We start from the raw sequence: 144,179 nt of genomic DNA, 5'->3' as shown, positions 1-144,179 counted from the left end.
AGGTTGGGGTCTCTGAACTCACAATTTAAAAATACATCTGTTAGTGAAGTTGGTTTTTAGCTTGATAGTTTGAAAATGCCACTTTTAGAAAGTAGGCATTTTCATGCTTTAGCCATTCTGTAACTCTACCTGTTTGTGGATTCCCTGTCTGGGTCAGACTGACAGTTGGACTGTTTGTGAATCTCCTCTAGACAATGACACAAAGGGAAATGGGATGTAGCCTTCATACCTTGATGAGCCATCTGAGCTGTAATGGAGGGAGGAGTTGTCACTCACACCTGACTGGGCTGTGTCTGCTCTCACACAATGCAGTCTCCAACCCCCTGGTGTGTGTCTGGGGCCTGGCCTGGGCACGGCAGGATCCTGTAAACAACAGAGACTTTCCTTTGAAGTTTACCTACTTCAAAGGTAGAAAGGAGTATGATTAGTGGGCCCAAAACCCCAGACTTTTAGATCATGTCTGGAACCAAGAGGAACCTCTGCCAAGGAGAAGAGCTGAAGAGATGAGGGGAAGTGCTGCCCCTGCCTGTGACTGTGCTTTGTTGGGCTATCCTGCAGTTCCTGCTTCTGCCTGTGAAAGGGGAGAAAGACTGGACTTCTTTGTGAATTCCTGCTTCAGAAGAATCTCCAAGGGCTTGAACTGAGCTTGCCTCCTGTTTTGAAGTTTCAGGTGTAGGAGGCTGGCCTGGCTTATAGTGGGTACCTTGTGGTACTTACACCTTGTGCCAGGTTCAGTTATCCCTTATTAGTAGATTAGTAGTGTTCTTGCTGCTTAGGCTGATAGAGGTAGCTATAGCAGAGCAGCTTAGGCTGAACTAGGAGACATGCAAAGCTCCTGCTATACCACTTATATCACATAGTACTATCTCATAAGAAACACAATACTCAGAGTTACTAAAAATAAAGGTACTTCTTTTTAGTGACAATATGCCAAAAATATCTTAGAGGATATACTCCCTTAGGCGGTAAGTAAAATACACAAATCAGGTAATAAACAGTTAGAAAAGTAGTGCAAACACTGTAGAATACAATAGGATGCAATAGAACACAATAGGCCTAGGGGCAACAAAAACCATATACTCCAAAAGTTGAATGCGAACCACGAATGGACCCCGGGCCTAGTGTAGTGTGTAGAGGGTCGCTGGGAGTGTGAGAAAACACTAAGGGTGTCCAAGATACCCCACCCCAAGACCCTGAAAAGTAGGAGTAAAGTTACACTACTACCCCAGAAAGACAGTAAAGTCGAGATAGGGGATTCTGCAAAGGTAACAACTGACTGCAAAGCACTGAAGAAGGATTCCTGGACCTGAGGACCTGTAAAGGAAGGGGACCAAGTCCAAGAGTCACGCAAGTGTCCAGGGGGGGCAGGAGCCCACTAAACCCCAGATGAAGGTGCAAAATGGCTGCCTCCTGGTGGAAGAAGCTGAAGATTCTGCAACAGTGGAAGGTGCCAGGAACTTCTCCTTTGGTCAGAAGATGTTCCATGGTGTGCTGGAGGATGCAGAGTTGTTTCCACGCAGAAAGACTGCAAACAAGCCTTGCTAGCTGCAAGAGTCATGGTTGAAGATAATGGGTGCTGCCCGGGCTCAGGAAGGACCAGGAGGTTACCCCTTGGAGGAGGAGACAGAGGGGGTGCTCAGCAATAAAGAGAGCCCATGCAGAAGCAGGCAGCACCTGCAGAAGCACTTGAGCAGGCATTCAAGAAATGTGAGCACGGTGGTCATCTCAACACAACAAAAAAGGGTCCCTCGAAGCCGGTGGTCAACTCAGCGAGTTGAGCAATGCAGGACGGAGTGCTGGGGACCTGGGCTGTGCTGTGCACGAAGGAATTCTTGCAAAAGAGCACAGAAGCCTTAGCAGCTGCAGATCATGCAGTACACAGGATTACTGTCTGGCGTGGGGAGACAAATTTGGACAGAAGGACCACTGGACTGTCGGGGTCAATTGGATCCAGCTCCCGTGTTCCAGGGACCGCGCTCGTCAAGATGACATAGGATCCAGAGGACCGGTGATGCAGAAGTTTGGTGCTTGCGTTAGCCGGGGGAAGATTCCGTCAACCCACAGGAGATTTCTTCTTGGCTTCCAGTGCATGGTGAAGGCAGACAGCCCTCAGGAAACAGTCGAGAGAGCTGGCAGGATTAGGCGCTACATTGTTGCTGGTAGTCGTCTTGCTACTTTGTTGCGGTTTTGCAGGTGTCCTGGAGCAGTCAGCAGTCGATCCTTGGCAGAAGCCAAGAGGGAGATGCAGAGGAACTCTGGTGAGCTCTTACATTCATTATCTGAAGAGAAACCCGCAGGAGAGACCCTAAATAGCCCTCAGAGGAGGATTGGCTACCTAACCAGGTAAGAGCCTATCAGGAGGGGTCTCTGACATCACCTGCTGGCACTGGCCACTCAGAGGTCTCCATTGTGCCCTCACACCTCTGCATTCAAGATGGCAGAGGTCTGGGACACACTGGAGGCGCTCTGGGCACCACCCCTGGGGTGGTGAAGGACAGGGGAGTGCTCACTCCCCTTTCCTTTGTCCAGTTTCGCGCCAGAGCAGGGGCTGGGGGATCCCTGAACCGGTGTAGACTGGCTTATGCAAGGAAGGCACCATCTGTGCCCTTCAAAGCATTTACAGAGGCTGTGGGAGGCTACTCCTCCCCAGCCCACAACACCTATTTCCAAAGGGAGAGGGTGTAACACCTTCTCTCAGAGCAAATCCTTTGTTCTGCCTTCCTGGGACTGGGCTGCCCAGACCCCAGGTGGGCAGAAACCTGCCTGAGGGTTGGCAGCAGCGGTAACTGCAGAGAAAACCCAAGAGAGCTAGTTTGGCAGTACCCGGGGTCCATGCTGGAGCCCCGGGGATGCATGGGATTGGCACCCCAATACCAAATTTAGCTTGGGGGGGCAATTCCATGATCTTCGACATGTTACACGACCATGTTCGGAGTTACCATTGTGAAGCTACATATAGGTATTGACCTATATGTAGTTCACACGTGTAATCGTGTCCCCGCACTCACAAAGTCTGGGGAAATTGCCCTGAACAATGTGGGGGCACCTTGGCTAGTGCCAGGGTGCCCTCACACTTAGTAACTTTGCACCTAACCTTCACTAAGTGAGGGTTAGACATATAGGTGACTTATAAGTTACTTAAGTGCAGTGTAAAATGGCTGTGAAATAACGTGGATGTTATTTCACTCAGGCCGCAGTGGCAGCCCAGTGTAAAAATTGTCTAAGCTCCCTATGGGTGGCAAAAGAAATGCTGAAGCCCATAGGGATCTCCTGGAACCCCAATACCCTGGATACCTAGGTACCATATACTAGGGAATTATAAGGGTGTTCTAGTTTGCCAATCAGAATTGGTGAAAATGGTCACTAGCCTGCAGTGACAATTGTAAAAGCAGAGTGAGCATAAACACTGAGGTTCTAGTTAGCAGAGCCTCAGTGATACAGTTAGGCACCACACAGGGAACACATATAGGCCACAAACTAGGAGCAATGGGGTCCTGGCTAGCAGGATCCCAGTGACACAGGCAAAAACAAACTGACACACAAGTAAAAATGGGGTTAACATGCCAGGCAAGATGGTACTTTCCTACATCAGGGCCATAAAAGACTTCCTCTGCCAGCATCGGGGCTCTCTGCTGACACTCCTTTCCTGCCAATGGTGCCCTATCCAGTCCCTGGGCCCTTGATAGGTGACGTTGGCAGAAAATAACTGAAATTCATGCACAGAACGCCTTGTGGGGAAATTTTCAGTGCACCATCTGCAACGTGGCTGATAAACGATGTGCCACCCACTTCTTGGCTGAAATCAATGCTCCATCTGCATCGCGGCTGGGAGATCAACACATCGTGGCTGGAGAAATGATGCAACAGCCACTTGCGGCTGCTGATAATCACGCAAGCCCCACGTAGTGCGGTTTTCTAACATTGTGCGACCGGATTTCACACACATAGTCCCACGATGCATAGTCATTGTGAACCTGCACAGATCCAAGGTATCCTGTCCATCGCTCTCTTGCAAGGGAGAAAAACAACGCATCGTCGACCCGACCAGAGAAGAAACAACGCACGGCCTCACTTGCGAATAAGGAGTCAACGCATCCCTGACTCTTCTGACGCACGCTTACCCGTACGGCTTTATTTTTGACGGAAACCAGGAACTTTGTGTAAAATCAACGTTTCAATTGTTTTCTATGGAGCAAGACTCTTAGGGGCCAGATGTATGAAAAATCCACTTTGCGATTCTCTAATAGCATTTTTTAAGAAATTGCTATTTCTGATTCGCAAAATGGTATTTATCATATTTGCAATTCGGTGATAGAGATTTCTTAAAAATCGCAAATGCTATTACCGAATCGCAAATAGCGATTCTGAGCCCATTCGCACCAATGGGCCTGTAGGCCCATATTTGCGAATTTTTAGCATTTCCCAAATTGCAAATTCCTAACTGGAATTCACAATTTAGGAAATGCAAAACCCTATGGTGCCAAAGGGGCATGTGTGCGTTACATGTCAATTTTAAAAGTGCATTTTTGATGCATTTTTAAAATTTGCACATGGTTACCACCAAGTTTTATTTGGTGGTATTTGCGATTCCTTAATGCCCAATTCGCATTAAGGAAAAGCTTGATACATGTGCTTAAGAAATCGCAAATAAGGATTCCTTATTTGTGATTTGCTATTTAGAGAATCACAATTTGCTATTTTAGCGATTCCTTAACATTGCATAGTGAATGCCTTTCATACATACTGAAAGGCATTTCTGCATTGCAAACGCCCATTCGCACCGTTTGCGAATGCAAAAACACTTGTACATCTGGCCCTTATTCTTTTGAAAATTCATATCTTGACTTGTGTATGTTGGATGTCTGTCATTTTGGTCTTGTTTGATTTAGATAAGTAGTGCCTATTTTTCTAAACTGGTGTGGTGTCCATTTCTAGTGTTTTCACTGTATTATTGTGTGTGTTGGTTCAAATACCTTACACATTGCTTCTAAGATAAGCTTTCCTGCTCATGCCAAGCTACCAATGGGGTGAGTGGGGTTTAACCAGGCTTGTTTCTCCTTTGCCCTGACTAGAATGAGGGTCCTTGCTTGGACAGGGCTTAACCTGACTGCCAACCAAAGACCCCATTTCTAACAGCCATCATCTAACCTGCAGCAAAGTCAGGAAGGGAATATGGGAAGTAAAGACAGCCGACTCTTCCAATTGTGCTATATATTAAGTGTGCTGTGGGGACTGGAGCCAGCCTGGCCATGTTGGCCTGGGATACTGTGTTTCCTCCAAGCAAAATCTCACAACCTCTAAAAAAATAAGAAACACACCAGAGGGCACTTTTACTTTTATTTATTTTTTTAAGTTGCATCATGAAATGGTGTGCCATGTCCAGTCTGAGAATTGCTCCTTAAAGCCCAGAGAGAGGTTAAAATGTGTATATTGTTTTGGTAGTGCTACAGAGGGTGAATGGGCAACATCAAAGGAATCAGCATTGTGCTTCATGGCCATGGTGCCTGGGTAGGTCTGTAATAGGCTCAAGCCACTCAAGAGAGGTACTGTTTTTATTGGAAGGAGTGCTGGAATGGTAGATGGCAGGAATTTAGTGGACCCCTGCTGATTCTAGAACCTTTCCTCATATAAATGGGAGGAGAATGCATGATTCTATCCAAAGCATGGCCTTTGCAGGGCTTTTAGGGTAAGTAAACATCAGGATCCACACAAGTTATACCATCCTATATTTGCCCGGTTCTCTAAGTTTCAGAAATTCACCGAGTTCATTTGGTCTCTTTGCTGCTAGCTGACTCATAGCTCCAATCATGCATTCAATCACCATGGCATCACTTGCAATAGAGCAAGGAATGCTCTTGTACTCGGGGGCAGAAAGTCTGTTGGGACTTTGAGGGCTTTTGTTTAAAAATAAAACCTTGCATCCAGTGGGTTTTCAGCCCCTAAGGGCAGATTGGGTTAAATCTTCTATCTTCCACCCGAGGGGAGAAAAATTGTTGAGGTTTGGAAGGTGAGAATAATAGCTCGCTGTGGGTCAGCACCCGTCCCAATCTTGTTAAAAAAAATAACCTGTGGGTGCAGTGACCCCCAAGGGGTGTGGATTTAGAATAACATTCCCTATCTGCCTCCAGGGGAGAAGAACGCTGTTTGTTCTTTATGAGTAGGATAAAGCATGAGGCCTGGAAGGGTTAAACCTACCACATAGCACAGGTTTTTGTAAATTATGTTATCCCTTGAGGGGCGAAAGAGTGTAGAACTCTTTAGTGGTGAATGAAAGGCCTGATGCCTGGGTGGGCATTTTTCTGAAAAAATAATCACTTGTGTCCTGTGGGCTTTCTGCCCTTAGGAGGCAGGGTGGGGATACATTTCTCAAATCTGCACCCAGGAGCAGAAAAAATGCTGAACCGTTTATGGGGTAGGGCCAGTGCCCTGCCCATTTTATTTTTAACAAACATTCTTGGCGTATAGTGTGCTTTCTGCCCTCCCCTCCAAGTTGGCGGATTGGGATAAATACTCCAATCTGCCACTCATTGGGGGTAGTAGAAAGAATATCTCTGACTCTAGTTGATGGTGCAGATCTCGTTGTCTGTGTGGACAGCCCTCACCCATTTTTTTAACAAATTTTCTCTGGTATGTGTTGGGCTTCCAGCCCCTGAGGGGAAAATTATCGGTAAATCCCCCTCAACCTGGGGAATACTGCTAGGATTGTTAGTGAGTAGGGTCACAACCCATGGCAAGTGCAGGCAACCCTTTCTTAACACATTTTACCTGGTGTCTGGTTGGCTTTCTGCCCTACCGGAGGCAGATTGGATGTAAACTTTTAACCTGTCTTCCACTGCAGGCCCCGAAAAACTGTGGGGCTTTTATGTAGTTTGTACATGGCATGAAAAGTGGGTAGGCTACCCTCACTCTTTTTATGACTAATTTCCCTGATGTCTAGTGGGCCTTCTGACCCCCCCAGGAATAATGGGGGATAAATCATCTCCACTCAGCCTGGGTGCAGGACTGCTGGAAGAGTCATAGGCTGGAGGCATGGCCTGATGTGTGGGAGGGTTGCAGACAGCACTTCTTATTTTATAATATAGTATCCTTGGTACATACAGGCGTTCTTTTGGGAGGGTGGGGGAGATTACCCAACCGGCCCCCTCAACAGAGGCAGAAAGACTGTTGGGCCCGTTCTTTAGAGGGGTACTGCCTGAGTGGGTCAGCCCATATCCCTTCTTTTTTGCTAAATGATATCCCTGGCGCTAGTGAGCTTTCTGTCTATGCCTAGGTGGCCCTCCCCGTCAAATACGCCCTGGGCGATCCTCAGAGATCCACTAGAGAGATGTTCCACTGGAAAGTAGACATTGTCTCAGTGGTACTCTGTCACTTTCCTGCTTGGCTCATTGACACCTAAAGCATTAGGCACCAGCTCCCTTGATGCTCTCATTCTTAATATTCTAAAGTAGTTTTACCAGATGGAAAACCTTCTGCTGGTTGCACCAACAATATTTTCTTATAAGGGGGACAAACAGTTTATGTCCTTTGCACTTGTGTGGTAGTGCTGTGCAGTGCTGCTGCTATTCCTCAGGATGAGGGCAACACTCACAGACCCAGGATACTTTGCATTGACATGGGAGTTGAGCTGGTCCGCCAGGCACATTATCTGCACATTCATAGAGTAAAAGCTCATTTGATTTCTGAACACCTGTTCATTTCTCCGGGGGGGGGGGGGGGGGAACAAATGCAATATGTGTACCATCATTAGCCCAAATAATGTTGGGGATATGTCCCATTGCATAGAAATCAGCTTTCACTGTGGCCAAATCAGCCACCTGGGGGACAACGATGTAGCTGCACATGTGTTTAATCAGGGCAGACAATTCGCTGGTCAGCACTATTGAGAACATTGGCTGTGACATTCCAGCTCCAAGCCCACTGTCACTTGGAAAGAAACAGTTGCCAACAAATGGAGCACTGATAACATTTGCACAAGAGGGGGGATCCCGGTGGGGTGACGGATAGCAGATATCAGGTCAGGCTCTAATTGGGCACACAGCTCTGTGACTGTGGCCCTTTCCAGTCTATAGGTGAGGATAATGTGCCTGTCCTCCATTGTTGTCAAGTCCACCAGAGGCCTGTACACAGGGGATATCTCCTATTCATCCATAGCGGATGCAATCTAGGGGGCTAAACGGTGAGCAGCTGGTCACTATCCCATATTTCCAAACACTACACTTCATTGCATGTTTTGACTGTAACAGTATATTGTTGGATAGGCCCAAATGGTGCTTATGTGTTCTGTGACGCAGTTAGGTGCCATGGCCTGCCCCCCCCCACTGAAATGGGGACTGCCTGTCCTTTTAGGAGGGACATATAGAAATGAGGTAATTCCACAGACGTTGTGCGCCGTTGCGGGAGGCGGTCAAAAACCGCTGTGCAACTTCTCATTGGTTACCATTGGGCCCGAAGGCCAATGGTGATGTACGCTGGCAGTGACGATACTCACTGCCGCCAACGTGACCGCCATTTTCTATATGTTCACTCACTTGCTACCTGACCTTCAACAGGAGAGGATCTACACTGCATGTGCTGCTGTGACCTGTGTCTGGAACCTACCATGGCTCGTGTCACTGGAGAAAGGGCCCCTGCCTTCACTGCAGCGGAGTTGGAGCAACTGGTGGCTGGGGTCCTACCTCAGTACTGAATGCTGTATGGGCCTTTCATACATACTGAAAGGCATTTCTGCATCGCAAACGCCCATTCGCACCGTTTGCGAATGCAAAAACACTTGTACATCTGGCCCTTATTCTTTTGAAAATTCATATCTTGACTTGTGTATGTTGGATGTCTGTCATTTTGGTCTTGTTTGATTTAGATAAGTAGTGCCTATTTTTCTAAACTGGTGTGGTGTCCATTTCTAGTGTTTTCACTGTATTATTGTGTGTGTTTGTTCAAATACCTTACACATTGCTTCTAAGATAAGCTTTCCTGCTCATGCCAAGCTACCAATGGGGTGAGTGGGGTTTAACCAGGCTTGTTTCTCCTTTGCCCTTACTAGAATGAGGGTCCTTGCTTGGACAGGGCTTAACCTGACTGCCAACCAAAGACCCCATTTCTAACAGCCATCATCTAACCTGCAGCAAAGTCAGGAAGGGAATATGGGAAGTAAAGACAGCCGACTCTTCCAATTGTGCTATATATTAAGTGTGCTGTGGGGACTGGAGCCAGCCTGGCCATGTTGGCCTGGGATACTATGTTTCCTCCAAGCAAAATCTCACAACCTCTAAAAAAATAAGAAACACACCAGAGGGCACTTTTACTTTTATTTATTTTTTTAAGTTGCATCATGAAATGGTGTGCCATGTCCAGTCTGAGAATTGCTCCTTAAAGCCCAGAGAGAGGTTAAAATGTGTATATTGTTTTGGTAGTGCTACAGAGGGTGAATGGGCAACATCAAAGGAATCAGCTTTGTGCTTCATGGCCATGGTGCCTGGGTAGGTCTGTAATAGGCTCAAGCCACTCAAGAGAGGTACTGTTTTTATTGGAAGGAGTGCTGGAATGGTAGATGGCAGGAATTTAGTGGACCCCTGCTGATTCTAGAACCTTTCCTCATATAAATGGGAGGAGAATGCATGATTCTATCCAAAGCATGGCCTTTGCAGGGCTTTTAGGGTAAGTAAACATCAGGATCCACACAAGTTATACCATCCTATATTTGCCCGGTTCTCTAAGTTTCAGAAATTCACCGAGTTCATTTGGTCTCTTTGCTGCTAGCTGACTCATAGCTCCAATCATGCATTCAATCACCATGGCATCACTTGCAATAGAGCAAGGAATGCTCTTGTACTCGGGGGCAGAAAGTCTGTTGGGACTTTGAGGGCTTTTGTTTAAAAATAAAACCTTGCATCCAGTGGGTTTTCAGCCCCTAAGGGCAGATTGGGTTAAATCTTCTATCTTCCACCCGAGGGGAGAAAAATTGTTGAGGTTTGGAAGGTGAGAATAATAGCTCGCTGTGGGTCAGCACCCGTCCCAATCTTGTTAAAAAAAATAACCTGTGGGTGCAGTGACCCCCAAGGGGTGTGGATTTAGAATAACATTCCCTATCTGCCTCCAGGGGAGAAGAACGCTGTTTGTTCTTTATGAGTAGGATAAAGCATGAGGCCTGGAAGGGTTAAACCTACCACATAGCACAGGTTTTTGTAAATTATGTTATCCCTTGAGGGGCGAAAGAGTGTAGAACTCTTTAGTGGTGAATGAAAGGCCTGATGCCTGGGTGGGCATTTTTCTGAAAAAATAATCACTTGTGTCCTGTGGGCTTTCTGCCCTTAGGAGGCAGGGTGGGGATACATTTCTCAAATCTGCACCCAGGAGCAGAAAAAATGCTGAACCGTTTATGGGGTAGGGCCAGTGCCCTGCCCATTTTATTTTTAACAAACATTCTTGGCGTATAGTGTGCTTTCTGCCCTCCCCTCCAAGTTGGCGGATTGGGATAAATACTCCAATCTGCCACTCATTGGGGGTAGTAGAAAGAATATCTCTGACTCTAGTTGATGGTGCAGATCTCGTTGTCTGTGTGGACAGCCCTCACCCATTTTTTTAACAAATTTTCTCTGGTATGTGTTGGGCTTCCAGCCCCTGAGGGGAAAATTATTGGTAAATCCCCCTCAACCTGGGGAATACTGCTAGGATTGTTAGTGAGTAGGGTCACAACCCATGGCAAGTGCAGGCAACCCTTTCTTAACACATTTTACCTGGTGTCTGGTTGGCTTTCTGCCCTACCGGAGGCAGATTGGATGTAAACTTTTAACCTGTCTTCCACTGCAGGCCCCGAAAAACTGTAGGGCTTTTATGTAGTTTGTACATGGCATGAAAAGTGGGTAGGCTACCCTCACTCTTTTTATGACTAATTTCCCTGATGTCTAGTGGGCCTTCTGACCCCCCCAGGAATAATGGGGGATAAATCATCTCCACTCAGCCTGGGTGCAGGACTGCTGGAAGAGTCATAGGCTGGAGGCATGGCCTGATGTGTGGGAGGGTTGCAGACAGCACTTCTTGTTTAAAATATAATATCCTTGGTACATACAGGCGTTCTTTTGGGATGGTGGGGGAGATTACCCAACCGGCCCCCTCAACAGAGGCAGAAAGACTGTTGGGCCCGTTCTTTAGAGGGGTACTGCCTGAGTGGGTCAGCCCATATCCCTTCTTTTTTGCTAAATGATATCCCTGGCGCTAGTGAGCTTTCTGTCTATGCCTAGGTGGCCCTCCCCGTCAAATACGCCCTGGGCGATCCTCAGAGATCCACTAGAGAGATGTTCCACTGGAAAGGAGACATTGTCTCAGTGGTACTCTGTCACTTTCCTGCTTGGCTCATTGACACCTAAAGCATTAGGCACCAGCTCCCTTGATGCTCTCATTCTTAATATTCTAAAGTAGTTTTACCAGATGGAAAACCTTCTGCTGGTTGCACCAAAAATATTTTCTTATAAGGGGGACAAACAGTTTATGTCCTTTGCACTTGTGTGGTAGTGCTGTGCAGTGCTGCTGCTATTCCTCAGGATGAGGGCAACACTCACAGACCCAGGATACTTTGCATTGACATGGGAGTTGAGCTGGTCCGCCAGGCACATTATCTGCACATTCATAGAGTAAAAGCTCATTTGATTTCTGAACACCTGTTCATTTCTCCGGGGGGGGGGGGAACAAATGCAATATGTGTACCATCATTAGCCCAAATAATGTTGGGGATATGTCCCATTGCATAGAAATCAGCTTTCACTGTGGCCAAATCAGCCACCTGGGGGACAACGATGTAGCTGCACATGTGTTTAATCAGGGCAGACAATTCGCTGGTCAGCACTATTGAGAACATTGGCTGTGACATTCCAGCTCCAAGCCCACTGTCACTTGGAAAGAAACAGTTGCCAACAAATGGAGCACTGATAACATTTGCACAAGAGGGGGGATCCCGGTGGGGTGACGGATAGCAGATATCAGGTCAGGCTCTAATTGGGCACACAGCTCTGTGACTGTGGCCCTTTCCAGTCTATAGGTGAGGATAATGTGCCTGTCCTCCATTGTTGTCAAGTCCACCAGAGGCCTGTACACAGGGGATATCTCCTATTCATCCATAGCGGATGCAATCTAGGGGGCTAAACGGTGAGCAGCTGGTCACTATCCCATATTTCCAAACACTACACTTCATTGCATGTTTTGACTGTAACAGTATATTGTTGGATAGGCCCAAATGGTGCTTATGTGTTCTGTGACGCAGTTAGGTGCCATGGCCTGCCCCCCCCACTGAAATGGGGACTGCCTGTCCTTTTAGGAGGGACATATAGAAATGAGGTAATTCCACAGACGTTGTGCGCCGTTGCGGGAGGCGGTCAAAAACCGCTGTGCAACTTCTCATTGGTTACCATTGGGCCCGAAGGCCAATGGTGATGTACGCTGGCAGTGACGATACTCACTGCCGCCAACGTGACCGCCATTTTCTATATGTTCACTCACTTGCTACCTGACCTTCAACAGGAGAGGATCTACACTGCATGTGCTGCTGTGACCTGTGTCTGGAACCTACCATGGCTCGTGTCACTGGAGAAAGGGCCCCTGCCTTCACTGCAGCGGAGTTGGAGCAACTGGTGGCTGGGGTCCTACCTCAGTACTGAATGCTGTATGGGCCTTTCATACATACTGAAAGGCATTTCTGCATCGCAAACGCCCATTCGCACCGTTTGCGAATGCAAAAACACTTGTACATCTGGCCCTTATTCTTTTGAAAATTCATATCTTGACTTGTGTATGTTGGATGTCTGTCATTTTGGTCTTGTTTGATTTAGATAAGTAGTGCCTATTTTTCTAAACTGGTGTGGTGTCCATTTCTAGTGTTTTCACTGTATTATTGTGTGTGTTTGTTCAAATACCTTACACATTGCTTCTAAGATAAGCTTTCCTGCTCATGCCAAGCTACCAATGGGGTGAGTGGGGTTTAACCAGGCTTGTTTCTCCTTTGCCCTGACTAGAATGAGGGTCCTTGCTTGGACAGGGCTTAACCTGACTGCCAACCAAAGACCCCATTTCTAACAGCCATCATCTAACCTGCAGCAAAGTCAGGAAGGGAATATGGGAAGTAAAGACAGCCGACTCTTCCAATTGTGCTATATATTAAGTGTGCTGTGGGGACTGGAGCCAGCCTGGCCATGTTGGCCTGGGATACTATGTTTCCTCCAAGCAAAATCTCACAACCTCTAAAAAAATAAGAAACACACCAGAGGGCACTTTTACTTTTATTTATTTTTTTAAGTTGCATCATGAAATGGTGTGCCATGTCCAGTCTGAGAATTGCTCCTTAAAGCCCAGAGAGAGGTTAAAATGTGTATATTGTTTTGGTAGTGCTACAGAGGGTGAATGGGCAACATCAAAGGAATCAGCTTTGTGCTTCATGGCCATGGTGCCTGGGTAGGTCTGTAATAGGCTCAAGCCACTCAAGAGAGGTACTGTTTTTATTGGAAGGAGTGCTGGAATGGTAGATGGCAGGAATTTAGTGGACCCCTGCTGATTCTAGAACCTTTCCTCATATAAATGGGAGGAGAATGCATGATTCTATCCAAAGCATGGCCTTTGCAGGGCTTTTAGGGTAAGTAAACATCAGGATCCACACAAGTTATACCATCCTATATTTGCCCGGTTCTCTAAGTTTCAGAAATTCACCGAGTTCATTTGGTCTCTTTGCTGCTAGCTGACTCATAGCTCCAATCATGCATTCAATCACCATGGCATCACTTGCAATAGAGCAAGGAATGCTCTTGTACTCGGGGGCAGAAAGTCTGTTGGGACTTTGAGGGCTTTTGTTTAAAAATAAAACCTTGCATCCAGTGGGTTTTCAGCCCCTAAGGGCAGATTGGGTTAAATCTTCTATCTTCCACCCGAGGGGAGAAAAATTGTTGAGGTTTGGAAGGTGAGAATAATAGCTCGCTGTGGGTCAGCACCCGTCCCAATCTTGTTAAAAAAAATAACCTGTGGGTGCAGTGACCCCCAAGGGGTGTGGATTTAGAATAACATTCCCTATCTGCCTCCAGGGGAGAAGAACGCTGTTTGTTCTTTATGAGTAGGATAAAGCATGAGGCCTGGAAGGGTTAAACCTACCACATAGCACAGGTTTTTGTAAATTATGTTATCCCTTGAGGGGCGAAAGAGTGTAGAACTCTTTAGTGGTGAATGAAAGGCCTGATGCCTGGGTGGGCATTTTTCTGAAAAAATAATCACTTGTGTCCTGTGGGCTTTCTGCCCTTAGGAGGCAGGGTGGGGATACATTTCTCAAATCTGCACCCAGGAGCAGAAAAAATGCTGAACCGTTTATGGGGTAGGGCCAGTGCCCTGCCCATTTTATTTTTAACAAACATTCTTGGCGTATAGTGTGCTTTCTGCCCTCCCCTCCAAGTTGGCGGATTGGGATAAATACTCCAATCTGCCACTCATTGGGGGTAGTAGAAAGAATATCTCTGACTCTAGTTGATGGTGCAGATCTCGTTGTCTGTGTGGACAGCCCTCACCCATTTTTTTAACAAATTTTCTCTGGTATGTGTTGGGCTTCCAGCCCCTGAGGGGAAAATTATTGGTAAATCCCCCTCAACCTGGGGAATACTGCTAGGATTGTTAGTGAGTAGGGTCACAACCCATGGCAAGTGCAGGCAACCCTTTCTTAACACATTTTACCTGGTGTCTGGTTGGCTTTCTGCCCTACCGGAGGCAGATTGGATGTAAACTTTTAACCTGTCTTCCACTGCAGGCCCCGAAAAACTGTAGGGCTTTTATGTAGTTTGTACATGGCATGAAAAGTGGGTAGGCTACCCTCACTCTTTTTATGACTAATTTCCCTGATGTCTAGTGGGCCTTCTGACCCCCCCAGGAATAATGGGGGATAAATCATCTCCACTCAGCCTGGGTGCAGGACTGCTGGAAGAGTCATAGGCTGGAGGCATGGCCTGATGTGTGGGAGGGTTGCAGACAGCACTTCTTGTTTAAAATATAATATCCTTGGTACATACAGGCGTTCTTTTGGGATGGTGGGGGAGATTACCCAACCGGCCCCCTCAACAGAGGCAGAAAGACTGTTGGGCCCGTTCTTTAGAGGGGTACTGCCTGAGTGGGTCAGCCCATATCCCTTCTTTTTTGCTAAATGATATCCCTGGCGCTAGTGAGCTTTCTGTCTATGCCTAGGTGGCCCTCCCCGTCAAATACGCCCTGGGCGATCCTCAGAGATCCACTAGAGAGATGTTCCACTGGAAAGGAGACATTGTCTCAGTGGTACTCTGTCACTTTCCTGCTTGGCTCATTGACACCTAAAGCATTAGGCACCAGCTCCCTTGATGCTCTCATTCTTAATATTCTAAAGTAGTTTTACCAGATGGAAAACCTTCTGCTGGTTGCACCAAAAATATTTTCTTATAAGGGGGACAAACAGTTTATGTCCTTTGCACTTGTGTGGTAGTGCTGTGCAGTGCTGCTGCTATTCCTCAGGATGAGGGCAACACTCACAGACCCAGGATACTTTGCATTGACATGGGAGTTGAGCTGGTCCGCCAGGCACATTATCTGCACATTCATAGAGTAAAAGCTCATTTGATTTCTGAACACCTGTTCATTTCTCCGGGGGGGGGGGGAATAAATGCAATATGTGTACCATCATTAGCCCAAATAATGTTGGGGATATGTCCCATTGCATAGAAATCAGCTTTCACTGTGGCCAAATCAGCCACCTGGGGGACAACGATGTAGCTGCACATGTGTTTAATCAGGGCAGACAATTCTCTGGTCAGCACTATTGAGAACATTGGCTGTGACATTCCAGCTCCAAGCCCACTGTCACTTGAAAAGAAACAGTTGCCAACAAATGGAGCACTGATAACATTTGCACAAGAGGGGGGATCCCGGTGGGGTGACGGATACCAGATATCAGGTCAGGCTCTAATTGGGCACACAGCTCTGTGACTGTGGCCCTTTCCAGTCTATAGGTGAGGATAATGTGCCTGTCCTCCATTGTTGTCAAGTCCACCAGAGGCCTGTACACAGGGGATATCTCCTATTCATCCATAGCGGATGCAATCTAGGGGGCTAAACGGTGAGCAGCTGGTCACTATCCCATATTTCCAAACACTACACTTCATTGCATGTTTTGACTGTAACAGTATATTGTTGGATAGGCCCAAATGGTGCTTATGTGTTCTGTGACGCAGTTAGGTGCCATGGCCTGCCCCCCCCCACTGAAATGGGGACTGCCTGTCCTTTTAGGAGGGACATATAGAAATGAGGTAATTCCACAGACGTTGTGCGCCGTTGCGGGAGGCGGTAAAAAACCGCTGTGCTACTTCTCATTGGTTACCATTGGGCCCGAAGGCCAATGGTGATGTACGCTGGCAGTGACGATACTCACTGCCGCCAACGTGACCGCCATTTTCTATATGTTCACTCACTTGCTACCTGACCTTCAACAGGAGAGGATCTACACTGCATGTGCTGCTGTGACCTGTGTCTGGAACCTACCATGGCTCGTGTCACTGGAGAAAGGGCCCCTGCCTTCACTGCAGCGGAGTTGGAGCAACTGGTGGCTGGGGTCCTACCTCAGTACTGAATGCTGTATGGGCTCCATACCAACAGGTGAGCACACTGTGAGCACGATGCATGGGGCATGAATGCATGGAGTGGTGTGTGTGAAGGCCTTGTGTAGGGGGGTTGGTGGAAGGGCACTGGGCAGCGTGCTGCATGCATGGTGTGCCATGTTTGTGCGTACGGGGATGTGAGGGCTATGGTGGGCCATGAGTGTAACAGGCAGGACAGTCTGACTGATACCCTTTCCTATGTGTATTCCTCTGCAGGTCAGCACCCATCAGAAAAAGGGTATGGCATGCCATTGCCAAGGACGTGTGGACCCTGGGGGTCTACGGCAGGCGGAGCACCCACTGTCGGAAATGGTGGGAGGACCTGAGATGCTGGGTACGGAAGACTACGGAGGCCCAGCTGGGGATGGCCTCCCAACGAGGCAGGGATGCCCGTCAAACCCTGACCCCCTGATGGCCTGTATACTAGCGGTAACCTTTCCGGAGCTGGATGGGCACTTGGGGACATCACAGCAGCCTCAAGGGAGTGAGTACAGTGCCCCAATATACTACTTGCACGTGGTGGGGTGGCATCCGGGTGGGGGATGTGGGCCTGTGGGTGCCCCTATGCCAGGCTGGACATTGCAGGATAGGTCCCAATTTGGGCAGGGTTCTGATGTAAAATACCTCCAACCAATCTAGTAGGTATCCACTACTGGGCACTGGTCTGTGGGTCTCAGGTATGTTGCAAGTGGCATTAGGGTGGTCATTACAACCGTGGCGGTCGGCCAACAGGCCGGCGGTAAAAAAATTGCAATTACGACTGTGGCGGAAACTGCCAACAAAGACAGCCACTTTAACACTCCGACCACCACAGCGGTACAAACAAACAGCGCGGCGGTCACCGCCAACAGACAGGCGGGAGACAATGTACCGCCCACACTATTATGACAGGCCAATCCGCCACCTTTTCAGGGGTGGATTCACCGCAGATAAAAACACGGCGGGAACAGGAATCCCGAAGGGAAAACACTCACCTCTACACACCCCACGAGGAACAAGGAACCCAAGGATCCGGAAGTCCAAATTTTCCCTGTAATAGTCTTCCTGCTCCTCTACCAGGAGCACGAACGCAGGCGGCGAAGCCCACTGTGAGTACTGCACCTACGATACAGGGGAGGGAAAAAACAGGGACACACACACGCAACAACCCCACCCTCACTCACTACAACCCACAAACTAATGCAAATCAATAAATCACAGTTACACCCACAAACCCCCCGGAAGAATGCAAAGACAATAGAAAATGAGTGCAACCATTGTAAAATATTAAAAACAAGTAGGCAGAAATATATATATATATATATATATATATATATATATATATATATATACACCATGTACAAAATATATACCAAGCAGAGTAGTCCAGGTAGTGCTCTAAGAAAGTCTGTGGAACACTGGGACCACACGGTATGGGCGAGGCCCACACAAGATCCCCGACCATGACGGAGAGAACACTGCAGGGGCATCAGAGAGCAACTAAACAGGCACCTCAGGGGGAGGGAAAGGGGGGGCACCTCAGCCGCTTGAGTGCACGACGCCAAATCCACAAGGGGGCCACATGCCCACTGTTCCATCCTGGGGAGTGCAAAGCCACAGTCTCTCAAGTCTCTACAGTGGCTGGTGTGCCCACTGTTCCATTCTGGGGAGTGCAAAGCCACAGTCTCTCAAGTCTCACAAGTGGGTGGTTTGCCCACTGTTCAATCCTGGGGAGTGCAAAGCCACAGTCTCTCAAGTCTCTACAGTCTCCACTGGTTCTGGAGGGGGCCTTGTGCCCGGAGTTCTTCATCCTGCTAAGGACAGAGTTAGTGGATGGGATACTCCACTGGTTCTGGAGGGGATATGGTGCCCAGAGTTCTTCATCCTGCTAAGGACAGAGGTAGTGGATGACGGTCTCCACTGGTTCTGGAGGGGGCATGGTGCCCAGAGTGCATCATTCACCCTGTGACGGACTCAGTTGCGTCAGTGCCTGGCTGCTCATGGGCCTGCGTTGCTTGAGACGGCGGTGCCCTGTTCAGCGGTGCTTGAGACGGCGGTGCCCTGTTCAGCGGTGCTTGAGATGGCGGTGCTCTGTTCAGCGGTGCTTGAGATGGCGGTGCCCTGTGCAGCAGTGCTTGAGATGGCGGTGCCCTGTTCAGCGGTGCTTGAGCTTGAGATGGCAGCGCCCTGTTCAGCGGTGCTTGAGACGGCGGTGCCATGTTCAGCGGTGCTTGAGATGGCAGTCTCCACTGCAGGGTCTAAGCTGCTGGTGGTCTATGATGGCCCAGCGGGGCTTTTGCTGGTGGTCCTTCATGGCGCAGCCGGGCTTTTGCTGGCAGTCCTTCATGGCCCAGCGGGGCTAGTGCTGGCGGTGGCCTCCTGGGCAGGTGGGCTGGTGCTGGCGGTGGCCTCCTGGGCAGCTGGGCTGGTGCTGGCGGTGGCCTCCTGGGCAGGTGAGCTGGGGCTGGCGGTGGCCTCCTGGGCAGCTGGGATGGGGCTGGCGGTGGCCTACTGGGCAGCTGGGCTGGTGCTGGCGGCGGCCTCCTGGGCAGCTGGGCTAGTGCTGACGGTGGCCTCCTGGGCAGGTGGGCTGGTGCTGGTGGTGGCCTCCATGGCAGCTGGGCTGATGCTGGCGGTGGCCTCCTCGGCATCTTGACTGGTGCTGGCGGTGGCATCCTGGGCAGCGGGGATGATGGCGGTCTTCTCCGCCATGCTGCTCTTTCCAGACTTGCCGGGTTTCTTGTGTCCCTCCCCCACCTTGGAAGGTGTCACAGCTGACTCCACACTCCCACTGGGACCCCTGGGAGCGGCTTTGGTGGCTGGAGTCTTCCCCCTCTCCTGCCAGGCACTGGCCAACTTCTGATGCTTCGCTGGTGGGGGACTGTCTGTGCTGTGGCTCCGTGCCACACTGTCTGCCCTGGTGGCTGGTGCACTCCAGATTCCGGTGACTACAGGCACCACTGGTCCCGGAGATGTTGTGGCTGAGGTGCTAGTTCGGGACCTAGGAGAAGGACGGGGTGGGGTAGGTGTGGGAAAGAGGTCAAGGGTGGACAGGAAAAGGTTTTGGGACACACTAGGACGGGTAGCTGGAGGGGGTTTGGGAGTGGAGGAAGAGGTGGTGGTTGTAGGAGGTATACGTTTGGTGACTTTGGGTCAAGGTGCATGCGCTGGAGGCTGTCGTGAGGTGGATGGCTGTTGGGTGGGTGTGTGCCTGTGTTTGTGTATCTTGGGAGGGGGCGTCACAGACACACTGGGAGAGGACACAGGGGATGTGTGAATGGTAGTGGGGGTAGTGACTGCATGTGAGCAGGGTGTGGTGGTGGGTGTGCTGGAGAGGGATGTAGTGGCTGTAGAGGTAGTGCATGCAGGTGTGAGTGTAGACGAGACTGGGAGGGAGGAGGGAGACGAGGAGGAGGGGGACACAGTGGAGGCAGTGGATGTTGGTGTGTCTACATGTGTGTGATGCTTGCGTGAGTGCCTGTGGGATGTGTGGTGCTTATGTTTGCCAGAGCTTCCCTTGTGTGTTGACGTGTGTGCATGCTGGTCTGTAGGTGTGCTTGGGATAGGCTGAGGTAGAGGGGATTGGGTCTGGGTGGAGGAAGTTGGAAGGGGGAGGCTAGAGACGGGGACAATGGCTGCCATCAGTGCTGAGGCCAGAGTCTGAAAAGCTCACTGAAGGGACGCCTGACCAGAATGAATGCCCTCCAAGAATGCATTTGTTTGTTGCAACTGCCTCTCTACACCCTGGATGGCATTCAAAATGGTAGACTGCCCAACAGTGAGGGACCTGAGGAAGTCAATGTCCTCCTCACTGAGGGCAGCAGGGATGACTGAGGCAGGGCCTGAGGTGCCTGGGGTGAAGGTGATGCCCACCCTCCTGGGTGAGCGGGCACGGGGCGAAGGCTGAGGGGCTGCTGGGAGGGCGGTGCTGGTAGGGGTGGTGGCAGCTGTACCTGTAGATGCGGGGGGCACAGATGTTGCCACCACCACAAGGGAGCTCCCATCAGAGGACGAGTCCGTGTCGCTGGTGTAAGCTCCTGTCCCCGCCGTGGAGCTCCCCTCGCCCTCCATCCCACAGGTGAACTCTGAGTCCGTAGTCTTGCCATCCAGGGCCATGTGGGATGCAGCTCCCTCGTGCTCTGCTGCCACTGCTCCTCTGCCTGATGATGCTAATGCACACAAGAACAGGGAGACCACAAAAAGGGGGGGGACGACAGAAGAAAGACATGTCAAGTGCATGCATTACTGCTATTGTTGGCGGACACGACAGACACAGAAGCCCCCTGTACTACGCCGCGCTCTTGGGGTCCACTGTTCAATTCCTGTGAAATGGCCTACAAGGCTATGGACGACATCTGCACACATAGATGACACAGGGGCATGACTAGGTGTACTTGGCAATCTACAGAGGTGGGGTGGGGTGCCACACGGCCTGCCTTACAGAGGGGCCTTGCCTACGGAACTCGCCCTGGCCTAGGGAAACCCACAGCCCTCCTCCCCCACCCAGACACCTCCACTGCGTGCAAAGTCAGCAGAATGAGAGTGTATTCACCCCCCTGTGGCTGCTGTGATGCCCTCAAGCACGCATCCAACTCCGGGTAGGCCACCGCCAGGATCCTGAACATCAGGGGGGTCATGGTGCGACGGGCACCCCTCCCACGTTGGGAGGCCATCCCCAGCTGAGCCTCCGCCGTCTTCTTGCTCCTGCGGCGAATGTCCTCCCATCTTTTCCGGCAGTGGGTGCTCCGTCTGTGGTAGACCCCCAGGGTCCGGACGTCCTTGGCGATGGCATGTCAAATTTATTTTTTCTGGTGGGCGCTGACCTACATGAAATGTACATGGGAAAACGAGAGGTTATTACCAACTGCACCGTCAAAGTGATTGGCCCCCATCCCTACCCTTGCCATGTGACACATGCATTCACTGTCTTTCATGCACGCAGCACTCTCCCCCCTTCCTTCTTACATCCAGCCCTCTCCACACAGGCATAGCCCATACAACATGCTCCCTGTGTACTTACCTGTTTGTCTGGAGGACCGTAGAGTAGCGTGTACTGGGGGAGGACCCCAACTACGAGCTTCTCCAACTCCTCCGATGTGAAGGCAGGGGCCCTTTCCCCAGACACTCGAGCCATTGTCTCTTCCAGACCGAGGTCACAGCAGCACATGCAGTGTAGGTTCTCTCCTGTCGAAGATCAGGTATCGAGTGATTGAACAGATAGAAAATGGCGGTCACGTCCGCGGCGGTGCGTACCGTCACCGCCAGCGTACATCGTCATTGGCTCCTGGGACCCAAAGGGTCCAATGTTAACCAATGCAGCATTGCGCCGCGGTCTTCGACCGCCTACCGCGACGGTGTACAACGCCAGCGCAGTTACCTCACATCCCATTGTCCCACTTTAGAGGTCAGGCAGCCACCATTTCAGGGGCCCACATGGCTTCATTTTCAACTGCGTCACACATACCTAGGCCTACACTCTACACACATACTGCCCATCTTTTGTGTATGAATGGTATTCTGTGTAAACTGTGGGTACGTACCTCTGAGTTGTCTGAATCTGTTCTCGCTGTTGTCCTTCATAGGCACCGTCCGCTGGGACATGTGAGGAGATGGCGGCATCCTCCGGTGTACCGACCGTTGGTGGACCTTTCGACAATGGAGGAGCGACATGTGATTATCACATACAGGCTTGACCGTACCACAATCCAGGAACTGTGTACCCAGTTGGAGCCAGACCTGATGTCTGCAATCCGCCATCCCACAGGAATCACCACTCAAGTGCAGGTGCTGTCAGTGCTCCATTTCCTTGCAAGTGGGTCTTTTCAAACAACAGTGGCCATAGCATCAGGGATGTCCCAGCCTCTGTTTTCAAACGTATTGTCCAGAGTGTTGTCTTCCCTTCTGAAACACATGCGGGGCTACATTGTTTTTCCTCAGGTGGAGGATTTGCCTACAGTGAAAGGTGATTTCTATGCCCTGGGACACATCCCCAACATCATAGGTGCCATTGATGGGACCCATGTGGCTTTGGTCCTCCCTCACAGGAGTGAACAGGTGTACATAAACCGGAAGAGTTATCATTCCATGAATGTACAGATGGTATGTTTGGCAGATCAGTACATCTCCCATGTGAATGCCATGTTCCCTGGCTCAGTGCATGACGCCTACATCCTGCGGAATAGCAGCATCCCTCATGTGATGGGTCAACTCCAGAGGCACTGTGTGTGGCTATTAGGTGAGCACCTGGAAGCAAGTCAGTGGGAATGGTTGTCTGGATCTGGGGATATCCCTCCAGGTTAGTGCGTGTCTAACAGTTGTCCCTCACCATTTGCAGGTGACTCTGGTTATCCCAACCTGTCATGGCTACTGACCCCAGTGAGGAATCCCAGGACAAGGGCAGAGGAACGCTACAATGAGGCCCATGGGCGAACTAGGAGGGTGATCGAGCGGACCTTCGGCCTCCTGAAGTCCAGGTTCCGGGGCCTCCCTATGACAGGGGGATCCCTATTCTACTCACCAAAGAAGGTGTGCCAGATCATCGTGGCCTGCTGTATGCTTCACAACTTGGCTTTGCGACGACAGGTGCCTTTTCTGCAGAAGGATGGTCCAGATGGCGGTATTGTGGCAGCTGTGGAGCCTGTGGACAGTGAAGACGAGGAAGCAGAGGAAGAAGACATGAACAACAGGGACTCAGTGATCCAGCAATATTTCCAGTGAGACACAGGTAAGAGTACAGACCTGCCTACTACATGTACTTTAACACTACTACCTCTCTACTGTCTGTCGTTTTCACCCAGTGTATGGTCACTGAGTTGTCACTTTCCCTTACGATTTCACAGATGTGGGTCCCACTGTGTGACATCTGCTTAGATTCCTCATGGACTAGAGCTGTGTGACATAGGTATGTTGACATTACAATTGAAAGAGCATTTTGTCACTGTAATTTCTAATATACTATTTCGAAACCATAGACTCCAGATTGTTTTGTGCTTTAAGTGTGTTTATTTAAGTGCTCAATATTGGAGGGGGTAGTGAAATGGTGAGGGGTGATGGCGGAGGAATGTCCATGGCAGAGTCCAGTCTATTAGTCTCACAGGTGCATTGCCCATATGGGCATAGGAAGTGGAGCTGGGGCAGTTTAATGGACAGGGTGACAAAGTGGGACAGTAGGATGACAATCAGGGTGGTCTCATTTCTTGGCGGGGGTCTTGGCATTGTGCTCTGTCTTGTTCCTGGATCTCAGGGACCGTTTGCGGGGTGGTTCTCCCTCTGCAGGGGGTGGGGTGCTGGTGTGATGGTCCTGTGGTGGGGCGTCCTGTCCACTAGCGCCGGCGGAGGTGGTGGGCAGTTCATCGTCCATGCTAGTGTCAGGGGCCCCTTGTAGTGCCACAGTGTCCCTCCTGGTGTTGAGTACTTCCTTCAGCACCCCTACGATGGTGCCCAGGGTGGAGCTGATGGTTCTGAGTTCCTCCCTGAAGCCCATATACTGTTCCTCCTGCAGGCGCTAGGTCTCCTGAAACTTGGCCAGTGCTGTTGCCATCGTCTCCTGGGAGTGGTGGTGGGCTCCCATGATGGAGGAGAGGGCCTCGTGGAGAGTAGGTTCCCTTGGCCTGTCTGTCCCCTGTCGCACAGCAGCCCTCCCAGTTCCCCTGTGTTCCTGGGCCTCCGTCCCCTGGACCGTGTGCCCACTGCCACTGCCCCCGGATCCCTGTTGTTGTTGGGGTGGAGGGTTAGCCTGGGTTCCCTGTAGTGGTGGATACACAGCTGATTGACGTGTCCTGGGGACGGAGGTATGGGCCCACTGGGTGGGTGCTGTGCTGGTGTTTCCAGAGGGGGGAAGGTCTGTGGTGGCCTGTGAATGGGTGAGGGGAACCGACTGTCCCGAGGTCCCCGATGGGCCGGGCTGGTCATCTAGATCCAGTTGGACAGAGCTGCTGTCATCACTGTGGGCCTCTTCTGTTGGTGGTGTGGACATGTGTGGACCCTCCTGTCTGGTGACGTTGGGTAGGGGTCCTGCAGGGGTATAAAAGGAAGGTTACTACATCTGTGTGTGGCATGGTGTGCAATGGGTGGGTGTACCCCAGTGCTTGCATTCCTGTGTGGGACCTTGTGTGATGATGGTTTATGGGGTTGTATTGGTATGTGCAGTGGGCATGCTTTAGTGATGGGTGTCCATGCTTTGTTGTTGCATGCAGGGCTTGGTGTTGGGATGGGTGGTTTATGATGTTGGGACATATGTGAGGAGTTGGGGTGCTGGGGGTGAGGGTGAGGGTGGGGGTATGTGCTGGCATGCAGGTAGGGTGGGGGATGTAATAGTTAAGATTTGTCTTACCAGAGTCCATTCCTCCACCTACTCCTGCGAGGCCCTCAGGATGCAGAATCGCCAAGACCTGCTCCTCCCATGTTGTTAGTTGTGGGGGAGGAGGTGGGAGTCCGCCGTTAGTCTTCTGAACCGTCTGGTGGTGTCTTGAGACCACGGAACACACCTTCCCCTGTAGGTCGTTCCACCTCTTCCTGATGTCCTCCCGATTTCTTGGGTGCTTTCCCACTGCGTTGACCCTGTCCACTATTCGCCATAGCTCCATCTTCCTTGCTATTGAGGTGTGCTGCACCTGTGATCCGAATAGCTGTGGTTCTACCCGGACGATTTCCTCCACCATGACCCTGAGGACCTCCTCTGAGAACCTGGGGTGTCTTTGCCGTGCCATGGGGTGATGTAGGTGATGTGTGGGGTGGAGTGTGTGGTGATAAGTGTGCTGATATGTAGTGGTGTGTTGTGTGAGGTGCGTCGAAGTTCTGTGGGTGATGGTGTTGTGTGCCTGTGGATGCTGTTGTGCTTGCTGGTGGTGTCTCTCTCTGGCCTTCTTTTGGAATTTTTTGTCATAGAGGTTTGTGGGTGATGTGGGTGTGTGTTTTATATTGTAATGGGTGTGTTGGAGTGGTGTGTGTATGTGTATCAGGTGTGTGTATTTCGAATTGTCCAATGTGGCAGTGTTTTGTAAGAATGTGTGTATTTTGAGCGCGGCAGTGTGTACCACCAATGGAATACCGCGGTTGAAAGACCGCAGCGTTGATTCGTGGGTCGTGATAGTGTGGGCATTTTTCTGTTGGCGTGACGGTGGAGGTTTTGTTTTCGCCAGTTTATCACTGACCTTTGGTGTGGCGGACTTGTGTGGGTGTCTGAATATTGGCGGATTCCGTGCTGTGGGTCATGAGAGCTGTGGTGGAATTCCGCGGCCGCGGTGGTGTGTTGGCGGTCTTCTGCACGGCGGTAAGCGGCTTTTACCGCCTATGTTGTAATGAGGGCCTAGGTGTCCCTATCCATGGGCTGGTGACTGGCATTGTGACTAGTAGTGCATTGCCTAGCGCGTAGTGCTCTGTACGCCAACGGTGGTGTTGTTGCCACCATTGACTAAGTGTATCCTTTATCTCTCCCCCCTCTTTTGTTTATGTGCATTGGCATCATCTGGCAGAGGAGCAGAGGCACCGGTGACGGAGAGAGCTGCATCCCACAGGGCCCAAGAGGCCGAATCCACCGACGGTGAGGGCACCAGTGAGACGGAGGGCGGGGGAGCACCACGGCGGAGACTGGAGGGGACAGTTCGGACAGTGATACCTCCTCCGATGGAAGCTCCCTGGTAGTGGCAGACACTTCTGTGCTCACCCCAACTGCAGGTACAGTCTCCACCCCCCTGCCTGTACCGCCCTCCCAGCAGCCCCTCATCGTGTTTCTCGTGCCCACTAACCTAGGAGGGTGGGCATCTCCCAGGCACATCAAGCCCTGCCCTAGTTAGCCCTACTGCCCTGAGTGAGGAGGCTATTGATCTCCTGCGATCCATCTGTGTTGGGCAGTCAACCATTGTGAATGCCATCCAGGGGCTGGCAGCCCATTTGCAACAGACTAATGCATTCCTGGAGGGCATTCACTCTGGTATGGCGGCCAAAAAGAGATCAATCCAGGCTCTGGCCTCCTCCCTGATGGCAGCCATTGTCCTTGTTTCTAGCCTCCCCCCTCCAACTTCCTCTTCCCAATCCCATTCCCCTCAACCCCTGCCTATCCCAAGCACACAAGCAGGCCAGCATGCACACAGGACAACACACAGGAGTGGTTCAGGCAAACACAAGCACCACACATCATCCCACAGGCACTCACACAAACACCATCCAGAATCAGATATACCAACATCCACTGCCTCCACTGAGTCCCCCTCCTCCTCGTCATCCATCTCCCTCCCAGGAGCATCTCCACTCACACCTGCATGCACTACATCGTCATCCACTACCACCATTACGCCTGTCACTACACGCCCCTCACTGGCAGTCACCACCCCCACATCCATGCACACGTCCCCTATGTCCTCTCACACTGTGTCTGTGCCCCCCCTCCCAAAGTACACAAACGCAAGCACTCAGATACCCAACAGCCACCCACCTCACAACAGCATCCTTCCCATGCACCTGCACCCAAAATCAGCAGAAACACACCTCCTACAACCACTTCTTCTTCCTCCACTCCCAAACCTTCACCCTCTTCCTGCCCCAATGCCCCTAAGAAGCTTTTCCTCGCCACCGTTGACCTCTTCCCTACCACTCCCCCTCCTCCCGTCCTTCACGTCGGGCCAGGGTGGTCAGAAACTAGACGATCACCTCAGCCACCCAGTCCACGGCCACAGTAGTGCTGACAGCTACTGCAGGTGGGAGAGGATCCCAGGCACCAGGCAGCAACACTGAAAGGGTACATACATCTGGTGCTTCAAGAAAGGCAAGGAGGCACCACAAGCTGCAACAGGGAAGGGCAAGGAGGCACCACCAGCAGCTTCTAGGAAGGGTAAGGAGACACCACCACCTGCGACAGGGAAGGGCAACGAGGCACCCCCAGCTGCTACAGGGAAGGGCAAGGGGCAATCCCCGGCTGCTGACAGGAAGGGCAAGGGGCCTGCACCAGCAGGCAAAAAGGACAAGAGGCCTGGTGCTGGAACTCAGGCGGAGCCCCCACCAACAACCCTGGTGGTTCAGCCATCTGATGCTGCAGGGGAAGGGCTGGAGACTCCCCCCACCACTACCAGCACTGCCGCCAGCACCACCGCCAGCAGCAGCAGCCCCAGTGGGCAGCCATCCGAGGCTGCAGGGAAAGAGCTGGAGCCTCCCCCACCACTGCCAGCACTGACGCCTGCACCGCCACCAGCACCACCGCCAGCACAACCACCAGCACCACCGCCAGCACCGTTGCCAGCAGCCCCAGTGGGCAGCTGTCCGAGGCTTCAGAAGAAGGGCTGGAGCCTCCTCCCACCACTGCCAGCATCGACACCAGCACCGCCACCAGCACAACTGCCTGCACCGCCGTCAGAAGCAGCAGCCCCAGTGGGCAGCCGTCCAAGGCTGCAGGGGAAGGGCTGGAGCCTCTCCCCACCACTGCCAACCCGGACACCAGCACTGACACCAGCACCGACACCAGCACCGACACCAGCACTGTCACCAGCACCACCGCCAGCACTGCCACCAGTAGCAGCAGCCCCAGTGGGCACCCATCCGGGGCTGCAGGGGAAGGGCTAAAGCCTCCCCCATCACTGCCAGCATGCCACCTGCACCGCCCCAGGACCACCACCAGCAGCCCCAGTGGGCAGCCATCCGAGGCTGCAGGGGAAGAACTGGAGCCTCCCCCCACAACTGCCATCACCAACAACTGCACCACCACCAGCAGCACCGCCAGCACCCCCAGCAGCACCGCTGCCAGCAACCTCTGTGGGCAGCCGTCCGAGGCTGCAGGGGAAGGGCTGGAGCCTCCCCCCACCAGTGCCAGCACCGACACCAGCACTGCCAACAGCACCACTGCCAGCACCGCCGCCAGCAGCAGCAGCCCCAGTGGGCAGCCTTCCGAGGCTGCAGGGGAAGGGCTGGAGCCTCCCCCCCGCCCCTGCCAGTGCCAAAACCTGCACCGCCGCTGCCACCACTGAGCAGCCGTCACCACTAGCGGGCAGTCTGTAGTCCTGCACCCATGGGCTGTTGTGTGGCCTGGGCCCTGCAAATCCTGTGTATCTGACTCCCAGGTTAGAAACTGTGACCTTGCACTTCCCAAGATCTGCATCACTTGGCACAATGCCCCCTCCAGAACCAATGGAAGAAGACACCCACTTACCCCATCCTTCTCAGGATGAAGCACACTCAGCACAATGCCCCCTCCAGAACCGGTGGAGATGCCATCCACTCACCTCATCCTTCCCAGGATACAGCTCACTGGGTACAATGCTCCCTCCAGAACCAGTGGAAGAAGCCATCCAGTAACCCCATCCTTCCCAGGATGAAGCACACTAGGCACAATGCCCCCTCCAGAACCAGTGGAAGAAGCCATCCACTCACCCCAACCTTCCCAGGATGAAGCACACTGGGCACAATGCCCCCTCCAGAACCAGTGGAGATGCCATCCACTCAACCCATCCTTCCCACGATGAAGATCACTGGGCACAATGCCCCCTCCAGAACCAGTGGAGATGCCATCCACTCACCCCATCCTCCCCATGATGGAGATCACTGGGCGCAATGCCCCTTTTAGAACCAGTGGAAGAAGCCATCCACTCACCCCATCCTTCCCAGAATGAAGGACACGGGGCACAATGCCCCCTCCAGAACCAGTGGAAGTAGCCATCCACACACCCCATCCTTCCCAGGATGAAGGACACTGGGGACAATGACCCCTCCAGAACCAGTGGAAGTAGCCACCCACTTGAGAGACTGTGGCCTTGCACTCCCCAGGACCAAGCAGTGGGCAAACTACCCACTTGAGAGACTGTGGCCTTGCACTGCCCAGGACCAAGCAGTGGGCAAACTACCTACTTGAGAGACTGTGAGCTTGCACTCCCCAGGACCAAGCAGTGGGCATGTAGCCCTATCCAGGACCAGTGGCGTGTACCATCTTCCGGCTGGGGTGATCTCACATTCCCCGTCCCCCTGAGGTGCCTGTGTATTTTCGACCTGATGCCCTTGCAGTGTTCTCTCCGTGTTGTTTCAGGAGTGAGGTGGGGCCTTGGCCTATGTGATGTTGCCCTGTGGCCCACATACATTGAGGACTGGGCAGTGTCCCCACATTTGTAAATATTCCTAATGTTTTTTCGTATTACACTCACTTTCTTCAAATCATTTTGTCCTTGCATTATTTCTGAGGGGTATGGGGTGAATATGTAATGTTACTGCATCTGTTTGTGTGTATGGTGTTGGGGTGGGGGTGTTACATGTGTGTGTCACTCTCTTTTTCTTCCCCCCCTCCTTTGTGTGCTAGGCGGCAGTACTCACCGTGGTCGTCTTCACCTGCGTTGATGTTCATAATGCAGCAGAAGGTAGATGAGCATGGGGAATATGTGCAGCTCGGGCTCATGCCATCGCGGTTGTTCCTTGAGTATCCACAGATGAGTCCTTTGACTTCTGAGATCTGTTTCCCCCAGGCTTTTGATGTCATTGGTACCACCCCGGAAAAGGTGGCAGATAAACCATCATAATAGTGTGGGCGGTACATTGTCTTCCGCCTAGCTGTTGGCGGTTACCGCTGTGGTGCTTGTTGAATCTGCCATGGCGGTCGGTGTGTTAAAGTGGCTGTTTGTCTGAGCGGTTTCCGCCATGGTCATAATTCCATTTTTGTTACCGCCTGCCTGTTGGCGGTATTAATGCCGCTTTATCACCGACCGCCAGCATTGTAATGAGGCCCTTAGTCTTCAAATTGCACTTTTTATGATTTGGAATGCATTTGTTCAGTAGTTTTTGACAAAATAAGGTACAAAATATTTGCTTATCTGGATAGTTGGGTCCAAGGGACTCCCGCTAGAGACTTGCAGGAGTGCCAGTTCAAAACTAGAACTCTATCCAGTGGAAGTTAGACTCCAGCAGGAGCAAGTGATCTGATGAGCTGCCAGCAACATTTTTCTAATGTTGCTGGCAGCCATTGATTGATTCAGGGACTTAGGGCCTGATTTACATCTTGGGGATATTACCACCAATCACCTGTGATGGCAGTCCTTAATATTCCACCAAGCTAATGGTGCTCACACTCCCATATTTTGATTTTTTGGGGTTCAACTGCCATCAGCGTCGACAGAGTCTCCTCCATTGCACTAGATATGTCCTGCAACATACCAGTGCTGGCAAGTAGCACTCCGTCGGGATGGCAGCATTGTGCCTACCATATTTAGATAACATAGTTGAGCTGGTGGTGTACCAGCAGCAGTCCCATGACAACAGGAGTCTGTCTCAAGACTTGTGCAGCATTTTGCTATGGCTATTGGATGGATGTTAGCAGGCCACACGTGATTTATATTGGACTCACTGTGAACACCTTTAAAATACACTATAACACACACTCCATTTCAGACCATGATCCTTTTCATTCCACTGCAGACCACCATATGAGGGTGACCTTGCCACTGACCAGACAGACTATTTTCTCTTTTTCTATTCTGCCTCTGGTTTTTCGCTTTTTCGTTTTTCATTTTTTTAAATCACACTTAGGACACAAGTATATTTATTTTCTGATCACTATGTCAGGGAGGAGGAACCTACGTTTTACGGAGGGAGAATTAACAGTCATGGGGGATGAAATTATGAGAGTTAAGTCACAATTGTCTGGCGCACAAGTACAAAATACTGTCATATCTCAGAGAAGGCACATGTGGAACAGAATAGTCAACAGAGTGAATACTGTAGCTAACAATCTATGCACACAGGACGAAATTAGGAAGAGGTGGAACAGCCTGTGGGGGAGAGTCCACTCCCTGGCCTCCAAGCATCTTGTGGAGGCCCAGAGGACTGGTGGTGGTTCTCCCAGCCCACCATTACAAATCTTTCCCTGGAAGGTGAAGGTCTTGCAAATCCTACATCCTGAAGGCTTGACAGGAATCCTGGGTGGAGTGGAGACTCGTAAGTTACACCTATGTATGTCACACTAGACACAGAGTCATTGCCCTTAACCTAACCATTCATAATGTTTCTAGACATCTATCAAAACATATATATTTAAACTTCATTTTCCAAAATACCTCATGTTATCCAAATCAGCAGCATCATGATTGTTACAATTTATTTAACAATGACCAATATGTATTGCCAGATTGTGTGTTGTTCTTCATAAATCACCCCTTGCATTTTCCTAGTCCATTTCTGTTTTTCACTGTGCGTTGTTGTACTTCAAAAGACCGGTTCCAAACACCATCCACATTCACATGAAGGTATAGTGCTTGTAAGTGGCATCTTAACCTATTCACATTATACACAAGTGTGTACATATGGTAAATGCGTGCCTATTTTCACTTTATTAATGTGTTACTCACTTTTATTGGCAGTAGTGTTTGCAAATGATTACATCTACCATGGTGTCCTGTTTTTGTCTCTGTAAAACAATAGTGCAATGTGATGTTGCCCAAACTCTCTTTCCTTCCACATATACACAAAAGTCAAAGCTTTACGTAGTTGTCATTCACTATTTCATGGTATGCATCAAAATTTCACATGCTGTGTTGATCCAGTATGTTTTCACCTTCTTGTTACTCCATTGAATTGTTCTACTTGCTTGCATAAATCATAGTTTACGTATTTAAAGGTTTCCAATCATACTCTTTGGCATGCTGATAGTATTGATACACAATTTACTTTGTAGTGTTTCTATGATGACTAATGGCATTTAATCTGATAAGTTGCAGCATGTTTTGTGTTTGAGGCAGCTAGGTCTTGAAATGACTCAGTTCTCAAATCTCCTCTTTACTGTGTTGAGTTGCATGTCTGGTACATGTAATGTACACATTCTAAATAACATTTTACATTTCAAGACGTCTGTCCATCATTGTTACTGAAATGTGCATCTGTGAACATTAAGGTGCATGAGTAAACAGTAAACAATCACGCAAAGGTCTAAACATCCCATTAATCATAATTATTCATTTGTTTTAGGTTGCTTCTCCTGCCGCTGAAGATGCATTTGATGTACAATACAGACCTTCAATATCTTTTTTTAATTCATATTAGGACCAACACCCAGGGCCAGTGGATCAACATCTGCAAACAAAGACACCTCCACTACAGGACAGGATCAAGCCTTCAGTGATGACACCACTCCTGCAAGTCCGGATGATGAGTGGATGCCTTACCCATCTGGTCTGTCTAGGCAAACAGCCCCAGTGAGTCACACTCAGCCCACACCTACACCTCCCACCCCAGCTGCTATAACAACTCAGCCTATGGATACCTCTACTTGTGTCCAGAGGAACACAACTCCCATCATGACCCCCCAGTCCTGACTACTGTTGAGCAACCACCACCACTTCCAGTTGTGCCAGGACCTAGTGGGATGGGCCACATTGTCTTAAGGGTACAGGGTACTGAGTGTAAGGGTTGTGGGATGGAATCAGTGGGCCAGCAAATCAAGGTCACTGGCATCATTGTCATTAAGACCATCATTGATCAAGTGTAGGGAGCAATACCACAGTCTCAAGACGTGATGGGCCAAGTCCTAACAGAGATCCAGGACCTTAAGCAGGTGCAGAGGGAGCAGATTCGGAGACCTGCAAATCACAACTCCAATTTGTGCTCCTTGACTGGGGTGACATTTATCAGCACATGTGCAGGGCTTTTCCTGTATCATCTACCCCTGTCTGTGGTCCTTCACCATCAGGACATAATACACCTTTCACAGCCACAGACAGGGAGGCCCTGCAAAGAGGCCCTGCAAAAATAGGAAACTGGTCCACCTACCCCAGGCCCTGCACCTGTAACCCCCACAAACCCAAGGGTACCTTCATCCGGACCACGAGGAGAGCATGTCAAGATATCCACCACCACCTCCAACAGATGCAGAACCTAATTTCCCCCAGTGTGTTTCTACCATTCACTCTGTGAACTATTTCATGGACCCTGTTACCTGTTAAAGGATAGGGGTTGACATAGTTGCCCCCCTTGACCCTCCAACAGCTTCAGGCAATAGGTTTATCCTTGTGGTAGTGGACCATGCCACTAGGTATCCTGAAGCAATCCCCTTAAGGACCACTACAGCTCCTGCAGTGTCAAAGGTCCTCCTGGGAATCTTTTTCAGAGTGGGCTTCCCTAAGGAAGTGGTATCAGACAGAGGTAGTAACTTTATGTCTGCATACCTCAAAGCAATGTGGAAGGAGTGAGGTGTAACATACAAGTTCTCTACTCCTTATCATCCACAAACAATTGGTCCGGTTGAGAGGTTTAATAAAACTCTCAAAGGCACGATAATGGGACTCCCTGAAATACTCAGAAGGAGATGGGATGTCCTGTTACATTGCCTCCTTTTTGCTTACAGGGGGGTACCCCCAAAAGGAGTGGGCTTTAGCCCATTTGAACTCCTCTTTGGGCACCCTGTAAGAGGTCCCCTTGCACTTGTTAAGGAAGGTTGGGAACAACCTTTAAAAGCTCCTAAACAGGACATTGTGTACTATGTACTTGGCCTAAGATCAAGAATGGCTGAGTACATGAAAAAGGCCAGCAAAAACCTTCAGGCCAGCCAGGAGCTGCAAAAGCAATGGCATGACCAGAAGGCTGTCCTGACCCAGTACCACCCAGGACAGAAGGTGTGGGTATTGGAGCCTGTGGCCCCAAGAGCACTCCAGGACAAATGGAGTGTACCCCATCTCATTGTTGAGAAAAAGGGTGAGGTTACCTAGTTGGTAGACGTGGGCACTGCCAGGAGTCCCCTTAGGGTGCTCCATGTCAACCACCTAAAACCCTACTATGACAGGGCTGATCTCATCCTGCTCATGGCAACTGATGAGGGACAGGAAGAAGAGAGTGACCCTCTCCCTGATCTCTTTTCCACCACTAAAGCTGATGGCTTAGTGGAGGGAGTAGTACTTGCAGATTGCCTTACTGCTGAGCAGAAGGACCGATGTGTAAATCTCTTAAGTCAGTTTTCTAAATTCTTCTCACTGATACCAGGTACCACTACTTGGTGTGAGCATACAATCAATACTGGAGACAGTTTACCTCTCAAAAGTAAGATTTATAGGCAGCCTGACCATGTCAGGGACTACATAAAACAAGAGGTACAGAAAATGTTAAACTTAGGAGTGATTGAGTCTTCAGAAAGCCCATGGGCTAGCCCAGTGGTGCTTGTCCCAAAACCTCACAGTAAGGATGGTAAAGGAGAGATGAGGTTTTGTGTTGATTATAGAGGGCTCAACCAAGTAACCAAGACAGATGCTCACCCTATACCCAAGGCAGATGAGCTGATAGATACACTGGCTTCTGCCAAGTATCTAAGCACTTTTGATTTAACTGCAGGGTATTGGCAGATTAAACTATCAGAAGATGCTAAACCTAAAACTGGATTTTCAACCATTAAAGGGCACTATCAATTCACTGTGATGCCCTTTGGTCTGAAAAATGCACTTGCCACTTTTCAAAGGTTGGTGAACACAGTCCTGCAAGGGTTGGAAGCTTTTAGTGCAGCATATCTAGATGATATAGCTATCTTTAGCTCCACCTGGGATGATCACCTGGTCAACCTGTGGAAAGTTGTGGAGGCCCTGCAAAAGGCAGCCCTCACTATCAAGGCTTCTAAGTGCCAGATAGGGCAGGGGAAAGTGGTTTACCTGGGCCACCTTGTAGGTGGGGAACAGATTGCACCACTGCAGGGGAGATCCATACCATTATGGAATGGGCTCCACCTACAACTCAAACCCAGGTGAGAGCCTTTTTAGGCCTCACAGGGTACTTTAGGAGATCCATTAAGAATTATTGTTCCATAGCAGCTCCTCTTAATGGCCTCACTAGTAAGAAGATGCCTAAGAAGGTATTGTGGACAGCTAGCTGTCAAAAAGCTTTTGATGAGCTCAAACAGGCCATGTGCTCTGCACCTGTCCTAAAAAAACATTGCTACACCAAAAAGTTCATAGTCCAGACTGATGCTTCTGAATTGGGGGTTGGGGCAGTGCTATCACAACTTAATACTAAGGGCCAGGATCAACCTGTTGCTTTCATCAGCAGGAGGTTGACCCCTAGATAAAAGCATTGGTCTGCCATAGAGAGGGAGGCCTTTGCTGTGGTCTGGGCACTGAAAAAGTTGAGACCATACCTGTTTGGTACTCACTTTATTGTTCAGACAGACCACAAGCCTCTACTTTGGCTAAAACAAATGAAAGGTGAAAACCCTTATTGTCCCTCGTTTGGGGGGGGGGGGGGTTGTGTAGGAAAGTACCAGCTTGCCTGACATGTTACCCCCATTTTTACATGTGTGTCAGTTTGGTTTTGCCTGTGTCACTGGGATCCTGCTAGCCAGGACCCCAGTGCTCATAGTTTGTGGCCTATATGTTTTCCCTGTGTGGTGCCTAACTGTATCACTGAGGCTCTGCTAACCAGAACCTCAGTGTTTATGCTCTCTCTGCTTTTAAAATTGTCACTGCAGGCTAGTGACCATTTTCACCAATTCTGATTGGCACACTGGAACACCCTTATAACTCCCTAGTATATGGTACCTAGGAATCCAGGGTATTGGGGTTCCAGGAGATCCCTATGGGCTGCAGCATTTATTTTGCCACCCATAGGGAGCTCAGCCAAATCTTACACAGCACTGCCACTGCAGCCTGAGTGAAATAACATCCACGTTATTTCACAGCCATTTTTACACTGCACTTAAGTAACTTATAAGTCACCTATATGTCTAACCCTTACTTGGTGAAGTGAAGGTTAGGTACAAAGTTATTAAGTGTGAGGGCACCCTTGCACTAGCCAGGGTGCCCCCACTTAGTTCAGGACAATTTCCCCGGACTTTGTGAGTGCGGGGACACCATTAAACGCGTGCACCACATATAGGTCAATACCTATATGTAGCTTCACAATGGTAACTCCGAATATGGCCATGTAACATGTCTAAGATCATGGAATTGTCCCCCCATGCCAAATTGGGGTGCAAATTCCAAGTATCCCCGAGGCTCCAGCATGGACCCTGGGTACTGCCAAACCAGCTTTCTGGGGTTTTCACTGCAGCTACCGCTGGTGCCAACCCACAGACAGGTTTCTGCCCTCCTGGGGTCTGGGCATCCCAGTCCCAGGAAGGCAGAACAAAGAATTTCCTTTGAGAGAGGGTGTTACACCCTCTCCCTTTGGAAGTAGGTGTTAAGGGCTGGGGAGGAGTAGCCTCCCCCAGCCTCTGGAAATGCTTTGAAGGGTAGAGATGGTGCCCTTCTTGCATAAGCCAGTCTACACTGGTTCACGGTTCCCCAGCCCCTGCTCTGGCGTGAAACTGGACAAAGGAAAGGGGTGGTTCCCAGAGCTCCTCCAGTGTGTCCCAGACCTCTGCCATCTTGAATCCAGAGGTGTGAGGGCACAATGGAGGCCTCTGCATGGCCAGTGCCAGCAGGTGATGTCAGAGACCCCTCCTGATAGGTGCTTACCTGACTAGGTGGCCAATCCTCCTCTGAGAGCTATTTAGGGTCTCTCCCATGGGCGTTTCCTCAGATAACGAATGTAAGAGCTCACCAGAGTTCCTCTGCATCTCCCTCTTCGGCTTCTGCCAAAGATCGACCGCTGACTGCTCCAGGAAGCCTGCAAAACTGCAACAAAGTAGCAAGAAGACTACCAACAACATTGTAGCGCCTAATCCTGCCGGCTTTCTCAACTGTTTCCTGGTGGTGCATGCTCTGGGGGCTGTCACCTTTCACCCTGCACTGGAAGCCAAGAAGAAATCTCCTGTGGGTCGATGGAATCTTCCCCCTGCAAACGCAGGCACAAAACTTCTGCTCCTATCGGTCCCCTCGCATCGTGACGAGCGGGGTCCCTGGAACACAGGTGCTGGATCCAAGCGATCCTGACAGTCCAGTGGTCCATCTGTCCAAATTAGCAGCTTTGGTAAACCAGCCATTAGACAAGCCAATGTGGCGGTGCAGCGGGTACAGCACACCTTGTAGTGCTGCACCTTTAGAGGCACAGAACACCAATGAGTATTTTTCTGGGACATGAATTTTGGGATTAATACTTTTAAAGTGGGTTTCCTGAAGAAAAATAATGTCTGGATTAAAAGAGGTTAGCCATTTCAACAAAGGCCCCATCTATTGAACAACACATTGACATTACAGGTAATCATTTTGATCTGTTGCTCCATTATTTTAAACTATTTCTGGCATAATCATTATCACACCTTTTTTATATCTTACACTACTGCTATTGCACACTTGCTTCTCATTGACCCAAATTAGGTTTGAAAAATATAAAAATAGCTGTACCCTGCTTATTTTTTCAGCACACCAACTCGCCTTAACCCCCCCTTCCCCTCCCCTTCCTTGGACCTGGGATTATTACATCTACCCACCAAAGGTTCCCTACTCTCACTGGGTAGCCTGGTACTGCACCCAGTGCTCCATGGGACTCCTCCCCTCACTGCAAAAAAACTAAAAGCTATTCCAGAAGAAAGAAATTGATAGCAATGCACCTCCCTAGAAACAGAGATTAACCTCCCTAGAAATAGGGCATTCTCTTCTCTTGGCCCAATAAATAAAATTCACAACTTGGCATTGACATTCTGTGCTTTCAACATTTTTGAGAGGAAAGACTGAGCATCCTTGACCACTGTGAAAATATTAATTGACCATTGTCTAGAACCTTTAACTTAGATTCACATTCTCAAACCAGTCCATGAAATATTTTTCACCTTATTGCAGCAGTGATAGAAAGAGCCAAGAACAGCCTCATATGAGTATTTTCCACCAGTGAAAATGATTTTCTTTGAATTGCTAAAGACAATATAGTTCTTTAATTCTGTAGTCTGCAAAATTGACCAGAATTGTTCCTGGATATCTCAGGCACCCTGTGTGCCAACATAATTGTGAGATCCTTGGGGCTTCAGGAAAGGTATGCCTTCTGATCAATGAGTCTAGTAACTGTGGCACATTCTGGGCTGAACCTTGGGACTCACTGCCCTCCGGTATACCCGTAAACCGGAGATTTGATCATCTTTCATGATTCTCAGTATGTTCCAGTTTATTTTCAAGTCAACGGATCTTTTTCTGCTCAATCAAAATTATTTTGTTGAATGATACCACCCTGCCTTCCAGATATGAATATCCTTGCTCAGCTTCCTGGAGTCTTTGTGGGACCTGTTCAAGGCATTGCTCAATCTTAGTTAATCTTTGATTTCTCAACTCAATCTTATGGGTTTGTTGCTACTTAAGCTCCCTTATTTCTATCAGTATTGTTTCCAAGCAGACCTTTTACCATCTCTGGCTGCAATTCAGAGGAATTACAGTCTATTTAAGGGTTACTGGCATACTCAGGAAGAGCGATCATATCCAGAGGAAAATAATGGCCTTGGCCTACACTGTCCAAAGGGTTTCTCACATCTACAGCTGTTCGATCAACCTGAATGGCTTCTGAGCTCAGAAACCTAACATCCAAGAGGCTGGGTCCCCCGCTTGGCAGCTATCTCCCTTTTTCCCATTGGATTTACTGAGTGGCTCCCCTTTCTTATGCTGACCATTGATTTTCTTTCTTTTATCAGCCTGTCTGGTTACTGATTTGTTGAATACTGGATAGTCTTTAACCTTACTAGTCTGATTTAAGATAGAGACAGTGTCCGGACTGTGCTTGCCATCTTCATTTATCTGGCCTGGCACCAACCCCACTTCATTCTGGTCACCCCTCTGAATGTCATTCTGTGTGCCATTAGGCTGAACTGCACGGACTGAGCTTATCACAGAAGAGTTTGTTGTCATATTAAGGTCAAACTGCACTTACTAATCAGATTGGTCTTGACTAATCTCTTTATTGGGAAATGAGCATTTCTCTGACATTTTCAGACCATCTTAGCGCCTTGCAATTCTGCGAGCCATGACAGTCAAACAACCTTGTGGTGCCTGTCGCTTTAATTTCTGGGCTGTAGGAGTGCTGTGAGCAGAGTAAGTCTCAACTGACAGTTTAGTATGAAGTTGACTCATAATAGACACAGCCACACAGGAATTCCCCTGCACACATCTACAGACAGCATCTGAAATCTGAAAACGAGGTCTAAGTTCATAGAGACCTTAGCCTTACGAATTCAGTCTCTCTAAAAATGTTGGAAATTTCCAGCATGTCATGCCTATACTCCACTGCAGGATTCTGAGGTTTGGGGAATGGGATTGCCAAAAGCGATGGTACAATCATGGCAAGTTTTAGGATTTGAGAAGTTGGGGGATTTTTATAATGTCCCAAATCTTATTTCATGGGACACATTTATTCTACAATTTGAAAACCAGAATGTCTCACTTTGGTTTAGTTTTACTTAGATAATTAGCTTTTTTTAAACTAACTATGTTGTGATGGAAGAGGGGATTCGCCAAATTGTTTTTTGTATATTTTGAACTCATCAGGTGGGAGCTGAAAACTGTTATCAGATATTGTGACAACAAGCTACTTAAAATGTATTACCTAAGTTCCTCCATAAAGTTTTTCAGACAACCAATTGTAGGTACAATATTAAGGAATGGCAGCACCTTTCTGAGATAGGCTATAGATCACTTAAAGTTGCAAATATTAAGCACATGGAATTTTTATCAACATGGACAGCCTATTATACGCCCGATAGGCTACATAAGATGTTTCCATCTTATCCAGGCCAGTGTTTTAGATGTAAAGCAAATGATGGGGGGGGGCGTGGGATCATATATTTTCTGACTGCCCAATGCTTCAACAGTTTTGGGATGGAATTTTTCATGCAATTAGTCAGTCTTTGCACACTATAGTATCCCCATCACCTAGGTTGGTGTTGTTTGATTCAGTCTTGTGAGGTAGATCATTTGCACAAATATAATCATTGATTCTCCAAAACTAGAGAACTGATTTGCTCCCATTTTATTCTCAATGCTAAGCAAAATGGTTAGGACTCGTTCTTTGAAAGAAGCCTACGCCAAACGGGTGGGGGCTTTACAGAGATTTAATGCAACGTGGGTTCCCTTTCCACACCATATAATACAGCCTAAGCATGGTGTTGCCCATTGAGGCTTAGTGTTTGGATTTTAGTATTTGCTAAGAGTCCCCACGAGTTGATGTGTTTATCCCCTGAAGACTCATTACTTACTATTTCCTGACAATGGCTGCTAATAATAGTTTACAAAGGATGCAATGACTTCCACTTTAACTGGTTGTATTTGAGTGCATGTCAGGAAATTAATTGGACTGTATTCCACTGATTTGAAGTTAATGTTTTTTTTGCCATTTAATATTGGCTGCTATGCGTGTTTTCAATTAGGAATTGCTTTTGCAGATTCTTTTACTCTATTGTATTGCACTGATTCGTCGTTTAGGATGTTACAATTTTACACTCTTATCTGCTGCGATGGAATACAGATTTTACTTTCACCGGTCTGCTACTATATGTATTTGCACAAGGCACTTTTTATGCTGTCACTTTACTATTACACTTTAGTACATTAATAATGCTATTTATTTTTGTGTATTTGATATTGTTGCTACATTATTTGTTGATGATAATAGGTTATTAGTAACTGTATAATGTTAATGATGTGTTGTATCTTGCTCAAATAAAATAATAATAAAAGGAATAAAATCCTTCAATATGGATTTTTTCTGTCATCCAGATGTCTTGGCAATGGATAATATAAAGGGCACTAATGAATGTCAATCAATCTGTGTTTTATACTTTGGTATAGGCACCAGCTATATTCCAAGAGATAAGAATCAATCAATCAATCAATCAGAAGATTTGTATAGTGCTACTTGTTACCAGTGAGGGAATCCAGGTGCTGGCAGGATCCAGTTGATTTGTCAAATAGCCAGGTCTCCAGGGACTTTTGGGACTCTGGAAGAGATGGGGAGGGCCGTACATGAAAGGGTAGCTTGTTCAATGTCTTTGCTGCTAGGTAGGAGAAGGAGCGACTCCACACTTGCTACCTCAGATGCGGGGGTGAGGGTTAGAGAAAGGGACACAGAGCAGAGGTGTCTGGTGGGCTGATGGAAGTTCAGGCAGTGATTCAAGTAGGCGGGTCTGCAGATGTGTAGGGCCTTGTGTACATGGGTGAGTAGCCTGAACTGGCATATTTTCTGAACAAGGAGCCAGTGGAATTCCCCGAGGTAGGGGGTGATGTATGTTCATCTAGGGAGAGCCAGGACAAGTCTGACTGTGCATAAAGTGCGTTGCTGTAGTACAGTCAGCTGGAGATGAAAGCCTGGGTGATGGCGCTTCTTGAGTTGTGGGTTAGCCATTTGAATACCTTATGAAGCATGCAGAGGATGAAGAAGCAGGAGGCAAAGACGGCATTGACCTGCAATGGCATGGTTAGCTTGTTGTCCAGAATGATGCATAGGGTCCTAACGTGGTCAATGAAGATTGGAGTAGGTCCGAGCTCTGAGGGCCACTAGAATGCGTTCCATGGGAGCTTTCTTTTCAGAAAATCAGTACCTATGTCTTGTCCGTGTTGAGCTTCATGCAGTTGTCCTTCATCTAGTTGGCCACGTCTGTCATGCAGTTGTGGAAGCTGGTGCTGTCCTCAGAGAGGATGAGTTGCGTGTTGTTGGTGTAAGATATGATGTTGAGCACATGAGTTTTGGCGATACTGAGCAGAGGTGTTATATAAGTTATGTAAAGAGGGTGTGGCTGAGCAACAGTCCTTGGTTTACTCCCCAGACGATTTCCTTGGGTGCGGATGTGAAGGGGAAAGGCAGAATGTTTGTGTTGTTCCAGTGAGGAAAAAGGCGATCCTTGTGAGAGCAGCTCCTGGGAAGCCTTGTGATGAGTATATGCTGCGAGTATCGAAGATTTAAGCCCATCATGTTTGTAAATAACAATTGGCTTGTAGATTGCTCAAGCATGGCCTTATTAGATTCAGAACCTGCGGTGAGGCTAAATCCTTGAGTCTGACTGATACAGTGTCTGGTTTTTCCTTGTAGGAGATTGGAGTCATTCATTAGCACTATATGTATTAGTGGACTCAAAATGATTCCCTTTGTGTGTGGAAAATGTGCATGTGACCCCCTGCCACACAGCAACAACAGCACATCAGATGAACAATCCTTTGGCATGGGTTTCCAAAGGATGTGGGACCCCTTCACAGAAACTGGGAATGAAGTTGGTGGTGCATGAGGGATCTGCAGTCCTCAAAGAATAAACAGCCCAAGTCCCATTCCATCAAGGAGGCACTGACAACACAAAGAAACACCAGGCATGAGCCACAAAAGGACTGATTAATCATAAAATTCTGAAAATGTTTAGACCCAGTACTTAGACACAGTATAAGCCCAATCTCCATCAACGAGGGGCAACAATTGTTAATAATATCATTTAAAGCAGAATTATATTCCTAATTATATTCCTACGCCAGGGCCTTGAGAAAGCAACATCAGATTTAGATCACAGCCTCCACAAAGCTGAAAATGTTTTAGACCCAGTATTTAGACTCAGTATAAGCCCAATCTCCATCAACGAGGGGCAACAGTTGTTAATAAGATAACTTAAAGTAGAATTATATTCCTAATTATATTCCTACACCAGGACCTTGAGAAAGCAACATCAGATTTAGATCACAGCCTCCACAAAGCTGAGAAAAGACTTGAGCAGGTTGAAACCTTCATTGCCAAAGCACATGAACAAGATGAATTGGAAGAAAGGTTAACATCATTGGAGAGACATTTCATAAGTATACTAGAAAAGCTGGAAGACAATGAAGATGATCCTAGAAGGAGCCAGGTTAAACCAACAATAAACATCTGTCCTGAAACTCCGAGAGATCTCTAGCTGTGGACCATCTAAAGAAAAATAGACAATTGAAATCTTTTCATGTAAGCTTTCCAACACAACATATGTGGTGGGCCATCTGCCCCGGTGTGGCCTTGCCGGGCCTCCTCTAGTGCACCAAAGTAGCCTGACCACACAACAAGAACAAGTTAACCCTACATTTTGGATTTTTATATGTTCACTATAGTCACAATTAAAGATGTTTTCATGCATGATAAGAAGCGCGGTAGCAGTAGTGTTCCCAGGTAGATAGGGAGCTTCTGGCGAGCAGCAAGTTAAGTAGCATGGATAATATCTTTAGCAAATTATGGGTTCTCACCACATATTTACTCTTCAAAAAGCACCCCACATATTGATCCAACTTACAATTCCTAAGATAATAGACTTATTAATAGTGTCAATATATGTCCAGGGCCTAAGCACCCTGGTAAAAAGATGAAGTGCGTTGAAATACCCTTGCTGTGAGAATTGCTCAGAGAATCTTGCCTACTAGAATAAGATACAAAGGCTTCATTGATTAGTTCCCTAGCCAGTTTTACACAATACAACCTCAAAGGCGAAAGTGGTGTCAGTCTTCCTACAAAGATATCTATAACTCGGATCTGCATCTATTGACAGAGCAAATAGAATGGCGGGAAACACAGGAGACATAAACAATCGCAACATAACAGTCTTCAGTACCTATGGCCCTAGTGAGGATAAAAAAATTGTTTTTACCTCCCAGATCTCCACAATCACCACTGTAACAGAAGACCTACTAGTATTTGGGGCAGCTTTAATACAATATTAAATTTTACTGAAAACAGGTCAGTCCACAGACAGGGATTATTCCAAAGTCCCAAATTACTAGAAGGGAGGACCTGGGCCTACACAATGTTTGATAGCTACAACACCCCCAGGAAAGGGATTATGGCCCTCATAATGACCCTGGAGGTCGGTGATAAAGTCGTGGTAATACCACCAACAGGCTGGCTGTAACTAATGCCAAATTATGACCATGGAGGAAAGATCTCCGAAAGACAGCCAATGTACCACACCCTGTGCTTGGTTCTGAGGAGTGCAAGGCCACAGTCTCTCGGGTGGGTGTCATTCCCACTGGTTCTGGAGGGGACAGGCCGCACAGCAGCCCATGGAGGCTGGATCGCATTGCGTCCGCTGGCGGTTACGGCTGCACTGTGGTGATGGTGGTAGTGGGAGGCTCCTGCTCAGCCCCTGCACCCTGCAATGGCTGCACTGTGGTGGCGGTGGTATTGGGAGGCTCCTGCTCAGCCCCTGCACCCTGCAATGGCTGCACTGTGGTGGTGGTGGAGGTAATGGGAGGCTCCTGCTCAGCCCCTGCATTCACTGATGGCAGCACAACCACAGTTGGTGTTGGGGGCTCTGTGACAGCTGCTGGTGCAGGCTCCTTCCCCTTCTTGCTTGCTGGTGCAGGCTCCTTCCCCTTTCTGCTGGCTGTTACAGGCTCCTTCCCCCTTTCTACTGGCTGGTCCAGGCTCCTTCCCCTTTCTGCTGGCTGGTGCAGGCTCCTTCCCCATTCTGCTGGCTGGTGCAGGCTCCTTCCTCTTTCAGCTGGCTGATGCAGGCTCCTTCTCCTTTAGTCTTTGTGACCCAGAATCCTTTCCACCACGAGTAGGTGCAGATGGAAGTGTGCCCGTGGACTGTGTGGATGAGGTGCTTGGCTGGGTTCTTGATACCCTGGCCATACGTGCAGGATGGGAGGAGGGGTAGGGAAGAGGTCAATGGTGGAAAGGAAAAGCTTTTTAGGGGCATTGGGGTGTGAGGAGGGAGAAGTAATGGGAGTAGAGGATGAGGGAGTGGTTGTTGGATGTGTTTGTTTGCTGGATTTGGGTGCAGGTGCATGGGCTGTATGCAGTTGTGAGGTGGATTGTTGTTGGGTGTCTGAGTGCTTGCTTTTGTGTACCTTAGGAGGGGGGGAACGTGTGCATGGCTGTTGTGGAGGTGACTGCCAGTGAGGTGTGTGTTCTGCTTGGTGTGGTGATGATGCAGGTAGTGGATGATGATGTAGTGCATGTAGGTGTGAGTGTGGACGTAACTGGGTGGGAGGTGAAGGAGGTGGAAGAGGGGGAGACAGTGGAAATAGTGGATGTTGTTGTGTCTGCAACTGGATGGTGTTTGTGTGAGTGCCTTTGTTTGCCAGTGACAATCTTGGGTGTTGTTTTGTGTGCATTCGCGTCAGGCTGTGTGCTTGGGATGGGTTGGGGTTGAGAAGAATGGGACTGGGAAATGGAAGTTGGAAGGGGGACGGTAGAAACAGGGACAATGGCTGCCATCAGAGAGGAGGCCAGAGCCTGAATCAATCTCTGTTGGACCTCCAATATAGTGTGAATGCCCTCCAGGAATGCATTCACAATGGTTGACTGCCCTACAGAGATGGATCTCAGGAGGTCAATAGCCTCCTCACTCAGGGCAGCAGGGCTCACTGGGGCAGGGTCATAGGTGCCTGGGGCGGAGAAGATGCCCACCCTCCTGGGTGAGCAGGCATGGGCAACTCGCTGAGGGGCTGCTGAGAGGGCTGTGCTGGTACGGGGTGGCGGCTGTTCCTGTAGCTGGGATGGTCACAGAAGTGTCCACCACCACCAGGAAGCTCCCATCGGAGAATGTTTCTAAGTCTGTATTATCCGCTCCAATCTCCGCTGTGGTGCTCCCCTCGCCCTCCGTCCCACTGGTGCCCTCAGCATCGGTGGACTCTGCCTCCTGGGTCCTGTGGGATGCAGCTCCATCCATCGCCGGTACCTCTGCTCCTCCGCCAGATGATGCTAATGCACATAAGGACCGGATGACAAAACAAGAAAGGGGAGGAGAGAGACAAAGGATACACGGGGTCAATGACTGCACCAACACCGTCGTTGGTGTACGCAGCACCCTCACACACAGGGAACAGGCCTACACACTATGCATTACACTACCAGTGATATTGCTAGCCACCAACGCATGAGGAGGGGCACACACCACCAACTGCAGCACACCTGGGACCCACGCAGCTCTGGCCAGTATTGGATGCTAACAAGCTAGGTAGCCATTATTATCCCTTCAGACCCCTAGCCACCAGAAGACCTATGTTGCTATGTCTGGCCTGGCCTAGGGGCCCCCACTGACACACACCCACCACCTGACACCACCCCACCAGGAGTAAGCTGTAATGATAGTCACTGTACTTACCCCTTGTGGCTGCTGTGTTGCCCTCAAGCGCCCATCCAGCTCTGGATAAGCCACCGTCAGTATGCGTGCCATCGGGGAGGCCAGGGTTCGACGGGCACCCCTTCCTCGTTGGGAGGCCATCCCCAGTTGGGCCTCTGTGGTTTTCCGTGCCCAGCGTCTCAGGTCCTCCCACCATTTGTGACAGTGGGTGCTCCGACTACCATAGACCCCCAGGGTCCGCACCTCCTTGGCGATGGCATGCCATATACCCTTCTTTAGATGGACGCTGACCTGCAGAGGCAATACAGACAGGAGAACACCAATAGACACTCCAGCCTGTCACACACATGGCCCACCATACCCCTTTCCATCACCATTGGCACATACATAGCCCAGCTCACAACATGTACATCACCAACCGATAATCCCCCTTTACACAATGCCCTCACACACATCCCCATGCATCCATGCCACCTGCATCGTGCCCACAGTGTACTCACCGGTTGGTCAGGAGGCCTATACAGCAGTCCGTACTGGGGTAGGACCCCATCCACCAGTCGTTCCAACTCCTCCGAAGTGAAGGCTCGGGCCCTTTCCCTGGTCACAAGGGCCATGGGAGGTTCCCGACACAGGTCACAGCAGCACATGCAGTGTAGGTCTCCTCCTATTGAAGGTCAGGTAACAAGTAAGGAATATGATTGAAAATGGTGGTCACGTCCATGGCAGTGCATACCGTCACTGCTGGTGTAGATCACCATTGGCCACTGTTACCCATAGGGCCCAATATTAACCAATGAGGAGTTGCACGCGGTTCCCGACCACCTCCCGCCATGGCACACAACGTCAGTGGAATTCCCTCACACCCACCTGTCCCTCCAAACAGGACAGGCGAATGCCATTTCGGGGGGGGGGGCAGCCCTATGCAATAATGCTGCGTCACAGGAGAAATAGGCACATACTGGACAAATCACACTGACCAATTGCATGTTCACAGAATGGAAACTCCTGGTGTGGCTCCATTGTTCAGTTTGTGACAGGCTCCTCACTCTTTTGTCCTATAGATTCCTACTGGTGTGGATGAATAGGAGATGGAGACATACCCCCGTGTACAGACCCCTGGTGGACTTTGCTACACAGCCAAATAATACTCACCTGTAGACTGGACAGGGCCACAATCACAGAGCTGTGTGCCCAATTGGAGCCTGACCTGATATCTGCTATCCGTCACCCCACTGGGATCCCCCCTCTTGTGCAAGTGCTATCAGTTCTCCATTTCCTGGCAACTGGTTCTTTCCAAGTGTCAGTGGGCTTGGCAGCAGGAATGTCACAGCCAATGTTCTCAATAGTGCTGACAAGAGCATTGTCTGCCCTGATAAAACACGTGCCGCTACATTGCGTTCCCCCAGGTTGAAGATTTGGCCACTGTGAAGGCCGAGTTTTATGCAATGGGACATGTCCCCAATATAATTGGGGCGATTGATGGAACACATATTGCATTTGTCCTCCCCCGCAGAATGGACAAGTGTTTAGGAATCGTAAGAGTTTCCACTCCATGAATGTGCAGATGGTGTGCTTGCTGGACCAGTACATCTCCCACGTCAATGCTAAGTACCCTGGGTCGGTGCATGATGCCTTTGTCCTAAGGAATAGCAGCATCCCAAATGGGATGACGCAACTACAGAGGCACAGGGTGTGGCTTATAGGTGAGCCCTGGTTCTTACCCAGTATATGTTGGTGTATGTGTATGGTATGGGCCAAATAGGATATTGTGTGGCTAAATGTTGTCCCTCAATAATTGCAGGTGACTCTGGTTGCCCAAACCTATCATGGCCACAGACCCCTGTGAGGAATGCCAGGACAAGGACAGAGTAATGTTATAATGAGGCACATGGGCAAACCAGAAGGATAACTGAGAGATTCTTTGGCCTCCAGAAGGCTAGGTTTCGGTGCCTCCATCTAACAGATAGATCCCTGTGCTACTCATCCAAGAAGGTCTGCCAGATAGTCGTGGCATGCTGCATGTTGCACAACCTGGTCCTCAGATGGCATGTCCCTTTTCTGCAGGAGGAGGAGACTGGAGATGGCAGCAGTGGACCCTGTGGACAGTGAGGATGAGGAGGCATAGGATGAAGATAAGCACAACAGAACATCTGCGATCCATCAGTACTTCGAATGACACACAGGTAAGACAGTGTAACTTTACATTTCAATGACTTTTGCTGTATTCTGTATGGCATTGACATGCTGCTAATTCCCAATTCAATGCCCACTTACTGTTCCCTCTGGATATTAATTTTTGCAGATGTTGGTGATATGACAAATACTCCTGGTGTGATCACTACAACCAGCTACAGGTTATTAGTCTATGCTCATTCTATGTACAGTTCATTTGCAATGGTTGTATCTGTTTCAAACAATACATATTTGATATACATGACATACTCAAAATAGATTTTTGGCAAAGAGTGTTTATTGTAATGCTAACATATAGGGGGAAGTGCAATGAGATGGGGTGATGATGGAGGAAAGTCTAGGGTATTGTTCCAGTCTGTTTGTAGCACAGGTGCATTGTCCAAGGAGACATAGGAAGGGGAGCAATGGCAGTTCAAGGTGGACAGGTTTACTTAGTGGGACACAAGGGAGACAATCAGGAGAGTCTCATTTCCTGGCTGGGGTCTTGGCAAGTGTCTCTGGCTTCTGTCTGGATCACAGGGAACGTTTGCCAGGAGGTTCACCCTCTGTAGGGGTAGGGATGCTGGTGGCCTGTGAGTCCTGTGGGGGGCATCCTGACCACTAGCGGCAGTGGAAGGCTGTTCAGATGACTGGCTAGTGGCAGGGGCCCGCTGGTGTGAGACTCCCTGCCTCATAATGTTGGCCATGTCTGCCAGCACCCCTGCTATGAAGATCAGGGTGTTGTTGATGGCCTGCAAGTCCTCCCTGATCCCCTGGTACTGTCCATCCTGCAGCCGCCTGTTCTCCTGCACGTTGTCCAGGATGTGGCCCATCGTGTCCTGGGAATGCTGGTAGGCTCCCAGGATCTCAGCGAGTGCCTCCTGGAGAGTCGGTTCCCTGGGCCTGTCTTCCCCTTGGTGCACAGCACTCCTCCCAGTTTCCCTGATCGCTTGTGCCTCTGTCCCCTGAATGTGTGCCCACTGACCCCAGGTCCCTGATTGTCTTGGGTATGAGGTGTGGCCTGTACATTATTTTAAACAACACTAGCATACCAGAAAACAGAGGATCCACCAGATATTTAAAGAAAATACAACCATGTGTCAAGTGCTTGCAAAAAAGCACACAGCAGAAACACTTCAGTAAAAAAAAAAAAAACACATAAAAAATAAAATCACCCTTCCATCAAAGGACTTGCTTCTAAAAAATAAGAAACAAATGTGCAATGTCATTCCAAGTCCAGATTTTCAACTTTCACTGGAAAAAGGAAAATGGAGGTTTATTCCTTTAGAAAAGTGTGTTATTGTATTGGGTTTTATACAGCATTTTCCATACCCCATGGCAATCCTAAAGTGCTCTGAATGTGTTTTTTATACAGCGCTTCATACCCCTGGTAAGGTTGCAGAGCATACTGATTTACTTTAGTGTTCTCTGTATTTTAGAAGTAGATGCTTGAAAGTATGTTGTTTGTATATTGGTCCAATGAGGAATATATTTTGATATTTGTGAAGTTTGAAACAATATGTCGCAGCACAGAGGGCCCAATGTAGCTGCACATAAGCATGGAGTATAAGGGAGAGTGTGAGGACGGATGCAGTCACGCATGCAGGTACTCTCCAACATTAGGCTAGCATTTTCAAATTTAGAGCCCACCTTTGATGGATATTAGTTAGGACAAACACAGTTTTGAAGTGTACCAAGTAGCATCAAACAAATAATTTCATTGGAGGCACTGTAAACCAGCACAGAAATGCTATATGGAGTTCACTCAGAGGAATAGAGGAATCACCCAATTGATTGTGCTGATGAGCCATCACGAAATATGGAGTAAGCCCAAGAACAACAGAGGTCCAACTCATTGTACATGCAAATTAACCACTAAGCAAGTCCTATATAGAGTCTACCCACAAGCAAAGGGTGCAGTTGAATACTCGTAGCACCGTCACTGGCTTCCTGGGTTTACTAGGCAGAGTACCACAAGATATACATACATACTACTGGAGAGTGGGCCCAAGTGTGATTTTCATTCTGCTCATGTGGTCCACCAAAATTCCTAATTTTTGTGTAATGTGAAATTTTTTCACATAAACCACAATTGTGCATGCTTTTTGCTCATGGAAGATTAATGTCCCTAAAAAAAATCACCTGAAGTTAATCTCTGGTTGATTAATGTCCCTGATAGACTCAAGTGGAATCATGGATCTCAGCAACAGTAGAAATGTTAATGCTGGTTATTCGTCTTTATCAATATTTAGCTCTTAAAATATTGATAATGGCTGCCAGTAAAGTTAACATCACTGCAGCACTTACTGTGATATTTACTAGGCCTGTGAGTCATTTTAATAACACCGGAGTTATTGAAGTAAGGGGCACATTCATACTTTTTGGTGCAAAACTGCAATAATGCAGTTTTGCATCAAAACGTTTTGCACGGGCTTGCACCATTCCTGAGCGCTAGCTGGGCACTATATTTATGGAATGGTGCAAGCCAACGCAAGGGGAGGGCTAGCGTAAAAAAAATGATGTTATCCAGGTGGGGATGGCAGTATGGGAGAAGGGGTTTTTTCACCAAAAAATGATGCTAGGCAGGTTAGAGTAAAAAATAAATGACTGTAACCAGCCCAGCGTCATTTTCTGATGCAAAACCATCTATACCACATGACTCCTGTCTTAGAAAAGACTGGAGTCATGCCCACCACCCCAATGGCCAGTACAGGGGACCAGTGTCCCCTGGGCATGGCCACCGCACACAGTGACATGTAGGGGGGAGACATTTCAGGGCCCCCAATTGCACTTAAAAAAAAAAAAAAAAACTTAACTGTACTTACCTATACTTACCTGGGAATGGGGTCCCCTATCCTCCGGTGTCCCTCTGGTGTGGGTGGGGGTGTCCTTGGGGCCTGGGGAGGGCACATGTGGGCTTATTCCATGGTGTTCCATCATGGAAATAGGCCCACAGGTCCCCTAACGTCTACCCTGACTCATGTGTTAAATAATGGTGCAAAGCAAGCTTAGCACCATTACTTGACCCCTGGAATCCTGCTAGTCAGGACCCCAGTGCTCATAGTTTGTGGCCTACATGTCAGTATGTTTTACTGTTTTGTCAGTATGCTTGACTGTGTCACTTGAGTCCTGCTAACCAGAACTCCAGTGCTCATGCACTCTCTGATTCCAAGTTTGTGCTTACATACTGGTAACCCAGTATTCCACTCCAAATTGGCATAGTGGACCCCTCTTATGGGTCCCTAGTATATGGTACCTAGGTACCCAGGGCATTGGGGTTCCTGGAGATCCTTATGGGCTTCAGCATTTCTTTTGCCACCCATAAGGAACTCATACAAACACTTCTTCAGGACTGCCATTGCAGCCTGAGTGAAATAGTGTAAGCACTATTTCACAGCCATTTTCACTGCACCAGGTCACTTATAAGTCACGTATATATCTAACCTTCAGACCCTGAAGGCTTGGTGCAGAGTACCTGTGTGTGAGGGCACCCCTGCACTAGCAGAGGTGCCCCCACGTTGTCCAGGCCCATTTCCCCGGACATTGTGGGTGCAGGGACGCCATTATAAGTGTGCACTATATATGTAGCTTCACAATGGTAATTCCGAATATGGCCATGTGAGGTGTCTAGGAACTGGAAATTGTACCCCCAATCTGATTCTGGTATTGGGGGGCAATTCCATGCACCCTGGGGGCTCCACCATGGACCCCCAGTACTGCCATACCAGTCTTCTGAGGTTTTCACTGCAGCTCTAGCTGCTGTCACCTCACATACAGGCTTCTGCCCTCCTGGGACTTGAGCAGCTCAATCCCAGGAAGGCAGAATAATGCATTTCCTTTAGGAAAGGGGTGTTACACCCTCTCCCTTTGGAAATACGCGTTACAGGCATGGCAGGGGTTTCCTCCCAGAGCCTCTGGAAGTGCTTTGAAGGGCAGAGATGGTGCCCTCCTTGCATAATCCAGTCTACACCAGTACAGGGACCCCAAGTCCCTGCTCTGGCATGAAACTGGACAAAGGGAAGGGGACTGACCACTCCCCTGTCCATTACCACCCAGGGATGGTGCCCATAGCTCCTCCAGAGTGTCCCTGGGTTCTGCCATCTTGTTTTCAGGATGGTCTGGGAACTCTGGGAGCATCTGAGTAGCCAGTGCCAGCAGGTGATTTCAGAGACCCCTCCTGATAGGTCCATACCGGTTAGGTGACCAATCCCCCTCTGAGGGCTATTTACAGTCTCTCCTGTGGGTGTTTCCTCAGATTCGGTTTTGCAGGATTCCAGTGGGACTCCTCTGCAACCTCTGCTTCACCTTCTAACGTCGGATCAACTGCAGAACTGCTCCAGGAACCCTACAACTGCAACAAAGTATCAAAGAAGGCTACTGCAACTCTGTAACTTCAGCTCCTGCCAGCAACTGCAACAGTTCCCAGATTGTGCATGCTCTGAGGACTTACTGTCTTCATTCTGCACCAGAAGGACAGAAGGAATCTCCCATGGAGTGACGTAGTCACTTCCCTGCTTCAGCAGGCGCCTCTCTGCAGTGACAACTGGTACTCTGGGACCCCTCTCCTGTCGACGAGCATGATCCCTGGAACACAGGTGGTGGACCAAAGTGATCCTGACTGTCCAAAGGTCCAGCTGTCCAAATTTGGTGGAGGTAAGGTCTTGCCTCCCCAAGCCAGACAGTACCCCTTGCACTGCGTGTTTTGCAGCTCCTATGGCTTCTGTGCAATTCTTCCAGAAATTCTTCATGCATAGCGTAGCCCAGGTCCCCAGCACTCTATCCTGCGATGCTCAGCTCTCTGAGTTGTTCTCCGGTGGCGTGGGATCCCTTTGTGTAGTGCTGCAATGACTGCGTTCTGCAACTCCTTTGTCCGCATGTCCTGGGACTCCTGTGGGTGTTGCATGGTCTTCTGAGCGCTCTCTAAAATGCTGAGAGCCCCCTCTGTCTCCTCAGTCTGAGTTGAGAACCCCAGGTCCCTCCTGGGCCCAGGTAGCACCTTTTCCCGCCAACCACGACATTTGCGTGAGCCAAGGCTTGTTGGCAGAATCCAACTACGAAAACCAGGCCAGCCTCCTACACAGCCTTTCCTTAGAAATGTTGCAATGATTCCTGATACATGAGATGGAAATTACTTTGATTGTAACTGCTATTTGGTGGAACACAGGTGGGTACAGGATAAGCCTCTCAGTATCTGTTGACAGGAAAAGTAGATTTTTGAAGTGGCAGCCTGCTCCCACCTCTTTTGTACTGTGTACTCTACCTGGAAGCTGTCCCACTGGGCAGAGCACCCATGCAGACTGAGGCCTAGAAGTGGCCTGGCCATGACACATGAAAGGGGAAACCCCCAAATCAGTTCCAAGGAGCAGACCTGGATACCCCTCCATACTCATCCTTTGTCTGTTCAAGTGTTATAAAGATGGGAGTATAAGACCCATAGTTGTTTATTCTGATCTCTTACTGAGGAAAGGGGTACTCTGCAGAGTACTCAGGTACTACGAGTAGTCAAGGGTTGGTGCTGCAGTGAAAGCTAACTTCCCAGACATGAAGGAACATCACGTAGAGTCTGATCTGAAGGAGGAATTACTGATTGTCTTGGGTGCCACAATATTGTGCCTATAAACAAGGGAAGGAAGAAACAACTCTGCAGGAGAAGCAGATCATGGAAGAGACTGCTGTGATTCACCCTGACTGAAGCAACTCCTGCTGGTGTCTGTGTGCCTAATATGTGGGTTGTGTGACGGCAAGTGTGTCATTGGGTCACGACAAATCCTGAAGACTAAAGGGGTCATTCCGACCCTGGCGGTCCATGACCGCCAGGGCCGGGGACCGCGGAAGCACCGCCAACAGGCTGGCGGTGCTTCCTGGGCCATTCTGACCGCGGTGGTAAAGCCGCGGTCAGAAAAGGGGAACCAGCGGTTTCCCGCCGGTTTTCCCCTGGCCCAGGGAATCCTCCATGGCGGCGCTGCTTGCAGCGCCGCCATGGGGATTCCGACCCCCTTCCCGCCATCCCGTTCCTGCCGGTTTTTACCACCAGGAACAGGATGGCGGGAACGGGTGTCGTGGGGCCCCTGGGGGCCCCTGCACTGCCCATGCCACTGGCATGGGCAGTGCAGGGGCCCCCTAACAGGGCCCCATAAAGATTTTCAGTGTCTGCTTTGCAGACACTGAAAATCGCGACGGGTGCCACTGCACCCGTCGCACCCCAGCAACTCCGCTGGCTCCATTCCGAGCCGGCTTCATCGTTGCTGGGTCTTTCCCGCTGGGCCGGCGGGCGGCCTTTTGGCGGTCGCCCGCCGGCCCAGCGGGAAAGCCAGAATGGCCGCCGCGGTCTTTTGACCGCGGTGCGGTCATTCGCGGTGACCGCATGACGGGCGGCGTTCGCCGCCCGCCGCGGTCAGAATGACCGCCTAAGTAATTAGTGAGTCAGTCAAAACATCTTTATTTGACATAGATTGCCATAAAAGCACAGAACAGAAATACAAATATAAATCCACAAATCTACAAAACCTTATCTGACTCATTCAGTATAAGAACACAAAAGATAAAATTTGATATTTAAAAGTAGATAATCCCCCAATTTTAAAATGGACCTGACTTGCAGCCCGTTCAAGGAGTCACCTGTTTATACCAGTTTCTTATTTGAAAAGCACATTTAATAAAATAAAAATTGAACTCATACTTCTATTCAGGAAGGTTTTTGTAAAAACTCCATAGCGAGCCAATATTGTTTAAAACCAGCCTCTCACAAAAGGGGTACTAAAAAGGCACCTCTAGGGGTTGAATATAAGAGACAAAAAAGTGGCACATACGTTGCAATATGATTACAATAACATGGGGGAAGATCAAGCTTCTCTGAACCTTGGATGGGAAAGGCAACTTAAAAATGTATAAGATTAATTCTAAAATATGTAAAATAAAACAGTGACTTGGATTCATAAACCAAAGTAAATATGGTTTGTCATTATTCACAGTGACTACAGATATATGTGTTTCCACAGTCTTCAATCTCGACGCATTACATAATCTTTTGTTCATGGAGCATTTAGTATAGTGATTTTTTTATAAGGACCTTAGTATCGCTTCTCATTGACCATGGATCTGAAAACATTTCTGAAAGTCCTAGTTTGTCAAAGAGTGCTTTTACAAAAACCTGCCACCGTATCCCCATCTTCTCCAATATCCTTGTATTCTCGTCTAGCTGTACGTGCTTCCTTGGAGCACAGTGGGACTGATTTTAGAGCAAGCATTAGGAATTTATGGGCTGCTGACCATGCCATGTCAAACCAACAATATGAAGGAGTGTTTTGTGATGAGCTATTGGCTGTCAGGCCCTCTCTAATTGCCCCACATTAATGATCAAAACTCCCTGATACAGATGAGTTCAGTGAATCCTCAGAAAGACACAGCTCCACGGAGTCTATGTTTTACCGTACTACTTTGTGTGTAAAGTCAACCGGGTTGATTTGCTCCCATTTGCTCCTAATGTCTTTATTTTTATTTAATATCCATCTTTGCTCTATGTCTGGGTTTATTCTAGTATTTATTTGTAAAATGGTGCAAACAGGATTGTGGTCACTCAAGCAGTTGGTGACAATGTTGTGCTCTGAAGTCAAATGAGCAGCAACTTCCAAAATAATGATGAAATCTAGAGTGCTACCCTTAGTTTCACCTTTAAAGGTGGGGATTAATTCACTAGGACCGCCCCTTGATCTACTGAGGATCTGTAAATCTAATTTAAAAATAGTATTTTGATTATCACCCAAAGTATTATGTTTAAAGTGCACCCTATTCAGCCCCTTATCATCCACGGGCATACCACACACCTGGCTATTAGTCAGATCACAGAATTGGATATTAAAATACCCCGCCCATACCACAATTACCTTCTTATTTAGATGCAGAAAGTAGCTACCAATAAATTCATCAAAATCGTGGATGGCTTTTAGCACTGGGCTGTTAAAGATATTATTATAAAAGTTAATTAACAGGATATACCATTTGCCCCCTTATATATACTTGTGATGCCAAGAACTGCTGGGATCACCATTTAATAGCTACTTTGACTGTATGCAGTTTTATGGACACAAAGGTGGGAACGCTGCCACTTGATCTGCCTGCTGTGAAGGGCAGGACCAGTTGGAACAAGGTTTGAAAAGCGTCCATGTTAAAAGGACATGTCATCCAAGTCTCTTGCACACAGATAACATCAAAGGTGGACACAAAATGTAGCTAATTCAGGTTATCCAATTTACGCCGTGTGCCTGCAATGTTCCATGTGACAATATTCAAACATCTTTGGCTAACATGGATATTTGATAATGAATGAAGGGCAGCATTATGTGATCCCCCACTAAGAGAGTCTGTAGTCCCATCAGTTGGCTCAGATGTGATAGGAGCCCCTTGGTGGCTTATCAGTAAAACAAGATTTTCTCCCAATGGCTCCCCGCTAATTGGGGAGTCTAAATTAAACGTAGCATGTGTGCTGAACAACAAACCACTTTGGAACATCAGCATGCCTTTTTTATCAGAAGAGCTAAATTTGCCTGCAAACTTCAGGACATCAAGTCAATCATTTTGGTCCGAAGAGGCAAGGGCCCTGAATTTGTTTCCTGCCAACACCTATAGATTTGCACTATGTATGTTATCATGACAGGAGCATGGTTGGATGGACTGGCCTTTCCTCGTGGCCAGGTTTAAATGTCTGTAAAAGAAGCCCATAGGTAAAATGTTTATAGGATTTGATTTTACTATTCCTGCTCTGGTAGTTTCCAGGGTTGACCCCATAAGCCTAGGATTTCCAAAGTTTATAATAATTAGATCTCTTCAGAATAGTAGACTAATACCTCCCATGCACTGAGCAAAAATAATCTCTTGAAATAAATTCTAATGGCTCACCAGTTTGCCACCTAATATAACAATTCTGATGTTGGCTTGACCATCTGGTAAATGGGAAACATTTGCCTGAACAACCACGTAAGGACGAGCTGCAGGAGGGAGATGGATTACTGGCAAATGATGTGCTGATGAGGCTGTTGAAGGAAGCTGCTGCCTGGTTCCTATGGTTGTCTGTCTGGAGGGGGGTTGTTGCCTTGGCTTCATTCCTTGTACACTTGCAACTGTTTTTTCCATTAGTGAGCTCTCACCAGCTCCTTCTTTCTTGTATGTTAGAGAATTTGATGGTTGTACATTTGGAATAGTACTTAGTTTAACGCCATTTTCTGGTCCACCCCTTATTATCTGACCTGATGTTGTGGAGATTGATGCCCCTGTAATATGTGTTTTAACGGTTTTTAAGTCGGACTCCAAGGCTGTAAGCAGAGCAAACACTGGGAGTAACTTTGTGTCTAACAAGTCACTGTGCAGCCCGCTAATGTTTGCCCACTCAGATTTATTTGGTGAAATTGGAAAAAGTGAAGATACAATGGCTTGCCGCTGGCCTCCTGATCCTGCCCAGTTTTGTTCACTTTGGGTTTTTGAGCCTGCATCATGCGTTTGGTTGCTGGTTTTCACTGTGGTGAATGAACAGGAATTTCAGTTCTCACGTGTTCCACCTGTCCATCGATAATCTCAATATCTAGTGATACTTCTGTGGCCTCCTCATGCTCACGCATTGCAGAATTAAAATTGGGCTGATAATTTGGGGGATGCAGTAAAAATGGATTATTCATTTGAGATAGCCTTAATGGTGCACGGGACAAAGATAATGAAGATGCCAACTCCTCAGCTGCAAGGGAAAGCCTCCTTTCTGCCAAATTTATTTAATTCATTATTACATCAACTGCCCTAACCAAAAAATTGTCAATCATTAACCGGGGTTGTACCTGGAGGCATGTTGCAACTGAGCTGGCAGGTTTTTTCTTCCCTATTCCCACCAGATTCAGAGGGTAAATGGAGCAGGCTAGTAAGGCTAAATCAAAAGACAAGGTTGGGTGGGTACTTAGTAAAATAATGTGCACAATACCTGAAACTTCTTTTTGTGATGCAGGGACACTGTGCTGGAAGGGCCGCTAAAGAGCCTCAGTCCACATGAAAGGGGAAAGAGCCTGGGCTGGCCTCTGTCGGGCTATGATGGCCTAAGATGGGCCTGTCTTTGCCATGTCTTCGCCCAGGCACAAGCCCGGGTGCATCCCATGCACGTCCCGTGTGCATCCCATGCTGTAGGAGTCCTCAGGGACTTTTAGTGTGTCATAGCCTCCCTGCCTGCCTGGGTTTAGTCTGGAGGATGAAGTCCCACCCCAGACTGCAGGAAGTAAAATGAAGAAGACCGAAGCAGTGTCCACAAGACTAAGTAATCATAGTGGTACTAATGCCTCAAGCCACTTAGCGCCGAAGATAGTGGCTGGTGGCCACTACACTGAAGAACATTTCTCTGAGGGCAAATTGCTGGCATGCCCACAAAGAATCACCAAGTACTCACTGGAGGGTCAAAACAGGCTGAAATCTGCAGTGACCACTTGGAAGAGGGCCACCGTCAGACTATATTGGCATGATACTGCAAGCACTGTGTTAGATTGTTACATGCTGCACTAACTTAAGAGGACTGCCACATACTTCCAGGAGACTTCCACTTGACATGAAATCCAGCTGCTTCAGAAGTGGTGCGCATAGATTGCACCTCTCCTGGACTTCCATGTACAGCCACAGGATCCCTTTGCTGTTGGTGAAGATTCTGCTACCACAGGAAGGCTGAAGACTGCCCCACACTGCAGTCATGGACTGGTGAGAGGCTGGAAGGGCTGAGTGTGGTACAGAACTGGTTACTTGAACTTGGTGAGAGACTGATCACACCTAAACCCTGGGCACTGTCTGCCTGCTTAGGTAAAAGGAGAAGTCTCAGTGGCACAAACCAATTTATATGATTAACCATGAGCCTCCTGCAAGGGTAGGAACCAGTATCAGTGAAGGCAACCCAGTGAGGACAGCTGATAGTCTAATCAGAGGAGGCCCCTGAGAATACCAAGCTCTGCACCTGGGAATACCGTACTCATGCACAATTGAATGAATAGTGACCTATGTTTTTGTGTAATAAAAGTATGTATTGTTTCCTACAAATAGAACATTGCTTCTGTCACATTGATGAGGGTTGTTATTGATGCTTAAGCCTCACTATGCTACCACTGAAAGTCAAATGTGGAAAGGGTCGTACTTGACCTAGTTTGCTGAACCACAGTAGGGCAAGATCCGGAGCAGCAGAAGTAATCCCATATTTTTAGCTCAATAGCCTTTGCCAGCCCTGTGGCCTGCTGAATGGGGCGTGACACACTGTCTGCAGCATGGGCTGTATAATACGCACTCACTGATTCTAGCACTGAATCTTTATTTTTATAACAATGAAATTATGCTTGCCAGTTTGACAAGATTCACATACAAGTGTTTGTTAGTATGGTCACCATTTTTTGTGTTGGCAGAATTAGTGTATAACCACAGAACTCAAACAATTACTGCACAGTCACTAAATACATTTTAGTTCTTTTGAGTGAACAGAACATTTCTGATTTCTGAACCTTATAATTAGGAGTGGGTGGAATTTGTGTAGTCTGATTTTGTGGAATCACACGGAATTACATAAAAATTCTGCCAGATTCTGCAGATTTTCGCTATGAGGCAAAATGGGCACTTGCCTCTATTTTCTTAGCACAAAATGCACCCTTGCACCCAAAAATGGATGTGAAGGTGCATTATACCTAAAAGAATAGCATGGCCAAATACTACTTGGCACCCTTGTATAATCTGCACTCATTAAAAGTTTTAATGACTGCAGGGTGTAGGCGCACCGAGTGGCAATCATTGGTTTCTAAACTCTAGAACTGCTCTGTGCACTTACATACTCTGCAGTGATTAAAACCTTTAGTCACTGAAGAGTATGTAAGGGTACCAAGTGGTATGAGGTGCTTTCTGAGCTTCAGAAACCACTGCATATCACTCGGCACCATTACATACTCTGCAGTGATTAAAACTTTTAACCACTGCAGAGTATGCAAGGGCACAGAATGGTGTATGAAGTGGTTTCTAAACTTTGGAAACCACTGTGATCAGTGTAGTAGTAGGGAAAGATGCGGAAGACATAGTAACGTGAAGGGTGAATTAGCTTGAACAGTGTAGATGAGCGTGATGCCTGCCGAAGCCAGAACAATGTGAAAGAAATTCACGATGTTCGCTTTCAAGCTTGTTTTCTTTTGACATTCCGTAGATAAACTTATTCGCAGCTGCATGTGTGAGAAACAGGCTGTAAAGGAGAGTCAGTCTCAACCTTGAGAACGAGACCACAGTAAAAGATGGAATGAAAACAATGGCCAGGGAATGGCAAGGCAGCCAAGAGACATATACTGATAACATAGCTAGAAAATACTGGAAGGGGGTAGAATCCAAGCTTCAGGTTATTCAAACACTGAAAGGTGGGTGAGGGAATTTTGAAGCTCGCAGATGGAGTTATGAAACTGTCATCTTCAGACCCAGAGCTGCGTCTCTGTTTTGCTGATCCAAGACCGTGACGCTCGAGGGGGAGAGAGGTCCAAGCGGGCGGTTGAGGGCTTCCCAGCATTCGTGGACTAAGTTAAGTTCCACCCAGGGATGAAAGGCTTTTTGTTTCTCTGCTCTATTATTATGATTGATTATTATATTTGCACTGTGTTTATAATCTGAGAAATTCAGCTCGTTTATAGTTTTTTCCTGCCTTACTGAACATCGTAGTGTAAGTCTGCCACAGTAATTGAAATGTGCATTTTAGTGTGCAGTAAATCAAAGCTTATCTGAAGTATTCAACTTGTTAATATTCTGCTCCCAAACGTCATAGTGTATCACATGTTGGTATACAGTTATTCCAAGTTTATATCTGTCAATGAACTCTTTACTCAGATGTATGCATTGATGCTCTTTGTAGTGTACTTATATATATAAACATTTATATAGATTTTTTTTTATTTACTATTCTGTCAATGAACTCTTTGCTCATTCGTATACATAGATACTATCTGTAGTGTACATATATATGAATGATGCTTTTCATTGCCATTCTTATTTCACTATTGTTAATGTGCTAAATGCCTGCATTTACCTGAAATTATAGTAAAGCTAAATGTATTCATAATTGGCGTGTGGTCCTTCATTGAGCGTCCTTATTGACTTATTGACTTATACCGAACAGGTGTCAACCAGCCACCTGGATAAGACATTTGGTACCAGAAGTGGGGTATAAGTCAATAATGCCTCTTTGGGGACGTAAGAAAAGTGAGGCAGAGAGCGTAAGGCAGCATGGGGCAGAAGCCAGATCCATTCCCTGGTGGTTAGCAACTGACCCGTTCTCTGGTGTGGCAGGGCTCCTGAACCGGTGGGCAGCGCCGGTGTTATGGGAGACATTAGATGAGAAAGTGACTCCCCTTTTAGTGGAAGATGCGGTTGAGAGTGTGAAGCTAAAAGGGGCAAAGCTGGAGCTGAAAGCAGCAGGGCAAGTGGGATGGCTTTTCCTGTCTGCGCTCCGTACGGTATACAGGAAAACATTAACACAAGATGCAGAAATAAGAAAACTGCGGGATGAGGTTGCAGCCTTGCAGGAAAGGCAGTTACTTATCGAAAGTGCAGTGAATAGGGGTGATCAAATGGAGGCAAGGTGCACCGCATTAGCAGTTCGAGTAGCAAAACAGAAGAGTAGGCAGAAGCCTAAAATACCCTCAGCTGTGCAAGTGAGGGCTTTGGTACGCAAAGAAAACTGGGATACCTCATACTTGGGATGGAACAGTTTCAGATAATGATGATGACTGGAATTGGGAGGATGAGGTGGAAGTACGTGTAGCAGAACTAGGTGGAGTTGAAAGTGGAGAAGGACGTGCAGGTGAAATTGAAGGTGAAAGGGGAAGTGTAATCGAGGTTCGCCCACTCGTGCAGAATAAATCAAAGGGGGTGAATGGTCGGCAAATACCGAATTCACGTTTGGTAAGAGATTATACACAGAGTGAATTGTTAGAAATAACTCGTATGTTTAGACAAATGCCTACAGAGCCCTTGTTTAAATGGTTGGTGAGATTGTGGGACACTGGAGCAGATGGTACATATTTATCACCAACTGAAATTTTGAAAATGGGATCAGTAACTACACACGCTATGTTAGTGCAACGGTTACGAGGTGCACAGGGGCAACAAGCTTTCTCTCTAATGGGTTGGTTGATGGAAGGAGTGAAGCAATTGTACCCAACTGCTATAGATGTGGAGGAGAGTTGGGGTCCTTGGCATACGATTTCAGAGGCAAATGAACAACTGCGAGAAATGGGGATGCAGAACGCAGTATACTCCCAGCAATTTTTAGGACCTGATGTTGAACCCGTGACAGCAGAGATCCGGGCACGGTTAATCAGAAATGCCCCTCCGCACATGAAAAGTGCCTTGTTGGCCCTTCTAGGACCCGCTCAGGGAAGACCAGTGGGGGATGTGGTATAATTAATGGCACAATTAGAAGGGCTTGATAGACAAAAATCAGCAAGAGCAGTGGGGCAGGACAATAAGTATAAGGGAAGAGAATCTACAATAAAAGTGACCAGACGACAAATGTGGATAGATTTGTTGAATGCTGGGGTGAAGAAAGAGGAGATAGATCTGCTTAATAAATGGAAAGCATTGCAGCGTAGACAGAAAGAGAAAGAGGCAGTTGATGAGAAACAGCCCTCAGCACCACCCATGGAAGAGTCTGAGAAGGAAAAAACAGAATCAGGGAAAAATAGGAAGGTGCCTGTCTCAACTCTATATCCTGACTTGTCCAGCGATGGCTGGGAAGTCCCAGACCCCTTATTATGAAGGTCAGGCCAAACCCCTGGGGTCAGAGCAGTGCAAGAGGTAAGCCCCGGGGACAGGCGGCCATATGTACCTCTCATCATTTATTGGCACAAAGGAACACAACATGTTATGGCACTGCTCGACACAGGTGCGGAAGTAACTTTGATAAATGGAAACCCTAAGAGGCTGCCAGGGAAGGGTGTGATCATTAATGGTTACGGGGGTGCAGAGACAGAGGCCAAACCTGTTAAGCTTAAATTGTCAATCGGTAAAGGACCCCCGTTCACAGCAGAAGTTTTAATAGCTGAAGTACCAGAATACATTATTGGCATGGATTTGTTACTAGGCAAAACTATTGATACGCAATGGGGAACATTTACTTTTGGTGTGAGGAGCGTACACATAAAGAAATCTAGGACAGTTCTGGTTGGGCATGCAAAGTGGAGTCCATTACATGTGCCTCCTCCAAAGGAGCCGGTGTGCATTAAACAGTACAGCATACCCGGAGGTCACAAAGAGATTTCAGAAACCATACAGGGGTTGCTAGATGCAGGTGTGTTAAGGCCGGCTGTGAGCCCATTTAACTCTCCTATATGGCCCGTGCAGAAACCAGATGATACATATCGAATGACTGTCGACTATCGACAACTGAATAAAGTGGCTCCACCTTTGGCAGCCACCGTCCCAGACATCATCACACTGGTGGAACAGTTGAGTAAAGATGTGGGGGAATGGCATGCCGTGATTGATCTAGCAAACGCCTTCTTTTCAATTGATATCGATGAGGCCAGTCAAGACCAATTTGCAATAAGCTGGCAGGACAGACAATTCACATTCAGGAAGTTGCCCCAGGGGTACATGCATAGTCCCACATTGTGTCATGGGCTGATAGCCAGAGATTTAGCCAATTTCTCAGCTGGAGACACCCGACTTGCACATTACATTGATGACATCATGATCACTGGGGACACTAAAGAGCAAGTCACAGACACGCTGGAAAGATTAATTGAATACTTACAGCAGAGGGGATGGGCTATTAACCCAAAAAAGGTCCAAGGCCCGGCACAAGAGGTAAAATTCCTGGGCGCTATTTGATCAGGACCAATAAAAAGAATACCACAGAAGGTGATTGATACGGTACAGCAGCTAAAGACTCCTTCAACTAAGGCAAAAGCACAACGATTTATGAGTTTGATGGGATTCTGGAGACAACATATCCCTCACTTAGGATTAATATTGAGACCACTATATCAAGTTACACGGAAAAAGCACCCTTTCCAATGGGGACCTGAACAGCAAGAGGCCTTTGAGGGAGCAAAAGATGCATTACATAACTATTTTGCGTTAGGTCCCATCACAGAAGGAGACCCATTTGAGCTGGAAATGATAGTACAGGATGATGTAGTGATGTGGAGTTTATGGCAGAGGCAAGGAAAAAAGAGAGTGCCACAGGGATTTTGGTCGAAGAGATTAACTCCCTCCATGAGAAATTACACCCCGTTAGAAAAAGAACTAGCAGGAGCATATTGGGCGTTAGTAGAAACAGAGCGCATAACTGGTGACCGACCGGTTACCCTAAGAACACGGGTCCCCTTACTAGGTTGGATAAGAGAAGGAGGGGTTGGTACTAAAGTAGGCAGGGCGCAGGAGTCTACCATGATAAAGTGGAAATGGTATCTGCAGCAGAGGGCAAAACCGGGGCCAGCAGGAGTGTCGAAGTTACAAGAAGATATGCTGGGGGCAGTGGACTTACAAGCAATGGTCCCCTCACCAGAGCCATCTGAGATGGAGTCCTCACCATTTAAAACAGCCCCACCTTTTGAACAGCTCACAGAAGAAGAACAGCAAAATGCATGGTTTACAGATGGTACCGCCCGGTACCATCAAGGAAAGAGACAATGGCAAACAGTCGCATTCCAGCCTGCTACAGAAACGCTGTTGCTGCGAGGAGGAAATAATGGATGAAGTCAGCTTGCAGAACTGCAGGGGGTAGCAGCAGTAATGGAGCAGGCCCCCATCGGAGAGAAAACGTTTGTGTACACTGACAGCTGGGCCACATACCAAGGACTAGTAAGCTGAGCCCCGACTTGGCGCAAGGATGGATGGAAAATCAAAGGCACCCCCATTTGGGGAGGTGAGCAGCTATGGGAAGAGATGTGGGAGAAAGGGCACAAATGTCAAATCTATGTGGGACATGTGGACGCCCATTACCCATCAGACACCTCTCTTGCATCTCTATTCAACCACACCGCAGATCAGATGGCCAAAACACGAACAGTAATCATCAATGAGGAGGCTGAAGCTGCTCTAGCAAACTGGGCTCATGCAACATCGGGACATCTAGGAGAGAATGGCACTTATGCATGGGCACAGCAGCGACAGATTCCAGTCACTAAAGAACAGGTCCAACAAGCAGTAAAAGAGTGCCCCACATGCAACCAGATAAAACAAATGCCCCTGCAAAAGAAGCCGAGCGGCCACATCAAAGGAGGAACTGCAGCCGGTACAGTGTGGCAATTGGACTATATTGGGCAGCTACCAAAGGAAGGAGGAAAAAGCTACGTATTGACCATGGTGGACACCTACTCTGGCCTTATGTTGGGTATGCCCTGTAAGTCTGCAGACCAAAAGTCCACTTTGCGAGGGCTAAACTACCTGATAAAACATTATGGGGTACCTGATGAAATCCAAACAGATAGGGGCACACACTTTTCAGGGAAAACAGTGCAGGATTGGGTGCAGGAACAGGGAATTCTGTGGATTTTACACCTTAGTTATTATCCACAAGCTGCCGGCATGATTGAGAGATATAACGGATTGTTGAAAGAACAGCTAAAAAAGTTATCAGCACATCAGACTCTAAAAGGATGGAGTAGCAATTTAGACAAAGCCTTGTTTGAATTGAACAATAGACCAGTAGGGCAGCAGACTCCTTTCATTCGGATGACAGGGCATGATAAAGAAATCACCCACACAATGATTGTCTGGAAAACAGACCCTCGAGCTCGATTACCTTTACAGGCTACTTCTGGCAGTATAGGACAGGCCCTGTTTGCTCCAGAGGATGGAGACATACCTGTAGAACAGGTGAAGACTATTCCCCTAGGAATAGGAGTGAGAGTACCATCCGGAACATATGGTAGAATTGCCCCTCGATCCAGTCTAGCCATCAAGGGAGTGTCGGTGCTAGGGGGAGTCATAGACCCACATTTTAGAGGAGAGGTTAAAGTAGTATTATTGAACCAAGGAGATGCTACTGTATCGTATCAAGCACATGACAGACTTGCCCAATTGATTTGTGAACAAGCGTATACCCCCCACATTGAAGAAAGATCTGCCCCCCCAATAACACTCAGAGAGGTGAAGGAGGATTTGGAAGCACAGGAAGAAGAGTATGGGTGCATCATCCATGGAAAAAGCCAGAGGCAGGAGAGATATTGAGTCAAGGGGTGGGGAGTACATATGTTGTACTTTTAAAGAAATCTAATGTACCTGTATTTGTACCTGCAGTGAGACTTACCCCAGGGTCGTAAATGATGACTTCTGCATCGATTACGTGGTTCCTGTTTGCAGTCATGATTATAACCGGAAAAAGTATATTAGTCCGACCAAATGTGGCAGAGAATGTCATCACGGACCTTCATGTCGCTTGTGCACCTCAAGCCGCTAAGGTAACTGATGACCAGGGAAATATTTCACTCTGCAACGTGAAGGTACCTGGAGGCAAATAGATGGCTGCCAAAGCTGTAACCTGGAAGGTAACTGGACAGCAAATCCGACATGCTTATGGACTGAACGAGTTGCAGGGAATGCCCGCAATGGTACAGGCTTTGAATTATATGCTAAACATGATATGTAAATATTGTGATACCATTGTACCTTTTACAGCAGTACAGACATATCCGTGTAGATCTTATGATTGTTTAGACAAACATAACATTTTAACAGGACATATGGTGGTTGTTACAATGTCTAATAGAACTACAGGAGTTCGATACTCCAAACCGCCTGCCTTTATGATTTATGTAGCCGAAAGACGCATGGTCAGCAATTTAGGCAACGTTTCCATAGTTCAATATAGAATAGGATGTAAGCAAGCTTTACATGCAAGCATAATTAACCATATTGTGTTACAGATAACTATTGCCAAGGGGAATGTCTCTAAGTACGATCCATTATGCACACCATGGACACTACAGTTATGGCCCATGCCGAAGTTACGCATCAGAAGAGATCTAGGATCCATGATAGCCGGAGCCACCTGAATTGGGGTAGGGGCCCTGAACGCTTTTGATATTGAAGCCATCAGGAATAAGCTATCTTCAACAGGATATAATACAGGGGAGGCCATAAAAGTAATTTCACAATAGGGGCCCACACACTCACAAGAAGTGTGGAAGGTTCTGCGTGGGTTGTATCGTGATTGGCAATGGCATAATTTCACTTATGAACAATTTGGAAAAAGCTTTTAAAGCACCCAAACAATGTCCAAAGGAATTCAGTGCATACTATGGCAAAGTATTATTAATCAACAGTATGTAGACTTCAAGGCAGAATGGGGACAGCTTCAAGGTGAATATTGGAGACAACAATTGCATTTGCCTGAAGAAATATGGGTAAAGCCTATACAATTCCATTGTGAGGGAGAGATGTGTTATGCTCATTTTGATATAGCTAGAAGTAATCTTCCTCCTGAAATATGGTGCCCCTTTATATTGCTCCCTGTAGTAATAGGTGAAGAATGGTGGATACCTCACACTGACAAAAAATGGATTGATCAAACAAATCACACCGTAGATCCCACTAGATGTGCAGATTGGTCTAAGGGATGGGTATGTACCCACACTGGACGGGCGCTAGACCCATGCCTTCACCCAATACCAGGAGAATGTGAATGGTTACCTTATCTCACAATGGCACAGACGTATATCAGATAGGAACAGAGAGTATATGTTACGTTACTAATCACCCCTTACTTATTAACGGATTTGTACAAACCACCAGAGAGCAGGTAATGTGTATGTGCAATATTACCAGCATTATTGACATAAGTACTCACATCCTATACCAACCGACTAAGTTCACCACAACCACATTACAGACGCAAATGCAAGCACAGTTAGAATGGAACATTCCACTTGTTGTGAAGATACCTAGATTAGAGGCAATCACGCGCTACGCACAAATCACATTTGCTAAATTCGACATGGCAGCTAAATATACCAAGGATGCAGCCATACAGATGACTATAGACGCCAAACAGCTTATGCACACTGCTACACGCATCCTGAAAGAAACTGAGCACCATTGGTATGACATTTTCTTAGGTTGGGCACCAGGAGCCACGAAAACGCTAAATATAGTGTTACATCCGCTAATCTGGTTACTGATTGTCTTGGTCACGCTAATGATTATACTATGTAGACTATATGTACGCACAAATCAGCTTTATACTAAAATGCAGGCGCTCAGAATAATGCTAACAAGTATTCATAGAAATCTAGCTAGTGAAGTGTTACAATAAATACTTCTGGCTTCGCAAGAATCGCGCACATCTAAGGGGTGGAGTAATCAGTGTAGTAGTAGGGAAAGATGCGGAAGACATTGTAACGCGAAGGGTTAATTAGCTTGAACATTGTAGATGAGCGTGATGCCTGCCGAAGCCAGAACAATGTGAAAGAAATTCACGATGTTCGCTTTCAAGCTTGTTTTCTTTTGACATTCCATAGATAAACTTATTCGCAGCTGCATGTGTGAGAAACAGGCTGTAAGGGAGAGTCAGTCTCAACCTTGAGAACGAGACCACAGTAAAAGATGGAATGAAAACAATGGCCAGGGAATGGCAAGGCAGCCAAGAGACATATACTGATAACATAGCTAGAAAATACTGGAAGGGGGTAGAATCCAAGCTTCAGGTTATTTAAACACTGAAAGGTGGGTGAGGGAATTTTGAAGCTCGCAGATGGAGTTATGAAACTGTCATCTTCAGACCCAGAGATGCCTCCCTGTTTTGCTGTTCCAAGACCATGACGCTCGAGGGGGAGAGAGGTCCAAGCGGGCGGTAGAGGGCTTCCCAGCATTCGTGGACTAAGCTAAGTTCCACCCAGGGATGAAAGGCTTTTTGTTTCTCTGCTCTATTATTATGATTGATTATTATATTTGCACTGTGTTTATAATCTGAGAAATTCAGCTTGTTTATAGTTTTTTCCTGCCTTACTGAACATCGTAGTGTGAGTCTGCCACAGTAATTGAAATGTGCATTTTAGTGTGCAGTAAATCAAAGCTTATCTGACGTATTCAACTCGTTAACATTCTGCTCCCTGAACATCACAGTGTATCACATGTTGGTATACAGTTATTCCAAGTTTATATCTGTCAATGAACTCTTCACTCAGATGTATGCATAGATGCTCTTTGTAGTGTACTTATATATATAAACATTTATATAGATTTTTTTTGATTTACTATTCTTATTCTGTCAATGAACTCTTTGCTCATTCGTATACATAGATACTATCTGTAGTGTACATATATATGAATAGATGCTTTTCATTGCCATTCTTATTTCACTATTGTTAATGTGCTAAATGCCTGCATTTACCTAAAATTATAGTAAAGCTAAATTTATTCATAATTGGTGTATGGTCCTTCATTGAGCGTCCTTATTGACTTATACCGAACAGGTGTCAACCAGCCACCTGGATAAGACACACTGCATATCATTTGACACCCTTACATACTCTGCAGTGATTAATTATTTGACTCACTGCAGAGTATTTAAGGGCACTGAGTGGTATGCTGTGGTTTCTCCACTTTATAAACCACTTTATAAACCACTGCATATTATCCTGCTCCTGCCGCCTTACATAGTCTGCAGTGTCTGCATAGTCTGCATAGTCTGATCAAAACTGGTTTCTAAACTGAAAAAAACACTGCATATCACTCAAAGCCCTCACATTCTCTGCTGTTATTAAAAGTTTTCCTCACTGCAGAGTATGTAAGGGTGCCAAGTGGTGTACAATACTTTCTAAACCTTAGAAACAACTGCATGTCACTTGGTGTCCACCCCTTAAATACTGCACAATCCTTAACATTATTAATCACTGCAGAGTATGCAAGGAAGCTGAGAGGTATGCAGTGGTGTCTAAACTTTAGAAATCAGTGCATAATTCCGCCGGTGGAGGGGGGGAATATTAATCTATCGGTAAGTCTGTGTTACAAAATGAATGCAGAATTATTTGAACCATTCTTTATTGTTGATAAAACTCTAGTGATTTCTGTTTTCATTGATAACTTCAGCTAACAAATTTTATTGACATTTGTTGTGTTGCCTAAAAAGTGACTGGTTAATAAAGTGCTTGAGCAGTCCTTTCCACTTAAAAATACAGATTGCTGCTTAAGCAAACAAGGCATTGAATACGGAATCTCCAAGTACATTTCAAAGACGAATTTCTCAGTTGTGTGTACCATCCAACATCTTGTTTCATAAGACACCCTTCAAGTTGCAAAACATTGATATGTATCAAAATAAATCCATGAATTAACCATGTGATACTTTATTTTTTGTAAGGAGTACATGGTAGCAGTTCCAACCTCTATACTGGGACTAAACAATATGGGGAATATTGCTGAGGCGGGGCTAACTGCCATGCTGTAAGCAGCATTATCATGGTGCTCCTACCCCAGCTGGAGCCCTCAGTGTTGATAACCTGTGGATGATGACGACTCCTGTGGGGTGACATCGACCCTACTACAGCTTGAGGAGCCCAGAAGCATGCAAGGCCTAGGACGGACTTGGGCTTCAGAGACTACCCTTCACTGTGGCGGGACCTCTGGCTTCATCCGTGCTCAGCTATTCCTTGACTGGGGGACTATCTGGCGGATGAGGCGATACGGAAGTGAGGGCAACCGGAAATCCTGCAGTGGAGGGAGCTTGGCTGGTTGACCGCAGAGATTGTTTCACCAGAAAGCACAGGGGCCTCAAGATCCCAGACAAAAGAGGTGCTTGTCAGAGGTACCGACACACATGCTATTGTGACTGCCCAGGCAGGTTTTACTTTGCTAATGCTGCCCTCCTCAGGAGCTTATACTAAAGCCAGGGAGAGCACCCCTCCCTGGAGTGGCCTGCCCCTTTTCAGACCGAATGGAACTAAGGCCCTCATTATGACATTGTGGTAAATCCCACTTACTGCCATGCTGACTGCCGCCAATATACCGCTGCTGCAGCGGATATCCGTTCACCATATTGTGACACACACACACCAATCTGCCACTATTCAGCCACAGACACAAGTCCGCCACACCAAAGGTCACTGATAAACTGGCAGTACCAAAACCCACACTGTTACACCAACAGAACAACGTTCATCACATTATGACCCATGAATCACCACAACGGACATTCAACGGCTGTAAAACATTGGCGGTACATACCGCCGCGCTCAAAATACACACACATACAAAACAACACCACATGGGACAATTCAAACTACACACACCTGACACCCATACACACACCACTATAAAACACACACCCACATTACCCACAACCCTTTACAACTATAATGAATTGCCAAAAGAGAGCGAGACAGCAAGACCCCTCACACAATCACTCACACCTATACATCACTCACGCACCCCACATTACACACCACAACACATTACCCTACACACCCTCACCTACACACCTTACACAACAACCATGGCACCACAAAGATACCCCCGATTCTCAGAGGAGGGTCATGGTGGAGGAAATCATCAGGGTAGAGCCTCAGCTATTTGGAGCACAGATGCAGCAGATATTGATAACTATGAAGATGGAGCTATGGCGGAGAATCGTGGACAGGGTCAACGCTGTGGGACAGCACCCAAGAACCAGGGATGACACCAGGAAGAAGGGGGAAGGTATGTTCCATTGCAGAAAGACACCATTTTGCTGTACGGAGGACTGGCGGTGACCCCCATCTCCTCCCCACAACTAACAACATGGGAAGAGCAAGTCTTGGCAATCATGCATCCTGAGTGCCTGGCCGGAGTAGGAGGAGGAATGGACTCTGGTAAGTCAACTCTATACTATACTACCACCCTACCTATATGCCACCACATACCCTCAACCTCACCCTCACTCCCATCACTCCACCACCTCCCACACACCCCACCATCACATCCCACTCATCCCATTGCCAAACCCTGCATGCCATACTAATGCATGGACACCACTCACAGCCCTGCATGGACATCTATCAAAAAAGCATGTATGCTAGAGAGAATCAGCAAGCCCACCAAATACCAACTTATACAAGTGAAAGCTGCCAGGGCAAATACAACCAAAGAGGGCAAGCCACCAATGCCCAATATGTCACACACAAAACCAATAACACTTTAGTTACATCCCCACAGGTATCCCAGCCAATGTCAGTGGAGAAGAGGTGCCAGCACTATCCAGTCCCCAAACCGAGGAGCCCACAATGATGACAGCAACTCTGGTCGCCAGGATCTGGATGACCAACGTGGCTCATCAGGGACCTCTGGACAGTCGGTTACCAGGCCCAGTCACACACCACCACAGAGCCTTCCCCATCTGGAAACACCACCACAGCACCCACCCAGCATACCCACACCTCTGTCCCCAGGACACTTCAATCAGCAGTGTGTCAATAGCTACAGGGACCCAAGGCCACTCCTCATACACAAGACAATCAGGGACCTGGGGTCAGTGGCAGTGGGCACACAGTTCAGGGGACAGAGACACAGGACAACAGTGAAACTGGGAGGAGTGCTGTGCGCCGGTGGAGGACAGGCCCAGGGGACTGACTCTCCAGGAGGCACTCACTGAGATCCTGGGAGCATATCAACATTATCAACAGCACACGATAGGCCGGATCCTGGCAACGTTCAGGAGAACAGGCGGCTGCAGGAGGGACAGTACCAGGGGATCAGGGAGGACTTGCAGGCCATCAACACCACCCTGGCCTCCATTTCAGGGATGCTGGCAGACATGGCCAACAATATGAGGCAGGCAGTCTCACAACAGCCGGCCCCTGCCACTAGCCAGACATCTGAACTGCCTCCAACCTCCGCTGCCGCTGGTGGCCAGGAGGCCCCGCCACAGGACTCACAGGCCACCAGCACCCCCCCCTGCAAAAGGAGAATCACCCCGCAAACTTTCTCTGTGATCCAGGCAGAAGGCAGAGACTATTGCCAAGACCCCCAGCCAGGAAATGAGACTCTCCTGATTGTCACCCTTGTGTCCCACTCAATCACCCTATCCACCTTCAACTGCCATTGCTCTACTTCCTATGTCCCCTTGGACAATGCACCTGTGGTACAAATAGACAGGAATAATACCCTGGACTTTTCTCCTTCATTACCTCATCCCCTTGCACTTTACCCTCTTATTCTTCGCACTTCAATAAACACCCTTGGAAAAAAAACAAGTATAGAATATGTTACATTTCAAAGTATGTATTCGCTTAACCATGTTCAAACATTGCAATTCAACTGTACAGTAATTGTGCACATAGGGAAGACCTGTATTTGGCTGGAGTGATCACACCAGGAGCGATAGTGGGGCACCAACATCTGTAAAATGAATTCCCAAAGGGTACAGTAAGTGGGCATAGAAGTGGGAAATAACAGCATGCCAGTGCCGAAGATATATAAAATATTGACAATGAAATGTGAAGTACCGCTGTCTTACCTGTCGTATCACTGCTGTTCTGTTGTCCTCATCCTCATCCTCATCCTCTGCCTCCTCATCTTCACTGTCCACAGAATCCACTAATTCCACACGGCCATCTCCAGCCTCCTCCTCCTCCTCCTTCTCCTGCAGAAAAGGCACATGGCGTCTCAAGGTTGTGCGACATGCAGCATGCCACGATTATCTGGCAGACCTTCTTGGGTAAGTAGCACAGGGATCCACCTGTTAGATGGAGGCACCTCAACCTGGCCTTCAGGAGGCCAAAGGTTCTTTTGATTATCCTTCCTGTTCACCCATGTGCCTCATTGTAATGTTTTTCTGCCCTTGTCCTGGCATTCCTCACAGGGGTCAGTAGCCATGATAGGTTGGGGTAACCAGAGTCACCTGCAAATATCGAGGGACAACATTTAGCCACACACTTTCCCATATGGCCCACACCATACCCATACACCAACACCTACTGGACGGGGAACCAGGGCTCACCTGTTAGCCACACCCTGTGCCTCTGTAGTTGGGCCATCACATTTGGGATGCTGCTATTCTTCAGGATAAAGGCATCATGCACCCACCCAGGATACTTAGCATTGACCTTTTGAGACGTACTGGTCCACCAAGCACACAATCTGAACATTCATAGAGTGAAAACTCTTACGATTTTAGTACACCTGTTCATTGTGACGGGGAGCACAATTGCAATATGAGTTCCATCAATCGCCACAGTTATGTTGGGGTTATGTCCCATTGCACAGAAGTCAGCCTTCACTGTGGCCAAATCCTCCACCTGGGGAAAAACAATGTAGCTGCACATGTGTTTAATCAGGGCAGACATCACTCTGGTCAGCACTAATGAGAACATTGGCTGTGATGTTCCTGCTGCCAAGCCCACTGTCACTTGGAAAGACCCAGTTGCCATGAAATGGAGCACTGATAGAACTTGCACAAGAGGGGGGATCCCAGTGGGGTGATGGATATCAGATATCAGATCAGGCTCCAATTGGGCACACAGATCTGTCAAGTCTATAGGTGAGGATGATGTGCCTGTCCTCCATTGTTGCCAAGTCCACCAGGGGTCTGTACACATGGGTATGTCTCCATCTCCTATTCATCCACAGTGGTAGCAATCTAAAGGACAAAGGAGTAAGGAGCCAGTCACAAACTGAACATTGGAGCGACAAACAGTAGAATGCATGATGTTAATTTGTATTGGGTTAGTGGGATTTGTCCTGAATGTCCAGACTTTAACTGTGACGCAGTTATTATCCAGGGCCTGCCCCCCCCCCCCGAAATGGCATCTGCCTGTCCTGTATGGATGGACAGATAGAAGTTAGGTAATTCCGCCGACGTTGTGCACCATTACGGGAGGCAGTCGGGAACTGCCGTGCAACTCCTCATTGGTTAAGAATGGGCCCTATGGGGTACAGTAGGCAATGGTGATGTACGCCGGCGGTGATGATATGCACCGCCGCGGACGTGACCGCCATTTTCTGATTCCTCACTTGCTACCTGACCTTCAACAGGAGAGGACCTACACTGCATGTGCTGCTGTGACCTGTGTCTGGAAACTACCATGAATACAAACAAAGAAGGGCTAATACGTATGGAGTGTTTACAGAAAAGTTGGTCCTGTGTACGGTACTCCCATCATAATACCAAAAAAACAAAAGTACACAGTTCCAGCCAATAGACTAGTACAAATGCATACAGTAAGTAATAGAATCTATGAGTCTGCTCTTTACACTCAAAAGATCTCCGGCAAAGAGCCCCCACAAGGGACCCGTCAGGCATTGCAGTGCCGGCCTGACGAGGAGCAAAAGCCCGATGATGAAGCATGTCACCATTTGGTGAGTGAGGGCTCTTGTTCTAATAAGAGCAGACTCATAGACTCTATTACTTACTGTATACATTTGTTCTAGTCTATTGTCTGGAACTGTGTACCTTTGTTTTTTTGGAACCTACCATGGCCTGTGTGACTGGGGAAAGGGGCCCTGCCTTCACCTCGGCGGAGTTGGAGCGACTGTGGATGGGGTCCTACCCCAGTACAGACTACTATATGGGCCTCTAGACCAACAGGTGAGTACACTGTGAGCACGATGCATGTGGTATGAATGCATGGAGTGGTGTGTGTGAAGGCCTCGTGTAAAGGGGGGAGGGTGTATGTCCTCTGGGTGGCGATTGGTTGTGTGCTGGGCCATGTGTGTGCAAAAGGTGATGTGAAGGGGTATGGTGGGCCATAACTGTAACAGGCAGGACTGTCTGACTGATACTATTTTCCTGTGTGTATTCCCTCTGCAGGTCAGCGCCCATCAAAAGAAGGGTATATGGCGTGCCGTCGACAAGGATGTGCGGACCCTGAGGGTCTACAGCAGGGTCTACAGCAGGCGGAGCACCCACTGTCCCTACAAGAGAGTGAGTACAGTGCCCATCATTACAACTTACGCATGGTAGGGTGGTATCAGGATGGGGGATGTGTGTCAGTGGATGCCCCTAGCCCAGGCCTGACATTGCAGAGTAGGTCCATGCTTGTTGGCTCCCGCTCCTAGCTGGGCCTGAAAGTACAATATCCTTGGTTCATCCTTCTTTGGTATAGTGGGACATACTCCCAGATCCAAAGAGGAGTCACTGTATTCTTCCTTGGTGAGATACTCTGGCATACTTCCCCCGGGGCAGGGCTTGGACATGTCCAGGGCCCCACACAGAGGGACAAACTAGATGCGATCCAGGCTTACCCCAGTTCCACTAGAGAGACATTGGAAACTAAGATTGATTCCATGGTGACGAGCCTTAGCCTGCTTCAAGATGATCACCTTAAAATGGTAAACTAGGGACATACAGTCAAGATGGTAATAGTGAACCTCAGAACTTCAGCAAAAGAGCACTTGTCAAAGGTGAAGGATATTTTGAAGCAGATATGCTCCAGAGAGGCCAGGATTGAGGATCAGGAGGGCCATGCACACCAAAATAATATTAGAGTGGTTGACAGCCCCAAACGCATCAAGGGGGACTCCATGAGCTCCTTTCTAAAGGATTGCCTGCAAGAGGGAGTCGCCCTTAGGCAATTCTTCGCTTTGGAACATGCGCATAGGTTTGCAGCTGAACCCCCCTGACCAGGTGCACCACCTCAACGAGTGGTGGTTTGAATCCTTCAGTTTAGACACTGGAACCACAGACTACACCAGGCCAGCGCAATGGGGCTTTAAGAGGTGGAAAATATCAGGGTCTCAAATTTCCAGGACTTCATGGCAGAAGTTCAAAAATTCAGAGCTCTATTAAACTACAGGAACTTGCCCTCCCCTACACATTGCTTTTCCCTGCCAAACTTTAAGTCCAATGGAATGATGTCACTGTTCTTTGACAATTCGACAGCAGCGTGACAATTATGACACCCCAGGCCGTTCAGGCCATTGGGCAGATGCCCCTATACCAAGATGTCGCAAACACTCTTGCTCCAAGAAAAGGTAAACCTTCAAGCCATTTTAAAACCAGGCTCAAGCTGGCAGGGAGCCACTGCTGCCCTGGTGGGCCAACCCTGGAAGAACCAAGGAAGTGTGGTCTCCTCTGGCAATGACACTGGCTCAAGGGTGGACAGTATACCTGGCTTAGATTCTAGTGTCCCCCTACCCAAGTCACACCCCGATCAGTGGACGACATTGTTTGATGATATCCTTTTCTCCTGGGGTTCTCAAGCATAGATTGGTTGGGAAGGTGTGGATGGCGTGGAATGTTTTATCTCCCCTCCCGTGCTGGGAGGTGAGGTTGCTCTTATCCCTTCCTTTTCCTTTTTTGGCCTCAGACTCGGGCGAGAGCACAACATGGATTTACAATGGTTTTCTCCCCATCTCTACTCTCAAGTGATGACTGATCTCAGTTGCATGGGAGAAGTGTTTCTACTATGGTTATTTCATGTTTTGTTATGATGGGGTGCTTCGGCACGACTGCCCTGGGGGGGTGCAGTTAGGCTCTGGTTACTGTTTATGTACCCTCGCTTTTCGGGAAATGTTGCTGTTTTTTGTTTTTCTCATTTTGGGGTGATCTGCCTCCTTGGGTAAATACAGCACCTACTAGTGAGGGACATATGAAGCAGGGTATGAGCCTTTTCACTAACATTTGACCATAAGCTCAATACAGCAATCATTGTTTTGATGATAACCTGAAATGTCTGTGGACTCAACTCCCCTTCCAAGTGGCACAGGGGTCGAATGTATCTGAAACATCAAAGAGCCTGTATAGCCTTTCTCCAAAAAAGGCACTTGACAAAAGGGGAAGGGCTGGCATTAGAAAAAGGTGGAGGGACAAAATCTATGTCACAACATATTCTACATTTGCAGGGGGATCTTGATATGGATCCTTTAAGGGATGCAATTCCTAGCCCATATAGAAGATCATAGACCCTGATGGCCGATATGTACTGCTGGCGGGGAAACAACGGGAAGGATATTGCGTTGATGAATATTTATGCCCCCAACACAAGTCAAGCACCATTTCTAGCCACATCACCCACATACAATACCCAATATTTCTTGGGTGGGACTTCAACTGTGTAGCTGATCTTACTTTGGATAGATCACACGCACCTTTACTTGTGTCCCCTGCTCATCAAATGACTGCCCAACTATTTTGAAACTGGATTGCTGAGTGGGGATTTGATGACACATAGCCAGCTCATGACCCTGAAGGAAGGAGGGGTCTTCTCTTATTAATCAGGGCTGCACACCCTCTCACTGTGCCTGGATACTTTCATATACTCCATCAGTGTCCACACAAAATTTGGGAGGGATTGAATCCCTAGTAAAAACATATTCTGACCATAACCCATTCCTAGCGATTCTTGATTGGAGGCTGACCAGACATTGCATTCCAACCTGGAATCTCAGTGTTGCGGACCTTGATGAACAGGTCTCCAAAACAACCTTAGGGGACACAATATGTAACTACTTCAGGGATAATTCAGGCATGGTCTTGTCTCCACTGGTACAGTAGGAAGCATTCAAGTTGGTAGTGGGGGGGGGGTCATTGAATTTCCACCATGGCGGGGATCCGTGCCCAACTACATGCCGAAATAGTAGCTCAGGAACAGCTCTTAATGAGCCTGGAATTCCCCACTGAGGGAGCATCTACATCCCAAGATAGACTATGAGACAAACAAAAAAAACTCTTTAACCTAATAGATTGGCTCCAAGAACATGATTATCATGCTTATACAAGTAAGGCCCCCTCAGAACATGACAAAGCTGGCAGTATGCTGGCCTGGCTGGCCTATCTTGGTCAGCAGAGTTTTCAAATACTTCAAAAGCACACAACAGAGGGTGGTCTGTTCTATAGTCAGTTGGAGGACAATACGGCGTTCTTGACTTATTAGTCCTCTCATTATAGGTGTGCTGATACTGTTCCAATTGGGGCATTCTATGATTATATTTTGACAGCAGACACAAAGAGGCTACCACTCTTTGTGGTGAAATCACTATACAGGATGTTAGGGGGCAATTAAAGTTGTGGCCAGGGACAAGGGGCTGACATCATTTGGCCTACCCTGGAATTTTACACAGCTTATGCTGGCACACTGGCCCAATCATGTCTATACTTTATAACACTTCTAAGTGACTGTGGAACTCCCACCCACAATGAAGGAGGCCTTACTACTGACCATGCTTAACAAGGATAGGATTGAGTGACGTCTTGTAGTCCTCTTTCCATATCAAAGGTGGATTATGAAATACTCAGTAAAACCCTGGTTTACAAACTACTTCTACATCTCAGTACCCTTATATATATAATGATCAGACAGGGTTTATACTCACACGCAACACAATCCCTAACATTGCTATTGGAAATGGTCCTTTTTGCAGGGTCATCCTCAAATTTTTGCCTTCCTCCGCACCTTTTTTCTGATTTGTTTTTGTTAGCTTTAGGACTCTGGGCCTTTTATCACTGCTAACCAGTGATAAGGTGATGGACTTTCTCCTTAAAACATGATTAAATTGGGTTATCCATAATTGGCATTGTGATCGGGCAGCCCCGACCACACCGCAGGAAGGATCCGCCAACTCTGTGTCGTTGGTTCCCATGGGAACGGCCTCGGCGTCCCGGTTGTGTTTCCCTGTTGCCAGGGAAACACCCGAAGTCTTCCGGGCCGCCGACTGGGTAAAAGAGGAAGTACGCGTCCAGGGGGAGCGCGAGGAGAAGAAGAGACGGAGACGAGTCAGCGGACAGCAGAGAAGGGCACCACCAACACCGAAGAGGAAACTGAAGGCAACGGAGGGGAGGAGGAGAGCCCAGACAGCGGAGCCCAGGAATCACGGAGCCCAGAAGCCAGCCACGACTCAGGAGGGTCGTGGCTCACAAAGGTACGGTCCCTGCTGGGGAAAATAGACCCTATAGGGAAAACTCACAGGGAAAGGGAGCCGGGAGACGTGAGAGGGAGGAGGGGGAGAGAAAGGAGGGACAGGCTCCCTAACTAAGCAAGGAGACTGACTATCACCTCTTATCTGGGAGCACTGTGTGTCTCATAAAAGCACATCACAACTATTTAGTGCAGTACACGGGTGTCTCTACACTCTACCTCTACATCCCTACTTACCTTTCCCCTATTCCTTTCTGAACGATAACCCCAGAAAATAGCCAATTTACTTACCTCAGCTTTCTTGTATTTTCTTGCCGGTCTTTCCCTGGAGTCACCCGCGTTTCCCAGAAGCCACAGACCTGAAAGGCAGGAGGAAGGAGAAGGACCAGATTAATGAAGAGAAGAACCATACAACCCGACTTTATAATTACCTGTAAAACCGTTGGAAAATAAATAGAAAAGAGGAAAGAAAAACAAAAGCCAAGAATAATATAAACTCTATTTACTTACTGCACCACGCCGTCTCAGTCTGGTTTATACCGTCTAGCCTGTCACTGTGGTGTCAGAAGTGGGATTTCTTATTCCCCTAAAATGCTAAGGAACGGTATAGACAATGAGTGAAACCCCTACTCTGGAGGACATGATTAAACAGTTGGCCGAAGGCCAACGCCATTTACAATTGGTGTGGGAAGCTCACCAGCGAGAAGCCAAGGAAGATAGGGAGGCCTTACAGTCCGCCTTAAAAAGTCAAGCCACTATCCTGGCGAACAATCAACTTGTACATGAAACCGCAATGAAAAAGTTAACTGAGACAACAGCCTCCAGTAAAGTGCACCCGAATGTCCCCAGTTCAGTCTTACAAAAATATCAGGAGGGGGAAGACCCGGACTCTTTCTTTACCAACTTTGAAAGGGTAGCTTCCTCCGCCCAGTGGCCGGAAGACAGATGGGGACAATATATCGCTCCCCTACTCACAGGATTTATGCAGACGGCCTACCAAGCAGCCAATCCCGGAGGAACCACCTCTTACCAAGATATAAAAAAGAGCATTTTGGAACGGGTTGGCCACGATACCGAGTACTATAGAGTGAAATTCCGAAAAGTAAAATGGGGACACAATGAGGACCCCCGAACCTTTTACTTTCGGGTCCAGGATCTGGCACTAAGATGGCTGGGCCCGATAGGAACTAGCAGAGAGGATGTTATAAAAACGATCATCCTCGAACAATACCTGGATTCCCTTCCTTCCAGTACTAAAAACTGGATAAGGCAGCATCCGAATGTGAATACCGACCTAGCCATAGACTTGGCGTGTGCCTACCACAGGTCCACCGATGTAAGAACACTACAACCTCGACCCAATTTAAAAACACTCACCACTCCATCAAAACCCCTCCCAAGATTTCCCTTAGAAGAACCCTTCCAACGTAGACAAGGGGAAGTCCCTCCCATGCAAGGACCTCAATGTTTTAACTGTGGAGAATGGGGACATATAGCTCGGGTATGCCCCAGGAAAACCGAGGGGGTTGAACCTATGGAGATAGGGGTAACCCGACGCAGAGTCTTGTGTACAGGAGGGGGTGACACAAAATTTAAACAGACCATAAAAAAAAATGGGCGCCTCCTCACTGCCCTTATAGATTCAGGCTGTAGTCAGTCCGTTATCCGACAAGATCTGGTAGAGCTGGTTGACACGAACTCCAATCGATGGGTTACCATCTGCTGTATACACGGCGACAAGGAACAATATCCTCTTAGGACAGTAGAGATAGAATGGGGTACACACCGAGACTGGCTTCCCGTAGGAGTTATGGACCAACTGATCGAAGAATGTATTATAGGAACTGACTACATACATTTTCAACAACTCTTAAATGGTACCCAGACCCAGAGGGAGAACCGTGAATGGTGGAACGAGGCTCCCTTCTGTGATAGCACCATTGAGTGCACCCCCTACCGCAGGAAACTATCCTGTTGGGAGAAAAGAGACGAGAGAGTAAAGTTTCGGGCGGCCAAGGACAATAACCTCCCCATAAGGGTTATAGCAGAGACTTGTAGCGCCCCTATCAGCTTCCGTCAACATCAGAGAGAAGACCCTACACTCACTCATGCTTGGAGAACCGCAAAAACTGAAGAAACAGATGAGGTGGGTCCCTATTTCCTGGTACAAAGAAACCTTCTCTATAGGGTGAGCACTACACGGGCAGGGGAACGCAAACACCAATTAGTAGTCCCCGAACATAATCAGCCAGGAGGGGGACATTGGCAGGGAAAAAACTGAGGAATATCTCCTTAGAAAGTTCTACTGGCCAGGCGTTTTTGCCCACATTAGGAAATATTGCCTGCAATGCCCTAGATGTCAACTCACCGAAACCGGTTGGCCCAGAAAAGCACCTCTCTTTCCCCTTCCCATCATTGACATTCCGTTTAGCAGGGTGGGAATGGATTTGATCGGACCCCTACTTCCCTCCTCTAAAGGTCACACCTATATCTTGGTTATCGTAGACTATGCTACAAGATACCCCGAGGCCCTTCCCCTTTCAAGCATGACGACTAAAACAGTAGTACAGGCCATGATAACGGTATTCACTCAGACCGGGTTTCCCGGCGAGATCCTCACGGACCAGGGTACACCATTCATGTCCAACCTCATGAAGCAGATATGTAGGGTATTAGGAATTACACAAATCAAAACTGCGGTTTCTCATCCCCAGACAGATGGTCTAGTTGAGCGATATAACAGGACCATTAAAACACTGTTAAAAAAAGTAGTCGATGAGACGGGGAGGGATTGGGACCAGAAATTGCCCTTAGTTCTTTATGCCATTAGAACCCACGAACAGGCTTCAACGGGCTACAGCCCATTCGAACTGGTGTTTGGAAGACAACCCCGTTCTCTGTTGGATATGGCCGTTGAAACGTGGGAAGAAGAGGAAGAAGAAGAAGGGCGACCTCTGTTAGAATATGTCCAGAAACTTAAATCTCACTTACAGGAATTATGGGAAAATGTACAACAACATTTGGAAAAGGCCCAAGAGACTCAAAAATGTTATTATGATAAAGGAAGTAAATTGCGGACATTTCTTCCGAATGATCAAGTCCTGATCATGCGGCCCACGTCTGAACAGAAACTATTAGCTAGATGACAAGGGCCCTATAAGGTGATTAGAGCAGTCTCCCCTGTCACCTATCTCATAGAACTAAGTGTCAACCCCAGAAAAACCCAAATCTACCACGTGAATCTCCTCAAGAAATGGGAACCAGTGGACGAGAGTAGCGGTACAATCACGATGGGCCGTTTTGTATCCCCCGGCAAAGAATTAGACATAGAATTGTTTCCCGTTGAAAACCAACCACAGGAAAAAGTGCCCTGTGTCAACGCTTCTCTGACAATGTCAGAGAAGTGTCAGTTGTACGCCCTGTTAAACCAGTATCCGCATGTCTTCTCTGACATACCTGGAAGAACTTCTTTGATTTATCACCAAATCAGAACACCTCCAGGACAAACTATCCGACTACGACCTTATTGCGTTCCCGAGGTGAGGAAACACATCATAGAAGAGGAAATAAGCAAGATGGTAGACTTAGGGGTAATTGAACCTTCTGTCAGCCCCTGGTGCTCACCAGTAGTCCTGGTTCCAAAACCCGACGGATCAGTTCGATTTTGTATTGACTTCCGAAAACTTAATTCGATATCCTTGTTCGACACTTATCCTATCCCTCGAGTGGATGATGTCCTAGAGAAGCTAGGCAAAGCTAAATATATGTCTGTACAACCGGGACGCCGAGGCCGTTCCCATGGGAACCAACGAAACCGGATCTGACACGGAGTTGGCGGATCCTTCCTGCGGTGTGATCGGGAAACACCCGAAGTCTTCCGGGCCGCCGACTGGGTAAAAGAGGAAGTACGCGTCCAGGGGAGAGCGCGAGGAGAAGAAGAGACGGAGACGAGTCAGCGGACAGCAGAGAAGAGCACCACCAACACCGAAGAGGAAACCGAAGGCAACGGAGGGAAGGAGGAGAGCCCAGACAGTGGAGCCCAGGAATCACGGAGCCCAGAAGCCAGCCACGACCCAGGAGGGTCGTGGCTCACAAAGGTACGGTCCCTGCTGGGGAAAATAGACCCTATAGGGAAAACTCACAGGGAAAGGGAGCCGGGAGACGTGAGAGGGAGGAGGGGGAGAGAAAGGAGGGACAGGCTCCCTAACTGAGCAAGGAGACTGACTATCACCTCTTATCTGGGAGCACTGTGTGTGTCATAAAAGCACATCACAACTATTTAGTGCAGTACACGGGTGTCTCTACACTCTACCTCTACATCCCTACTTACCTTTCCCCTATTCCTTTCTGAACGATAACCCCAGAAAATAGCCAATTTACTTACCTCAGCTTTCTTGTATTTTCTTGCCAGTCTTTCCCTGGAGTCACCCGCGTTTCCCAGAAGCCACAGACCTGAAAGGCAGGAGGAAGGAGAAGGACCAGATTAATGAAGAGAAGAACCATAAAACCCGACTTTATAATTACCTGTAAAACCGTTGGAAAATAAATAGAAAAGAGGAAAGAAAAACAAAAGCCAAGAATAATAAAAACTCTATTTACTTACTGCACCACGCCGTCTCAGTCTGGTTTATACCGTCTAGCCTGTCACAGGCATATTCATATTTAATGTACTTAAAGTTCCTAGTACAGTACACTATCTGTAAATTAAAGTCTACAAGTGGGCCTGCAGCGCTGATTGTGCCACCCACTTCAGTAGCCCTTAAAACATGACTCAGGCCTGCCACTGCCTGGCCTGTGTGCACAGTTTTAAACTGCCATGGCGACCTGGCAACATAACCCTCTCACCAGGCCCAAACCTTCGTTGTTAATACATATAATCCACCCCTTAGGTAGGCCCTATACAGCACAAGGGTAGGGTGCATTTTAATAAAAAGGTAGGGCAAGTATTTTTAAGTTGTACATGCCCTAGTAGTGAAAAACTCTTAAATTAATGTTTTCACTACTGCAAGGCCTATCTTTCCCATAGGATAACATTGGGATTGCCCTATTACATTTTATACGTGTAATTTTCAATTGGGAAGAAATGGGACCCCCAAGTTGGTGTCTCCGGAATCACAATTTAAAATCAAAACTTATGGCGAAGTTGGATTTTAAATTGCAATTTCGAAATGTCACTTTTAGAAAGTTGGCATTTTCTTACTTTAACCATCTGGGGCCTTTTTTGGCATGTACCAACCCCATTTTGCGAGTCAGTAGCTATTACCGACTCATAAAGTAGGATTTGTTAGTCAGTATTAGGAAGGGGCATGTAAAGGGCATCCCTTCCTAATAGCGGGTCGCAAAACATTCATACCTTACTGACTCCTTGAAGGAGGCAGTAACCCATTCACAAATGGGAAGTGGCCCTCCAGGGTCCTCCGCTTTTCATTTTTTTATATACATCAAATTTTCCTTTAAGGAAAACAGGCCGCATTTAAAAAAAATACTTTATTTAAAAAGTAGTCACAGAAATGTTGGTCTGTTGACCCCAGTAGGCCACCATCCCTGTGAGTGCTGACCATTCCCAATGGGTCACAATTCATGACCTGCCTCATGAATATTAATGAAGCAGGTCCCTTGCAACCGATTTGGTAATCGCAAACAGTGTCTCAGACACTGTTGTATATCAGTGTTTGTGACTTGCAATTTGCGAGGCGCAAAGAAATGCATGTTGCGAGTCACAACCACTGAGGGTCGTACATCTGGCCCCTGGTACCTTCTGTCTCTGAACTGCATTCCCTCTAGACAGCCACACATAATGGGAGCTTTGGTGTGACTTGATGGACCCTGAAAGGCCATTAACTGACTTGATGGAGGGTGGAGCAAAGCAAAGTCCAACTTGTACCTGAATAGGTTGTGCCCTGTCTCCTCACAATAGGCCCAACAACCCTGTATTGTGACTCCAGCCTGCTTGTAGCCAGGGCAGGGGAGGAAGGGGATTTCCTGCACTTTAAAGCCACTGTCTAGAAGCTTCCCCCACCTTTCAGAACCTCGAGCACCAAAGTATAAATACTGGACTTCAAACACCACCACTTCAGTTCACTTCTGGGCCTGTGGATGCTCTGCCAGGAAAGGAAGAAGGACTGCTGTGATGCTGCAAGGACTGCCACTCTGCTGGGCTGCTACCCTGCTGGACTCTTGCTTTGCTGAGATGAGCTACTGCCTGCTACCCTCTTGCCTGGGGAAGGAGTACTGGATCTGCAACCCTCCATCATGAACCCAGGACCCCATAGTGGCTCAAAGGGTTTGTCTGCTGGCCTTCTGATGTGAGCCTCAAGTACATAACAGACTCCCCCCAGTTCCTGGACCCATCTTCAGCTCCTGGGTCCTTGGGAATGGTTTTGTGGCTCCCTGTGACTGCAAACAGGCTCACTTGCACTGGAACCGCACCGCTCACAAGAAGAATCAGTGCGAGCCACCACAAGTTCAGCTGCTCCCAGAACAAGTATCGTCACTTGTAATCCGGAGGTTCCATCCTGCCTGGTCTTCTCCTTGCACCCGTGGGCCACCGCCAGCGACTCTTTCTCTGCTCCCAGTGAACTTCTTCCCTGCAAACGAGACACTTGCCTCAATTCTTGAGATAATAAATCTTCAGTTGAAATTGATTGGGACTGAATCCAACCTGTGCCCCATCGCGATCAGCCTGCACTTTTGGATTTCACCTATTCTAGCTCAACCAGATAGCCCTGGTAGGCGATATATGCTTTTAGGCACCATAACTATGTTTAATCTTGAAAAAATCATATCTCACATTCTACTTATTGGATTTTTGTCATGTTGGTCTTGTTCTGTGTGTTAAATTAAGATCTACTTTTTCTAACTAGGTGTGGTATCTTTGTATGTGGTATTTTCACTGTTTTACTGTTTGAAGTGTTACACAAATGCTTTACCCAGTGCCTCTAGAGTTAAGCCTGGCTGCTCTGTGCCAGTCTACCAGGGAGTGAGCACAGGTTAACGTTTAGTGTGTATCTCACTTATCCTGACAAGGACTGTGGCTCCTGCCTAGACAGGGTGCATACCCCTGCCAACCAAAAACCCAATTTCTAACAGTCGCCAATTACTGCATATCATACATACCCCATTAACGGATTATCCCAAAGCGCTTGCCATTTCTGTAGACATGGAGAAGCCCTTCAACTCCCTACGATGATTTTTCTGTATGCTACAATGGCAAGCATGGTGGTGAGAAGTGGCTTCCTTCCCTGGATACGACTGCTGTACTTGTCGGCTACAGCCCGTGTAGTATTTCAGCCTCCTACAGAATAGAGCACGGCATGCCCCAGGACTGTCCATTATCACCAGTGTTGTTCGCAATGACTATAAAACCACTAGCCTTGCAGATTCACACTGGCTAGCACTATAAAGTGCTAATGATTCACCGTCATCCTCTCTATATATCACTGTACAATGAAGACTTGTTTACGTTGAAGACTTGTTGTTATACCTCGGGGTGAAAGTTGGGATGTGGAGGGCACCTGCAATGCTCTAGATGAGTATGGTCAATTGCCAGAACTCCACTTCATTTGGGATAATTTGAATGCTTTTCCTCTACACACATCAGAAATGACAGCTACCTTACCGGAAGTATGGCATGACCTCTGCTGGGATCCCTGTACTTTTTGATACCTGGGTGTGCATAATAACATATAGTGGCGGATGTACTACAAGATAACCTGCTACAGGCATTGCCATTTCCCAAAACCGCTATGAAGTTTTCGTTCACCCTTCCTTTGTCGGTTGCAGGCAGGATCAAAGGTGGTCTTCCTTCCCCGCCTCTTATATTACTTTGCAACATTGCTGATTTGAGTCCCAAAAACCATCTTCAATGAGGCGGACAGCCTGTTGGTTCACCTCACTTGGGGTTCGGAACACAGAAGACTGGGGTTGGTCAAGCCTCATTTGCTTATTGACGGGGATCGACAGCGAGCTGACCACCCTGGACTCTTACTGGATACTCTTCAGTTCATGTGGGCCAGAGCCTTACAGCGCATATGGACGAGTACCCCTTATGAGAAGCGTCTCACACTGACAGTCTCACTGACCTACCCACATGCGGGAGACTGGTCAAGGTAGCGAGACTGGGAGGGAAGTTGTATGACAGTGCTTGGAACTTGGTATGCAGATGGGAAACTGCACATCTTTGCAGAGCTTGTTGAGGATTATTCCAGTTAGACCTGGAGACAATTTGCTACATCACCAGCCATTTGTGTGCAATCACCCTTACCTATAAAGCGCTCTTGGTACAGATACAAAATGAGCTGAATGATTTGCGAGACTGATGGCCTCAAGATATGAGGCAAGTAATCACAGACGGGGACTGGGACAAAAACCTAATCAATGCACCCAAACTTCTTGTAATGCCTGGTTCCATGAATACAAATCTCCTATATCGACTGAGCATACCTAACACCGAAATGCATTGGTCTTATGTTCCTGGGAACACCAGGGGCATGTCCCCATGACTGGGAAGTTGGGGCTGATTTCTTGCATATGGTATGGGGGTGCCCAGTGTTCTAATCCCTGGGATAGAGAGGTGAACTACATTAATACTTCTGCGGGTCGCAATATAATCAGGTCCCCACAACCTGTCTTTTGGACATGTTTCCCAGAACTAAAGCCAATATGATCACTTCAAAATTTACTGATTTAGCCCTGATCCTTGCATGACCAAATGTACTGATTTAGCCCTGATCTCCCAAGGGACCCATAGTACAGGGATGGGTTAGAAAATGGCTAAGTAGAATGCTTGTGACAGAGTATCACTCCATATTGAGAAGCGGAAAGGACTACGGAGCCCTGACCACGCACAAGCATGGGGCCTAATTCTAAGGGACTGCCCTAATATAGATGAGGCGGGGCAGGTAATCTAAAAAAGTTAGGATACTTCTATCGAAGACGATTGACATAATGCACTTCGAGTGGTGCACATATGTTCTACAATACCCAAATGAGGGGATACTTCTCCCTCATGTACCACAATAGTCCAGTGCCCCTCTGGCTCTACTTCACCCTCACTTGAGGTTTTGTGATCATTTTCCCCATTGAGTATGGCATCACCCCCTAGTTAAGCTAAGTTAGTTACTTCCCTTATCCCCTTAGGAGGAATACTCCTCATTGAACACACCACTTCCCCTTTTATGCACAGCTCAGTACTCCTACCCACTATGACAAACTGCCTTTTCTTGATTAGATGCATATACTTGAGTTGCATTCATGGTGAACTGCATGGGGGTGTTGTAACATTGGGACCTGCATATGAATCTTATGTACTGATTTATGATGCTGACTGCCTCAATCTGTATTGCCATGCTGTTAATATATCTTTAAAAAATATATAGGGCATCGCTTACCATAACAAATTGGGTTATTGGTTGTGCAGGGTGAGGCCACAAATTCCCCATTGTAGCTCTTGACTCACCTGTGGTAGTGAAGCAAAGCAGTCCGCGGCCTACTCAGGGAAGGGGGTGTGGGCTAGTAACCATCATTCATGGGCACATAATAATAACACTCAATAAATAATTGTCCAGTCAGTCTTTTTCTTTGGAGAAGTACATTTATTATGCACACTACTAAGTTCTATGTACTAATTTACAAATATATACATCAGACAGATAGAAATACCTTAGGTGATGTTCTGAAATCACATGTGACCCCTAGTTGGCCATGACACCCAAAATCACAGTACTCCCCCATCTTTCATTGAAAATAGCTTTATTTTGACCATTACGGCTATAAAAGCACACAAAGAAACAAACAAACATAATAAAAGCAAGTTAAAATACATAATAAAGACTGTTCTTTTGCTTAAAAAGCTCCTTTTAGATGCATCAAATCTTGATAGACCTATATTTGACAATAAATGAAAACATGGCATCAAACAAGATTAAGAATCACCCTACGCAATCTCCAGCTAACACCCAAAAATGTGGCCAGATGTACAACATATGTGGGACTAGAATCCGACCTCAAAATGCGTAAGGCAAGACAGTACTTGCGCAGGCCCATTCTTCTATAGTTAGGAGCTAACCATTGCCTGCGTGAGTGGGCATAGGTCGGACAGACAAAGAAGACATGGGCAAACCTGTCAACTGGGCAAGTGCAAGCTAGGCAGGCTTCTGTAGCTCTAATAGTTCACCTTGCTGTAAAAGATCTCAATGGGAGAGCACCCACACAAAATTAGAAATAAAGCCTCCGAACAATAACCAACTCCCAAAACAGCTCATGTGTGCTGCCAGGCTTGAAATAAAAAAAAATCACTAGCCAGCCTAGAGGAGACTGCCAACATAGAATCTTTCACTGCTACAAACTCCCAGAAAAGTGACTTCAGTGCATTCTTGACCAGAAAGGGTGAAGAGGCTGGATGTTTTCAAAGCTCTGAGAGCCCAAGAGCATTGAGTAATTTTTTAATGTGCGAAACCCAGGATATTTTATGAAATTGATTGACATCAATAATGTCTTGTAAAGCTTGTGCATAGTGGCTAGTTCTGTAGTAGTACATAGCCACCTCCAAAAACGCAAGGAGCATAACCTTGCTTTATCCACAAGACTTTTCAGGCCCAAATCATGTTGCAGCGGCAGTAGAAGCATACTAGGGGGAAAGTAAGCAAGACTGCGATTGAATTTTTTCTCTATTCTACTAAGTGGATCAAGGTTGGAAAAGGAACACAGTTCTGCTTCATAAAGAAAAGAGGCCAGGGCCTTGGTCTTGTAAATGTGAAGGGCCAGAGAGATTTGTCTACAGTGAGAAGAACAAAATTCCTTAAAAAGGGCACTCGACATCTGCCTAAGCTCCATTGTTACTTTATCAAGATAGGGTTTGCAAGACATGCTCTTATAGAGCGTAATGCCAAAATAAGTAAAGGAATCAACCATCTCAAGGGTATACCCTCCATAAAGAAACATTTTTAAAAGGATCTGTGCAGATTAAAAGACATCAACTTTGTTTTGTTAGCATTAATCTCCAGGCCCGAGCAGAGCAAAAGTCGTCAAAACAATAGAGGAGCTTCTGAAGCCCGCTCAGGGTCTTGGAGATCAATACAGTGTCAATCGAAAATAAAAGAATGGGGATTTTAGAACCAGCCAAAGAGGGGGCATCAACTTCCATTGAAGATAAGGAAGAGGAAATGTGATTAATCAACATAGAAAAAAGTGTAGGGGCCAACACGCAGCCCTGCCGTACGTTGTGTTGCACTGAAATTTCTTCAGTCAATTCACCCTGGTTGCCCTACCTAATTTGTGCAAAGTTGTCCTCATGGAGACATCTGACCAGGGTCAGCAAATGTAATGGCATATTCATTTTGTGTAAGACTTGCCAAAGAATAAGATGTTGAACCAAGACAAAGGCATATCTAAGATATATAAGTGCTATGTACCGAGAACCCTTAGCAATATCGACAGTGTGCCAATCCAGAATCAAAAACTGGAGCCCTTGGTCAATGGTTGAAATCTTTGACCAGAAACTCGCTTGGTAGGGGCTGAGAATATCCTCATCACACATCCAGTCCTGCAGCTTAGCCAAAAGGCATATAGAAAAAACTTTTTGTATGCAGTCGATTAAGCTGATAGGTCTATAATTACTTGGAAGAGACTTATTGCCTTCTTTCTACATAGGAACAACGACTGCACTCTTCCATGAGTTAGGAATAGCTGCCTCTGCAACAACTGAGTTAGCAAGCAAAAGGATGTAACAAGCCCACAGATTTATGTTAGTTTGGAAAACATCAGCAGGCACGCCATCCGGCCCTGCTGCCTTACCGCGAGCAACAGCTAAAAGAGAATCAGTCACACTTGTGATATTAAACAAAGGCAATAAAAGGTGTGAATAAAGTGGCAACAGAGTAGAGCTAGAGACATTTTCTATTGAAGCTTCTGAATGAAGATTAGAAAAATGATCAACCCAATAAGAGGGGGCAAAATTATTTACTGGTTCATTTAAGACCCTTGCACCATTGTGAGTTAAAAGCTGCCAAAACAAGATAGAATCTCTATCCATCATCATAGAGAGCATTCCTCTCTGGATGTCCCAGTCCCATGTGGCGTGAAAAATAGATGCTTGGTATGCTTTCCTAGTCAGTGGAACTTTAACAGGATCTCTAGATCGGATTGCACTGGCTAGGGAAAGCTGGAATTTCCTACATACCTTGGTAAACTAGGGATTGTTTTTATGAGTAATGTGGGCTGACGATTTGGCCGGGACCACAAAATACCCTGTAATACATTTTAAACGAACTTCACAGGAGCTAATCACTCTAGCGAGAAAAACGTGTCCTTCCTCTGTGAAACCTACCACGGCATTAGTCACATTAACTGTAAGAGCTGATAAAAAGTCTGGGCGACTAACCATTTGCTGACATTTTAAATGGCGCTTGTCTGAAGACACTGTAACTTCCATGGAAAAAAGCTATGGCCCAAGGGCTAAGGCAGTAGAAACAAATATCGCAGTCAAGTCTAGGTAAAGGGGATTATGATCACTAGGACAATCATATCAATTACTGACGACCAGAGCCTGAGATCGATAAGAATGTAATCGATCCTACTCGTATGTAGCAGCTTATTGAAAGTGTGGGCCCCAGATCTATCAGAAATTGTATGGCCATTAGCAGCACTAAGCCCATACTTGATAATGAAGCCTTTAACTGGATAGCAACTTGTGTCCTTCTAGGGATTGAAACGATGCTCAAAAGGACAATGTCCCATGCCAGATCTTCATTATGGGTTATACCAACATCCGCTCCATCGAGAGGTTCAAATGAGGTGTTAAAATCGCCCTCAACTGTACAACTAAAAGTGGTTGAATTCTGATCAAGATGTTTTTCCAGAGTTAGCTCGGTGTTAGAGATTGCCCCCCCTCCTCCCGGTGAATTATCATGTTTAAATGCACTCATTATTGTCATTGCATTAATTTATAATGCTAATCAAAAATCAATGTCAATATATTGTCAATAAAGCACTTAAAATAGGCTGCATAACATGCAGCCTTAGAACCAACCATTAGGTGTTTCTGAACTCCCAGCCTGTAGAACAAAAGTTCCAGCCTTGGGGATTGTTTGAGAAAATAGCAATGTATTGGATCCTGGGAGACATACAAAAGGTTTTTTAAGTTGATGGAAGGAGACTATTGTTCCCTCATGCAGCCCCGCGTCATGCTGGTGGTGGCTCTGTCATCCTGGGGCCACCACAAGCAATGTAAACATATGCAAATATTGCTTAAAAGACAGACACTGGCAGTGAAGATGGGCAGTCCTGGTTGACTCATCCACAGTAAAGGCCCAATACCGAGTAATCAAAAAGCAAAACATCTGGGCATACCCTACTTGGCATTACTTAGCATTTCCTGATGATCACTCAAATCATATGTCTTAAATATTTCAAACACTTTCAGTTAAGTTCCATAAAAGCGCAAAGATGTTTGCTATGTAAGTATAGCTTTGAATTTCTCCTGTTCAAATTTATAATTATTTATTTTGCACTATTTGCACATACATCTTATGTATTAGAATGATGGTAATTATTGCATTAATCTCAGCAGTAGTTATATAAAATAGAATAAAACAAGGTGAATTTCTCCATTGGATTAGTCTAGCCCCTCCCAAGCATGTACATATATGGTATGAGCCTCTTGGGTATTGTATTGGCTGAACGGTTAGGAGAAATCTATAACTATTTATATGCCAAGTTAGGTAAGTATCCCTACATACCTCAGACAGCCATTGGGTGTTTAGTGGTGTGCCTGTACTGCAGCATGCCCCTTTTATAATCAGTCCTCACGACTGCTCCACCCAAAATCTCAGTATTTTTTATTCATTATTCTCCAATGATTTTCTAAGGAAGGAACACTAGCAGTGTTTAAGTAAGTAGCATTTAATTTACAGCCCCTGGGAACAGGTAGTCCCATTTTACTAAAGACTTACAAGTAAATGAAATATGACAATTGGGTATAAGAGAATCTTACCAGGTTTTATGGAGAGTGCACAAGTACGGGGCAGAAATTGTAAAGTGTGTAGTGTCCCAAGAGCCAACGAAAATTGGTTCAGTAAACTGGAGGGTGAAGGCAAAACGTTTAGGAAGCCCCTACAGAAAGGACCAAGTCCAACAAAGGACATTTGCATTATTGAGAGTAAACAAGCACCACAGATATTTCTACTACATTGTGACAAAGCTGAAGATTGAGTAGAGATTAGCATTATGATGCTGAGCAATATATACAATGCGTTAAGTGAACAGAACAACAGTCTCAAAGCGAAAGTAAAGGGGTTGTCTACATATTTTCATTTATACCACTTTATTTGGTATTGTTGTGTCCATGTTTTGGCCCACTATATTCTGAAAATAGTGAAAGGTCTTCCTGGGAGAGGAAATGTCAATAGGAGGACCTGTGTGTATCTAGTCAAAATTGCCCCTAAAGTAACAGATGGCTACCAGCGAGGGTGGACGGGTAGATGGTTGCTTTAAAACAGAATTTTTGAATAAAAGTTACACATGGATTATTTGGCTGGATACTCCTCAAGAATGTCCCATGAGGAAATCTGCAAAGTAAATTATGTAAGTATATTGTTTCCTATTGCATACATGCTTGGAATTGAATCGATTTTAACACTTACTACCACAGACCTGTTTTTCAAAATCGCTGCAAGGCGATTGTTAAATGTCCCAATGCAAAGTCGAAACGGATAGGGACACGTGCTGGAGATGGATCCACACCTGTTGCATAGTGAGTTTCTTGTGTCAGCAATAACTAGATGAAGAAGAATCTGTCACTCAACAGAATGGCTTCTGCTTGCCTTACCCTTTCACTTATGCATTTTATAAAGATTACACGAGATATTGACATGTTAGCCTGACTAACATAACACAGACGTATTTGTGCATATATTTGGAAAGAACATATTTACCTCAAGGGCTGCCTTGGAGTTGTGCATAACAGATGTTTACTGTTTCTCAACTCGATGCTGCTCATTTTGTTGTGCACATTGATATCTAAACCAGAATATCATTGGCACAGAATATCAGGGACAAAATATTGAAACCTAAATATCGACAGGTAAGTATAGCTTTTCTGTATTTAAATTCACATATTTGTACCTTGGATATATATATATCTTCAAGGTAGGTGGATGTGGAATTAGGAATGGTATATCTCTTTTTTCCCTATCTGCACTTACAGTTCAATATTTTGTCCCTCAATGTTCTGTCGACACTATTATTCTGCCACAATATTCTGGGGGTCATTATTCAGTAGAACAGTCCTTATCTTATAGATCTGAGCAGGATAAAATCATGATTGGGCCCACTGGGATTTTAACCTGTGGCAATGGTGTGAAATGCAAATCTCTGCAATGCTTGCATTAATCCACTGATCCATCAGACCTATCTCACCAATGTCACTTATACTTCATATTATTATGTGTACAATTTCAAACACATACTTTTATGTGACAAAATATTAATTGTTCTGCCTGAATGTCTATTACTCCTTTCCTCAATGTAACCTACTCCAGGGTGTCATTGTACTCTCGCTTTTGTGCGCAGTTGCATTGTGGAGGAGTGTGTGGTGTCTTTCAGCGGATATCTGCAGCCAACTCTATTTCATTTCCCTTCAAGGCCACGAAGACATAAAACACTTTCCTGCTCACTGCAAACGTTTTGTTCTTGTTTATTTTCCCAGTTTACGATTTCTTTGTTGATTATAGGACGCAGTGTGCGGTGGCGTCCATCTGGTGGATATACTGAATATTTGTGCATAAATTGGATTGAATGATTCCAGCCTGAGTTGTTCATTCTGTAGATGTTGAGTTTTTCAGGGAGACAGAGGTTTATGCTGCGTTCAAGAGCTTTGCACCAGCATGAACTCTTTAGTAAGCCACAGTAAAAAGTTTTCCAACTTTCTAGAAGGCAGCATAACATATTTCTCACCACATACAAAATGTTTCGTGTTCAAACTTGTCTCTTTTTTCAAAAATAAAATCTGTGTATGTCTCAAGAAGAAGTCAATAAAATAGATTGTTGTGAAAAATATCAACTCAAATTTGCCAACTTAAAAAAATCTTCACCATGTGAGAGGGGGCAGGGCCTCGAAGATGGACTCACAGCCTGAGCACCATGAAGCCACATGGAGAACTTGCTGGGGCAGAGGGTTGCGCTTAACAGTTGCAGATGTGGGAAGTAGTTTTTTAAGAGCAAATATGAGAAAATATTTCACACCGGAAATCAAAGAAAACCTGAATTGTGAGAAATTCCATAACTTCGCAAGCAATGTATAAGATGCTGGTAATCCATCCTCACGAATTTTCCACATTGGAAAAAAATCCTCTTATTCCTAGTTAATAAAGAAACATGGCTATGATAGGCTTTATCTGATTATTAAATCAAAATAGAAGCAAGCAAACCAAGCTGCCTGGCTTAAACAGTCACAGCACACATGAAACCCTGAAGAACTAGGTTATTTTAACAGCGAAACACATGTTGGCTGTGCTCTTAATAAACTACTCTTCACATGGTTCAAATCTGCTATGAACTTGATCCAAACGATTTGCATTAAAAAGATAATTTAAACAACATCCGCAGAAAAAGCAACCAATAAAGATTAATTGTGGAAAATGTGATGGAGTACTTGCACTGTATCATAAACTGTTATACATATATCCCAAAACTCTTAAAAAATTGTTTCACTGGATTTGTGAGCCTGCTACAATTTGTCTAAACATATATAAAGCACATTATGATAGGTACTTCTATCAGATAGAATACTCCCAGGGGCCAGACTCGAACCGGGTAACTTCATCATCATTGCTGGAGCTAGTGGTCTCTGTGTTGGCTCTGTGGAAGTGACAGAATGCAGGTGCGTATAAGTGCTACGAGTGTGCGCTGACATCAGTTTCTTGTTAGATTGAGCATAGCAGCGAGCAAGTGCTGCTTTTCCGACATGTTTTTCTATTTGGCCTTTTATCCATGCCCACCTCACACCCATCACTATCACTCGTTCATGGGCTTGCCTTTCAAAAATCCTTTGTTATCATTGGTAAATGCTTTATGTTTGTCCCTCCTTGGGGCGGTTTGGTTACTGCCTTGGACATCTACCCTGTTACATGGCTAATTGCACTTTTGCCGACTCGTTTGACTATGAGCGAACTTTTTTCCTTTTGTGTGTCTCCTTCACACTCATGGTGTGGCACTTTGAATCGGCTCGCTTATGTGAAACTGTATTACTTTTCATCACAAACTCAGAGGCGGAACATAACCAGTTGGTATTGGTGTACTGAATACTAACATGGGACCTTTTCAGTTCTTAAAAGAGGCCATTCAACAGAAAAGGTGGGTGGGAGAACAAGGAGAAATCTGACAGTTTTCATTTGAAAAAAAAATCCACAGCATCTATAATTAAAATAAAGTGTTTATGAGTGTTTTTTTTTTTTCACATAGCGAAAGCTACTCGTCCCAATGAGAATAAAAGGGCAATGATGCAAACATGGTCATTGAAACATCATTATACTTTCCGCTAAACATGTATGAATTTCCAGTAAACATTGGGTTCTTTGCTCAATAACCTGAGGGCCGAATTTATACTATTGACACGTATGCATCACACACACACCAATGGGCGTGTGTGCGCTCACACACACACACACACACACACACACATAAATATATTTGGGGGAAGTGAAGGTTTCTGATCATGGCAGAATGCGAGGATTTTGCCAATGGAGTACCAACGGCATTTTCTCTAAAATGTTACAGAAAAACAGACCTGAACCATACAATTAGATAGTAGTCTTCCTAAAAAAAAAAGTAGTTGTGAAATGAAGGCAGGTACAAAACATTGAAGAGCTTACTTGTGACAAGAGGCAGAGAGGGACCCTGAGGGACAGAAGGATATTTAAAGGGAAATGGAGACGTAGAGACGTGGAGAGATGCAGATATGGTAATGTATGCTGTTTCACCTATTTTTCATGGAGCTCTCAGTTTAGAAATGCCCAGTACATGCAGCAAAAAGGTGTGGATGATGTTGACTACCACTCATCCATGGGGATACGTTGAAGGCTTGTCCCCCACCTTAGAACTACTTGCCCATGCGAAAATAGGAATAAACACAATATGTACTAATGCCCTCTGAGTCATTAATGTTCAAAAAAGACATGCATTATGCTTGTGACTGTTTTAGCACTAGCTCTTGAGTCAAAATTACTGCATTAATGAGTTGGGGGTATTTACTTTAATACCACTGAGCAATGATAAAAGTGAAAGGTTTCAAACACAGGACCAGACCAAGGCCAATGCACTTTCACACCAAAAGACTCAAGCAAGGAAAAGTTTGAAACCATTAACTAGGCAGCCTAGCTCTGATGGTGGAAAGCTAGAGAATATAAATCAGAAGTTACATGAAACTTGATCACATAGAATCAGAAGGAGAAAAATGTGCTTGATTAAGGTTGAGAGAAGCATGGAATTCAAACATACTTTCCCTAACAATACAGCCAGCAGACTTGAAAATATTTGTGTATTCTATGAATGTGAGCTAGCTGGACTAACTGGGTAAAGACTTTGACACCACTCATCTCTGGTGGAGGTCCACCTTGCTGGCAGGAAAGTCTGTGCCTTCAGTTCTTCCGCCAATTCAGCGAAAGCACTGAAGGCATTTATGAATACTAAGCAAGCAACAATTTTTATTTATCTTGCTCAGCATTTTTTATTTAAAATAATGACCCTGGCACACAGGGAGTTTTCTTCCTTCGCATTAGGGTCTTTGTTAGTTTTCCCTGTATGGGTCTACCATTCTTCCCATGGTAAATGGACCGAGGTAAAAGCAGTGTCAGAAGCCCGTCCTAAATAGGGTAAGGCTACTGTTACTATGACCTGGGAGTCCAGTGGTCGATGAGCTCACAGGGTATGGGTTTCCAGTAGTAGAGTCAGCAGAAGCATCTACGTCGGGAATCTAGTGGGCCTCCCTACCCTAAATAAGGTATAGAAGCCGTGGGTTTGGTGAGCAAGGAGTACTGACAAAGTATGGCAGCACTCCCATCCCGCCAAACTCTAAAGGAGGCTCTAGGCTTCAAGGCAAGTTCCAGATTGAAGTCGTTATGAAAATCTGTCTTTGAGGGGATAACCTTCAGTGGATCCATAAGTAATTCTGTGGAGGAACTGTTATGCCTATTTTCTGTTGTCAGGAGGACCTGTTACTGGAATTAGAACAGAAACATGAATAGTGACTTAAAAAGCTAAAAACGTGGCTTGGGATCTGACTATGAAGATTGAATGTGGACAGGGCCTAAAAGTGTAGGTAAGAAAAATCAGGTCACTCTTTACATAAAAGGCAAAGATTTCCAGTTTTGCTTCTACTACATGTGGGCAACCAGAACAGTCTGGGAATATATAAGTTTCAGTCTGTACGGGAATGCGAGAGCTAGCACGCCCAAGGTGGGTTGCCACAGTGCAGTGAGAGATTTTTAAGGCCAACAAACAGTGTGGTCATTCGGGACTATCATAGTTGACATAGCCATGGTCAAACAATGAAAAGTAAAAGAAGGGAGAAATTCGGATTTTTATATTTATAGGAACAGACGTAAACAACACAAATAGCAAGACCTAATGCCACAGTACCCTTCACTGATAAGACCGTAATTTACAAAGGCATAGTCCCTGATTCAAGGGAGTAGCCAGAAAAGTAAAGTAGCCCCTTTTTTAACTAAAGTGCTGATGCTAGCAATCAAGCAAAGTGAGTCGAACCCTTCCTAAAACAACTTCTTTGTCTATTCCAACCATACAACTATCTATTCCTGCTTTCACCTTTCCATCTACTTACTGATATCCACTTTTTCACTTTTACATTCTGTCATCCATTTATTCTTTCATCCATGATTCAATCTTCCCCATTCCATCATTCATCGATCCATCCACCCAATCTTCCATCCATCCACTCTGCCATCCAACCACCCAGCTACTCTGCCTTCCATCATCCATCCATCTGTCCATCCATCAATTCATCTATCCATCCGCCCATCTATTCACTCAGTCACTGGGTGGTCATCCAGTGACCCATCCACTCTGCCATCTACCCACTTTGTCATGCATACATCCATTCTGCCATCCATCCATCCATCCACTCTGCTATCCAACTATCCATCTACTCTGTGATATATCCATCTAGACACTCTGTCATCCATCTGTCTACCCTCCCACTCATCCATCCGCCCAACCATGCATCCATCCACTCATCCACTCTGCCATCCATCATCCACTCTGCCATCTATCCATTCAGTCTGTCATTCATTAATCCACACTGCCATGCACTCATCCATCCATTCATTCTTCATTCATCCTATCTGCCATCCATCCACTCTGCCATTTACCTGTCAGTTCATCCACTCTGCTATCCAACCATCCATTCATCCACTCAAATCCACTCTGCCATCCATCAATGCATTTTGACATTCATCCATCCGCCTGCTCATCCATCTTTTATCCATCCACACCGCCATCCAGCAATCCACTCACCAACCCTTCCACCTGTCCATCTATTCATCTATTCTTCCATCCATCCACTCTGCCATTCATCCATCAGTTCATCCACTCTGCTATTTAAGCAGCCATTCAATCACTTTGCCATCCATCTATTCACTCTGCCATCCATCCATCCACTCGGTCACCCATCCATCCACTTTGTCATGCATACATCCACTCTGCCCCATCTGTCCATCCACCCATCCATCCATCCATCCATCCACTTTGACATCCACCCATTCACTCTGCCATCCGTCCATCTCTTTGTCTACTCTGCCATTCATCCATTGTCTCTGGTATCCAACCACCCATCCACTCTCCCTTCATCAACCCTGCCACCCATGCTGTTGTGCCTCGTGCCGCTCCGCAAGCCGAAGGCCCCAAATTGGGCATGGAGCCTCGTTTTCTCTTCAGTGCGGTGCTTCCCCAGTAGATCCTGCTCCCCCTACTCACCTCTTTTCTTTCTTCTTTTCTTTCCTGTCACCCTTGTTTAAAGCTCCTTATATACTTACTATCTTTCCCATGTTTCTTTCTCTTTTCCCAGCATGCTCCCTTTTTTCCCTGCATGCACTGGTTCCCTATTCACTATGGTATTTTTTCTAAAGCATTCTAACACTGGATCCCAATTCAAGATGGCACCTTTTTACTTTTTACTTCCTGTTGGTTACTTCCTGTTCCAGGAGTATGTAAGGTGTGTGATTCTTGTTCTTTTTGTGCTGCAACACTTCCTGTTTGGTGGTGATCTTCGCTCCTGTTTCTCTGCATCTGCTATTGAAACTCTGATTGTGTTCCAGCTTTTTCCTGGTAATTTTTTCCTTTTGTTTTGATTTTCCTTTACTCTTGTTTGTTTCAGGAGTTCCCTCTTGTTGAGGTTTTTTCCCCTTTTGGGTTTTTTTCCCCCGGGGACTCCTTCTGGGGGGCACGGACTGCCTTTGGCGTTCCATCCGTCAGCAGCACCGTGGCTACCAGAAAGGGTCACCCCTATTTTGGCCAAGGCAGAACGTACAAGAACAAGTCCACAAACTGACCACAATACATGTGACATGCAGGTGGGGCATAGGCCTGGGAGAATCCCTATCTGAAAGACTGGAGCAATGAACAGGAAACAAGATCACAATGTAAAAATCATCACAAGGCAGGCATGTCACATCACAAATGCCACAACACAGACACACTAATTGTACCGTATTTCATTGCAGAGGATGATGGATCTCCTGCGGATATGCCTGTCCAGGACTACCCTGATGACATGGAAGACGAGCTGACAAACATCAGCCACCAGACCCTCCAAGAGGTCCTTGGAACCCTCCAGACCCTACCTTCAGTCACAAGGAGGAGCCCCGATACAACAGCCATCGCAGAGGATCCACCCACCACCCCAACTGTACGACCTGCCAGCTCCAATACTGCTGAAGACTCTGACGACACTGGCACCAGCTTTGAGAGAACTGTAATCGGAGTACAGCGGGAGCTAGCCAAGGAGGTGCGGGTGGGGATGCAAAATATGGCAGCCAGCCTAGAGGGGGTGCGTTCATGTATGATGTCAACTGAAGAACAGGCAGCAGCTATGCAAGGGCGAACAACTATCTTGCAGGAAGTAGAAAAAAGGCTGAAGGAAATCAGCACAGCTGTAATACAGTTGACCCAACACCTACAACAGCAATCCTGTCAACGCGTGCACGAATGCAACATTGAACCCCTCAGGGCCGACCTGGCTGCCTACCATTGTGATGTGGCTGCTATTCTTAAGAACCAGCAGATCCTCCTTGCAACAGTACTGCCCTTAAGACCCCCACGGGTAGCAGCTACCGGGATGTCTGACTCCATGTCTACACACACTGAAGTGTGTGTTGCCCCTTCACAACCACCACCAACAAGGGCAGAGGAGGCAACACACACATCAGTAGATGAAGACCAGGAACAGATCACCTTCACACGTAATAGTACCCAGTAGCACAAGTCCCTGCCACATGGCCACCTATTACCAAGGTCCTGCGCTTTGTAACATGCCAGTCTTGCCACAACTGTACTCAAGCACTGTTCTGCAAACCACTGTTTATCTTGTCAGCCTGCCCAGTGATTGTCTCTCACTAACTCATTGGCAAGTCCTGTCCCTCTGCACTGTCTGACACTTCACCCCAGCATGTCCAATGACATGTCCTTTTGCACTTGTGTAGGATCACAATGGAAGATGTCACTTTAATGGACTCATAATCATGGACAATGTACATATAGCACTACAACACTTTTCAATAAATAGCACTTACACCAGCACTTTGTCTCTGTGTAATGTGACACATCAACCGTGCAGTAGATCAGTGAATTTTGCCTCCTGTCAATTATTATAGATTGTCAATACAACTGTCCCGAAATAATGTGGGCTGACAACTATGCACAGTGGCCTGGATTCTACCATACTCTGCCCTTCCTGAGGGTAATTTCTGAGGAAAAGAGAAACTATACACCATAATGCTGTGTTGGACAGATTAACTCTTCCTCAAGGGATGTCAAAACCAGAAAATAGTGCCTTCAAAATGTTGCTTCAATGCAAAACTAACATATGTAACATTGCCCACAAATATAAGCTAACACACACCAAACTGCATGAATGGAGGTGTATGAGTTTACATCCAAATAAGTTATCATGCTGAACAGTGTAACAAATGATCTATGTGAGCTATGTACACTATACTACAAGAGAGCATACTACCACTGCCCTTATAAGGGTTTCCTTGGACATGAGACTGCAGTCAGACATAACACAGTGTCCCCAATACTAAATCTGGAAGCACAGTATGGGACATTGAAAACATACATCACAAAAAAAACCACTTTGGGATCCATAGTAACTGTGATTGGTGGTTGCAATGAATGGCGGAATCTTAGCTAAGTAGCTTTGGTGTAGCTGCCAATGTTACAGCTCAGTTGGGAATTGTTTGCAGCAAAGGGCACAAAATGTAATACAAAAGAGACACTGTACACCCATGCCAAGGCCCTGATCTACAAGCATGTGACACATACTGTAAAGGGTTACCTACATATTTATTAAACAGTAAAAACAGAAGTGAAAACTCCGGAAAAAGCCTTACCGACCCTAATCTACTCTAACTACTCATTACCCACAACTGTCCTTAACTGACCTAGGCTAAACTTACTTATCACATTTAACAAAACGTTCTAAACATCGACCCCCAACCCCCCTTATGAGACAGGACACATGGAGGACAACAGATACTAACCTAAACACATACTATCCTATACTAAACAAATATATATGTTTTTGTTTTTTTAGTTTTATTTTTTAAATTTTGGTGTTATTCTTTTTTTTGTAAACACACAAGAACCCCAACATTGCCCCCCACTCACCCACACACTTAAAAATAAACAGTAGAAATATTCAGGACCCCCCACCCACTAACACTAACTAAACTAACAGCCTATACTAACCTAACACTAAGCCCCCTAAACCCACAAAGTATAAGACCCAGGAAAGATGAGGGAGGGATGGAATCATGTCCGTCTCATTGTCTACAGGTTGGCCCTCCGGAGAGTCCTCCTGATGGAACGCAACCGCCGGTTGACCTGTCGCACCTCCAGCCGCAGTCGGCTCATCTTCCTAAGGACACGGTCCAATTTCCGTTGCATTTGTCCAAAAGCAGCAGGGTCAATGGCTGCAGCAGGGGTGGTCTGGGTGCCAGCCGAGGAAGTATGGGGCCATATAGTGTCCATGGCTGTGGGCTGCCCTGCAGGTGGTGCTGTGCTTGGGCCAGGAGCAGTTGCTGTGGATGGTCCTGCAATGGTCCCAGCTGCTGGTGGTGCCACCTGGGTGGTAGTGGTGGTGGTGCTGGTGGTGGTTGTGGTAGGCAAAGAAGGGCTGCCTTGTGCAAATGCCCTCCAGGCTCCGGAGCCTCGTTCATGGCGATATCTGCGGGCCATTTTTCTGTACCCAGACTCGACATCAAGGATGTGGCAGTATCTCATTGCCCGCAGTTGAAACTCCCTGACCTGGATGGGTGTCATATTTGCAGCTGTTAAGACAAATAGAAAATCTATCATTAGGTACTGCATTGTGTGAAATGGCACAAGAAGTAAATCAGACAATACATCTATTGTACTTGTAACAGCTCATATCATCATACAGATCATTGATTGTCCCTGATGAAGTACATAGTAAGCCAGCCTACAAAGGTCCTATCACACATAGCACATCTAAACCCTACAAGATGGGTAACAACAGTCATGATTTTGGCATCATAGTTCTGCCAGTTGTCAGCTAACAATAATGCTGCACATTCTCCACCACTTCCAGGGCTACAAATGTCATTGTACGGGATGGAAATCTAGGGCCACATGATCTGCGAGTTGTAAATGGACTTGCCAGTATAGTAAGCATGTGCTAAACATGAGTGTGTATACTAGGTTCAGACAAGTGATTCACTGATTTACATGTCTGTGTACCAAACTTGTATCATCAGTCTTAGGTACACTATTCACAAACCTATGCCTGTGTCTGAGGGGAGAAGGGTGGACTAACAACAACAAAATTCCAACAACAAGGACACCCAGGAATCTTAGGAAAGCTGCACATGTGTTTGGCCCAGCACACACACCACAAGTAAGGAGGATCTCCAAATAGTAGACAGCTAAACCTTCGCCAATCCCATCGACACTCATGTTTGGAAATGCAGACCTTTGTTCACATCATTTACTACCAGTAAGCCATGACTTACAACAAACACAGAGATGCAAGAACACCCCTGGCCATGAGTTGCATGCACACCTAGGCCATTGCACTCAAGTGCCACATACTCGTAGCACTACATGTGGAGCTACATGCTGCTAGGAAGTTTAACCTACAGTTCAATAAGTACATTAGTAAATAGGGAAGCAGAGGTCTGTGGGTAAGCATTTGGCATCCCCATTCTGGGAGAATTTGGGTCTGACTGGCCGACTAATTCACTAATATGGTCCATTGCAACTTTTACTAAATCCATTTTTATCCACATGACTCATCCCTATTCACATTGCCGTGCCTTCAGGACTGACCTAGAATACCAAAATATGACAATAGGATAAGGATTGACCAACTCAAAGATGGTGATAAAAGTGATAACACAACACATAACAGACATATCAACACTTACTGGAGTGGTCAGGGTCCTCGAATCGAGCCACCTCGCCAACAGTGTAGGGTGCCGGTCCACCTGTGAGGCATGGAAGGGAGAAATGTGCTCAATGTCTGTGCACTGTACAACAATTCCAAAGACAAATACTATGTGTAAGAGTACATCAGAAAGTAAAGCCTCTCAGACATGATGATACTGCATCCTACATAGCTAACATGTACATACCCTGGGTCTCCAGTGAGTGATACACACATATCTGCACACATGCAATGGTCCTAACTATCATGTGTTGGCAAACATGCTCCTTCATTGGTGAGTAGACAAAATCATGGAGTGTATTCGTCTCATCATGTGTATCCATGAGAGACATCCAAGCCACTTTCCGTGAGGACTGCATTACCAGTCAACCAGCCATTGTGACCATGACAAATTTATGACACACAGGTACAATGTACAAAGGGCCAGGGACCGTTGTTAGCTCTCATTTTGTTACAGTTTCTTCATTTGATGTGGCATAGCTATGATGGGTTGCACCAACCATAGAGATATGAACCCATGTGCATACCTTTGGCCAGCCATCCCTAATCGAAATGTGGCACTACAAACTCCAAATGAAGGAGGGGCACAATAATCCCTAAGATTTGGGGAATTTCCATGATGGGTTTCCTTACACACTCACCAGACATACATGAGACATATGTACGGGCCACATTGCTATCATCAATTGATGTGAAGCCTGCACTCATTTTCAGCCTCATGTTGTGTTTAGAAAGTCAGTCTAGCTGTTGTGTCAACAAATTATGGTAATGAGTTGGAAATTTCTATACCTCAGAGGCAACTGTGGCCTATGTCGATACATAATTGGCTCCTGATTTGTGTTGCTGTTTGTCACAAAGGTGGCACTAACTTACATAATGCAAATGTATTCAGTAAGTTTGGGGAGCTCATGCTTCCTAACAGCTACCAATTGTGGTCCTTAACAAAGTAGAAATATGACCCTGTATGTTTCAGTAGCATTCCACACACTCAACAACATTGCCGGCAGATATTGTAAAAATCAGCTGATGTCACTACAGAGCAATTAAACGTGCACATTAACATGATTTCTACTCACCAACAGGGCCACCAATCACAATCCCCAGGTGGTCCAGCAGATCTTGCTCCCTGGAGACAAGGTCAGCCCAGCAGTGCTTCAGCTGGTGCTCGTTTCTGGGTGTCTTTGTCAGAGTCAGCAGATCCTCGGGGTCTGTGCACGTTCCCAACACTTCCACCACAAGACAGCTCCAATACTCTGATTAGATTTATCACAGAGTCTAAGAGAGTCCAAGTGGGGAAAAGGGGATTAGGACGGGAACAGCTGGGAAGGAGACCTGTAGGAAGCAAAAGGTTAAACACAACATCAAAATTATATCTCATGAAATCAGTACCATGCTACAACTCTAAGCTTCGTCTTTTCCGAAAAAACATGAACAACCCTAAAATAGTCCTAAAACTGACTAGGCTTTAGATGACCGAATGCCTGAGGAGGAAACAGGAAAAGTTAAATAGGACTTTCAGATTTGAGTACTTTCTTTAGCATGAGAATCAGGAAACACTCTGAGCAATTTCTAAACAACCATATGAATCTCCTTTTAAGAATATATATCAGGAACACACAGCATTACATCTAGAACTCTGGTATTGTTGTGTTCATCTCAGAAAAAACATTGGGAAGTGAATTGCGCACATTGCAGATTTTTATATGAGTATTAAACACCATAAAGGATTGTGAACCATGAAATCACACAACGTAGGTTCAAGGAATAAATCACGCAACGTGTCAACTTGAAATGCTATCAAGAAAATGTCTTAGAATAGTAGCGCACAGTAATTTACATTATTTACACACGAGGAAAGAATTGCGCGACTTACCGATTCAAATGCCACCATACAAATGCCAAGAAAAGGTAGCGCACAATGAATAACATGAAAAGCACTCAGGGAAAGAATCGCGCGTCTTGTCGATTCAAATGCCACCATGCAAATGCCAAGAAATGGTAGCGCACAATGAACAGCATGAATTACACACGAGAAGTGAATCGCGCGTTGCGCCGATTCGAATGCCACCATGTAAATGTCAAGAAAAGGTAGCGCGCAATGAACAACAAAGTTAAATGCTCATGAAACGAGTTGCACGTCTTGCCAACTCGTAAAACATCATGTAAATGTCAAGAAATATCAGCGCACAATGAACAACAATGTAATAACGGAGTCAAATCTTTATGGAATAAATTGCGCGTCCTCCCTATTTGCAAACCACCATACAAATGTCAAAAAATGGCAGCACACAAGTAATCTGTTATTCATTTAAGAATTAAAATCAAGAATATGAAAATTCTCAATTACGGTGTTGGGAAATGTCCAAACACCGTCTTACCACCTGGAAACAGTGATCAACAATGAGAGATGAGTGCAGAAGACTGGAAAATCCAAATAGGCCGCCGGGAAAGGAGCTCAGGAAGAAGCTGCTGCTCTGCACCGGGACCTCTGAATAGTGAGCACTGGAAGTTGGGCTGACTCTCTTTTATAGAGTCTTGGCCCAGCCTAGAACCACGCCCAGGCATGTTGCAGGGAAAGTCTCTAGAAGGCCCTGGAAAGGGACCACACCCTAACACACTCTGAATGTCTGCAGCAATACATTGCAAATGTACAGTATTTATAAGCACCTTAAAAATGAATCTTTTGGATGGAATTCTGCAATGCAAAAGGTTAAACAATAACATATCATCACAATGCATAAATTACATTATCTTGCGAGTGTTGGGTTTTTGCATTCTAGATGCCCGTAGAGCGCGCACTGTCCTGGTGTTGACAGTCTTATAAATCCTTTGTAGATGATGCAAGAGCTTTGCCCAACGGAGCCTCCGTGCCTTAGTGTGATACCCCTGTATCACACGCCCACCTGCCTTTAATCATTAGGGGTAGGAAATGGCACACCAGCCAAATTAATCCACCCAGCTCACCTCTCCGATCCTGCCAAGACGAGGCCTACCCAACATATTTGTATGAATAGAGAAATAGGGGATAAAGGGGAACAAAGGAGAATAGGGGGAAAGTACGACAGGAAAAATAAAAAAAAACTACTAACACAGCCCAACTATGCCCAAACTAACACTCCCCACAACAGACTCCCAACAAAACAAAGACAATACTTTACAACACAAATGAGCACAAAAAACACTCAGACAAGATACTACAACAAGTTTTTAATCACAAAAAGACAATAAAAAGACCACACAGGAGATAAAGTCACTAAATATACAGAGACAAATTGAAACACAGCCACACAGTCAGGAAATATCACCGATGGCAAAGTGAAAGTGAAAGTACACCCACTGTACCTATTCTGTAAACAGGATATCCTATTACATCACTTCCTGCCTAAAATGGTGGGTGTTTTTATCGTCATGCGTCAAAATATTTTGATGCATACAGTCTGCGTGTCATTTCTTTCGATGCACAGGAGTAGATTTGAGCCCACATCCATATGTTTCGAAATAGTTTTAAACTTAACCAATTTTCAAAGGTACAGTGTGGAAGATACCACTCAGAGCCAATGGGTATTTCAGGGCATTATGCGTCGTTTTTTGGCCATAAGCGTAATTTTAAGATGCATGTGCTTCATTTTCTTAAGCGTATGCAGCTAAATTTCAGGCATTAACTGGGTTTGGGTCATTTTACCATTTTAATGTAATATTATAGTTGTGACAATACTGTGATAGGCTGATTGCACCCACTTTGGGCATGCTGGTGTATGGGCACATGTGACACATCATACTACTGCGGACCATGATCCGCTACTTCATGTACAGGATTTTCACTCTTGACTGACTCAATAGCTGGCCAAACGTGTGGCGTACATATATGTATTGCACAAATTCGGCATGTTTGGCGTCAGGAGAGGATAGCAAGGTGACGCACATACTACAATACCTCAATGCCTATGGCTCGATGTGTGTGTATTGGCTACTAATATTGTTGTTGACCCACTGTGTGAGCATCACAAGATGCATTATTGCAAATATGCTTGTATGCATGTGGAGTCAATGTGTCCAACCCTCAGCTGCAAGTCAGTGTGGAAATGGGGGAGGACATGTGTTAGTCATACATGTAGCAACAACTGCTGTGTGCACTTTCTAGTTTTTGGGTAACATAAACACCACAAATGTCAAACATGAACTGGATAGATAGCAGACGGTTGTTCATGTCAATGGTCCAAAACTTGGCCATCACATGTCCTGGAATTTTGGATACTGCTTCCTAGGTACTTGTTGGTGAACCCACCATGAGTCAGGCACATGTACATACTAAGTGGGTACCGTGTTATTGACACGGAGAGCCAATGATGAACCACATTTGTAATGTCACGCCACAGTTGAGGTCATATGACAGAGCCTCAACTCTCCTGTGGCAGTGGCGGACCAGCAGACCAAGCAGCACGTGGCCACATATTTCCAGTGATCAATTGCACAGAGATGTCTGGTTCATGTGTGTGGGCCAATGTTAACCCTGTATATTTTTAGGGGTCTATGTTGTCACAGTTACGTCCAGGTCTAGTAATGAGTCAGTGGCGGCTATTCCTGTATCTACTGAGTATCTTTCTGAGATCAATGGAAGTAAAGCCAATGAGGATTTGAGTACCCACATGGGGATGGTCCTACCCTGTCACTGCAGACTTGTTATGAGACTGTCAACAGGGCAACCTTGGTGTGCTGAGTAAGATCATATCTCAGGAGTCTTGTACCAGCAGGTGTCATTACAACATTTGTACACAGGTTGGCCTGTAAAGTTCCCACTTAATCTGGGAACATCATAGCCTCTGTGTTGATTAATCTCGCAGCTATTCACCATGCACGGCCCATCAATATGTTGTGAGCAATGTGAAACAGCGTGTGAACTGTCAGTGTCCTAACATGTGTGGACTTTTCATGCACATTATCTGACGTTCCTGGTTCTGCTGGAGGCACCATACCCAATCCCTGCATACGGCCATGGTAGACTGTCACACTTTGTCACTCATGCATACACGAGACCCAGACAAAGGATAGGCCATGATTTGGGTATTTGGAGACAAGTTCCCAATTATGGTACGATAAGTAAGCAGATTATGCTATATAATGCATTTGAGTATGCATTGAAGAACCACCTGGCAAAATACCCCCAGAGGAATGTCAGGGTTGGGAAAGCAACTATGATACATATGTAGCCACAAGGAACCTTTAGGGTAATGCACAGAAAGGTGCCTGTCAGGCTAACAGGATGCAGAGTCAATCAGGATCCAGCAATATCACAAGGTACATACTCAGTGGTCTGACTAAGACTGGTCGGGGGAAGAACAAGACAGTTGACATGGAAAACTGTGTTTGTCCTGTGTTTTGGAAGGTGACACATAAACCCAAAGGCTGTGTTACACAGCTTTTTTTCTGGCACTGCATAACAGTGTAATCGATAAAATGGCAGCTTCTATGCTGTTCCAAGCATCTGCATGGGCAGTGCATGTTGAAATGGCTGGTCTGCATGGAGGTGCTCACAGGTGTGTGCTGCATCAGTTTTTCACAAGTCCTGTAGGTGCGATTTGAGTTCAAATGGCCAACAGTACCTTTCACATGGGAAGCAATCTACAGGTGAGAACAGGGCTTAGAGACTACAAGCCAGTGCATTATTTCACCTGACGTCCATGCAGACAGATGTACAATGACTATGGCATACCATATTAAAGGGTGAAGCACACTGGATTAATATTGTTAGTCTGTGTGTGTGTAGAGGAGGGAATATCTGGGTACACATATTACCATTCCAGGGAACTCTTAAGACGGGTGGGGTGAGACGGGAAACATGGGTGTGTCAGGACTTAGGACATGGGCTTAAATGTACATGGAATGTCATGTGCGCAATGCTTGTCATAGGTGTGGCACTTGTGCTCTCTATGTTGTGCTTATATGGAATTCTAGTCACACATGGTCCTTGCAAAGATAGGTGATATAACAGTTACTGCTGTCAAGGGTGTGGCCATATATTAATGTTACTGTTGCAATTACACATCCCCTGCCTCATGTATGATGCATTTTGTTCCATCATTGACTGATGGTGTCTTAGTTGTGTGCCATATGTTGCAAAGAATCATGTTGCCAACATGTATGTGTGAAGTAGGTGTGGTCCTCTGCTATTGCCCTTCAAAGGTGAAATATACAGGATATATGTCATTTACAGTGTGTGTGAATGTTACTGTTGAATAATACGCATCACAATTGCTTTGAAAATGTCTGTGTCCTCATCGGTATATCAGCAATGCTCCATGAGGGTAGTTCTCTTGTGTTGTCTGTGACTCATTTGTTTTTGTGTTATTGTGTTGATTCCTAGGCTTCTAGGATGTACCATCAGCACTGGGTTGTTTCCTTGGCTGAACGAGTGTTTGGCTGCTGACCGGTTGTCAGCAGTATATTTTGGGAGTTGAGGTACAGTGTGTACTCCCTAGCATTGTGACTTGTGATACAGGTGTCCCTGTGTCTTAAATGGGGGTGAGATGATAGTTCCATGCACAGAATCAATTCAACAGTGGTGGTAACACGTTTGCATCTATGTACCCTGGACATCCCATGCCTTTTGACATATGCAATTGATTAATTTAAACATCAGTGAGACACTTCCATTTTGCCAGGTGGCAATTAGCCAAACTTCTCCATATGTTGTGATCATTGACGTCTTAACATTTGACTGTACACTAATTTCACATGTGTGACAAGTTCACTGTAGACCTATTTCTCTGCCCTTGGCAAGTTGACTCAGGTTGTAACATCTACCTAGACCACTGCACATGGTCTAGTTCAGCTGGCTACCTTGGTTGTGAGGTTGTCGGTTTGAGTTTCAGAAGGTCGGTATGGCAGTATATCTGTTGTGTGTGTGTTAATTTGTCACAATGCGTATGTGTAGGAATGTGCACCTTCCATATAGTACCATCAAGATGTGTTCTTTGCACAGTCCACTTTCCTCTTGGTAGTGGGCAATGTGAGTGCAGGAGTGATGTGAGATATTAGAATGGCCTCAATGATTGCATGTGACCTTTATTGTAGTCATCATAATGCTATGTGAGTCACGGTGTTTGACCTGCAGCAAATTACATTCCACACCCCTTACACAGTACGATTTGGCTGGAAGGGTGTTTGGTTGGGTGTTATTGATGTGTTATTGGAGTTTTATCTTCACAGATGTAATGCCAGTTGGCACCATGTGTTTGTCATTGTGTTGTTTACATTTTTCCCTTGTGTCTGTGGAGTGGCATCAGTTTTTATTTGGAACAGTACTTTGTCCCTCGGTGTGTCTCCCATTGCTTGAGGATATCAAACATGCCTAGCGGTGTCACAACCTCAGTGTGTTCCTGTTAACATGTCGCTGTTGTGGTGTATGTGTTGTTTGTCCTAGAGGGTTGCTGTGCAGTGTGTATATAAGTAGGTTTCTGTACTTACCAACAAGTAGTCCATTTCCATATCGTCCATCCTGGAAGTGTTGATTGATGGTACAGTGACGGAAGATGAATGAATCATGTACACTCCCAGGATACTTTGCCACAATGTTGGTGATCAATTCCTGGTGATCCACAATGGCCTGCACATTGATAGAGTGTGTGTGCTTCCTTTTGCGGTATAGATGTTCAGTTGCAGCAGGTGGCACAAGGCGTACATGTGTGCAGTCAATGGCACCAAGGACGTGTGGAAATCCATTAATGAGATAAATCCCCTGTTTTGTCCCCTGCTGCTTCTGCTGTGTGTTTGGGAAGCAGATGTGGCGGGTGTGAGTCTGATGATGGCATCCAGTACCTTGGGCAGGAAGGCAGAGAATGATGGCTGTGAGATCCCAGCAACCAGGGCGCCAGTAGTTTGAAAGGAGCCACTTGCCAACATGTGTCGTACAGCTAGCAGCTTGGTTTCTGGTGGGATGGTGCAGGGTGTCTGCAAGCTGGGTGCCAACTGTGGCTCAATGTTGCACAGCAGCTGCTGAATGGCTTGCCAGTTCAACCTGTACCTCTGGATGATGTCATGTTCCCTGAGGCCATGAAGGGTTGTCCTGGTGCGGAATATCCTCTCCTGCCTTCTGCGTTGCCTTTGGGGTCCCTGCTGGTGTTGTGGAAGCTGCTGTTGTTGTTCCTGTGCTCTGCGTCTGTGTGCACGCTGGATAAGAAGTACCTCCATGTCTTCCTTTTGCTGCTCTGCTGTTGCTTCTGTGTGGTTTCATTAAATACAGGTGTGTTTGCCCCATTTTAATGCCTGCCCTGACCCAGGCGTTAATTTTTGAAGCAAATCGGGCTGTGCATCATTTTCCGCCTCCGCCTCCCGGCCGTGCGGGATTTTTGTGCAGTAGCATATATACGGGCCTCCGTGTGTTTGTGTCATTTTTTGGACGGGAACGCCTGCCTTCCATATCATTAACGCAAGGCGGTTTCCCGCATCCAGAAAATGACGCACACTGCGGGATTTTGACGTCCGGGGGCTCGGGCGTCAAAGTTTAAATATGGTGCATGGTTTGCGCCGATTGTGTGTCAAAATTTTTGACGCACATTCGGTGCAGACGGAGTATAAATATGCCCCTAAGTATCTCACCTTTTGATAAATTCCAGCAGAATTCCACAGGAGAAAAGTATACCGTATTTACTGTACCATGAGGATTTTGGTGTGATTAGCGCTAAAATCCGCATGTCATTCCCTGTAAACTCATGAAAGGTGTTATATCTTGAACTCGATAAATAACAAACCCCTTGATATTGTGATTAATCAAGTGCGCTAAATAACAACTTTGTTACGACAACTAGGAATAAGGGCCTATATAGAAGTCTAAACGTGAATTTTGAAAAGAACTGTGAATTAGTTGGTGACAGTAAATGAAATCCTTAAAGGGAAGAGGTAAGTGTCTTTTAAACAAAAAACTTCTACAAATAAAACTACGAGTAACAAAATGCGTCCGGAGGAGAATACTCTAGGGAGAAGTATTTTTTTAAACAGCTTTTTATTGCTTTTTCGCAAGTAACCTTTACCAGCGTACACAGGTCAACACCATTTACAGAATCTTGTACAGACAGCAATGCAGGTGTCACACAGCGCTTCTAGATTTAAAGATGTGGGATCGAAGACCCCTTTGGAGAAGTATTAGGAAATATTCTCCCATGGGGTGCTCAGAAACAGTCAAAGAGGAAAGGTGGTGGAAAAAAACGACAAATTAATTAATCTTAGTTTGTGGAGAAATAGTCATCCAAAAATCAAGCATAAGGTCGACAACTAACATGCTAAGTTAGAGGGTAATACCGAAGGACAGTAGCAATGAGCTTTTTACCTTGTATATTTATGCTTGCACTTCACAATCCCCTTGCTGCCGGTGACTGTGCTGCAATAAAATGTGATTCTAGGCATGTCTCTGAATTTGATATACTGCACAGTAACCAAAATTCTGCATGTCACTTATGACTGCGCTGCTCTACATGAGCATGTGTGTAGGATATATATGTTGACCCAGATTTGCAAAGATGTCCCGGAACACAGTGCAGCACCCAAAGTTGCTGTGTTACTTTACGTGAGAGAGAGAGCGCAGGAAAGAGCCATATCAATAGAGAAATGCCATTATCCTGCTCTCTCCGTAGCAGCTGAGCGCCACAAACATACCTTTGCACCATAGTGCAAGGGTGTCTGTGTGAGTTTTGCCTACGTTTTGTGCAAAATGCTATAGTTAGACTACTATGCTTAGACTAATTATAAAACATTTCCTACTTTGTATGTGTGTTGTACAGTGCAGTACACATGTAAAGTGTGAAAAGTTATGAGAAATAAAAGCATTTCTCATTTTAACGGCCTTATTTTTTGGTGCAAACCCCTTTCTACTATTGCTAGTATATAGAATTTTGCGTAAAAAACCTTGGGTAGGTGCATGGGAACGCCCATCTACTCACTCATGGATTGCCCCTTAAAGCAGAGTAACTCAAAGCAGCTCGTTATTCTGCTTTGTGTTACTTGCAGGACGCTTTCAGTGCTTTGCACTAGAAAGTAAATTAAAAAGTATTTCGCGCTGGTTTGCGTTACTTTGAGAGGCAAGATCAGCGCAAAATGTGTGTAAATCTAGACCTTAGTGTCAGACATAAGATGGGACATGGAGAGAGTGGTTGAGGTTCACAGTTCGCAGCTTCCTTGAAACATGGAAGACTTCTTTAAGTGCACAAAACAATATTTTTCTTGATAAATACAAGCACAGCCTTGCAATATATCCATTGTTAAACAAAACTGAACGCGCATACTATTTGCAGAAAATAAAGTTTTACGTTATCTAACATGCTCCAGTTCAATGATCTGCTAAGCACCGTAAATCATCTCTTAACCTTGGTGTGCAGAAAATTTACACTTCAGAACCTTATAGAACAAACCTTACCTGGCATTTGATGTCGAAGTGAAAATGTACTTCAAAGGCGGCAATGTACTCGTGCTCATTTTGCTGTCACAGATTTCTGCAGGGAGCGATTATAGCTGTGATTGCACGCGCCCATTGTCCTGCCTGTCTCCTCTCAAGCTCCGTCGAACGTAATCATTGTCTTTTGTTGACCATCACAATAGTGCCGAGGGCTTGCAGTATGTGGATAACAGCTCCGTACAATACCTGTAAATAAGTGGGCATTCGAATAGAAAAAAAATGAAGCTTCTCCCAGCTACCACCACCATCGGATCAGAGTAGAAGCTAACACCCACTACTTTAAATAATTATTGAATTATATTTTGTCCCTCGTTGCTTGCCATCCATTCTGCTCTGAGCACAGCCCCACTTGATGCTATAATTAGTTTTTCATGGAAAATATGGCCTTTGCAAAATGAAAGGGCTGTGTTGGAAATACAAAAACTACCTTTTAGAAAAATTAGATAACAATTTGTTTTCAGTACACTGATGCGTTTATTCTCCAAATAAATGTATTCTTTTAGTTGACATATTATGTTTCTAATTTTGCACCGATATAGTGCTACAACCTAAAAATGTCACATAAAACAGATTTTACCCATAACTGTTTGTGGCAGGTTATTTTACCATTTACATCTAGCCATGCTGTAAACATAACTCTTTGGAAACAGAACATTTAGGAGAAGCTTTGTGTGCCTTGTTGGTCCATAGGTAGTGTGATGTGCACAACAACCATGGATTGGAATGCTACCTAGAGTGATTGTCAATGGTTAGACTTATTGCAAACATTCCTCCCTTTTGTGTGCTTATTGTTAATGTGGAATCAACCTAATATAATAAATCTCCAAGTTGAATTTAGATAAAAAGTGTCTAATTTGTGGAGTACAGGTGAAAATCACATGATACGGTCATGAAAGGAGGCAGTGATTATAAAATAATCCTCAAAATTCAAAGCTAAGTCAGGCTGAGTGCTGCTCACTCAGAAACCTTAATTCTCCTTGACATGACTGAGGCCTGTGACACAGAGGACCATTAAACTTTGAAAAGGGCTAGAATATCTGGAGCTGCTCTCTAGTCTTGTGAATCCTTCTTGTCCATTGCAGACTATTAAATTAGTCCTTTCTTCGTCAGTAGGTAGTTGTAGTCACCAGTAGGTACTTTTAGTAACTACCTAGTTTCCATAGGAAACACGTTTTTTTGTTTTGCTAATAACTGTGGTGTGTTTGTCAAATCTTCACAAATTCAGCTGATGTCTGGAAGGTTCCGGGGTGATTCGTCAAGCAGGACTGAGCAAAAGGGGGGATGCTATGCATGTTGGCAGTCATGATGATTCTTACTAAAACCTATTTGTCTGAAATGTGTTTTTAATTCAATGAAGTAGTGCTATCCTTTCCGAAAGGGGTTAAAAAGCAGAATTCCTCAAAGTCAAAGATTTCTCATGTGATAGACTGCCTTACTTATGTTTGGTTGGAGGAAGTGGGCAGACCAATAACTCAACAAAGCAGTAAAAAACCTCAGTGTGTGGTTTGATAAAGGTCTATCTTTGGGTAGCATGTGTCATGAGCAACCAAAAACATCAATGTTCACCAGAAGCTTGTGAGAAGTACCCTAATGTTATCACAGCTGCCTCACGGGCAAAACTGACCAGAGACTTGGTGCAGTTGAGTTTGGACTGCTGTAATTTATCTCATACCAGAGCCTCTTAAGAAGAGATAATGAAACTCTAATGACTATAAAATTAATCAGCCACGCTCAGTTTCAACTAGAAGAAATCTTTCAAAATCACACCAGTCCTCAAAGAACTAAACTGACTCCTGATAGCACAGATAATTAAGTTCAGAGGTTTCTGTACTGTAATTAATGTCCTGTAAAATGAGGCCCACAATATCTTCAGATGCTGTTCCAAGCTTCATTCGTAATCTCTAAGTGTCAAAAGTCTCATGGCTGAATATCTTTGGGACCCAGCTCTGGAAGGATCTGTGCCCAATCCAGAGGAATCAATTTAGCAATTTGAAACATTTAAAAAGATAAAAGCTAAAGTGACCGACCTCATGGCTGTTCACATCTTTAATCGATGCTCAGATTGAACAGAGACGAATGTTTCAACGTTCACTGTTATCAGCACTACAACATCACAATATGTCACCAGCAAGCACAATGTAATGAGTAAGAGTAGTGTGCCACTCCATGGGTAAAGACACAAGCTTGCTACACATGAATACCAGCCAATAAAACAAACACAGTATATCTACCTGTGGCAAGACAAACATTTCTTAAGGTTCAAAAAGGGGTCGACAACAGGGATATTAAACAACATGAAACGCCAGGAAAACACATTTGGTGTTATTACAAAAGGAACACCTAAAGCAATGCAATCATAGCACAATAACCCTATAGACCATTGTGGACTGACCACACAGCTTCCCATCTGCTACAAACACAAGATGTGATCTGCATACAGTGGAATTCTTAATGATGATATTAGGCAAGGGGAGCTGTGCCACAAGGAAAAGATGCAACCGCTGCCATACATGTTCAGCTCATTCAAAAATGTTTATTCTTTTATACTAAAAATACAGTATTGGCACTAACTAAATAACCCATTGAATTACATATTTGTATCTGTTGGGCTAATTTGTGGTATGATGTGAAGGATGATCTGTTGGTGTTGTGTTCTTTCGTTTCAATATGTTTGACTGCTCAGTAGAGACTGACTTTTCATTGAAATGCCAGTCTCTTTTGTGTTTCATTCAAGGAGATGCCCTTCCATCTGAGACAATGTTTGGTTCTTTCTAGTTTGATGAAGGAGGCAGAGAACCCCTGGTAGTTGTTCAGCATTTGGGAGCACTCCAATAGCTCTTCTGGTGCCGTGGGGTCAAGGGCACATGTTTACCAGCCACAAATTACATAGAATACAAGGGCTGGAGATGTTTGATTCAAAGGTTAAAGACCGGGAGTTGCTGAGTTTGAAAGCGAGTGCAGAGATATCTGTTTTTCCCTAATTGTATCTATTTTATCCAGGTATGAAATGCATTCGTTTATCTGGTGAATAGGAGAGACTGAGATTATGAATGGAATAAGTGAGTGAACAGCCTAGTGGAGTGGTACTGATGATTAATACATAAGTAGCGAAACACAGTCTGGTGTAGAATTCTACAAGCCTCTTGTGAATAGATAGTCCCTTATGCTTGGCTGCATTCTCGTAAACTAATTTATATGCTTTGTGCATTGTGTATTATTTGCAATATTCACCAGTGAGTTATGTTTCTGACAAGAATAGCATGTCTTCTTTCCCTCTGAGAAGGAGACAATACTGTTTGGTACAGTTTTTAGTTACAAAACAGGCATTTAGCAGCATACAGATTGTGCTTTGGCTGTTGTGAGGAAGTGTATGGGGAGGTAATGTTGATCCCAAGGATGCAGAATTGTGTTATGTACATGTAATTGTGAGAGAATGGAAGTAGGGAGCTGTGTCTGGGGTGGAAGAGTGATTTGAATGGTGTTATTAGCACCTTGAGAATCCTAAGGCTTGACACCTTGGCTGGTGTGTCACAATTCTTCACCTTTGATGGAGGTTAGGAGCTATGTGGGTTGTAGATATTCCTCAGGGAGCAGACATTCGAGATTAACAGGTGGGTGAATTGGTTGTGTAAGGTGTGGAGTATATCTTCTCAGTGGAGATGGATGACTGTGTTTAGAGGTCATAGATGTGTGTGGTTTGTCTACTTGGGAAGGTTGTGTTTTGTCGAAGGTTAATAGAGAAGGTAGGATGTTGATTTTGCTTTCCTGGACAATTTATCGTGTGGGAACGTGAAGGAGAAATTCGAAATAGTGATGTCTGATATAGGATCATTTAGATTTATCTTCACACTCTTGAACTAGGCAATCAAGGATACGTGTTGTGCTTAAAGGGAGAGGGGAGGCGAAGCATACCATTGCTTATTCTGTTCCTTTGTTGCAATGTTGGTGAGTGACAAACAGTGGGAAGAGTGAGGAAGGTGAGTTCACAGGAATTGTTTCCAGCAGAGCAATGTTCCACGTGCCCTCTTTAAGACTACATCAGATCCGTGGAGGCACACAAGAATATGCAGACAAGAATGGTGTACATATTTCCTTTGCAATAGCTTTTGACACCAATTGCTTGTTTCTGGCCAAACATATACACCAACGCAATAGGTTTGGTGTCCATTTGACCATTATGATCAAACCTAAACATCACATAATTTGCATCCTTTGCCAACTTGAGTCATAATTACAGGAGCAAATGTCACTATTTGCCTTTATTTAGACATCAGCGAGAGCTATTGATTGATAAAGAAAGCATGATATGACACGTGTGTTTGCTCACTTTACCCAAAAAGTCCAATAACCACTCAATAAATTAAAATACATTATAAATACAACAATAATATGATTATATAGTAATTACATAAAACTAATAAAAACATTATTATATGTATAAAAAAAAACTCAGATAATCCAGTTCTATGGAACAAAATAGAGATACAAAATGCCATTCATTCAGATGAGAACCTCATGTAAAATATTTAAAAGAGAAGCATGTTCGCGCATGCCAGTGCTGTACCTTGCCATGCATCTTCCATTCCAGGACCTTTACGCACACCTCCAGTCCGTTTTATTGTCCCCACCCTCTAAAGCACACTATGTAATTGATCCGCTTGATGGCAATGGCGCTGGAAGGCCGCCTACTCTATACTTTTTAGATATTATTGCTGCAGAGCACAGCAGCAGTTTATCAAATGGCTCTTTGATAAGCTCAATGTTAATGAAATGCAGAAGGCAGAGATGGTGTACACATTCTATAAGGAGACATCAATGGAGAGTGCACCTTATAATGGATTTTTTTTTTTTTATCTGGCACTCGTTATCGACTCAGGAGTTTTTTTCCTTTAATTTAGACTCCTCCGTCCGATTTATTTATTCAGCTACTGTTAACAAAATGGGGAGCAAATTACAATATGTGAAGGAGATAAAACCCCACCCCATCGACTACAAAATTCACGCCTGCTAAGTACTCCTCCATTTCTACTCATCTTTCTAGTGGAATTTACATTTAAGGGGAAACGTGGGAATGAACTCGGTTATGCGAGATCCCCACGTTATCCCCATTCAGACCTTGAAAAGTCATAATTGCCTATTTAGGTCTGCGAAAACAGGCCGAAACCTGCCACTCCGGACCGCATATTAGATTCTCCCCTGTACCCTGCGACTCTTAATCGACCCTTATGTGTCACATTAAAATATTTAATACAGGGTTTCGCTTCATACTACATTATTTTGTGCTTGTCTTTCTTCTGGTTTTTCACTCCTTACTCGGCTTATTTGGAACTCAAATTTCCTTTGAACATATGCAGCACATTTGTTGTTTAATTTACCACATCATATAAATTCATAATTTTTTTGGAACTCGTTCCAGCAAACTTTTTAAGATTCTCCGAAAAAACTTTTCCGCAAGTTAATACAATATTTGTAATCTGATATTAAGTCATTTACTCCGTAGTACTACCTCCCGTATTTATAAATGCTTTGTGACTCGGCACCGGGGGTTGCATTTCAACTGTCTTGTCTCTTACTTTATGGTCAGCATTCTAGCTTTATGAATCACTTAAAGTATCAGGCAGATAATACAAACACTATGTTTTATAACAATCTATGAACTCATTAACACAACTGAAAGTAAAAGCTAGAAGTCGAAGAAAAAGAAACCTCTATTTCTCATTCAATTTTATATTCCTTCATAACTTCGTGTACACTGAAAAGCAAACAGTGACACACGTGCTCATGTCACATTCAATTACACCCCTGGCATGTGTTCCCATTTGTATCTGTATGTGTTGGCTCACCACACAATGCTAATTAGGTCACTTCAAATGGATCATAATGGATCATGGCACATTTACAGGTTTATTTTTTCACACACAAAAACTGAAAAATAAATTAATGACCTGCAATTTTTGACAATCACGGTCAATTAAATTGTCAACTTGCCATTTGACACAATTAATTTATATTCAGAATTGAGAACAAACTTCTCATATCATCACAACTCCTCTGATAGCAAGCTCAAACAAGGCTCTATTTAGTCGTTTTTGTTCATGCAGAGCAGGCGCACGATACAGTTTTAGTGAATACAATTACTGGATATGTTGCCCCTATTAAAGTCGAGTAGGTTTGATCTTCTGGGGCCGTATCATTTATATGGTGCATTTTCCCTGTTTGCACCATGGCACACCTTTCAAAAAGTGCACTGGGCACAAGCAGGGACAGTGCGCCATAGTACAAAGAATGCCCTACTTCCAGGGCAGCCGGGAACTTGCGCTGCTCTCAGGGCAGCGCATTCAAATGTGAAACTGAGCAGCTGCTTCAAAGCTGCTCTGTGTTTCACAGTGCAGGCGGCATGCCACATGCACTTTAAAGAGGGAACAGATATCCCTTGGAAAGCGGGGCAAGTAAGTAACTGTACATGCCTGCAGAGGGATGTCTGGAGGGTGGGGGGAGCCATGGGGCACCCTTTCTCCCCTCCAGAGGGCTGCCATTGGGATGTGCTTTGAAAGTGCACCATCTTTTTTTGGCACACTTTCAGTGCACCTCCTAAGGGCATGTTTGCCTCTGCACCTGTGTCCCTAATATGGCGTAGGTGCAGAGGCAAAGTGATTCCCTCATTTGCATGGGGCCATGCCCCTATGCAAATAAGTGAACGCCATCCCACAATAGCTTTGGGCCTACAACTGTGCCAGCGCTAACAGCATTACAGAAGGGGATGAACAGGGCCTGCAGCCCCTTCTGAAATACCATGGTGCCCAAACAACAAAGCGGGCACACACGCCCCATTGCGCCTCGGGCCACAATATATAATACGGCCCCAGAACTTTAACAGAGGATGTGAACTTTATTGCACCTGCTAATTACCAGCTGTAATAATCATCACACCACTTATTATTGCGATCCCTGAGCAAGTAGGTTTCACAATTTAATGGGCCAATTGTAAACAGACCCTTACTTACCTGGATGCCCATTTGTCTACAATTTTAAGGAGTGTTTCTAAGACGTCCAAAATGTGCATTTTATGAAGTGGCCATTCGATACGGTTGACTTGTCATCAATGGTCCTGTGGATCCACAATATCTTAAAACAAAGCATACAAATTGCTTCAATCCATGCTCAATAAATTGATTAATTAAAAAGGTAGGCCTGACCACCACAGCAAACGCTTTAAAAAATGCTGTATTGTTTTAGAAAATTTCCAAGTCATTCTTTTCATACATAAGGTGCTCCATGTGAGATAAGTGCAAACGGTGCTCATGCAGCGAATCACATAAAACAACCTGGAAAATATGTGAAAATCGAAAAACGTAAAGTTAAGAACAATTTTCCAAGCACACTCCAGCCTAACAAATGCTGATATACAGTCTCCCTCTTAGGGGACTGTATTGCCTGCTTGTTTACCTTTGGGGAAAGAGTGCAGCGCAGGACACAATTTTGCTCGTTGATGTTTCGACCCCCTTTCATCTACTGGAGTCTTAATCAGTACAATAGGAACGCCTATAGATAAAAGTGTATATCAATGCCAGGCCTCTTAAAAGCTGTCCACCTAAAATAGAAACGAAAAATGGGTGCGACTAACCTTATAGTCGCCCACTCATCTGCCACTCATCTCTCCACTATAGTATGGTACCCAAGGGGGGACTGCCAAATGTCAATCTATCCCATGCAGGGTTCTACATATCCTAAAAACAAAAAAACTAATATCATGAGCCAGTCAGAATACTGAATGAAGTTAAATAGATGGTGAAAACTCACTTTGACTTACCAATAATTAATTTGTGCATCAGAGTATCTGGTCACTTCACAACAGGGCTGAAATGAATAGAAAAATATAAAACAACTGAGAATAAAGCCATAAGCAAAGCCCACAACTCGTGCTGCAGATGCCAAATGTGACACTTACCTCTCTGTTTACGACTGCTCACTGCTTCTGGCAAGTACGGATGTGGCTCCGCCTTGAGTCTGACAGATAAAGAATAGGCTCCATGCTGGCCTTAGTGTGCATGTTGCCTCGCTTTGAGGAGAACTACCTACAGCTTAGGACAGACTTGATCAAAGAAGTGGCCACACTGGTAACACAACTGATTGAAATTGGTCGTAATGAGGGGTATATCAGTGAAGCATAATTCGGCTTTCTCAACCAAAAGAAAATCCACAAATGTGCATTGTCTACTTTCTCCCCAAGATACATAAAAGGTTAGAGAAACACCCAGGTTGACCAATTGTGGCATGGTGTGACTGAAATTTGGAACCACTATGTGAGTACATAGATATATTTCTTAAACCCTGGGTAAGCACCACTAGATCCTACATCAGAAACACAATGGATGTGATCAGCAGACTAATTTAGAATCACTCTTTCTCTCCATCCACCCAATTCCTGGTTACAATGGATATCAACTCATTGTATACTAATATCCCGCAGGAGATGGCACGTAAAGTAGTGAGGGAGACACTTAATCGCAGTTATCGGCCCACACATGTGTTGACAGAATTCATTGTGGAATTATTAAGAATAGTCATGACATTTTTTTCATTATTATTGAAGGCAACTATTATTACCAAATAAGGGGGGTATACATTTTCATGGACAATTTTGAAAATACCCACATTTATGCAAACAGTAACCCCTTTTTGCAGAACATTACTCTGTGGCGGAGATATACTGATGATGACTTAAAGATTTACACAAGGGGCAAGACTAAACAGAATTCATTTTTTGAGGGGCTGAATGACAAATCACTGGACATGCAATTTACTGCAGTACACAGTAGACAAGAGATCCATTTTTTGGACATCAGCGTAGGGGATGGCAAACCACACTTCACCTTGTTTCACAAACCCATAGAGAGGAATATATTGCGATCTACTAGTCATTGCCAGAGGAGTTTGTGGGATATTCTGTCTTTCGAGAAGTTTCTCAGGGTTAGAAGAAACTGCTCACGAAAGTCAGATTATTTAAATGAGTTGGATATGCTGATTCAGAAATTATGTGAAAGAAGATACCCAAAGGGGTTGCTTAAATGCTCACTCAAGAGAGACTGGTACTGTCCAAGGGAGACCCTTCTACAGCCCAAGGGCTGGACCGGAAACACTACAGTAATGCGAGACTGTTAGGTGTGACCATTTTTTGTACTTGGAGCAATGAGATTAAGAGGGTAATTAACCAATATTGGAATTTGGTGTGTGATGAATGTATCAGAGAATCCCACTTTTGCTTTTAAGAAAGGGAAGAGCATCAGAGGACATCTTGTCAGTGCCCTATTGAGGTCTTAGGAACCACAATATTTAGCGTCCCAATGAACCATGCTGCCAGTGTTGGGACATTATAAATGTGGTTAATGTAGAGCATGTGATCTCACTATGAGCATAAAAGAATTCATACAAAGGCAGAAATTACACTCTTAGCAGTGACATTAATTCTAATAAGTCAAATGTGATTTATGTAATAAGATACCCTCGTGATTTAGCATATGTGTGATGGACTTGCCAAAAGGTCAGGACACATATTTTACAACACTGCAGCCAGATATGCCGAAAGGGCCAGAGGGGTCTTTTAGTTCACATAGATGGACAATTGCATGGACCACAGCATGGACTATTTGCAATAGCGGGTGGTGGTTGACAATTAACAACAACACCCAAAGAGGTGACTTTGATTTGAAATGCAGAATACATGCACTTCTCAGCAGAGGAGCAATACTTTTAATGGGAGAGTACTAGCCCTTCTCAGTAGCAAGCATGTATTCTGCTGCATGGAGTAACTGCTTCTAGAGTTCCATTTCAAGGACTCATTCAATATCATTACAAACCTAAAGGCAACTCATCACGATTGCCTTCACTGAGACAGTATTATAAATATGATTTCATTGTGCTGAGTAAATATAAGCCTAGGGTAGAACCAAAGTTCCTTCATTTATCAATAAACTAAAACCTCATCTTCCTTTGCTGTTTGAACAGTAGCCTCCCTCCTAACTATTCAGGGAGGACTAGTAGCACATATTTTGCATTAAGCTGATGCCTTTGACCCTTTGTTAAAATCTAAAACCAGCAGTTCCTGATAAATTATTGCATATTGAGATCTGAGAGGTTATGTGACCAAGTTTTCTCATTAACCTCCAAAGCCTGGTCCAACGGAAATTCCCTAACAGAGACATGAGGAGACCACAAATGTATGTGTAACAGAGCATACCATGCAAACAGAAACCAACATTTCATTTCCTAGGGAGGGGAATGCATTCAAGAATTCCAAATCATAAGAGGACAGCTGAGCATAAAAGTTCATCAAAATCCTCATATTCAATTTAAAAACACAATAAAGGCGATTACATCGATTGTTCTTTTTTATCTTCATATCTCATATTTCTGCAGACCTAGGTTCACTTTCAATTTGCATCAGCAGTTAGAGCGTGCTGCCTTTGACCACCATTGTTTAAGGATTATGAATGGCAGCAGCGCCCAATACATCTCCGGATTTATGCGGTCCCGGATAGAAGGTGAAAAGGGCCCAGAAGTTTTGTTTGTTAAAGTGAATGCACATTTTGCAAACTGCGATTTTGAGAGGTACTACTAATCCCACAATGCCCCTGAATGGATTACAGGAGGCTAAGTAGAAAGAGATACTATAAAAAGAACTTACCTTCTTTAAAAAAGATTTAAATAAGTCGAAACGTGTCAGTGGTTTGGAGCAAAATGCAAAATGTGATTTTGTAATAAATCTGAGATCTTAAACACCTGGGAGTGTGACATAATTTTTGTGACATGTGACAAAAGTGGGAAGAGTGGTCCACCCAAACGCCAGCACCAGCAGTTATAACGCACTGCCTTTGGCCACCATTGTTTGAATATATATGTAAATATATATACATATGCTTTTTCAATGGAAACTTGTCTGAACGATAACTATGGCAGTCCCTGTATGGGTGTGATCCCAAATGACATTTTATCCAAAATCTTGTTTCACCACAAACAAAACAAGTCCACAGACCTTCTCAATGCTGGTGGTGAATTTCATTAGCAGCAACTAATCAAGTTGCGTTTTGGAGAACAAACTTTCATTGGTCGCTTGTCAACAAATTGAAACACCCATTATCCTCGAGACCCAGTGTCATTGGTGCGTAAACATGAAAAACTGACATACATGCCAAAAAGCACTAAATATCTGTTGAGAAGGTGTGCCATCTTAAAATGTCCAATATCTATATTCGTAAACTTAACATAATAATTTCAAACATCAAATGTGATTTTTTTCAGGAGGTCAGGCTAAGGAAAATCAATTAATCCTCCCCATCCTCTGAAGCCTTTTTTTTAAAGCGGCGGGGACACACAGCCCCTCTCCCCAAACTACTTCGGGCACTAGGGGATCTTTATCTTCTGGGGCCAAAAGACAGGGGAAGGGACACATGACTTCCTTCACCGAGCCACAAGTGGCCCGGGTACCCTAACCCTATTCCCAGGGGCCATTACTCAAATATAAAGGACAGGACCTGTGACACCCTCCAATAGCCTTTATAGGCCCCATAGCCCTGATCCACTTGGACCGATTGCTGCAAAGGAGAGGTTCACCACCCCAAGCCTTAGTAGGCCCTGGGATCCCATCCCTTGTGCCCTTATTTTTTTCAGGTGAGTTTTACAATGCCCACTCCTGGCACCTACCAAACATCAAGTAAGGGGCTGCGGGGGAAGTCCCAGTTCCCCCACTGCCCAAGCCGGAATTGTTCCCACTCAATGGGAGCAGCTGTTTATGCTTGCTCCTGCAGGGCAGGATAAATGTGTGTTTCCCTGCCTGCAGGCACCTGGGCAGGAAAACAAGTCTAATCCCACTTGGTGGGAGCATTTTGTATGCTTCAGCCGAGAGAGAGCAGACACGCCATCTCTGCTGCATCATCACCAGGGAGGGAAGGCATCTGTGCTCCTACCTGGCAGGAGATTTAAAAACTCTCCAGCTCAGTGTGAGCAAACATACATTATTCTGCTGATACTGATGTGGGCAGGGAAACTACTGTGTCTCGGGGGTGAGCTCCTCAGGACGCTGTCTGTGAGCTGGCCCTGGGGGAGGGGATCCCCAGGTTCTTAAGAAGTTCAAGGAGGGGACCTGAGAGGTCCTTCTTCCTTTTCATTTCAGTTTGGCCTCAGAAGATTGGGTCCCCTGGGCCTTTTATGGCTCAGGATGGTGGGTGGCACAGCTCCCTTCCCTTCCCTTTTTTTGTCATTTGGCCACAGGGCATTGGGTCCCATGGGCCTAATAAGGCTCAGGGAGAGGGTGTGTTTGCCTCCTCCCTTTATTATACACAACAGTCCCAGGGGATGGGGTCCGTGGGACCTCAGAGAGCCACGGAAATGCCATGTGCCCCTTTCCCAAATAGGAATATTGTGTGCCACCCCAGCCCCTGGCCCAACCCAGCAGAGAGGTTTTGAGAGAAGCCTCAACATATTTGGCTCAAAATGAAAAATAAATGTCCCTATGGGACCCCACCAACAGGCCTAGGATGTGTGGGTATTCCTACCCTGCCCCTTTCCTTTATGTCTTTTTTTTCACCTTTTTTTAGAACTCGGTACTGAGTCCCAAGATCTACAATGGCTACCAGAACATAATGATTGATGTGGCCACAGCCAATCAGATCTCTCCATATATATATATATATATATATATATATTCTCCACCAAATGACACAAAGTCATACACAGCACACACAGGAATCCTTGTGTTTGATGTTTATTCTTACAGCAGAAACGAGTAACCCAAACACCACTAACGCGTTTCAACCACCAAGGTCTTGATCACGTAGGTAAGTGATCCATTTACTGCTTAATTTATAGTTTCACCTATTACATGCCATTATGGGGCATTATGGGATATGGAGTCACACCAACTTTCCCATTACATAACACTACACAGTGAAAACAAATTACAACTTATTTCAAACCCCACACACCACATTGATTAAGCACAACTAAATATCTTCTCATACTCTTCTCATAGGTTAACATTGGCAATTCCTTATTACACTTTTGAGAAGGAGTAGCTGTATCATGTTTCATATCATTGGATTAGTAATGATAAATCATCTTTACTGGTAAAGTTGAATTTAACACTACTATTTTAGAAATTTCACTTTCAGAAAGAAGACATGCCTCTGTCTGCTCGTGCAGCTCTTTGTGCCTGCAGCCTGTCTCTAATACATGTCTGGGGTGGATGACAGCTACACTTTGTGCATTCCCTCTAGACAGCCACTAACAAAGGAAGGTTAGGTGTATCTGAGCATTCATCTGTATTCTGATGGCTAATCCTGGGCAGGAGGGGAGGGAGGAGATGACACATACACCTGAAAAGGCAGTACCTGTCCCCACACAAAGGGCTGATTACCCCTCCTCATAGTCTGGAGCTAGGGCTGGGAAGAAAGGGCCTCAGTGCACTTCAAAGACCCTTCTTTGAAGTCACCCCCTTCAAAGGCACAACTGGGAATAAGTACTGGGTTACTGACTCCACCAAATTAGACACTTCGGGACCTACAACTGGACTCTTTCAGAAGAACTACTGGGCTGCATCAAGGGCTGTTACTCTGCTAGAATGCTGACCTGGAAGGCCTGCTTTTCTGTTGTGCTGCCTGCTGCTCTCTGACTGTGCTGAGGGAGACCTGGACCCTGCCGTGCACCCCAAGTGACTTCCAAAGGCTTGTTAGCTTGCCTCCTTTTGCCTGAGACTCAGAGATATCAAATTCTCTACCCCTGCTACTGTGCCTGGTTCACTGGAAGTGGCTCTGGATACTTGCACCAGAAAAATCAAGACATCTCCAATCTGCTTGGATCAGAACCGGAACATTGACCTTGTTGTGAGAATACAACCATTGCATCACTCTCAGAACCAACACTTAACCTTGAGAGTCCGACGCTCGGAACTGTGCATCACCGTTGCAGCAGCTTGGAGAGATCGATTCATCCCTTCGACTGTGTGGTGAAACCCAGCGCATCACACTTTAGAACCAAATCATCTCAGCTTGGTGCTTCGTCTTTGGAACCAACACAATGCCACCACTGCACGAAGAAAATGTACGCATTACCTCAACTGGGGACACAACATCGCGTGTCTGCACCCCACATCTCACTGTTGCAACCAGGATCAAGGTACTCTATTCAGTGGACCTGCATGGCTCTTCTCCTCGGTCTGTGCTCCATCGCAGTCTGACTGAACTGTTGACTTTGCCCCGTTCCAGCATGACCAAATGACCCCCTTTGGCACTTATTGCTTCTAAGTGTTAGAACTCCTTTCCTTCTTTAAAAGTTCAGAACTCGACTTCTACTTATTGGATTTTTGTAGTTTTGGTTCTGATTTATTCATAAAAGAACTTTTCATTTTTCTAGCCTGGTATGGAGTCTTTTTGTGGTGTTTTTATTGTGTTACTCTGTGTTGCACAAATACTTTACACATTGCCTCTTGGGATAAGCCTGACTACTCTGCACCAAGCAACCAGATGGTGAGCACAGATTATCTTTTAGTGTGTATCTGACCTACCGTGACTAGGATTGTGGTTCGTGCTTGCACATGGTGCTTACTCTGACAACCAGCAACCCAATTTCTGACACTTATGTATTACTTTATTTGACCCTTTTTCTCAGTGATTTTCTATTTTTTTAACATAATGTAGAATCTTACTATTTTACATTGTCACTCAATCCCCGGCTGCAGAGCCAGTGGCCAGGCCCTGCACCCAACCTCCTGCTGGCAGCCAAGCACATGTGGGGAGACAAAGCCCAACAGACCCCACTCCGTGTTAACATGTTTTTTATTGTTTTTCACTGGTCGCCCAGTACTTCTGTGGGAGTACATAGGGCTAGCACCGGGAAACCATGACAACCCCAATTTTCTTTTTTAATTTGGCCCCTTGTTAGGGCATCAAAGTATCCCTACACTGCGCTCTCATATTGTTTTTTAAATATTTGTTTAGAACTAAGGGACTGAGTCCCGAGTCCTGCAATGGAAACCTCAACATTTCTCTTCATGTTGCAGCCAGCCAATGAGCTGTGAGTCCCACAACACTGGTTTGGGTCCCGCAGATCCAGCCAATCAGAATACTTTACTTTTACCTGTATTGCATCAAGACTCTATAGGGACAGAATCAGTGCTAGCTATCTCTATTTTTTTATTTTAATTTCTGAAAAAAAGTCTGAACAGATTTATACCAAAACACAGAAAGGCTGCTTTCTGGGTAACAATATAGCTTTCTGACAAATCTAGTGTAATTCTTTTCAGCAGTTTTTTTCTCTATGATCTAAAATTCCATATGGAAATGCGGGAGGAATTAAGGGGGTTATTACAACTTTGGAGGAGGTGTTAATCCGTCCCAAATGTGACTGATATACCACCAGCCGTATTACGAGTTCCATAGGATATAATGGACTCGTAATACGGCTGGTGGTATATCTGTCACTTTACCGTCACTTTTGGGACGGATTAACACCTCCTCCAAAGTTGTAATAACCCCCTAACTGTTTTGGAAACCCCCCTTTTTCTCAGCCTACTCTTGACTGATCACCCTGAAAATTTCCAGGGAGGGCCTGAGATTGACAAACATGTTTTGGAAATTTTGAAGAAGATTCTTCAGACAGCACTGAACTAATTAGCAAAACAAAAATGCTCTTCCTATGCAAACTCTGACTTACATGTAACCACACAGCAGCAATGTATATTGATGTGTTTTATATATGTATTTATTTTTTTAAGACTTGGTAATAAAGTTAATCAAAAGAACATTCAATTTCACTTTTAAACTTTTATTGAAAAATTAAAAATAGCTCAAATAATTCCACACATTTATTAACAAAAGTAACTATATATTAAATAAAAAAATGTTTCTGGATGCAAGATTTTGAGTGAGAGGGGAAACTGAAATGTTGCTGCTGCCCAAGCTTTGCACATTTCCCGGCTTCTGTGCTAGATTAAAAAAATCTTGTGTTTGTGATTTCAACAAATGTGCCATTGTCTACATTTATGAGTGCAAATAATTCACATAAGATGCAATTGCACCTGCAACATAAAGTCTCTCACTAGAGAGACCCAACAATAATGAAGCCATATCCAATTTTTCTGTATAAGAGCAGTTAACTCTTCCTGGATTTTGCTTTATTTATCAGTTGCTTAGCAACCAAGATAAGTACAAAAGGTTTTGTTTTACTTTCTGTAGGTTCCACATCAACATAATATGTTGGTGAGACATAGAACTTGGGAAATGGGAATTTGAAGAGAAAAATAGAGACAGTAGATATCATCACTCTACCTAGTGGCACAGACAGCCCTGGTTTTACCACAAGGGTGTTGATATATGTTATCATTCTGACTTTCACCTTTAATCCCTAGTATTGTATAAAATAATATGTGCCTGATTTACAAGGCTCTAGCTCAACCGGAGCATCACTTTTAGTGACGTTCCAGTTGCGCTATTCACTGCACCATGTTTACAAGGAGGTAACCCACTTTTTTCCTTTTGTAAATATGGGCCCCTCCAACGCAGTCTTCTGCGGTAGAGGGGTGTGCAATGGGTGTTGCTGCGTGCATTCCTCCGCAACACCCATTGGTTTTGGCGCTGACCCACCTTTTACGAGAAATCATAAATGCCCCACGGGTGGCGTTAGCATGGCGCAACAAGGAGGGATACCTCTATTCCTCCTCGTTTTCACTTTTTCTATGTGTGCTGCATTCTGCAGCACACAAAGAAAGAGCAAAATGCCATGAATGATTGTTTATGTGCAGGAAGGTGTCACTTCCTGCACATAAATAATCATTCGAAATGACGATTTGGCACTTCTATGTGTGCTGCATCCTGCATCCTGCAGTACACATAGAAGTGCCAAATCGCCATTGTAGATTGTTTATGTGTAGGAAGGGACACTTTCCTGCACATAAACAATCACACCCCTCAACGCAGAAACCTTTGCACTATGGTGCAAGGATGCCTGCATTGGCGCTGGCAGCTAAATTTGGCAACAGCGCAGGGGGAAACACAGGGGTGCACCGTATTTTTTTTAATATGGTGCATGACTGTATTTCAAAAGTGGCACAGTGTGGTGCTGCAAATGTTGTCACAGTGCTACCTGCGCCACTTTTCGGTAAATCTGGGCCAATATGTTTTTAAAATCTCAGTATTTCTCACTTTGTTCTTTTGACATTCTCTACATCCCTATAGCAGAAAACAATACAACACAAACTATACTGAGCTAGAATACATTTTCTATAATAGATAACTATCTTCAGTATTCTACCAGTATGTTCTGAACTTTGACTTACTTTCAAAGTGACAGGTTAATTAACTGTAATATAAGAAATGCACATACCAACAAGCAATCACTTCCCCACCTAAGTTGATACCTTAATACAATCTGTGTCTCTTTAAGAAAGTGTATCAAAGTCAGTGATTATATGAGGATCCTTTCCTCTCCTCTTATGCAAACAACCCGTTTATGATAGGAGTTCATAATCCTCAATGAATGACTACTAAAATCTGGTTCAAACATAAATTTAAATAATTAAACCCAAGTGTGGACATATAATTCTTCTCTGTATCCAGCACAGTCTTTCAATGACTTCTAAAGATTATGAAAATATATGAAGTTTTAAAAACTCTAACATCAAGGTCTCAGCTGCCTAGCAGAGGCAATTTGGATCATAAGGAATTAAAGATGGTCGTCACCATTGCAAGTCTTGTGCAAGTCTTGTAGGTTGATGAGGACTGTAGTTTTTCTTGGCCCAATTTCTTGTGTAGTGCATTCTTTAGAGGTGTGAAGCTTCGTTTCAGGCAGAACTCACACTCTGCACCCACCACCAGCTTCTTCTGCTTCTGAAAGCATTGACAATCCACAAGTTTGAAGTACCATCCTCCAGTGCAGGACCAGTTTGAAGAAGTAACTATGAACGGAGGGTCATGACACAGCAATCCCTCTGGTAATTTACTTGAGACTAAAGAAGCATATCAGCTGCTGCTGTGTTTATTCTTGTGCACACCAAATTCACTACTGCCCACACACGTCTTTCGTGCTTCCTTTTCTTCCTTGACTTTAATGCTGCATATAGAGGGGACATACCAGAGTAGTTAGATTTCATAGTGCATCTAGATGAAGCAACAATGCTCCTATCCTGCACCCTGCCGGCACAGTTAAGAGGTATTTTCCTCAAATTTCACCGCCAAGCATGAACCACGAAGAAATGCAGAAGGGAAGGAGAAAGCTTTGAGGGGAAAGAACCATGGAACAACGTAGTGACCCTTCCAGTTACACACACTTTGGTCCCAAGGTAACAGCAGTAAAGTCTAACTACCGCAAACCAGAATTTCCCACATTAAGGGAACACGGTTAACAGATTTTGGTGGCAGTCTACTCCAAAAGAATAGTTTCTGTAAGCCTGCTATAATGCCTGGGAATTCCCACTGTCACTTGCTTTCTAATGGCTGTCTTGAGACTGCTTGATGGCTCTAGGAATTTTATAAAGCTACCAGGAGCTGTCAGCTGTAGACAGCCTATATAGGGTTTTTAATATTTGCACACAATAACCAGAAAACATCTTGGTCCTTGCAGCACAAGTGTGATTGGATTTTACAGTGTTTTACTCCTGCCAACTTCCTCTAACCACTTAGGATCACAGCTAGAAGCTATATATGGCCCAGGATATAAACGGTGCTTACCACAGCCTAAGGCTAGCACTGTTTTTTTCCCCACAGTCCCTTACTTTGGAGGGTGTCTTTACTCTTTGCAACTTCTGCACCACTGCTTCCTCTTGGCAAAAGGAACTTCTCTGTAAAGGCTATGGACCTGGGCCCGTCTTCCTGCTCATCTCTGGTAGTCTCCTGACACAGGACAACTTCAACTTGCAATAGCTACATACAGTACCAGCAATCCAGTTCCTCTCATAGCCTCTTTTTGGATGCAAACTTCAGTTGCAGGATCCCATAGTGCCTACACCTTCAGAGGTCAGTGCTATAAATTTACCTCAGTGCACAATAGGTTCACTCTCCAAGAGTCCTTGGGGAGAATTGGAGAATTGGAGAATCAGAGAGCTGTGCCACCACAGTATAATTGAAAGTCTGAGATAAAAGCCCAGAGCCACAATTCCTCCTAAAAATGGTTAAAAAAATGCTAGTCCTTCTACTTCATACACAAGCATCTGCAAATCTTTTATTTTCTCTTCCACTCATTCTTCCTCCCTTCTAAATTACATTAATTTGGCCAGTCCACTGTCTGTCTCACCCTTGCAGATTATGCTGGGAAACATTCAAAATGGTGAACTTTTCCAACATAACTTCACATCAGCTCTCTTTGCTTTTCAGACCTTCCCATTCTCTCTCAAACTTCAAAGGCACCTTCTCATGAACACTGGAGATAGACGTTTACCTACTGCTGTGACCTCTGGTGTCATTTCAAAGTCAGGCCTGTATTGCTGGCTGCTTTTAAGTTAAAGTTAACCCCAAATTCAACTTTGGAATTAAAAGTACTTCCTAAGCCCTAAACTACCTTATTTTTACATATGTCATCCCTAAGTTCTGCCCTAAGAGCCCCCAGGGTTTGGTGAAGTGTAAACATAATCAGGGCCGTTATAAAATATGTTTTATAAGTCATGGTGAGGGGCAAACAGCCAGATTTGTTTTTCCCATTATATTCAATGGGCCCTATAGGCTAGCATTGGGCACTTCATTTTAAAATAATAAAGTCTTATTTTCAATTGAGATGAGCTAAATATAGCAGGTTGGGTACCAAATTAAATGTTATAATAAACCCAACAAGTTGCCAATGTTGAATTTGATATAACTATAAATATAACTAGCACAGGGAAATAGTTTTAGAACTCTTTCTGAAAGGTACCAAATTCAGTCCTGTAGTGCCCTTTCCTGATTGGTCAGCCAGTGGCAGCCTGAGCCACGCTGCCTTAAAAAAGTGTGAAGTGGCATGAGCTGACACAAAGGAATCATCTGGGGGGCAGAGAATCGCTACAGCAGATGGCAGAGCAAGATGGGGGAAGAGTATCCAAACTGGTCTTCAAAGGAGGGAAGTCACTTGGGACAGAAACTGGACCTCCCCCATACCGTGCACCCCAGACATCTAGGAGCTCCACTGATTAGATTAAGAGAGGGGCTGGAGGAGGTGTGGCAGGGAAAGTTAACCACACCAGTGGGTGGGCTTAGCCAGGTGTAACCTTCCAGTAGAGATTTCCTTCATTTTGGATTTTTAAAGAATGTTGTTTTCTAGGATTGATTTTTGCCACACTTCACAGGAAGTGGTCACCCCGGAGGGTATTAAGTGGAAAAAATGGGGTGTAATAACAGGGGATTAATGGCGCTCAGGAAATTACTCGGCCAAGTGTATCATTAGGGGTTGCCTACACAAGGGAAAACACCCATCAGAGGTTTAAATAAACCCAATAATAATTGACACAATGTGAGGCCCCCTAGTCCAAGTTATAAATTCACACAAATATAGGTAAAAAATCAAGTGAGTAAAGTTTTAACACAAGTAAGTCAAATTCAAGTGAGTTAAGTTCAAAGGAATGCAGTCCAAAGTTTCACATCAATCAATAAAAAGTCCATTTTAGTCCAGAGGTTGTTTAACTAATCTAGTCCAGAGGTTGTTTCTTTAAAGGCCATCATTGTCAGGGATGTCATGGTTCAACTCAGGTCCCTGTACTGTGGGGCACAAAATAGATTTAACAGGCCTTGGGACACAGGTTGGAGGACGAATGGTTGCTTGTGATGTGGTTGCATCAGGGGTGGGGGTGTTGATGTGAGAAGGGTGAGGAAGGGAGTTGTTGACTGACCAGGTGTCCCATATGGGCCAGGTTGTTCATCATTGTTCAGACATACAGGCATGTTGTCCTCACTGGGGCCTTCATTCTGAGGCGAACTGGTAATGTCTGGTATCCTCTCCAAGGTGGAAATAGCTGGGTTACCTGTGGAGGGAGTGAGATACAGAGTTCAGGTTAGAATATGTATACCTCTTTGTGAAATGCAATGCAGTGGCTCTACATGATTCCCTGTAATGACATTGAAAGATGCTGCACAGCATAACTTTGTTGTGCACACTACACTGTGACTTGATTGCAATAGTCCATGTTGGGAGCTGTCATACAGGTTTGGATTGCACTGCAGATGAGTTATGTTATTGTCTGATCATTGACATGACTGTTCACCTCTGTTACCTAGTGATTTGTGAAGCTTGCCACGTGTCACTAATTACAGCTGTACAATGCACAATTGTGTCCTAGTGGGAACACAGTATGTGAGTATGCAAGGGTAATAGTCCCGTATCTAGATGTTATGCCTGTGCATCGACTAAGCCATCTTACTTTCCAACCCAGGTTAGTCTATTTCTGGCTTGGGATATTTGATCTGTGGCATATTTAAATTGGTCACTTAGCTGTAGATGTATGTTGTTTTGTATGCAATTGTGACTGTGCCATTGCATTTCTGTCATTGCCATGTTATTGTCCTGTCTAGGTCAATCTCTAGTACTTTAGTTGTACATGGATGAATTGCAATGTATTGTGCACATTCAAGATGTTCAAGAAGTTGTGTTAGAGCATTCTGGGAGTCACAGTGATTTGATTTGCCAGTCGTTAATGTGCCATTGCCAAGGGCTGTGGTGCAGTTTGGCTGGGTGGAGTGGTGGCATGCAGGAGAAGGGGGTTAGGTGAATACGTGGGAGGTGCAGTGGGGAATTTAGTTAATTAGGAGGTATTTGGGTGTGAGGAGGCATGCAGAACAAATACACTTGTGTGACATGACTGTTGTGGGTACTTACCAGACTCCAGTCTCCCAGGTATTCCAGTCAGGCCCTCATGATGCAGTATGTCCAAGGCCTTCTCCTTCCATGATGTGAACTGTGGGGAGGAGGTGCAGGCCTACTACTAGACTTGTGCATGGTGGTCTGGTGACATAATACCATGGAACGCACCTTCCACCTTAGATCGTTCCACCTCTTGCTGATGTCATCACTTGTGTGTGGACGGCTGCCTACTGAGTTGACCCTGTTGATTATCCTTTGCCACAACTAAATTTTCCTGGCAAACGATGTTTGTTGGACCTGTGCTCCAAACAGTTGTAGCTCTACCCTGACACATTCATTCACCATGACCCTCAACCCCTCATCAGTGAAATGTGGGAGTTTTTGTGGGGACATGGTAGTGTTTGTATTGACGCTGTGTAGGGGTGTTGTGAGTGTAAGGGTGCAGTTTTGAGTAACTGGTGAGGTGTGGATGCTGCGTTGTGGGGTGTGACAGTTGTTGTGATTTGTGTGTCCTTGTGATGTGGGTAATGTGTTTGCTGTGCTGGTGTGGGCTGTGTGCTGAGTGTGATATGTATGTGTGCCTATGGTGTGAAGGAGCTATTTGAATCATTTTCTCCTAATCTCTCTGGGTATGTGAATGGTGTTTTTGTTGCAAAGGCTTGTGGGTTGTGTAGGGGTGTATAATATAGTGCAGTGAGTAGGTGTGTGGATGTATGTCAGGTGTGGGGTATTTAGACTATCTAATGTGGTGGGGTGTTCTTCCTGATGTGAGTTTTGACTGTGTTGGTTCATACTGCCAATGGTTTACCACCATGGAAGAACCTCAGTGCTGATTTGTGGTTTGTAATCTGGTGGGTGGAGTTTTGCTGGGCTGGTGGTGCTGGTGGTGACCGCCTCTTTCCTGCCCTCCAGTGTCCTGGTGGTCTCGGATTTTTGACTGTTTTTTGGCAAACTTCACTGCGTTACTCTTAATACTACAGTCGGATGACCCCCAACATGGCCATCTTTTGGCGGCCGCCACCGCAGCAGTCTTCCGAAAAGATGCCAAAGTCATTATGAGGCCCTCAGTGTTATTTTCCGATGTACACACTGTTTCTTTTTAACGTTTGTAACAAGCTGTTCCACTGAGAGTGAATTCTTTGATGGCCTCTCCTATTGATACCACAGTAAAGTGTTAGGTGCTGAAAATCACTTTGCAAGCATAGATTTCAAGTTTGCTTCTGTGATTCTTTTTTTGCAAACATGATCTCATGAAAACAGAAATACACTGTTGCGAAGAATTGCCCATTCACAGTTATAGATTAAGGGGCATGTTTGTTATCTTTTCTGGACTTGTCATGTCTCAAAAATGGTGAACATGCCCATATTCATATATTTGGCAGTAGTTACATACCTGTTGCTTGTCGGTCTCCACCTTGGACACCACATATATGTGCACCTGTCAAAGGCAGGGGCGAGTGCTGAAAAGGGGTTTTGTAATAAATATGCAGAATAGTATTGACACAGTAAATAACATGTAGTTGAGATATAGATATTGTGGGGAGAACACTTTGCTTATTCTAATGTTGGTCAACGCAGGCCTCTATTTCAAAATGTCTAGTATTGCTTGTGCGCATTTTCCAGCAGGCAGTCATCTTTTTCTTTCTCGCCTGTACTCATATGATTCATGTACATGGAACTTTGTAAACCATATTTTGAGATGAAATGTTATTTTACCATGTGCATGCATATTTATTTTTTAAAGTATGTAACAAGCTGTTCCATTGAGAGTGAATTGTTCCTAGGCCTCTTCTATTGATACCACAGTGTGATTCTTCATTATGAGAACTACATAAAATGAGTCTGTGGGATGATACTGAGAATGTGAGCTTAGAAACTGTATTGTTCTCTCTCCAAAGTGAATGGTTCAAACTGTGTGCCTCTTGCACAATTGTACTTAATGTACAACTTCCATTGTGTCACATATTAGAAAAAAAACATTCTTATGGGTAATGACTCATTTCTTCCTTGACTATTAGAAGATAGCATCATGCTCTTCTGACATCTGATTTCTAATTCTGATTTATTCATTAGAGCTGATCTGGCTCTGCTAAATTATTTTTTCTTGCATTTTGATCTGAGCTTCATGCTATTTCTTAATCTAAACAAATATTGACTCATTTCTAACAGTTTATTTTGGCTTCCGTAATGATTTTAAACCTCAGTAAACTTTCATGGCTTTATTATACTTCTTGCCCCATTTTCATTGTAATGCCTAATGTGCTTTACAGTTTGCATTCTAAATGTGTTGACTAGATCCTCATCAGGAGCAACAAAATCCTTAAGGGATAAACACAATTACGGATCTGTCAGACCACTGCCTACTCTTAAAAAATGAAAACTGAAACATTTTGTTTTTCTTTTCGAAATGCATTGTGTTTTCCTTCATTGGACTGCCAGGGTCGTAATTAGGCCCTTTATCTGTCGCGTTGTGCTTGCAATGCTTCAAGAACAGATTAAAAACTATGAATGCTGATTTCCATTATTTAGAAACCTACTAGGAATAATGATTGACGTTTGAGTTTAATAAAGATAATTGTTTTGGTGCAATCAGCATGGATAAACTTTGATCAGCTGACAGGCATTTGTGGGTCAAATTTCTCATGTTTTATGTTCAATACACACTCCATGCCCTTTAAATTTAAGAGTTCCTGTTAATGCTAATTTAAAATGTTCTAACCAAACTGTTCATGTTTTAATAGATATGGATATTTTGGTTCTTCAACTTACACTATTGTGATGCCCCATTAAGCAAGATCTTCTTTTCATGGACATATTTTTGGACTATGGATGGTCTTGTCAATGTTCTTCTGGTCAGTTCCCGATTACCATTTTTATCTTGAAGGAAACATACATTTTGTGAATCCGAGCAGTTTGTTTCTTTTAGTCCTAGGAAGGGTTTAAATAGCTTTAAAATATTTTGGCAATTTAGAATGTCAAATAGTTCCTCTGATTTGTAAATTGGTTATTAATGTATTTAAAATCCATCAAGTTTGTTAAGAGATAAAGATAAAGGAATCTGCATTTCTGGTTTAGTAGTTGATCTGAATGCAGTTGTTTCCTTAAGGTTTCCATGTCTAGATTCTATTGCTCCATGAGTTAGTGTTGAAACTTGCAACTTGTTTTCTGATTCTTCTGACCCCGTTGGGCTATTGCCATGGTTTTGATTTAAAATCTGTGGTTCATTTAAATCTGGCGTAGAAGTGGTAGAGAATTTTGGGGCAGTGAGCATTTTGGATTTGGGTTTGACTATGTATGAGTATCATTAAAGACAATGGTTAAGTCCTTTTTATGGGTGAGCAGTATGTGCTCCATCCATTCTGTAATCTCTCGTTGGGCTTCAAACCACGCCCATGACACGTCAGTCACTTACATTGGTTCGTGGGCTTGCCTTTTAAAATCCTCTTGCTTTCATTTGTGAAAGGCATGCATACGTCATGCCTTTTCCGGTGTTTAGCCCGCCTACACAGCACCGGTAAAGTACCAAAAACATACAAGGCTCGATGTTTTCAGCCTGGAGTCTGAGCTACTTTATCTGTTTATTTTCCACACAGCGTGATCGCTCTGCATTTTACATAGCGCGATCGCCCTGTGTTTTTTTTTTGCTTTACAACGCTAATAGCTCTAACTTGAACAAAAGCGAGACCTGTTGCATTGAAAATGCTTGTTAACTATCTGACTAGTTGCATTTTGTTGAATGATTTGAAATAGCACAAGTATGGTCTATGTCAATCTCATTAAGTATCTCAAGGTTCTTGGCAGAAGTAGTAGGAAGTAGTTGGATATAAATTGACAATGGCTGGGTTACTACATTCTTGGCTGATCATTAAAGTTGGCATAATGTTCCTGATTCCCAGAGCCCTTGATAATTACTGTCTGGTAGCTCACATGTTCTGTGTTGAGAGTTGGGCTTCTCCTGATTTTTTTTAGTTTCTTTAATCAATGCTTACCCATGTAAAGGATAAATCTGTGTATCTGTTAATTTTATTTTTAAGTTTGTCATTGATTTGATCCGTTTCAGTTACCTTAATTTGACATGTTTTAGCTTCAGGGTGTTCATTAATTATTAATTGTCTATATAATAATTATTGGACTGTAGCTGCGATCCTAGCGTCTCTAGTTGTTAATTTTCAAACAATCAACTTTCAATATTTCTTACATCCGTTAGAGCAATCTCACTGTTGGAATAAACTGGGGCAACAGCATTGGTGTGATACTACTTAGCTGTTTTTCAAGTTCAGTAGGGATTATTTGCAATAGTGAAAGGTTGTTGGAGCTGGAGACTAAATGAGTGAGTGTGTGTTTAATTGTTTTAATCAATTCAGAACTATTATGTAAGTTTTTAGTTTGGAGCTAAAGCTTTTTAACATGCAAACCTGTTTTGAAAGTAACAATGACAGATTTACTAAAACAACTGACATCTGAGTCAGTCTGGCACTGGTAACTCCCATTTCCAAAAGGACAGGGTAATCTAATGGGATAACCTCCTCTTCCAATTGTCCAATGGTTCTCCTTGTTTCGAGCCAGTATAGTTCTGTTTCCTTGTCAGAGGTTGTGTAGAGTTCTCATTTTGGAGCTGGGAGTGAAGATAACAGTTCTGCTGTTGTGAGACACTGTATTTCCTCCAACAATCAGAATTATTTAAGGAGCAGGTTAGTGAGGTAGACGGACGATGATGTAAATAATCATCTTCTGGTCCCTCTATCTCTTTGTGACCATAAACAGAGTCTGTTTCAGATGTTACATCAAAGAGGCAAATTTTAAAAGAGACAGTGTTAATCACAGCAGCTGTTGTAATTATTAATGATAAATTAATAGCTGGTTCAGATTCACAATGGTTACCCTCTATTATATATTCAGTTGACTTAGAACTTAAGAGTTGTGGTACATCTACCATCTTAAAACAATCTTATGTTAGCTGTTGCCTAGCCAACATTCTTCATGATTTCTTTCCATACTGAAATTATTAAGGGTATCTGTAGATTTTGACAATTTTATTGTTGTTGTTTTTACACATCATTAAATAGGAAGCAGTTGATGCTGAGTGAACCTGTTAGCTCTTCTTTTGTCTCAGGTGTTAAAGGAGTATTAATATAGCCATTCCAGGAGGTCAGTGGCCCTTTTAAATTATGTTTGGGTTTTTTCAGTTGCTTATTGACATTTATGGATGAACGAGTCTTCATTGTGTTCCTAATAGTTATCATTGAGTAGAGTACAGATGGAAGAAGTTTCATATATTGATCTTTGAATGACCAAACATTTGCACAGAGAAAGCATGTTATTGTTATTATTTTTCTGTTACTTTCTTGTAGCTATCTTGTAACTGTTCAAGGATGGAGTGTCATTCAGTTCCTCAATAATACAGTAACACAGTGAGGAGTGGTATGATGGCATAATATTCGTATTTTGTGGCCCCACCCTTATTCACCTTACAAGTTTGTGATGTTATCCAGTGCTGGCACAAATATTGTTTGTCTGACGAGAGATCCCATTTCCCCAAATTCAAAACCGTTGTCTACCCAGAGGATACCAAAGGTTATCAGGAGGCACTAATTATAGTCTCCTATTTCTGTGGACTTCCTGTGCCTACTGATAGTGGGCTCAGTGTCTCAATGAAGGTGCCGCTTCCCTCACCCCACGTCGCATGCATCAGTACTGTCGGGAACTGGTTAAGACAAAGTGACTGGCAAACAGCCCTTTCTCCTTGCGGGACAGCACCCAGCTCAGG

Source organism: Pleurodeles waltl, chromosome 5 (genome assembly GCF_031143425.1).
Source record: "Pleurodeles waltl isolate 20211129_DDA chromosome 5, aPleWal1.hap1.20221129, whole genome shotgun sequence".
NCBI lineage: Eukaryota > Metazoa > Chordata > Amphibia > Caudata > Salamandridae > Pleurodeles > Pleurodeles waltl.
This window is presented reverse-complemented; position numbering follows the sequence as displayed.